The sequence below is a fragment of the Mauremys mutica genome, chromosome 6 (assembly GCF_020497125.1).
Source record: "Mauremys mutica isolate MM-2020 ecotype Southern chromosome 6, ASM2049712v1, whole genome shotgun sequence".
Taxonomy (NCBI): Eukaryota; Metazoa; Chordata; order Testudines; family Geoemydidae; genus Mauremys; species Mauremys mutica.
This window is the reverse complement of record NC_059077.1, coordinates 111,951,623-112,095,801: the sequence shown is the minus strand read 5'-3', so window position 1 is coordinate 112,095,801 and position 144,179 is coordinate 111,951,623. Positions and strand designations below refer to the sequence as shown.

The 144,179-nt window shown below is 41.9% G+C and overlaps 1 long non-coding RNA gene across 1 annotated transcript; it reads left to right on the top strand.

Annotated features, from left to right (window-relative positions):
• Window positions 1-77,176: 77,176 nt before the first annotated feature.
• Window positions 77,177-141,434, top strand: LOC123372303. The gene is made up of 3 exons (XR_006580202.1): window positions 77,177-77,304; window positions 140,382-140,499; window positions 140,616-141,434. It is a non-coding gene; the product is annotated as an uncharacterized LOC123372303 (long non-coding RNA).
• The last annotated feature ends 2,745 nt before the right edge of the window (window positions 141,435-144,179 follow it).

Here is a 144,179-nt window from a genome sequence, read left to right as displayed (position 1 = left end):
TTAATCTTTTTGTAATCTTCGATGCCAGCTATTAATTAGTGTTTACTCCAATCTATTCCTCTGAAGTATTTGCTCTTCTGAAAGACTGTTAACAAATCATTTACTTCTATCCCTAATCAATAACCTAGAAAGTACTTCTTACTAATCAGCCCTTTATTTTGCTACATATGATGAAATCATTGAGACTCTGATGGATTTGTCAGTCATTTCAGTGTTCATTATTTACTCAAACTGTGAGAATAAAGGTGCAGTTTCTTTCCTGTGGCTGAGTTCTGTTTGGTTTGAGATCTGTGGGTAGGGGGTAGTAATCATTCTCCATTGGAGTCTTGCTCTCAGGACATTCCATGGCCGCAGCCGGCTTTCCCCACGCCAGAAGGGCTCTGTGGAATAGATAATACAGTTCCTGGCTCTATTACCTTTCCATGGGAATCTCTGTGTGGTTGATGATACACATCCGCCAACTGTTCATCCTGCACAGTCCTTTCCACCCCCTTGATCCTGATCTTCTGGCGATACCATCCCAGGTTCTCTGATTGAAGGGGAATGTGCAAGCAAACAGAGATTTCTGGGTGGGTAGGAGCCTCTATGTCTAGCTTTGGGCACAGACTCTGGCCCATATTGCTTTTCAGTAAGTCATAATAACATGCAGGTGTAAATACGTGACTGACGTAAGTTTGTTTATTTAAGGATTTGTAAATGTCCCATGCTGGGTTGGCATCTGGGCCCCTCACACTTATTAAAAAGAATACAAAAAGCACAGAAATTAAAATATTCTCTCATCCATCTTCACTGGCAATCCCTAAGCAGATAAGTCTTGCTCTGTTTCCCAAAGCTCACCAAATCCAGTCTCTGAAAGACTTCCAAAAGCAGCAGGTGCCGTCTGTGGTGCCTCTCTGCTGATAATGCTTTTCCACCAGTCACAGAGATCTCAAATCCAAGAATCTGATGGGAAGAGTGTGGGAATGGAGCTATGTAACTCCTGTGCTTCTGTTTTCTGAATTCTTCACCGTTGTGTCTACCTCAGTCTGGGGTCTGTTTGAAGGAGCAGTAGCTGTTTTGTGAGACAGAGAGGAGGCAGCATGTTATGGTACAGCCACACAAGCTGTGCTCTCTTGTGGAGGTTACTTTTTTCCCCCTCCCTTTCTTATTTTGTTCCTTTGCCTTTATCTAAAATGCATCAGTTATGCTTGATGGCTCTTCAGGTATTGAAAAACAGAAGACAGTGACCCAAGGGATCACAAATAACATAATAGAATATAGGTAGAGAGATGATCCCCCAGATAATTCAAATGCCGCTTAGGGGTTTATAGATCATAACCAGAACCAATATATTGCTGCAAAAGTGTAACCAGAACAAGGCCAATTTAGCCTAACGACTTAGGCCTCAATTCAAGAAAGCATTCCTACTGAGGACAGCACTTATACTTTGAAGCCAATTGCACTTAAGCGCGTGCTCCTAAGTGCTGTTCTGAACAGCAGATGCAGAACTGTTTCCCTGAATCAGAGCCTTAGTTCTGAATGTGCACTTTGGCATTTAAATAAGTGTGGCCAGTTATATCTTCGAGCTTCACCCACTTATTTTTTTCCTCTCAATTAGTTTGCTAGGGCTTGATTCCCTCTCTCGCCAATGGTATTCCCCAGGAGGAGTTATTCTAGATGCTCGGAGGTGTAAGTGAGACGAAAGTCAGGTTCCTAATGTTTAATGGCTCCCGGTGCGCTACCTGGTAATTTTCGTGCTCTTAGATATTATCTATGGAAAATGTTAGTGTTTATAAGTAGAGCTATGTGAATAACAGATTGTGTTGGTTTACTGCCACTTCTTATATACATTAAAAATACATGTTTCAGGTCAACCTGAAAACAATTTTTTTTGAATTTTTGGCTAATTAAAAAAGACTAAAAAAAATTAGTTTTGGGTCAACCAAAACAAAAATTTCATTTTGATTTTGAGCCTTTTTAATGTTTTAAACATAAAGTGAAAAGAAATTTCACAATGAGTAGTAATTTCTAATACAAAATTGATTGAAATGTTTCCTTTTCACACAAAATGAAACATTGAAAGGTTTGGTGTTTTTGTTGTTGTTTTTTTTAACTGAAATAATTTGGTGAAATCTCACCCAGCTCTGTTCACAAGTGCAGTTGTGAGCCCACAGAGCCAGCAACTCAGGTGCATCTAATGTTCTTTGAGTGCATTATGCTGATGAATTGGGTGGGATTGTGAGCCCAGGAGATTGCTGTGCTATTTATCCATAGATTAAGTGTATCGTATATAAAGCAAGCTTCTCCATATTGTTCAGTCTTGATCTGGGGCAAGAAGTAACTCTAGGGAGTTCGTAAAGTGGGGTCATTCTCTTCCTAGCCCTAATCACCCCTTGGACTCTACTAATGCTACCTACAAGGGTGTCTGTCCACTACCAACTCATTTTTTTATGGCTCCAATCAATTGCTGCTACTTAAAATGCAATCTTTAATGTGTGTTTAAAATTACTACTGGGCAGCTCCAATTAGTTGCATAGCAGATATGTTTTTGAATAATACTGTCACTATTACAGAACTGCATGTTGCTTTTTAATGTGGATGGGTATATCGAAAACAGGTACCTTATGCAAAGCATTGTGCATAGCCTAGCTCCATTTTTAAATGGACATCAGTATCAGGAGTGTTTAGATCCTGCCTTGTACCTTTATATATACACTGGGCTGCACTACAGTTTTTAAGACACTACCTAAGTATGGGAGGAATTGTGGATCTAGCCCAATGTAAAATACAAAGGCCTGATTTTCTTCTCCCATACCTCCATTTCATGCTCACGTAACTATTGACTTCAAAGGAGTAATTACTGATTTACACCATGTAACTGAGAAGAGAATCAAGTCCTGTTTCTGTGCTTATTTAATATATTTAGGGGCCAGATCCTCAACCAGTATAGTTCAGTGTAGCTCCATAGACTTTGGTTGAGCCTGACCAATTAACCCCGGCTGATGATCAGCCCTTAAAGCTTTGTTTACTAAGGGTTTGGCATTTGATTTATATTGAATAAAGTTAGTAGGTTTTCAATTTCATGAGGTTTCTGCTGATGTTATGCACCACGCTGGCCAGGATGCCTGAGAGGGGAATAAAAAAAAAGAATAGAGGAGCTGACTCAAAAGCCTTGCATGAAATGACTGAAGGATTAAACTTACTGTTTGAAATAACAGATTTTTATCATGTGATCCAGCCCATAGAATCCGGCTACCAAAGGACAAATTGGAGAATGTATTAGGCCAATATAATAGTCACACAGGTATCGTCTAGGTGAGGAGACGTTTTTAAATTATTTAACTCATTCCCATTTAGAGGGAAAAGCTTTGCAAAAGAACATTAATAGGATAGACTGCAGGGGGAGGCGAAAGGGGGAGATTATGGAAGATTGGGGACACAGTGACTTTAACCGAAAATGGAGGTCTAAGGGAACTAATCTACTGAAAGCTGTGATGCAATTTGTTGTAAAAGGGTGCATGTCAGAGGCATCTTTTGCCTCTTCATTCAAGGCTGCATTCATCCAAATATCTTGAGTTCAGTGATACAAAGTGTTTTAGTAGTTACAATACAGTTTCTCCACACCAACCCCCTAGTCTCGTTCTGTCCACTTTGGCAGGAGAGGGAGAATCACACTTTTAGTAGCCACAGTAGAGAGGAGAATAGCAATGTTATGTGATAATGCAGGACGTTGCCTAGTTGAGAATATGTTCCAGGGAAATTTCTCCAAATAAGTGGTTAAAGTTACAAGAGTGAGAGCTCACCCATGCTGGTGGCTGCATGTTGCCATGGGGTTGACACCATGTGGCAAAATGAAACACTATGTAGTGTCATCCGATGCAGCCCAGGGAAGAGAGTGAGAACAAGAAAATAAATGTAGCTGAGAGGATTCCACATGTCCAAGCAGGCCCATAACTAGCCACACAGGAGCGTGGAGCTGTGTAGGTCTGGCAGGTCTCTTTTCCGCTGGATGAGAGGGAGAGCGGGGAGGGTGCAAACTCTCCCTTGGGAGAGGAGGCAGCAGCAGAGAGAGTGTCTTGTAGGAGAAAGTAGGCAAATCCAGGACTCCTGGCTTGCAGAGTGCTTTCCCCACCAGATGTCAGTGCTGCTCGGCCTCCTGATTAGGCGTCTTGGAGCCTCATAAACTCCTTAGCTAAGCAACAGGTTCAATATCTGCTCCTGCCTGGTGAGTCCTCATTTCACAAGCCTGCAAAGAGATGGAAGGAGAGGGAGTTCAGTCACACCCAGGCAGAGAGGAAGTGGAACTCAAGCTCTCCTGTTAAGAGGAAGGGAAGGTGCACTCCCCTATGCTCCCCCAGGCTTTAATTCCGGCTCAGCATCTTTAGTTTGCTGATATCAGATGATAGGCCCATCTGAGGTAACTTGCATAGATGTCACTCTAGAACTGTCATCCTGGAACAAAACCAACAATGACAACCAGAAGAAAAAAAAACATGATCAAAGAGCTCATTAGTTCATGATTAAGAAAGTTATCAGATGAGGAATTTTTGCCTGTAGGAAAGTAACAGACAGTACTGTAATCAATAGAGGTGTTGGAAGAAGATGAAGCAACTGGGATTCATGAGGCAATTTAGGATCAACTGGTAGATTGACTGGGTTACATTAAAGATTATATTTTTGAAGCAATTACACTGCACTTCTGCCAAAATCTACTCTTCTAATAGACCAGTGAATGTACATTGGTAATATTACAATCTTCTTAAGTGTTGAACTTCTTTGTAAACAGGCTAGGGTTGCCAATTTTGTTTGGATGTATTTTTGGAGGTTTTATCACACAACATAATCTTTAATTAAAGATTAATGTTTAATCCTGGAGACTCCAGGACAATCCTGGAGGATTGGCAACCCTAAAACAGGCATTTCCAGTTTAAAAAAAAAAGGACGGGAGAGGAGGAAGATGAAAAGAATGAGTTTCCAGCTAAATGTGTGTGTGAGAGAAATCCACAGTGGTGTGGTTTAAGAAGTTGGAGGTTTCAAAAACACTGTGTTGACCTAACTCTGCTTCCACTGGCGTGTGCAGTAATTGATTTCAGTGGGAGAAGAGTTAAGCTAACATTGAGTGCATTGAAAACCCCTCCCTTAAGGTCTATTTTTTCTCATGAGTTTGAAATGAATGCCTTACTCATCAGTGGCAAAGTTAGGATGGATTGATTGGGCCTTACTTACTATTCATCCTAATGTAGAATATTCAAAGGGACAAACCAACGTTAAAAGTGAGCTAAAATAATTTTATTTCTGTACAGAAAATTACCACTCATTAAAATACATTATCTTGGGGGCCTTTCCATGGCTAAAAGTGAGTGCTGGAAATCTGCACTCACCAGTGCGATAAAGCTTCTATTTCTAGCTCTGCATAGTTGGAATACATTACCACATGTCATTTAAATTGATAACATCGTTAAGTATAGAAAAGCTGCCATTGACCCCACTGGGGTAATTTTTGGGGAAGAAAATTCTACTGGAAGGTTGATTTAATAGCTACTACTTGAAGCAGCGGAAAGGGTTTGGAACATTAGGAAGAAAGTCCCGAGGGAGATGGATTGGTTGGGGAGAGCAGCTGAAGTAGTTAAACACGCAGGGTAAATTCACAACACAGGGCTCTGCTTAGCACTTGGTTCTCCTTTTTATCACATGGTCATCATCGCCGCATAGCATATACTTGTTAACTCGGTGTCATGAGGTATTATACCTGAGGTGACACAGCCATTATAAAAATAGTGAAGGTGAAGGATGAGGCTCACTATACTTTGTGGTGTTCTTTGCCTCTCAGTGTAAGAGAACGGTACAGCAAATGACACCTGCTTGTTTTTGAAAGTTTCATTGATTAGTTAAAAGTGAAAACTCCTTGCTCCATTTATAATCATCAGTTCAATAAAATAGTTAATTTCATCTTACTTTTTTGAAGACCCTAATACAATAAATGTGATATCTAGCTGTAAGACAAGTAATCACTTCTGCCTAAACAGTTTCAGATGCATAAAAATGACTTGCTAATATTTAAAAATAAAGAAACATCACCCTTTGCAATGACTGCTGTTGATAAGGATGGAAAGTTTCACTGTTTTCTAATCACTGTCAACAGTGCCATAACCTGCTATAAATTTTATTCTTTTCATATGATCAATATTCTCTCTCTCTCTCTCTCTCCCTCTCAGAAAGTGTTTCCAACAAAGTTTTTTTATCAAAATCAACACATCTCTACAGAATGGTTCACTTTCTATTAAACAGCATATTTTGACAAAATTTCATTTAAATGAAAATGTTCTGACTTGCTCTATTTACAGCTTTCTATCTTGTCACTGATTACCACTGTCCATGTCAGGAATGTCAGTGAATGATATCTAAGGATAACTAGAACAGGTTTCAGACTGGATTGGCAGAGGTAGATCCTTTCATTGATAGCTTACTTTTCCACCATGTGTTATCACAAATCAAGGATAAGACTCTCTGCTGTTTCACTTCTACTAGAGTAATTCATCCCTTCTCTAATATTGACCAATGCTATATTAGGTGGTTCATTTAACAAGATGTTCTGTGTGTGTATCTCTCTCTCTCTCATATCAATGCTGTATATGCACATATCCCGGCACTAACCTTTCAACTAACTTGCCTTGGAAGAAAGGATTGCAGTTATCAACAAATGTGAGCAATGAAAGCTGAGCCAGACATCTGGCGTTAGGTTAGTTCAATCCGTGGGGGTAAACCACATCAAACTGTTTCATGGATTCCAGTCTAGTTACTCCCTTTTTAATGATCATATCAGCTCAGTCACCAAGGCTGACACATTCCACCTCCAGACTATTGCTAAATTGCTTTACTATTCCTCTCCCAGGAGGTTGTTGAATTGCTTATCCGCACCTTTGTCACAGTTAGTGTGCATTATTATAATTCTCCCTCTACTTGGAAGACATCCAGCAACAGTCTATTCATCAGTTACAATGGATTCAGAATGCTCCTGGTGGGACTTTTAAACTCCCACTAAAATATATTCTAATATTTTACCTGTGCTGATGATGTTACCTTTTCTCCACAGTAAAATATTGGTTTGGTTTCAAAATTCTGCTCATTTAAGGCATTTTATGGGCTCTCTATTCACCTTATCTCACCAAACTTGATTAAACATGACAAATCTGCACTGCTGTGGGGCTGGCTTGTCATCTTCAGCTAAAGTTTCATCACAAGGTAGAGAGAGCTTAGACTTTAAACAAATTTACAGACCCCAGTGGCTGGAATTCCATGCACATAATTCATTCCCCACTTCTTCCTCCATTTGACATATTTAAAATTAAAAGTCTTATCTTTTTAAATTAGTATTTCATTAGCAATGACATTTGTGGGGTTTTACTGCCTCTTACCAAATGACTTGGGAAATTTACAAAGGATGCTGCTGAGTTCCTTTGTATGGTGTGGGATGACGTTTTTTCATTCCTACTATTAGTCTAAAATCAGTGACATTCAGGCCTGCAGATTGTAGAGCTATTGTGCCATGAAATGGAATCACAGAGAGCCACAAAATAATGGCAGCGTGACGCTCTGCCTTCAGAGTGTGGTGCTGATTTAGTGACATTGCCACATGTCATTGCAAAACATGTCCTGATGCATGGTGTTTGGGACTTGTTGGTGCTACTGAAATAGAGATGAGACTGCCATGATGTAAACATCAACCCAATTGTCAAAACACTGCACTCTGATATGTTGACTCCATTTGTCCTTTGTCTGCCTGACCTTCTTTCACGCTCCATCCTTTCTGTCTGCATAGTGCTCATTTAGAGCTTGACAGCGCTTTTTCAGCCCCTCCCCATCCCTCTGTTTCCTAGAAGAAGCAAGAAAGGACCCTGCCAACCCCCTGTGTTGACTTAGCACCCCCGTGTGGTTCCTTGCAACAGTCAGGCATCATGTAGTGTGCTGTTGTGATCAGTGCTCTGATCACGCTGCCTGAGACTAGGAAGAGCTTGGAGGACACTGAAGAACCACATGGGGCTTGATTTTCTCTCTCACTAGTTTCATATCAGGGTAACTACAGAGTCTCTCCTGATTTACACCCGTGGAAGTAAGTATTGCATCAGGAATTGGTAAGATTTGAACACATGGTCTCAAATTGCTGCAGCATCTATGGAAGCGTGGGTTGAGTATTGCTGTGCTAAATAGAATGTGTAGAAGAATTGCCTGTAAGGCAGGCTTCTCCATCTTTCTGGGAGGCTGTGATACTGTATTTGATACCTTTTAAAAGGGAGGATTGTACAGAGTACGTAACTATATATACTTCCATAGTTTTTAGGAAGTTACTGTCATCACTGTAAAAGTGGTCATAGCACTTGGCACTGTCTTTTCTGAGGTCAGGTAACTTTCTTAGTAACTCTGCTTTCCTGCTGGGATACTAAGAGTCACTACGGCTCTAATGATTAGAAAGGGCAGTATTAGGGCACATCTACACTGCCCCGCAGTTTGCACTACCGGGGTGTGAATAACAGTGCACACTGAAGTGCTGCACTGTAATGTCTCCATGTGGATGCTGAGGCATGATCTTAAAGGTTCCTGCTTTGCGTTAATGTAGTCTTATTTGAAGAGGACGATGTTAATATGAACTAAGAACTTGTGAGTGCATGTCCACAGCGTCCACATGGGGGAGTTATAGTATAGCTCTTTGGTGCACAGGGCTATCCACAGCACCATAATTGAAACTGCGGGGCAGTGGAGACATGGCCTTAAATACCACTTATGGAAATGGGTTCATTTCCAGCTTGGAGAGAAATTCCTTTAATATTTTTTGTTAACTCCCTGTTTTTTCCCCAGCTGTCCCAGACTGGAGTTATTCTGAGAATAATTCCCAGAATTCTCTGGGGATCAAAAATGCTTCCTGACTGGTGAGAGACTGTTGAGAACACACCAGCCACTGGTCGGCTGGAGTGGAGTGGGGAGACTTGCTGTGCTGCCCTTCTGTGAGCTTAAATGCTGCTATTAGCATGTAGTAAAATAGCTGCCACCCAATGTTTATGGTCACTGTCCTAGTTCAGCATAGGTTTGCAGGAGCAATTCATTATTTATTCATGCAGCGGATATTATTAAAACCATGAAAAAGGTATTGGTGGACAATTTAAAATGAAAACAAAAAACTGCACTAATAAGCAAAGGGCAGGGGAAGAGACATGCTTCTTCTTAATCTTTAATAAGCCCTTTTTTGCTCAATGTTCTTACAGTGCCAGTAATATCACTGTCTTACCATGCAATGATAGACACGTTGGCAGAGATTTTGTCAAAGAATCTCTCTCTTCAGATGGAGGTGCCGTTAATATTTAAACATATAAAAATGATGGAGGTGGGTGTTTGAGCTGCTACAGAACCAAGTTTTCACAAGCAGGCACCTAAGCTAGCATGCCCAAGCGTGCATTTGGGTACTTCCAATTGACATGTACATGCATAAAATGAGTATAGGGTTGCCTAAGTAATAGCTGTTTGAGCACTCTACTGTGAAACTGAGAGCCCTAAGTTGGGTCATCCTGTCTGAAAGTTAGCCCCTTATAATAATTATAAGTAAAATGATCAAAACTCCCTGAGTGGGAACTAGTGGTTGAAACTTTCCTCTTGAAGGTCAATTTAAGCTGCTGTTAGCAATCGGGTGAACAGCTTATCTTCCTGAGCCACTTGGCTGGGTACTTTTTTCAAGATCTATGCAGATCACTACCCTACAGAGATTGACAGAAAGGAACAGGAGGAGCAGAGAAGGATGGAACACATAGTGTAGCCAGCAGATCTTCCCTTGGCTCGTTAGTCCAGGATTCATGTGATGATGCTCCAGAATCTCAGAAAGAGCCAATTTCTTCTAACACCGAACCAGGAACTTTATTAGAAAAAAAGGAAACAGCTTTATTCCTAAGGCTAATCCCTCTGCCTAATTGTAGAGATTCTGCCTAATATCTTTCTCGGCACTACAGATTTAAAGACACAATATACATATTTTCATATAGGCGAAGAATTAGGGAGCAGAGTAGGTAAAAATTTTCCTTCAGAAAAAGCTGCTTCAAGAAAATAAAAATGTTGTGCCAGAAGGCGTTAATTCTGTTGAAAGGTTTTGACAGAAACCTTCTGGGATTTCCAACTCTGTGGGCAGCTCCTTCCCAGGACTGCCCAACTCCTGAGACTTTCAGCTTCCTGTGGAGTTGAGTAGCACGGGGAGGTATCAGGGCAAAATGTCAGGCAGGAAAGAGCAAGAAGAAAAACTCCATGGTGGTACTCCTGGAATAGAATAGTTTTTGGTTGTTATCCAGGAAAGAGATTCCATTTTCTGGCCAGCTCTTTTGAGGAGAGCCTCTATGATGATACTAGGTAACACAGGATGTTCAGTTTAGTTTAGAACAGGGCCAGGGCAGTTTGTTTACCAGCAGGTTCGGCCACGGTTCGCCATTCAAGGCCAATGGGGGCTGCGGGAAGCAGCGGCCAGCACAACCCTCAGCCCACGCTGCTTCCCACAGACCCCATTGGCCTGGAGCCATGAACCGTGGCCAATGGGAGCCACGATCGGCCAAACCTGCGGATGCGGCAGGTAAACAAACCGGCCTGGCCCGCCAGGGTGCTTACCCTGAGGAGCCGCGTGCCAAAGGTTGCCGATCCCTGGTTTAGAAGCTACTGAGACAGCGGGAACATCAAAGCTTCTTCTAGTGGCAAATGTTTAGTATCCTCAGTAAGAATCCACATTATGGTCATTACAATAGAGTCCCTTCTTTTCCCTACAAAGAAGGACACTACAGATTACACAAGAGTGGAGCATCCTAACACATAGAAGGAGAGGGGAATGAAGAAGTATATTTTAAAAATTACAGAGAGAGGGATATTTTCTTTTTATGCAAATATTTGGTACCATGTATTTCAATAAGAAAAGAAAATATTAACTGTGTGTGTTTGTTTTGTATTTAATGGTGATCTTGTTGGTAAAGAGGTGTTAGAAATCCCAATCTTGGATGTTATTTTCATGGATTAAACCAATCAGCTCCCACTTTTCATTCTTGCCATTTTATAACACATTAGAAGGCCCAACTTTGTCAGCATTCCCTGCCTGTGGATCACATCTTTACCTGGCATTAACTGGCATGGGGTCAGATCCATTGAGACTTCACTGGAACTACGTGTCACTGTATGTTATTGAAGAAGCAGAGATTTGACATGTATGCCTGACATTTCCACTTTCACGCCTATTTTCTGGATGGACATTTGCTGTTTATAGCTATCAAATTTATTATATAATGAAGCTTCCAAATGTACACAGGGAGGAGAGCTAGAGGCTGATACTGAGTTTCACCCACCTATCCAGATTTGTTTCATATCATTCAGTCATTACCATAACTATTTGAACTGATCTCTGTTTAGTTTTAAATCATTTTGTTTGTAAAGAGAAGCAATGAGCAACTATTCCCTTCAGAAACATTATAGGTGTATAGTATATGATACTGTAGTACATTTTCAGTCAAGAGAAAATGGTTAGTGCTTTTGTATTTGAGATGCCATACTTTGCCCAATTGGATACAGACTTAGTTTGTCACAAAGGTAATACAATTTTGGGCAAAATAAGAATATTAGTCATTATTTTGACAGTATAACCCATCCCACCCCAACACATAAATAACTATTTTTGCATTACATAGTTGATCAGGAACTGCTTGCATGAATTAGTGTATGACTATAAAAAGAACAGGAGGCCTTGTGGCACCTTAGAGACTAACAAATTTATTTGAGCATAAGCTTTCATGGGCTACAGCCCACTTCATCAGATTTATAAAATGGAACATATAGTAAGAAGATATATGTATATACATACACACACACACATACAGAGAACATGAAAAGGTGGAAGTTGACATACCAACTCTAAGAGGCTAATTAATTAAGATGAGCTAGTATCAGCAGGAGAAAAAAACTTTTGTAGTGATAATCAAGATGGCCCATTCCAGACAATTGACAAAAAGGTGTGAGGATACTTAACATGGGGAAATAGATTCAATTTGTGTAATGACCCAGCCACTCCCAGTCTCTTGTCAAGCCCAAGTCAATGGTATCTAGTTTGCAAATTAATTCTAGTTCAGCAGTTTCTTGTTGGAGTCTGTTTTTGAAGCATTTCTGGTGCAAACTTGCCACCTTTAAGTCTGTTACTGAGTGACCAGAGAGGTTGAAATGTTCTCCTACTGGTTTTTGAATGTTATGATTCCTCATGGCAGATTTGTGTCCATTTATTCTTTTGTGTAGAGACTGTCCGGTTTGGCCAGTGTACATGGCAGAGGGGCATTGCTGGCACATGATGGCATATATGACATTGGTAGATGTGCAGGTAAATGAGCCCCCGATGGCATGGCTGATGTGATTACGTGCTATTATGGTGTCACTTGAATAGATGTGTGGACAGAGTTGGCATCGGGCTTTGTTGCAAGGATAGGTTCCTGGGTTAGTGTTTTTGTTGTGTGGTGTGTGGTTGCTGGTGAGTATTTGCTTCAGGTTGAGGGGCTGTCTGTAAGCGAGGACTGGTCTGTCTCCCAAGATCTGTGAGAGTGAGGGATCATCTTTCAGGATAGGTTGTAGATCTTTGATGATACACTGGAGAGGTTTTAGTTGGGGGCTGAAGGTGACGGCTAGTGGCATTCTGTTATTTTCTTTGTTGGGCCTGTCCTGTAGTAGGTGACTTCTGGGTACTCTTCTGGCTCTGTCATTCTGTTTTTTTCACTTCAGCAGATGGGTACTGTAGTTTTAAGAATGCTTGATAGAGATCTTGTAGGTGTTTGTCTCTGTCTGAGGGATTGGAGCAAATGCGGTTGTATCTTAGAGCAGATAATAGCTCATCTTAATTAATTAGCCTCTTAGAGTTGGTATGGTGACTTCCAACTTTTCATGTTCTCTGTATGTATATATCTTCTTACTATATGTTCCATTCTATGCATCTGATGAAGTGGGCTGTAGCCCACGAAAGCTTATGCTCAAGTAAATTTGTTAGTCTCTAAGGCGCCACAAGTACTCCTGTTCTTTTTGGGGATACAGACAAACACAGCTGCTACTCTGTAACCTGTATGACTATAGGTTACACTCTTGTCTGTTTTAAGGAGAAAAATACTTTCCTATGTAACCTTTCTGCCAGGTGAAGCCAGCAGCAACCAAGGCCAGGTTCAATATCTAGCAGTTCCTTTCCATCTATACAACACAGAACTGGCTCAAGCCCCCACCCAGTAACCTGGGAAAACTACACACCACATCTGACAAACAGAGTCTGAGAGTAGAAAAGAAACTTTTAATGAAAGGAGAAAAGTCATCTGACATTAATTAGGGAAAACACCACAAGCGGGATTCATAATCATAAAACTATGAGCAGGACACCCACACCAGAGTGGGTGGGGAAGTTCCTTCCACCTCATGTTCTTGAGTTCTACAACTAAAAGTTCATTTTCTGTGCCCCTCTATGCTCCCTCACCATACTCCACTCACCGTGGTTGCCCTTGACTGTAACAGACCCATGGTTCACCTGTGTGAGTTCACCTCCCACCCGGGGAAGAAGGCACCTGGCTTGCTTCACTATCTGAGCGCTTGCTTTGGCTGGCCATCCTGCCAGCCACTGCTCTTCTTCTCTGGCCATCCACCAGCTGCTGCTGCTCTCCACTGGCCCTCGTTCACCTGCCAACAGTCAGTCACTTTCTGCTGCGACCTCTACACATCAGTCTCTTAGTAATTTTCAGCTCTTTGCAGGCAGGGCAGAAACTGCCCCACCACAACTGATTTGAGCTCTGATTGAGCATTTAAAATAAGAAAGAGGCTCCTAATGAGGCCTATTTAGCTCTTTCTTTGAACAGTGGGAAAGACCCTTGGGGAGGCTTCACACCTTCTGGCTGGGACACCTGTACCTCTTACTTTCACAGGGCTCTGGCATTCGAGCCTCTGGCCTAACAAGGTCCTTTCAGCTAAGGGTGACCCCCTCATTTGGGACAGGTTAAGCACAGTCCTGCTTCCCTGTATTCATACAATAATGACAACAATATTGGTAACAACATTTCACTACCCCTGCATTCAGTACTAAAGTGATTTGTAACCCAACATCAGCCAAAGTTGATTACTTTGCATAACACTGCTCTATCTGCTGGATATCTAAGCAGATTAGGTATGTTCATGTAAATACAGTTTGCTCTTGAAGTCTCTCCCCGTCCCCGCTAGCTGTCAGGGAAGAATTCACTTAGACCCTGCTTACACCTGTTTGGAGCAAAACATCTTAATTATTTTTCATGTCATGTAACTACACTATATGCTAGCGGAACCACTTTTTCAATGATAATTCCTTTGTTTGAAGAACAAAGGGTGTGTCTACACTGCAATGACAGGTGTAATTGCAGCATGTGTAGACATACCTGAGGTAATTTTAATCTAGCTAGCTCGGGAACCAGAGCAGTGAAGCTGTGGCAGCATAGGCTTCGGGGCACACTAACCACCCAAGTAATTACCCAGAATTCCAGGTGGCTTGTACATCTCATGCTGCTGTGGCTTCACTTCTCCGGTACCAGAACTAGGTACATTGAAACTGGCTCCCATATGTATACATGAGCCACAATGGTATCCCATCATTGCAGTGTAGACATACCCCAAAAGCAGCAAAGAATCCTGTGGCACCTTATAGACTAACAGACGTTTTGCAGCATGAGCTTTCGTGGGTGAATGCCCACTTCGTCGGATGCCCACATTCACCCACGAAAGCTCATGCTGCAAAACGTCTGTAAGTCTATAAGGTGCCACAGGATTCTTTGCTGCTTTTACAGAACCAGACTAACACGGCTACCTCTCTGATACTATACCCCAAAAGATCACTCAGGAGATATGACCCTACAGGCGTCCCTCAGGACAACTAGTCTTTCAAATCACAGCTCCCACACAATTGCTCAGGATCTAGAACAGTACATTTTACATCGTTTCAGGTTATGAAACAAAGATTAGGTGCAGCTCTACACAACTTTCTCTTACCTTTGGTGACTGGAGCTCAGATCTGGTTTGGATCACAAGTGGACTCTTGTTTGTGATTCTTGGCATAGGTACTAGTGACTATATCCTCAAAGGAAGGTCATATGGTTGGATTAAGTCACTGACCTAGAATTTGGGATGTGTGGGTCCAATTCCCAACTCTGCCATAGATATCTTGAGTGTCTTTCAAGAAAGTCACTTAAACTATTAATGCATCAATTCCCCATCTGTGAACTGGGGATAATAATGTTTCCCTAGTTCACAGGGGTGTAGGTAGGATAAAGTCAGCAATGCCTGAAAGACATTCATATATTACAGTGACAAGGATCATAGAAGTACCTAGATGGATAAAGGTTGTTTTAAGAATGAGCTTACATGTTTTGCCCATCACACCACACTTTTGGGTCAGTCTGCTCTGAAGAGGTGTCAGGTACATAGTATAAAGAAATACGTATTGCAGATTGAAATTGCAGTGTATTAGCAAGGATGCAGGGAGCTTACACAGTCCTTCCCCACATACATGCCTAGCTCCAAGAAATGTTTTAACTGGTGATCAATCTATCCCGTGTCTTTAAAGAAACAAACAGCCATGACTAACTTTGCTATTGCATTTTTCATGTATCCTGCCATTGTGATGCAAAATTTATAATGTTTGTTTTAGAAATGCATCCTATGTCGCTGCGTGAAATTAACTTCAACTAGTTTTTCATACTTCATTCTCTTTTTTATACCTAAAGGGAAAAAATTGCAGTGTCTTTAATCCAAAAATTCTGAAGGAGGCTAAAACAATTTTATTCTGTGTGTGTGTGTGCCTTCATGTTTGTGTTTTTTTTTAATGTTGACAACAGAGAGAACTCCATTTAATATTCATAACAGGCTTTTAGCTATTTAAAGGCAGGTATGTCATATACTTAAGCTAATCCACCATCTGCTTCTTGAAAGTGACTGGATATAAAGGTGGAAGTTACCTGGATGATTTAAAATGCTCTCCGGACTATTTAAACTCTTCCCTCATCATTTTTGTTTTGTTTTGTTTATTGGCACTTTGCCTTTTAAAAGTTCTAGGAGCAAGAGTTGATTCATGGTGCTATAACTAATGCTGTCACAGCACTGGTAAAATGTTCCCTTCTCCTTGCTATGACGGCTTTCTTTTGGGGGCATTAAGTCCTGTTGAATTAAATCTCACCTCTTTTTCAGATGCAAGTTGTACAGTGATAGAACCCACTGAATCTATTCAAAGAAAAAACAAATACTAAGATTTTCAAAAATAGTTGCCTAAATTAAGGCTCATACATCTGTCTTGGGTATGTAATGACCCAACCCTGCACCACAGCAATCAATGAGGGGTTTGTCCATTGACTCCAAAAGAGGCAGGGTCAAGCCCATCAATCAGTACTCTACGTTTCAAAAATGCTGAGCAGCCAGCAGCTCCCCTTGATTTTGTAAATGTTGGCACCGGATTTTGTAAATGTTGGCCTGATTGGTCTCTATTTTCCAAATAACATGAACAGTTACAAATGAAGGTCCCTGTCTTGCAATCAGCAACATATGAGGGGACCTGTGTGCCCTGAAGTAAGTCACTGAGGCTCCACAGGGATCCCATTTCAGGATTGCCTAAGGGCCTAATCCTGCTGCCTATGATGATTTTGCACTTCAGTTAGTTCAGAGAAAAAAAACTTATTGATAGATGGGTGGGTTGCTCCTACCCATCTTCCAGTTTAACTATTTGTCACATATTTGTTGGGTTATGTGAGGGTTAAGTAAAGACTTGGGTAACTGCTAGCATGGTAATAAGGAGTAAGGCACAAGCGTTATTTCTTCACTTGATAGATAAAGTTGGCATCCTTTTCCCTTCCTTTTTGCTTGTTAAGGATAGATAAGCATCGTAGTTGCATAAGGAATATGGTTGTCTGAAGGATGCGCTTTGTGTGAAGAAGTGTTATCTCCCCCCTCCCTTCTTCTCCCAGCTACATAAACGAGCTTGGGGTCATGGCCCCTTCCTCCCTCCCCTGTGAATTGCTGATTAAGGGCTCTTGTGGCTACAATTACTGCAAAGAAATGTATCTTCAAGGTAAAAATGTCTGTATATTATGCTTAATGCTGTAAATAGTAAACAGGGATGGGTATAATTATATTCAGTATATAGCTGTTCATATTATTAAATATGACTTTTGGGGGCATTGTAGTAAATGTGGGTATTTACATATTAACTTAGATAAAAGAGTGTGATGTGATTAACTTGGGGCTTCTTCGACAATTGAGTCAAGGGGAACAAGTACCACAATCAAGAAGTCTGTTTACTCAATCCACCTCTGGGTCCTCCTGTTCCTTCTCTCCATCTCTAACAATATTATTATAATAGATAATATCAGCAAATAAAATATAATTTATATCACCTGCAGAACTCCTACTGCCTTCAATAGGAACAGAATTAGCATGTACACTTTATTTTGGCATAATTTCTCATCTATGTGTTTCAACTGTTATGATCAGAAAAGCAACTGTAAAAAATGACACATTGTTTATGCTCCATATTTACTCCTATAAGCATCTTCTGAGTCAATTGCCTGACAAAAGCTTGTTTTTAATGCTGCCAGCATTGTAGAACCAATATAAATTCAGGTGAATGAGTATATTCTAATCTCTTTCCTTCCTCATCAGAATAATTTCCAGCTAAATTCTGATTCCAGAATCTCTACCATTGGTGGTGATATAGAAAGCACAAGAAACACAGATTGGTTTTCAGATATTGGGTTGAGTTTGCTGTGCTGTCAGGTAGGAAGATCTCATTTTGACTTGTAAACTGAACAGAGGGGAGCAGAAATTATTTGGGCCTCAGTTCTGCCACCCTTACATCAAGTAGTGTTGAGATGAGTAGTCAAGAAATTGACAACTTGATAGTCACAGCTGGCATTGGTGGAGCAGAGGGGATAAGCGAGACTCCAAATGAGATGAGTGAAAAGGAAATCCTGCTGCATTGAACACCAAGTGTCATAAATAAACAGATCAGGGTTAAGGTCCCTTTTTACCTGTAAAGGGTTAACATGTTGTACCTGGTGACCACCTGACCAGAGGACCAATCAGAGACGAGATAATTTCAAATCTCTGTGGAGGGAAGCTTTTGTCTGTGTTTTCTTTGTTTGTCTCGAGAACTGTTTTTGGATCTAACAGAGGACAGTCATGTCTCCAAGTTCTCCTGGAGTAGTTTCTACTAATTAATAGTGAGTATTAATTAGAAAGGCGAATTAGTCTTATGATTTGATTTCTATATTTGCAATTGTGTGTTTGCTAAAGGAAATGCTTTATTCCTGTTTGCTGATATTGCTTTTACTGAGAAAAGGGGGAGGGGGATTCTCTCCAGAGATTGATAAGGTTATCCCCTATGAGTGTCCAGCTTGGGCTCATAGAGATTCTGTATTTTCTTTTTATTCTTTAATAAATTCTTTTCTATTAAGGACTTGTTGGTCTTTCCTTGGGTGGATTCTCAGGGAAAGAACAGGGGGAGGTATCCCTCTGTAGTTAGATCCCGGTATCTCTCCTAGGAAAAGGGAGGGGGGAGGAAGCAGGGGGGAATGGTTTGTTTCTCCTGGGTGTAAGAACTCCATGGATTTGGGGCTCTTGGAATCCCCTAGGATTTTGGGGAAGGACTGTGTCTCAATTCACATCTCAACTTTTTTGCAGCCCTCATGGTTGCAAATTAAAAATGGAAAATGTGAACTGAAGGTAAGTGATACAGTGACTTCTGCCTGAGTTGGCACACAGGCTGGAGCAGTGGCTCTCAGAGGGGTGAGCTTCCCCTTGCATCTCAACAAGGTGTTATCTTCATCACCACCCCAGCAGAAAAATGTATGGGTGGAAGAGGACAAGAGACTGCGCCAGGCCCAACCAACCCACTCAGGCAGCTGTATTGTGTCTGACTGGCGTAAGAGCTGAGGGAGGTTCAGCTGATACTCTTGCTTCTCCAGGGGAGAGAAGGGACCCCTGCTTCCTGAAGGAGAAGGGAGGATCTGTTGCTGTTCCTGGGGATGAAAAATGCTGCTCTGTCTCTCTGGGAGGGGAGAAGGTCCCCCAGCCAAGACAAGGGGTCCCATAATTGTTCATTATGAAGTGTCTTGCACCTTCCTCTGACAGAAGCGCTGGAACCCTTTTAACAGTGGGGGTGCTGAAAGCCAGCTCCCTTACCCATATCCACGTCCTTTTCCTCCCCCCCACCCCGAGCTGGGAGCGGGAGCAGTGCCATATCTCTGGGATGGGGGGAACCCAACAGTGGTAAGGGGGAAAAGGCTGTGGGTCGGCACAGGGCCAGGAGTGGAGCCCTGCACATGGAGCCTGCAGCCAGGACCCCACATATGGGGCCATGAACAGAGCCCCGGCCATGGAGATAGTGGCTGGGACCCTGGGAACAGATCCCCGGGAGTGGTGAGGCCAGGTGTGGAGTCCCAGGCATGGGGCCAGTGGCCAAGGAGCGGGGCCAGCAGCTGGGACCCAAGCCCCGGGCGCAGGTCTGGGAGTGGAGTCCCGGTCATGGGGCCCTGGATGCCTGGCCAAGGAGCAGGGCCACTGGCCAGGACCCAAGCCCTGGGCTGGGGAGTGAAGGCTTGGGCATAGGGCTAGTGGCCCCATGTAAAACCTGGGGGTGCTGCAGCACCCCCCATGCCCCTATAGTTCCCACGCCTATGTCCTCTGAAGCATTGACTATTGTCCAAGACAGGATACAGCTAGATAGACCATGAGTCTGATCTGATATGACAATTGCTTGTTGAAAACATGTTGCATTGTTTCCTAAGCCTAGGGTTGCCAGGTGTCCTATTTTTGGCTAGAACACCCAGTCGAAAAGGAACCACAGTTGGCGGCACAGGCAGGCTCCTTACCCTGTTCCACATGATTTCTGGGAAGCTGCCGGAATCTCCCTCTGGCTCCTAGGTGGAGGAACAGCCATACGGGTTCTGCATGCTGCCCCTGCCCCCAGGAACCTCAGCCAATGGGAGCTGAGGGGATGGTTCCTGCAGGCGCAGGCAGTGCAGAAAGCCACATGGCCGTGCCTCCAGTTAGGAACTGGAGGGAGATGCCAGCAGCTTTCCTGGAACCGCCTGAGGTGAGCGCCGGCTGGAACCCTCACCCTGCACCCTAAACCCCTCATCCCTGCCCTAGCCCAGAGCCTTCATCCCCCTGTACCCCAAAACCCTGCCCCAGCCCAGAGCCCCTTTTGCACCCCAAACCCTGGCTCCACCCCAGAGCCTGCATCCCCAGTCAGAGCCCTCACCTCCTCCTGCACCCCAGCCCCCTGCCGCAGCACCAGTTCCTCTCTGGCACCCTGAACCCTTCATCCCCAGCCCAGAGCCCTTACCCCCCAGTAACCCCAAAATCCTGCCCCATCCCAGAGTCCCTCTTGTACCCCAAACCCTGACCCCACCCTGGAGCTCACACACCCCCAGCCCAGAGTCTGTACCTCCTCCCACACCCCAACCCCCTGCCTCAACCTGGAGCCCCCTTCTGCACCCCAAATCCCTTCTGTCTGGCTCCACTCCAGAGCCCGTACCTGGAGCCCTCACTGTCATCCCCACACCTGGCTCCCAACCCTCTGCCCCAGCCCGGTGAAAATGAGCGAGTATGGGCAAGAGTGAGTGATGGAAGGGGGGGGGGGGATGGAGTGAGTGGGGTCATGGCCTCAGAAAAGGGGTGGGACAGGGGGTAGGGCAAGGGTCTTTGGTTTTCAGCAGATAGAAAGTTGGCAACCCTGCCAAGCATTGTGTTTGTAACAGTGCTAATAATTGTTCATTATGTACAAATCACAGAGTTCCAAATGACCAATTGGATTGCAGGCTTCAGAGCTACAGCCCATGACTTTAGTTTTACTAGGAAGTGACAACTGCCTTCAGACTTAATCTCTCTTTTCAGTAGTATCAGCCAGCATGAAATGTAGCCACTCTTTCAGCGTAATAAGTCAAAATAAGAAGTAGAAATTGTCTCTTTATGTCCCAGCTCCCTGAGAGGAGAGACCTATGGTCCCTATCTGTGAAGACCAGTAGCATTGTGCTGATGTATCTGTAGGACTGTAAGTTTGGCAGTATTTTTCTTTTTTCTCACTGTGCTTGGCAAGCACTGCATTTATGAGGGAACACCTCAAAGCCCATGGAAAAGGAGTGTACTATCCCTTTAAGGGTCAGCCAGGCGCTTACAGCAGAATAGCCTGGCTATAATCAAGGAGGCTCCCTGCTTTACCCTAGGGCTGACCTCTTTGAACAGGAACTGGAAGCTGAGCAAGGGAGATAAGACTAGAAGCTATCCAAAATGCAAGGGGTGGGGGTGGTGGCTTCTTTCTTTCAAGCTTCAGAAGACATAACTCAGAAACTTTAAGAACTTTGAGCTGTGGCGTCCTGAGCAAGGATCCTAAGGTAAAGTTCTTTGAACTGTTTTTACAAATCCTCTGTTCATGAGACTTTATTAAGGGAAAAACACGTATTTTGATGACTTTGTTTTGACCTCTCCTGGCCCAGGTCCTTTACAGGGAACAATTTGATAACCCAATTGGGAGAAAACAAAGCAAAGCTCATCTACCGTGCCACACCCTGCCTTATGTATTTGGCTGGGCTACTCCTGTGCTCCCTTTGTGGCTAGCGTTATGTTCCTGGCTTACATGCAGAAAGGTTAGGCAAAAATATAAATACTGTTGCTGGAAGGTTGCAATGTAACACTACTTTATTTCTTAGAATTGAGAATACTACACAAGAACTCAAACAGCAAAACACAAAGCCGGCTACTTCCTAAACTAGAGAGGGACAAATGACCCCACCTTAGTCTACGCTGGCTGCTCATGTGCTTTCCCTACAGAGCCCAGGAAACCCATGAGTCTTTACAATTATAGCTCTACCATTTTAATAGAGTTTTCCATAAACTACAGGTGGGAGTGAGGGAGTGGTTTTACCTTTGTTTATAGCATTGGTGAGACTGCTATTGGAATACTGCATCCAGTTGTGGTGTCCATGTTTTAAGAAGGATGTTGGAGGGGAAAAATGGAAAGGGTCCAGAAAAGAATGACCAAAAATTAGTAGCGGTCTGGAGTAAGCCTTACAGTGAGAGACCTAAAGAGCTCAATCTGGTTAGCATCTCAAAAAGATTGAGATATGACTTAATTACTGTGCCCAAGTACCTTCACAGGGAGAAAATAGCAGGTGCCAAAGGACTCTTTAAGCTAGCAGAAAAGGGTATACCAAGAATCATGGCTGGAACCTCAAGCCAGAAAAATTCAAACTGCAAATCAGGCACGATTTTTTAATGGTGAGGGTGATTAACCGGTGAAATAGACCACCCAGGGAAGTGGTGGATTCTCCATCCCTTGATGGCTTAAAATCAAAACTGGATGCCTTTCTCGAAGATGCGGTTTAGCCAGACAGGAGGTATTGGGTTCATTACAGGAGTAACCAGGTAGAACTTAACTTTCTGTGACATACAGGAGGTCAGATTGGATGATCTAATAGTTCCTTCTGGACAAAAGCTCTACAAATCTATGAGTGACTTGCAATTTTATTGCTTGGTATTATCTGTGGTATATGCACAATCTGTAGCATTGTTAAGATGCAAGGACCAGTTTGATAGCCTATCTGCATCTTAGATTTTGAGCATAAACTTGAAAAGAAAACATTAATGATAGAAAAGGATATGCTGGTGTGGCAGAAGCACGATATTTATAGGGTTAATTTCATAACTGGGAGATGAGCATTTATTGTATTTGCCATGAAAATGCATCATGAGGTCCAATGACTATGCTACTAAAATAATTATATTTGAAATCTAATCTCTATAGACGTGTTAGGTGGTTAGAGCATAGACCTGGGTTCTAGTTCCGGCTGTCCCATAAATTTGCTGTCTGACCTCGGGTGACTCATTTTAATGTCTCGGCAAAACACTTAAGTATATGCTTAAATTTCTCAGGGCCAGGAGAACACATCTCTCAAATGGGGATGATATTTGCCATTGTTACAAAGCACTTTGATGTCTCTGTATGAAAACAACTAAAAGTGCAAAATTGTATTATGTCACTGTCGAAATATCTCATTCTTTTACTGGGCAGCCTATAACATCTAAACCTACATAGATTGCCCCTCTGTTGTAAACAGACTTTCATGGTATAGCCAGAGCACAAGGTAGCTTTAACCTTTTAATTTATTCTTATGTAAAAGAGCACCCCTTATCTCCAATATGAGATTTAATTACTATTTAAGCTACATTAATAGGGATAAAATATTGCAAGTATCAATGCACATGTGGCAATAAAAGGCTGTTGTATTAAATATTAAATTACTAATTATTGACATTAAGCTATTAATATTAAATATTGCAGGAATTGTATAATTGAGTTAACTGCTACTTGTACATTTGTGCTGATAACTTTCTCTATAATGTGTGTGTATATATGTAGATATATTCACAGACCCAGATTGGTTGGGTGCAGGAGTCTGGTCGAAGGAAAGCACACTGGATAAATAGTTTTCTGTTTCCTGGGTGACCAGGGCAGGTGCCACCCCAGAGCAGTCGGGAAGGTGCTCAGAGCAGTTAAGTCAGGCAGACTCCATAAGACACCTGGAACCAATTAAGAACGGATTAGAAGCAATCAAGGGAAAGAGGCTAATCAGATCACCTGAAGCCCATTTAGAACTGGGTGGGACTAGTTTAAAAGGAAGCCCCTTCAGAGAGGCTGGTTGGTAGGAGCTGGGAGTAAGAAGGTGTTATGGGAAGACTGGGAGAAAGAAGGTGGGCAGTAAAAGAGCCAGGAGAACAAGCGTGGTCAGGTACCAAGGAGGGTGCTAGGAGGGGCCGTTTGGGAAAGTAGCCCAGGGAAGGGCTACAGCTCTGGTGGTATAGGAAAACTACCTGTTGCTGCTGCCAATTAGGGTCCCTGGGAGAGGATGGGCCCGGGTCTCCCCCCCCACACACCTCTACACAATCGCTCCCCGAGAAAGAAGACAGGGACTAAAGAGGGTTCTTACACCAAACCCGTTGACTGACTGACTGATGATGGTGGCTCAGTAAACTGTCCCCCTTGCCTCTAGGATGGGGGAGAGGCTGAACTGAGGGTCTCAGCAAACCTCTGAGGCAAACCCTAACTGCCTAGAACCGCAGGATCCCCACCCCGAGGCACAGCTGGTGCTCTGCCACTAATAGATATAAATTAAACTAGTTTTATGATGCTGTAGATTTCAAACAGTTGGTCTCCTGTACCATGCTTGCTATTAGGAAGAAGTGGGGAGGGGGTTGGGTGGCAGTGGTGGTTATTTTGTAGTCATGGAGTTGCCCAATTCAGCAAAGCCCTTCAGGCCATGCTTAACTTTAATGGGGATACTTATATCCTCAAAGGCAATGGGGATACTTCTCTGCTTAAAGTTAAGCATGTGCTTCAGTGCTTTGCCAAATCAGGGTCAAAGTAGCTACACTTACAAGCTTTAACACTTACCAGTCCTGACACTGCTGAGAAGATTATAGCAGCTGTTAAAGCATCTGCACCCAGTGGCACCTGCAGCCATATACCTGTTAAGCATGGTGCGTACCCTTGGCAGCAGCGAGGACCCAGCCTGAGAGCAGTGGTGAGGAGAAGCAGCACTGGGTGTACCACTGCCCTCTGTTAGGGCGGGATGACAGGGCCAAAATTGAATGACGGGTGTTGCAAATTGGTGCATGTGGGTCACAGCACCACTCAGGCTTGGCTCTGCTGGCTGTCCATCATGATGGAGTGGGTGTCCAAAACTGAGCGAGTGACCTTGTGAGCTAGTGCACAGGGTTGTTTTGGCATCATGATGGGGACCATAGGGCCCAACTAGAGTGGGGCTGTGACTCACATGTGCCAGGTTGCAATGCCACTCACTCAGTTTTGGCCCTGCCATCCCCCATCATGTTAGTACTGCTTCTCCTCCCCACTGCTGGGGGCTGTAATAATACCAATCTCCTAGAACTGGAAGGGACCTTGAAAGGTCATCGAGTCCAGCCCCCTGCCTTCACTAGCAGGACCAAGTACTGATTTTGCCCCAGATCCCTAAGTGGCCCCCTCAAGGATTGAACTCACAACCCTGGGTTTAGCAGGCCAATGCTCAAACCACTGAGCTATCCCTCCCCCCTGGCTCCTGCACCAGGGCTCACCTGTGGACCTGCCCAGCCTAGCTCCTTTCCAGCAGCCCACATCCCCTCTCAGGGCTGGGCAGTGATGCTGCTCCTACGTAGACTGGATTGGAAGGCATAGGCTGAGCCTAGCATGGACTCGGCAAGGGAAATGCTGGAGCCAGCAGGTGCAGTGGGGATGGCTCCACAGGGATAGATGGTGTGTACTATGGAAAAACTTCGGGAGGTGCACCTGTTTGCTCCCCCATCTGATTCTCCTGTGTTGTGGCCCCAAGCAGCACACAACTTAACTTATGCTAATATACATTAATATCTGCTAATTGCTTGTATGAGCTCAACCCTGCTTATTATGAAATATACCTGGCAAAAGCTACGTGGACGTAGCTGCCTGGCTTACTCTAGTAGTGTCTCAATGGTCGGTCCTCCCACTTTCGTTGCCTCTCCTCAGAGCCAACGTGTCTGTTCACTGGTAACTACGCTCCAGGTGTCTGCTTGCTCTCCCTTCCCTTGTCTTCCCCATCCCTCTTTCCTCACACCCTTTCGACAAAGCCCACCTGGCACCCTCTCCCACGTGCTCCTTGCTCCAGCCACAGCTGCTCCTCTTCAGAGCCATAGTGCCAAAACCTGCCAGCATCAGGTTAAGAGCAACCTAGGCCGTTCCAAGCTAGGCAGTGTACACCTATCCACTGGGGCCACACGCCCTGCCTTTCCCACTTCTGTCCACCCATCCTCAAGCATGCACACACTCTGACACATGCTCTGTCACCCCTTTTCAAAATGTTACATATATGTACCTCCTGCTTGCACCCAAGAGTGATTAGCTAGGTCTGGTTGAAGATTTTTCTGTCAAATCTGGTTTTGATGGAAATCTGAGTTTTCAATTTTTTGGGAAAAATGTTTCCTGCAGAAAGTTCTTGACACCTTCCCCCCCCCTCCCCGAAACACTCCTAACTAAAATATTTTGATTTGGAGATGCTGCCATAGTGTGTCATAGAAGTGGTAACTTGGGAAGCCTTGTGCCCTGATTCTCTTCTATGGGTCCTGGTCCCTGGTGAGACTAGATCTTTCATGATGCATAATGGCCAGGGACTCCAATGATGCACAGCCTCCTCTCCCCAAGAGGAAAGACCATAGGGTATTGAGAGCCTACCCTACAGAAGAGAATGGGAGCATGAGGCCTCTGAAGCACAGCTCTCATGAGCCACTGTGGTAGGATTTCCACACTGAAGTATTTTAGGGTTTTTTACTTTTTTTTTTCTTCCAATGGAGGGGACGGGGCGGAGTGGGAAAGAACCCTATTTTTGGACCAGCTTGAGTGACTGCACAGATCAGGTCTTGTCCCCCATGCAAGCTTTAGAAAACTTGTCCCTCAGATTTTCACCTATAAAAGGATGACTCCATTCCCTATCCTATTAAAATCGTTGGTGGTTGGCAAAAACTAAAATGCCTTTTTTCTTATCTTGTGTTAAAATAAGTTAGAATTGTAAAACCTTCGCCTTTTTCTTTGGGATAGCCTGTTTCATTTTCAGCTCTGCGGGGAACGTCGCCTCCTTCAGCCTGAAAAAGCTGCAGTGCCTAGCTGCTATCATTACTCTAAGTCTTCCTAATTATGGTTGGGGAGTTTAAATTTAGTCATCACTCTAAAATGAGACTGAAACTGCAATATTATCAAGCAAAGGCGCTGCAGGTGAAAAATACATCTTTTGTTCCGCAGCTGAAAGAAGTCCCACTACAGCTGCCTGCTGGCATTCAGAATGGCACCGGCTCCATGCTCAGAGAGTCGTGTGTGCCAAGAAAGGCGATTTCACACAGAGCTGGCCTTTTTGCGCACACACCTTGGATGGCTTTTTCTAAGTCTAATCTTTTAATTAAGCTCTGCATGACAATGAGGTAACTATTTGCTAGGCTGTAATGCTGGTGCTGTTTGATGTTGTCTCTGATACAAGCTTGCCTTGAACTCTCAGCTGTCAGTCACTTGCAATCTTCTCTGGCTAAATAAATAAATAAAGAGGGGGGTGGCGCACTGTTAAAATGCACTATTCTTGAGGGGAGATGGGGGTGAAAAAGGTTATTAATGTTTCTGTTATGCTTGTCCCTCTTATTCTGAGACATCATCTCTGAAATACCAGAAATAACTAGAGTTACATTATGCTGGCAATTTTATTCACCCATCAGAAGCATACATGCAGCCAGCTTTTCTTATGCATTTTTTTTTAACTCCGTCAGCCTCAGCCCATATAAATGCCTTTAATTTTTAACAAATGAAGCCTGGAATCTGTACCTGATTCACTGAAAAAAATGCACCTTTTCCCTCTGCCAACTGTACATATTCTATGATTGCTACTTAATCTGGTGATGGGCACTCTAGAATCAGATAAGTAGATTTATTAAAATTAGATTTTATAGCCCCTCCTACCTCTTGTTTAGAGAGAGAAACTGGAATTTACATTGGGTCCACAAGGCATCTAAACACCACCCTGCTTGGAACTTTCAGATTTTTACTTCCAAAAAAGTCACCTTCCAAGTGGTCATGTCAATTCTAGGAAGACCAGGAATTGAAGTCCTGTCAGTGGAGTAAGCAGCTGGAACTGGCATGTCTGAGTTTGCATACAAATGTGTTAATCAGGAAGCATATCCTCAGCTTTTTGAAAGCAGACAGGATGGCGTTTCTTTTGCTGTTTCTATGCTCAGTGCCTCTAAATGCCATTAGAGATAATCTTACGCTGAGAGACAGACTTGTGTTTCCAGTAAGGAAATGTAGGTGACAGAATAGGACAGGCAGATGGGAAAGCATGGGGGGGTGGGGAGATACTGTACACTCAGAAAAAATTGTAGATAGATTTATATCCCCATCAGCATGGCCTTGTCTAGTGCAGTCCTAGGCCCATGAAGTCTCACCTTCCCTGCATGGATATCCTGTCTGTCAGAGTATTCTACTGAAAAATGAGTTTGTGTAAGCAGATCCTTTCTGCAGGACAGCTGAAGTTTTACAGCTCCTGGATGCTGTTTCAATGAACTTGAAAATATATATATCTGATGATTTATTGGATTGCAAGCTGTCTGGGACGTGGACTGTCTTTCACTATGTATTTGAGGCACAGACTGTCATTCACTATGTGCCTTGACAGGATTGTGACACCATTATGCTGACAGCTCCAGGCACTACTCTACTACAAAAAAATAGAGGCAATCCCTGCACTGTGGAGCTTGCAGCCTAAAGAGAGACTGAAAAAGGTGGCAGTATTGTCCCCATTTTATAGATGGAGACTAAGGCATAGGGAAGTCACTATCCAAGGTCGCACAGGGAGTTGATGGTGACACACGGAATTGAACCCAGAACACCTGTGTCCCAATCCAATACTGCAATCAGTTTCCTTCCACCATCCTTTCTCTCTGCCTGTTTGAGCAATTTAAGCCATACATTTCGACATTCACCCCATGGGAACAAAGTTAAATGGTGCTAGTCATTTGTACCATATTTAAAGTTTTTTACACTTGAGGTTACTCCATTTAACAATTGTGTATTTGTGAAAGTTCTATTCTGTTTCAGAATAATCAGCTGAAATGAACAGCATTAATTTCCAAGACTTGAGTAATTACAAGCAGCTAATGAATGCTTTATTAATGGGTGAATCATACCTGTTATGTTAATGCCCTAACAAACTGCTCATTTGCTGCGGTAATTATGTTCTTGCTCATTACCCTCTAGATTATGGTGGTTACAAACAACCATTTATTTACTAATATGCATACATTTTGAAAAGGTGAGTTTCTTTTATTTGGTTGACATTGTGAGATGCAAATTGCTGAGGATCACGCAACTCCGCTACAATAAATTCTCAAGTAAGTAGCCCTCATCTAATATTTTTTCCTAACTGAAAATGGCTTCTACATACATTGTCTTTGGACAAGCTAAAGAACAGCAATATTCCCTTTGCCACAATCCTGAAAGCCTAAAGAATTCAATAGAAAAATATATTCCTGATAAAGAATTCCAGATGTTGGCTTGAAAATTCAGTACAAGGTTATCTTTATTAAATTCTGTGCACTAGATTGTGACCCCTGTGCACATGGGAGTAACTGTTCCCCAACATGAGTAGTTTTATTGGTAACTGTTCACTAGAACCTGTAACCTTTTCCCTGTAAAAACCGTGAAAACAAATCTTTGGAAGGGTTCCAAGAGACTTTTAACTGCCGATCTGCTCTGATACTCTAGATCCTCTGCTAAAGCTTCCTGACACAATGGGAGGAGTTGGCAATGAGCCGTTCTGGAAATCAGGCCATTGACTAGATCCAGGTCTGAGTGTACAACAAATACTCAGTGTAGACATCCAACTACATGCACAAAAGTGGATGTCTCTCTTTTTTCACACAGATCTCAGGCGTCTTTCAGAAAAGTGACCCCCACCCCGATATAAGCAACCACTCGTAAGCTGCAGAGTGGTATGAATTCTCTATCTAAACCTGATGTTTCCCAGTAGTACCCTATAATCCTTTGGGTATTCAGAAATGCATGTCCCAGGCAGGATGGGGGGTTAATATGAATCTATTGAGGTCATTCTCTTCAATCAGCGACTGGACTTGGACTCTCCATCAAGTGACTTACTTTGCAGTCGCACAGCACAATACCAGAAATAAATTTCTCTCCTATCCTGTGGTACTGTTACCCCCTTGATCTCTTGTTCATCACTGTTTTTAGCAATATTTCCATTATAAACATAGCCAAATATGAATCCCAAATAGTTCCTGAATAGTAGGATCTCTGAAATGATACATAAACTGAAACCAAATGTTGGGGTAGTCTAGCATCTGTATCCTCACATGTAAGTGTACCGTACTACTCAATGCTGGCGTTCTAGTCAACAGCAGCAAGTGTGTAATTTCTCCAGTCATAAGCTGAAATCATGAATACTCTCTGCACTTGAGTAATACTAGCTCAGAATATTTAAATGTCACGTGACTGGTTTGGGATGAAAAAGGGACTACACATTTTTTAATTGTTTTTCCCTAAATCCTATTTTCAAAAGTGATTAGGGACCGATTTACGAAGGAATGTAGTTACCTTGTGGGTCTTATATAAATGCCTCAGCAGGTTAGGGACCTAACATCTCTGACTTGTGATGGGATTTTAGGCCCATAACTGCTCAGGCTCTTGTGTCAATCCCAATAGCCACCTAAATACCTTTTTAAATCTAGTCCTAGGCACTGAGGAGCCTAAGGGCAAGCCTACACTAGAAAATATTGCTGGCATAGCTATGTCAGTTATGGAGTGTTTTTGGTTTTTTGTTTGTTTCCACCATAGATATGACAGTAAAACCCTAGGTTTTGAAGCATTTATACTAATATGGCAGTTGTGGGAACCTGCATAACTAGATCAGTATTAAAATATTTATACTGGTATAACTGCATCTACACTTCAAAGGTTTTGCCAGTTTGACCATATTCTGTCCACAAAGACCCAGTCTATACTAGGAGATTTAAATCCCCTTGAAAGTCATTGAGACTTAGCCTAGTAAGTGCCTACTTTGAAACCTGGGTCTTAAGTTCCTAAGTTAGTTAGGCACATTTAAAAGTTGTACCCCTAATGTGGAATTAAAAATGTTTCCACAGAAATGTTAGATAAGGCAAGAATAATTTAGCATGTCATGCTAAGCAGTGTAGGTGTATGAGAGAAATTCGCTGGACCCAGGTAATGGGACTGAACTTATCACCCACTCCTCTGTCAATAATGAAAGGACTGATCATTCGTCCTGGAAATCAGGATAAGGGAAGACCTCTTGCAACAGAATGAGTTCCCAACACTGTTGTAAATGCTCAACATGGGAGAAGTGTTGCACCCCACACTAAGGCGCCTTGAGATTGGTAAGAATTGCTCATTATTTCCTGGATAGACATGTTAGGAATGGATGAAAGTGTTTACAGATGCTATCAGCATGAAGTTGGATATGTTGACAATAAATCAATGACTCTTTCTGACATGACCTGTAGAGTAGGGAGAGAATGCCTGGAGTAAATCATTTTCCCCTTGATGGAAGACAGGTATGTATGAGCTGACTTTTATTAAAAATGGTCTGTGAGACTGAAATTTGGCATAGAAAGATTATCAGCACAGTAGCAAAGGACAGGCTGGAGTGGTTGGGTGTGTTCTGGCCACGTCCCAGTGAAATGAAGAGGGGAAAAATAGTTACACACATTATATCCACCACACTGGCTCATACCTATGATTAAAATATTAGGAGTGATTCTGATCTCCATGTTTTACATCTGTTTAGTTCCATTGGTAGGACAATGATGAGGTCCGGGCTGAGGACGTCCCAGAATGTGTGGTAGAACTCCACGATCAGCCTGTTGATGCCCGGGGGTTTGTTGGTGGGCATCAGACACAGGATTTCTGAGAACTCTGCCACAGTGAGAGGCAGCTCCAGCTGCCAGCACTGATCATCGGGAGCCTGGCCCACAGGACCCTGTGGGAATCAACATCAGTCAGATCTGGGGAGGAGAGGTAGCCGTAAAAAGGGCCTGGCCCTCCCCACATCTCCACTGGATCTGTGAGGGTGGTGCCGTCCCTTGTCAGGAGGCAGGGGCTGTGCTTCTTGCCCCCGCCCCTCTGTTTCTCCAGGACATAGAAGAAGCAGGAGTCACGATCCATCTCCCAAAGGAGGCGAATATGGGATCAAACAAAGCTGCCCGAGCTCATTGGTCATCAAGGGCCCGGAACTCCTCCCACTTCCCCTGGTATGCTCCTCAGAGGGATGGATCCCCAGGGCTGGTGGCCAGATGCTTCACCAGCTCCAAGACCACCTGCTCCAGCTGCTCTATTGCCACATCCCTCTGCTGGCTTCACCCTCCCCCAGGCCTGGTCGCAGCAGCAGAGCCAGACATGGAACTTCCCCACATCGCACCACCACTGCACTGAAGGAAAAGCATGTCTCTGTCCTCACCCGGCCAGCCAGAACTCCCAGAGGGATGCCATGAAGCCCACATCATCCAGCAAGCTGTTATTGAAATGCCAATAGACCGGCCCCAGCTACTCCGAGGTGAGAGAGGCAGTCACGGCCACCAAATGATGGTCAGAGAATGGGGCTGGCTGGATGTCAGAGTGGGCACCCAAGAGGTGGACCCGGGGCAGAGTTGCGGTCTAACAGGGAATGGCACGACTGAGCCAAGGTGAAGGTGGAATTGTCGTGCCAGATGTCCACCAGGAAGTGATGGTCTGTGACCTCCCTGAGGATATCCATAGCGACTGGGCTATGCATGGGATCCTAAGTGGTGCCATGCATCTAGGGTAATGTTAAAATCCCTTCCCAAGACCAGGCACTCACAAGGATCCAAGGAAGACGGCTGATGCCTGCTGAAAGAAGCACATCCGCTCCACGCAAGGCCCAGGTATAGCTGCATGTTAATACTTACAGCAAGTGGAGTTTTAAAAAGCAGAATCTCATTTTTTTTTTAATTTTGATCCTGTAGCTTTTAGTTTTGACTCCTTAAAGCAGCAGGAGGCTGTCACTCTACCAACCAGAAGCAACCGTTTTAACAGAAAGGGATCACTGAAAAGCAGCAGGTGTGGATTAGCACTAGGGTGAAGCTGTGCCTAACAGTCTTATTTCATTTAACTGACCAGATGGCACTGCCAAAGTTATGAAACATTACATGCCTCTCCTCCGCACGTCAATATTTAAGTGGACATATATTTTTTTCGTCAGATAGGAATAAATATAAAAGTGATAAAAGCTTTAGGATCTCGGCATCTCCTCTATATTAATGGAATCTCTAAAATGTATTTAATGGGATGATTAGTGGCTTACTCGAGGACAGTGTAGGGGACAGAGATCTATATATCTTAGGTATGTCTATGGCCCCATTTTCATAGTATGTGAGCTCATCAAATCATTTACACATTTGTCCTCACCCTGTCCTGTGGGGTAGGGAAGGACTCATTTACCCCTGGGGCGCTGAGGCACAGAGGCTAAATGACATGACCAAGGTCAAACAGGATGTCTGTGATGAGCAGGGACTTGAACCTCAGTCTCCCGCTAGTGCTCTAACCACTGGACCATCCTACTTCTACAGATATGTCGGGGCTGATTTCTTCTTTGAATTGTGTTTGGTGCAAATCAGGCTGGGGTATCTGCACTGAAGCTAATGGAGTTTAGTACCATTGTAAAAGTGATTTAAATAAAAGGAGAATCCAACTTGTAACGCAGAGGCCACAGCACTGCTTCACTCTTCATGTGTCTTAATAGTCTGAAATCTCATTCGCACCTTAACACCACTGCATAACTGCCCCTGGAAGGGCAGCACAGTTTCCTGTTGCTCATCCTGTCTGGGAGAGGCAGATCTCAGAGTTTTGACTGGAAATACCTGCCGGAATGTTCCCTTGAAATATGTGCCCATTACTTATGATAAGTAATCTGTCCCACCTTGTATTTAGCTGTGACACTGAGTAACTTTCCCAGACCTGAAGGAGAGCGCAGTGTGGGCTCAAACTTTTCTCTCTCTCTCTCTCTGTCTCTCTCTCAAACAGAAGTTGGTCCAATAAAAGATATTTCCTAAACCACCTTCTCTTATATCATGAGACTGGCATGGCTACAACAACACCGCATGCAGGAAACTCAGCATACAATTGTCACAATAACTTCTGCTCCCATATTTTGTTTAGGGTTAGTGAAGGGACACCAACTCTGGGCTGCTCGGTGTGTAAGAGAGCATTATAATTCATAGGTGCTGTACACACCTGTCAGTTTTTTCCCCTTACGTTTTGACTGATATGAATGTGATGTCTGTACAGAGATGTGCGGATGAGTGTCAGTTCTGATGACCTTTTATGGTGTTGCTTGCATGCCCTTTACTTCATAAACTAATTGGTCTTGTCTTTGATTTTATTTGGTAAAGAATAATTGCCAGCGTCAGTGTTGTACCAGTTCACACACTTCCAGAGTTGTTATAGTATTACAAATAAAGCTGCCTAGTGGAGCCTTTGTGTCTGCTTCTTGTTAATTTTACATTTAAAAGCAAGAAGTAAACGTTAGGAAAGGTATACATAAGGCTTACAGGTTGGGGACGTTAACTTTTGCATAGCTGTTTCAGGACGTGACATGGATATTCATAAAACACTTAAAGGTCAAATGTTCAGATTCAAGTGCTCAGCTTTACTGAAAAAAAATTTGCACTTAGTCATTGTGTGCACAGCTTGTTTTTGCTCATGCTAATCAGCTACTTAAATTGCACAACTAAGTGTCTGCATGCATGTTTACTTTGTGAGCATAAATGCAAACGTATTCAGTGGGTGCATAAGCAAATGTTATAGCTGCATCCTATACTTTTGCCAAAAAAAGGTTTTGTGCAAAACTGTATTGTGTGCAAGTTCTATGGGCAGAGGTAAATCATAACACATATAGGAAGACGAACAGATACCAACTATCTTAAGAAAAAGCTTAAAAAATAAGACTTTTGTCAACTGCTTCCCTTCTTCTCTACATTAAAAAGTACATATTAACAGAAGAATCCCACAGCTAAATTTGTGGGCAATTTTTTTTTGTTTGGGTTTTAATTATATGTAGGCTTGTCACATCTGTAGGGTTCCTTTTCTCTGTGAATTTGCATTTAGAACGCTTGTTGCAAAACTACAGCGAGAAACTCAGGTTTTGCAAGAACAATTAAATTTTGCAGTCGTCTGCAAGAATACAGGCCTATAGGGAATAGGCAGAAGTTTTTCCTAAGTGAACTGGAAATTATAGTCTATTGTAGAAGAGGTGTTTGGGGTTTGTTTGTTTGTTCGTTCAGGAAAGGAAGATCCCCTCCAATTTTTGAAAATTATTTTTTTTATAAAAGCATTTCCATGACCATGAAGCTCAGATGGAGTTACCTGTGAACTAGGAAGACTGTCAGCGACATGGAGTAGTGATTTATGCTCTTGTTGAAGAGCTAGAAGCAGCAATGGTTGGATGAAATCACTGTACACCAGCTCCGGTCACTGATCTTTTATTAAAACAGAATTGGGGTGAGGTTACATTAGTGAGAGAGAGCCATCCGTTCAGCTGTAATACAACCACAGTTGAGAGATTTGATCATGGAAGTATTCGATATCTAAAATGTAGTTATGATGCAGAAGGCTCTATGAACTTTGGCCAAGGCAGCCACATATCAAATGTTCTAATTAGATTTCCTCAACATTAGGAGCAAGTAGCAACGGCCTCATTTTAAGAAATGAAAAAGAAAATCAAAAATCACTTGGTCCATGTCAAATGCCAATGTCAAACTATAATCAACATTCAAGTTTTATCTCTCCAGGTGCTTATCCCACTCATTAACATGGTACCTGAGTGCTCATACTAACATGGGGGGAGTTAGGATACATGCCTAGAAATGGCTCTGAAAAGGATTGCATTGCCCAGCCAACTCAGGGAAGTCAGACCATTAGGTTGGGCGAATAGAGAAATTGGCTCATGTTCACATAAGTAGTCGAACAATGAATCAAACGCAGGAAAAAAAGGTTTATCGTATCTGTTATAGTGACTCTAGTAGAAGCATTTTTCCATGAGCTACTTTCTGGTCCCTACTAAGTTTCCATTAGGCAGGTTTGCCCTTTTCTGAGAATTTCCCCCCAGAATCCTTTTTTAGGCCTGGCCTTTTCAATTTGATAGAGCTGCACACCTAAAGTGACCATTTTACAAATAGTAGCTGCTTGCTGCATTTTTCTGACTTCTCTCTGGTAAGAACTCCCAGCTCCTGTCACGGCTTCCCTTCCTTATTCCAGAAAAGATGGTATATTCCAACAATTCCTAAAAGTGATATCAACTGTTTAATATTTAAGGTAGCTAATGATTTGAAACTATTCCCTTTGGATTACAGTAGAAAATCTTTTGCTAACTCACACTTTTTTCCCCCTAATCATCCCCACAACATGGCTGTCTTTTCCTTTTCACTTAGCAAAGAGAAGTAGAAGAGTGCAGCAGGGAGCTTCCACAAGAGACTCAGAAGCATACTGAAGTTATTTGACCATATGCAGTTAAATTATTATTATCCAATAATCAGTAGCTGACAACAGATCTGTAACTAGTGAAATTCTGCTATGCTTTTAATTAATCTTATATATAGTGTACTTACATGGCTCCATTACTGTAATACGAGTGGCTGACAACCTAGGATTTATTTATCCTCACAACAGCTTTGTGAGGCAGGGCAGTGCTATTATCCCATTTTACAGATGGAGATCTGAGGCACAGAGAGCCTTTTTGAATGCTGGCACAACATTAGCTTTCTTCTGCAACATGCTCAGTGTTCCAATACTTACTGAAAATTCACAATTTTGGATGCAAGTCACCTGGATTTGCTGATTTTGAAAATATTTAACTTTACTAGCTGCTTTTTAACATACTAGTGAAATGGAAAGAGTGTTGTCGTCGTCATCATCATCGGATGAGACTACATCATTTGTTTTTACCAAATACAGAACAGAAATATTAATGGAACATTTCTGCCTTTTCTACATTATTGATAATTCTACCCTTTCCATCTAGTAATGGACCAATAGCATATTAGAATTCTTTTTGTTCCTATATACTTCAAAAACACTTTCTTATTGTCCTTAATTCTGGTGGCCATAGATGTCTCCTTGTGTGTCTCTGCTTCCCTTATCAATTTTCTACAATTCCTAATTTACTTCCCCTTTGCTATGTTTTTTTTAAATATTTTTTAAAGCTGTCTTCATTTTACTTCTAAACCAGGTTGGGTTTTTTTTTAATCAACACAGCTTTCTTCCTCAATTGTGGCTTTTTGGGGTTTTTAGTGAAGTGTTCTTAAAAAATTCCCTCTTAAAATTGACATTTTTCTGATTAAGCTCTTCCCTCCAAGCTGATTTGGCTCATAATTGTTTTCAGTTTTGTGAAACTGGCCATTTTTAAAGCACCAAGTGCATATATTGATGGTCTGGAATTTATTCTGTTTGCACATTATAAATGTGATCAAGTCATGGTAACTTGTATCTAAGCTACTATTTAATGTGTAGTTCCATGATCAGCTCTTTATCTTTCAGGTCTAGGGCTAATATAGAATTCCCCTGTGTTGACGGACTGCAACACTTTTTGAGTTAGGAAATTTTCTTCTATAATAATTGCAAATTCCAATGATGTTTTAGCAGTGGCAGTGTTAGAACTCCAGTATATGTCACTCCCTCTGAAATCTCCCATGAGCATCTGCTTTTCCCCCCCCTCCTATACATTATAGATAAATGCATAGGGAGCTAACCAGCCTGTTCCCTGGTGTGATTTGGTGGTCTGTAGCAGACACCAACTGATAGCCCATTTTATGCTTTATCAGTTAGGACATTGACCCATAAACATTCAGGACCCTTTCCTTCTGAGCAGGAAACCTTCCTCATCAGAAAGGGAGGAAGATGAGAGCTGGAAGCCTGCAGCATAATAAGCATAGTACTTCTATGCATAAGGTTAACTGTGGGCATGGACACCAAGAAACATCATTTCAATTTTAGAATTATGTCCCTGTCCTGTTCCCTTTACGTTCTGCTTATTGTGAAGTCTAAAAGACTGTGTATAGATGTCAGTTTTAATGACCTTTTATTATACTGCAGTACTAATACACCCTTTTCTTTGTAAATGAATTGGTCTTGTTCTCTTTGAGATGTATATATTTTAAAAGAATAATTACCTGCAATTGTATTGTAGCAGTTCTTTCCACTGCAGGGCCATTATTGGTGTACTAATTTAAATGAAACTGCCTGGTTGAGCCTTTGTTCATACCCACATGTTTCTTTTTAAAATTTAATGTGAGCCTTCAGAAGAAAAATAGGAGGTCTAGTATTTATATAAAAAAAGATCAAGGAAAGTTTCTCGTGTTGGACATAAAGTGCAAGAATTTTGCAGTTGAAAAAGTGAACACTTTGGTAGGCACCAAATTAATGACCAGGAGAGAAGGAAAATGTATTGATTAGTTCATAGAATGGGTTTTCTAATTATTTTTGAAGAGCAAAGGAATTATTATTAGTACATAAGGAATTTTTAATCTATGAAAAACTTATATCACATGAATCTCTTGTGGCCAGGTATGAGTTGTAACTATTGTTCATTTGCTTCCTTCATCAAGGTAACAGGAATAGTATGGTGAGTACTTGAAGTGAGCCGAAGAGGATGGGGGTGGAAGAATTTTTTTAAAGTCAGGATTCTTCTTAAGAAAGAAGTACAACATTTTTGCACAAGAAGGTCTCCCTGACACAACACAACACAAAACCCCATACACACAACCTATGTGGTGTTTTCTTTTTAAAGCACAAGATGTAGTGTAATGTTAGATTTTGGGGCAGAGAGAAATATTGGGAGTCAGGTAGTATGTTTATGTTGGCCAAACAGTGTCTCATACAAACACTGAGATTTCTAGCAGAGAAAACTGCCTGTGTTTAAAATTTTTAATCGCAGTTAGCTGAATTTTGAACATAGTGTTTTCTAAAAAGGGATAGGGGCCTGAGAGTGCAGAAATGAACTTTCCCTGGTTCTAGAACCAATCTCAAATTGAACATTTTCAATTTTTGAAATGTCTGAGTAAGATCCCCCTCCCCAGATTCCATCTGCAGCTGGAGATGAAAATGTGGTTTCCACAAGACTTCTCACTCAGTTCTACACATAGAAAATACTAGCCTATGGTTCTCAGACTGTGGCCCATGGATTACTGATGATCTGGAGAGCATTTGCTGGGAAGTCATATAATGTTGGCTCCATTGCCTTGCTTCCAGCTATTCTGCAGGCATCCAGATGCTCTTCATTGCAAGCAAGAGGCCTACATGTCTGTACAAGCAACCGGAAAAGGAGTAGTAAGCCTAGCTGCCACCACTGAAGGTCATGACTATATGTTGCAAAACAAAGAATGGTAATAGGTGGTGGTTTTCTAATATTATGATCCCAGGTAGATAATGGCTGTAGTGTCAGAGAGATCCTTGACAAAGGAGCAGATGTTGCACAGGAGACCCTATTAAGATATTGCTCAAATTGTGAAAACAAACCCCTTGGTTAGGTTAAGCATCTGAATAGAACCTGAACTCTGAACCTTTTGGAATTTTGCCCATTGCTCTTTACGATATGCATGAATGCGGGCTCCACTGCCTCTGCAGGCATATCCGATTGCATTGATGCATATATTTGTAAGGCACCTTACATGGTAGGATCTTGTTTCTGATTGAGTCCTCTGCTAGTGTCTCATAAGCATTAATACTGTGTTGCACATTGCATTTTTCTTGTGACATTTTCCAAGATTGTTCTCAGTTTTCATAACTGACTCTCTTATTGTATGTGATGGTGGGGTAGCTGTGTCAGCCCCAGGATACTGGGGAGAAGGTGGGTGAGGTAATATCTTTTTATGGGACTGTGATACAGCAGGACTAGAGGGCAGCAGGAGAGTGATAGATGTGAGGTATATAAACCCCACGATGATTAGGGCCTTCTTCCTTGTGGACTGAGGAAAGGTTGCTACAGGTTAATTAGAGCACCTGAAGCCAATTAAGGCCCTGCCGGAGACCTAATAAACTCTGCATTGGTCAGACAGGAGGAGGGAAGGATTGCTGACTGTAGTTTGGAGGAGTACTGTTATTGACCAGAGGATCAGAGTACTAGAGAAAGGGAAACCCTGCCCAAGCAGAGTCGAGGGACTCCCCCAGCACAGAGGACAGAGAAACCCTGCCTAAGGGGAAAGAGGGTAAGAAGACCGTGAAATTGAAGGTGCTGGAATACAGAGTAGAGGGCGGACCACATCCCTTCCCTGATCACCTTCTCTCCCTCCACCAGGGCACTAGTGGAGCCATTGACTCCCAGAAATAAGGGCTGGCGGCACCCTGACCCAACACACCAAGGAAAAGCATGGGACCCACCAAAATATCATTGGCCATTTGCCACATGTGATGTCAAGAGTGGGATTCCGGGTAGTAGACTTAACCCAGGGTGAGCCAACGCCTCCCCCATCCCTAGGATGGATGATGTGGTCAAGGCACTAGTGCAAGCCACAGCAGTCCAAAGGAGGCTACCTGGGTCCAGGCAGCCACCCAACAGGAGGTGGTAGGGCTGCAGTCGGAGACCAATCACTTGCTGATGAACCAGGCTGCCTAGGACCGCACCGTGCTGCAGGAAGCAGTGAACCAGGTGAAGGCCTTTATGGAGCTGACAACTGCCTGCAGAAAGTAGCATGGGAGGATGATGTGGAAGTGTACCTCCTGGCCGTCAAGAAAGCAGCCCTGTGGGAGGCCTGGGCCCGAGATCAGTGGTCTGTCATCCTCGCCCTGATCCTGTGTGGGGAGGCCCAGAAGGCCTACTACTATTTGGCCACAGCTGAAAGCAGAGATCCTTGCCAGATCAAGGGTAAGGATGGTGTTGTGAGTCCAGAAGTACTATGAGTGGTGATATAGTGAGGATAAGGCACCACGGTCACAACTGTTTGAGTTAATTCACCTGACCTGGAAGTGACTACGCCCCAAGGCCCTCAGCTCTGAGAAAATGATGGAGCTCCTGGTGCTGGACCAGTATACAAGGGGGCTACCCTTAGGCCTCTGAGCCTGAGTTGGCCAGAGTGACCCTTCCACCTATGACGAGCTGGTCACCCTCATAGACAGCTGGCAGCCCGTGAACTGTTCCAGATCCCAGGAGATGAAACATGGCAGACCTGGAAGGCAGTCCTGACCCCGAGGCCCCAGATTATCAAGAACTCCAGGTGAGCCATAACTGGAAGAAAGGACACCAAGGAATGGCCCAAGGCTCTGAAGGGATCTGGGGACTTGAGAGGAGAGGGCTGGGGGAGCACGCTGAATAGCCCAAGACAGTGGGGTGACAACTGGGTATAAGGTATCGGTGTGATGAATGTGGGGAATTGGGGCATGTAGCAGTCCAGTGCCCCAACAAGGAGGAGTCCATGCAATGCAATTTGGGGTATCATGGAGAGCAATGTAGCCTAATTGGCCTAGTGCAGGGGTTGCAATGATCCCACATGGGCACACTCGATTGGTAAAAATGAATGGCATTGAGACCATAGCTTTGGTGGATTCTGAGAGTGCTGTCACGCTGGTCTTGGGGAAGATAGCAGCAATGAGTCCTGTGGAACCTTAAAGACTAACAGATGTATTGGAGCATAAGCTTTCGTTGGTGAATACTCACTTGCATCTGAAGAAGTGGGTATTCACCCACGAAAGCTCATGCTGCAAAACGTCTGTTAGTCTATAAGGTGCCACAGGATTCTTTGCTGCTTTTACAGATACAGACTAACACGGCTACCCCTCTGATACTTGACACTTCATCAGACGCAGGCCTATGGTGCCCATGCCTGTTGTTGAAGTCCCTTTCGAAAGGATAGCCATGGATCTTGTGGTCCTACTAGAAAGATCCGTCAGGGGCTACTGAAGCACAGTAGCGTAGCTGGTGGGATTCAGTGGATGGAGTTGATTTGCCGCCGGCCGGCAGGTGCGGAAGCGGCACCTGCCGGCTGGCGCTGCCAGCCTCAACGTATGGCCGGAGGAGCCGCGGGGCTGCAGGCCGGCATGGAAGCGCAGGAGGGAAGGTGAGCGGGGGGGAGGGGCAGTCCGGTCTGGGGGCGTGGCCAGAGGGGGAGCCAAGGGGAGGGGGCACCTTTTTATGTTTTTTGCTCCCCCTACACGAAAACCTGGCTACGCCACTGCTGAAGCATACTCATCATCCTTGGCTATGCCTCATGGTACCCAGAAGCCATTTGCCTAAACATCCCCATGTCCAAGGCAATAGCAAAAGAACTTCTCTAGGTTTATGCTAGAGTGGGCATCCCTAAGGAGATCCTGACTGACCAATGAACTATCTTCATGTCGAAGTTAATGAGGGAATTATGTACCCTGCTCTGCATTCAGGTCTGGCGAACCTCAGCCCACCATCCTCAAACAGATGGCCTGGTTGAGCGATTTAATCATACCCTCAAAAGCATGATCCAGAAGGCAGTGGCCTGGGACGGAAAAGACTGGGATACCCTTCTACTGTACCTGATGTTTGCAATACAGGAGGTTCCCCAGGAATCTGTGGGATTCTCCCTCTTCGAGTTACTGTATGGACGCCACCCACAAGGCATATTAGATATTGCCAAGGAGGATTGGGAAGAACAACCCAACCCAGGGAAGAATGTCATTGAGCACGTGGCTCAGATAAGAGAGCAAATAGTCCGAGTGACCCCCATAGTACGAGAGCATTTGGAGAAAGCAGAAGAGGCCCAGCAGACCTATTACAACCTCTGGGCAAAGACATGGAGCTTTCAGCCAGGACAATGGGTGATGGAGCTGGTACCAACAGTAGAAAGCATGCTTCTGGCCAGCTAGCATGGGTCATGTGAGATAGTGGAAGTCATTGGGGATGTGGACTACAAGGTAAAGCAACCAGACTGCCGAAGGCCAGAGTAGATCTACCGCGTTCATTTACTGAAACCCTGGCACTACCAGGAGATGTGCCTGATCACATAGGGAGCTCCACCCAAGGCAGATGGCCCACAAGAGCAAGTGAGGATACGCACTGAATTAACCCAGAGCAAAGGTAATGATAAAACCATACTCAATACCAAAAGCCAAAAAGGAAGAAATTAGGATGGAGGTGAGGAGGATGCTGGAATTTAGGATTATTGAAGAATCCCACAGTCAGTGGTCTAGTCCCAAGCCTGATGGCAACCTGAGATTTCGTAACTACTTCTGGAGGATGAATGAAATATCCCAATTCAATGCCTACCCAATACCTTGCATTGATGAGCTAGTTGATCAGTTAGGCAAGGACTGATACTTGGCCACTTTGGACTTGACCAAATGCTATTGGCAAATCCCCTTGGCTGAGGATGCCAAAGAGACTGCCTTCTCTATACCCGATAGCCTCTTTCAATACACCGTCCTTCCTTTTGGACTCTATGGGGCGCCCGCAACATTCCAACAACTAATGGACAAATTACTACAATCCCATGCCAAGTATGATGCTGCCTATATAGACAATGGGACTGGGAGACACACCTAGGAAAAGTATAAGCACTGCTAGGCACCTTTAGACAGGCCGGCTTCACCACTAATCCTCCCAAGTGGGCAGTAGGCCTAGCCGAGGCCAGATACCTCAGGTATGTAGTAGGAAGGGATTTGGTGAAACCCCAATGGAACAAAGTAGAGGCAACAGAGGGCTGGCCTCAACTAGTCTGAAAAAAGCAAGTCCGAGTCTTTCTAGGGATAGTGGGATACTATCACAGATTCATCCCTCACTTCACCATTAGGACATTGTCATTGATGGACCTCATAAAAGCTCAGGGCCCAGATGCACAGTAAAGTGGACCGATGCAGTGGAAGGGGCACTTACAGATTTAAGGATGGCCCTTTGCAGTCATCCAGTGCTCATAACCCCAGACTTTGAGAAGGAATTCATCCTACAGACAGGTGCCTTGGAGATCAGGCTGGGGGCCATCCTTTCACAATGGTGGGAGAGGAGGAGCCCCCCCATCCTGTACCTCAGTCAGAAACTCCTCCCCAGGGAGCAGTGGTAAAGAAATGCCTGGCAGTTAAATGGGCCACAGAGACTTTCCAATACTACCTACTGGGGTGGCAGTTCATACTCGTGACAGACCACGCTCCGCTCCAGTGGATGCACAGAAACAAGGGGAAGAATGCGAGAGTGACTATATGGTTCCTATCCCTGCAACCCTTCCACGTCCGGGTACAGCATAGGTCCAGAAGACAACCTGGCAATGCTGATGGCTTGTCGTGACAGCACTGCCTCTCCTCCCAAGTAGCTAAACCCCGTGGTGTTGAGCAGGGCAGGGGATATGTGATACAGCAGGGCCAGAGGGCAGCAGGAGAGTGATTGATGGGAGATATATAAGCCCCAGGATGATCAGGGCCTTATTCCCTGTGAACTGAGGAAAGGCTACTACAGATTAATTAGAGCACCTGAAACCAATTAAGCCCTGCTAGAGACCTAATAAACCCACCCCACACACACCCTGCTTCAGTCAGACAGGAGGAGGGAAGGAGATCTGACTGTAGTTTGGAGGAATACAGTTATTGACTGGAGGATCAGAGTAATAGGGGAAGGTAAACCCTGCCCAAGCAAAGCAGAGGGACTTTCCCTGGCAGAGAAGACTGAGAGAAACCCTGCCCAAGGGGAAAGAGGGTAAGAAGACTGCAAAGTTGAAGGGGCTGGGACTTGGAGTAGGGGGTGGATCCAGATCCCTTCCCCACTCGCCTTCTCTCCCCAAACAGGGCACTAGCGGAGCCGTCGATGCCCAAGAATGTGTGTGTGGGGGAGCACCCTGACCCATCACACCAAGGAAAAGCACAGGACCCACCACAACAGCATCAGCCATTTGCCACAGGGACCAACTTCAGTTGTTGAGAGAGAGAAGCTTTCAAGCTACACGGAGTTTATTGGCCATTTTTATCCCGAATGGAAATTGCCAGCATGTAAACCCTCCCTTTCACGAGTGTTTTGGCAGACTGCCGTCACTATATAGTTTATTCTTCCATATAAACAGTGTTAAATAGGAAACAATCAATGGAGAACGTACAGCAGGCATTTGAGTGTTTGAGATATTGTTACCCCTCTTCTTTCTTTGCCTTGTTAGTGTTTATCTCAAATAGCCTGGGCTGTTGGAGGTCAGTTTATTTGAGATGCCTGGCAGTTGGATCCCTGCTCACATATCTGAACTCTGAAACTTTCAGTCTCAGCTTTTTCATTTGGAATGAATGAAATGAATTTCCTGTGATATCTTGATAAGGTTTGTGATTTTTGGAGGCTGAGTACGTGTCTATGGGCTCTAGAATGGATCTCCTATTATCATGTTATTTAAAATCATGCCTGGCTAACAGCTGTAGCTCAACAGAGAAGGCACACAGTGAGTGATTCCTATTAGGATAGGAGCTTTCAGTAAAAGTTATATTTAATAAGACCACTATTTTAAAAGGTTAAAGATGGTGTAATTCTTGCCATTAAAGGTAGAATGTATGAGTTTGGCTCTTTAAATGAGCTTACAGGGATCAAAATGGTCTTTCTCTTATGCCTTTATCTTGATTTCATTCCTCTGTGATTGCTAGACTGAAATCATTACTAGGGCTAAAAGGGGATTTCTGCAGTATATCTATCTCAATTTGCCCCTATGGGACACTGCCTTCTGATCCCCCTAAGGGTCCTCCTCCTGAATCAAACCCTTAGAGGCAATGTGACCAATCATCTGAGTCATTAAAAGCATTCCTGCTGTAATTTATATACTCCTGTGAGCTTTCTCTAACTGTTCTCAGTCAAGGATTTCACCTGTCTACAATAGTCTGGGGGAATGGAAGCTGCACAGGTTTTCTTCTGTGAAGATTAAATTTTCACAGTAGTGGGGCCTGCTTCTGCTTTTGCTTATACCATTGTGAATCAGGAGCTGTTCTAATCAAGCCAGTCTGTCGAATTGCACTGGTTTAATGAAGTTGCAAAGTTTTGGGGATACATATACGCTACAGTTGGGAACGTGCTTCCCAGCTTGGGTAAACAGACATGTACTAGCTCCGCTCAAGTTAGCGCACTAAAAATAGCAGTCTAGCCATCTCAGTATGGGCAGCAGCATGGGCTAGCCACCCAAATACAAACCCAAGGGGTAAGGCAGGCTTACACTCAGGTGGTTAGCCTGTGCTGCCGCGTGTGCCACAATCTTCATGGCAGTGTAGACTTATTAGGGTTGACAATAAGTTAATCTTTTATAAGATATTCTTTTATCTGTTTTACATCAAAAGTGCAGTATAATTTAATCTAATTCTTTGCATGGCATCTTGAGTGCCTAATCCCTGTTTCTACACATGCAACATGAGAAGGCTACTCAAAAAATAGTAAGTCATAAAACTTTAGTTGCTTCAGTAACACTTGGAAGCTGTTTAAAATTCATTTAATTTCTGCTGTAACATTACAAAACGTATCTCATTTAAGAGACTCTTATCTCCTGACAGTTAACAATTGTCCATCAATTGTAACGTAGTCAGATATGCTCTGTTGGGTTTGTAGCATAAATTAGGAATCATTGCCATTAATGCACATTTAATTGCCGTACCTTCTGAAACTAGACACCATATTAAAAATGAATCATGACAAATGTTTTCTATAAGTATTCTTGATCAAGAAAGAGTTGGTTTTTCCACTATTTAAACTTCATTTCATACCTTGACATGACAAGTAAAGCAAGTCATTTATTCCGTGCTTCTCTGGTTATGGGAAGAGAGACAATTGCAGTTTCACAGGAGCGATATAAGCCATCTAAAAATCTTTCCTTTTACTAACTCTTCCTCAGCAGCAGTCATAGTGTTTCCCATTGCACCAAGGGGAAAAAATCAGACCCTTGCCACAAGGAAGTTTAATATTAAAGTTGAAGATGCTTTAGGAAGGAATTGAATTTCCAAATGTTTCTTTTCAGAGGATTCTAGCCTTAAAATTTCTTCTTATATAGGTCACTGTTAAAAGGCTCAATCTCAGTGTATATTCTTTTTTCTTACTGAGGTATTTTGGATTGTCTCTTCTGCACTGTAAATCAAATGAACCATCCCTTCAAGAAGAGAATTTGATTCAGTGGACAGTGCATTATGGGTCAGGATGGGAGTCAGGATCAGGAGATCTTTTGGTTCTATGTCTGGCTCTCAGTGATGTGAAGCAACCTGAAGGAAGTCATTTCACATCTCCGTTCCCCACCTATCAGAAGAGGATAGTGGTGCTCCTTTCTTTCCTCCACCCTTTGTCTTGTCTATAGAACTGGTCAAAATCGTGTTGTCAAATCATTGTATTGACCATCCCCCACCCCACCCTCACCCCTCCCACCCCCCCAAAAGGCTTTTCAACTAAATTGAAACTCTTCGTGACAATTTTCTGGTTTTTTTGCAAGGAACTTTCCAATTTTTTAAATGGGGGGGACCAACATTCCTCCCCACCCCTTCTCCAGTGGAAAAAGGGGGAAGGGAGAACAAGCAGTGTGTGTGTGGGGTGGGGGGGCGGCAATTATTTTTTTTTAGCTATGGGTTTTGTTTTGTGGTTTTGGTTTTTAAACCTGAAATTCTACAAAATGATGGCCCACCGCTTGTCATGTTACCTCCCTCCGTGGATTGTCAGTAATGGGGATTGGACCTAGGACTTCTGGATCCAGAAGAATGAGCTCTACTGCCTGAAATAATGCAAATCTATTAGCTCAAAACCAGCAACAGACTCACATCTGTGTGGTCCATCCACTAGACTGGGACAGAGAGCCATCCTTGTGTAAACATGGGTCACTTTAGAACTAATGTAGCTCCTGAAAAGGAGCAGTTTTGATAAGAGAATTGCTTCTCAACTGGGCAGAGATGGGCAGAAATAAATTAAATCCTGTCAATAATGTTTAACTATGCAGAAAAGATTAAAAATAAATGGAAGATTTGGCTCATGCATTTAGGATTTAAGAGCAATTCTGCACTGGAGTCAATGTGAGTTTTGCCACTAACTAAACAGGAGCAGGCTGTCAACCTGTGAATAGAATGTCAGGATGTGGAAATGTTACATAATGACATCCAAAGCTCTGTAGAAAAAGCATACATCATTGGGCAGACCAATAGGGAGGGTGGGCGAATCACTTTTTTCCCTGGGATGAGGAGCATGAATACTGTTTTTCTCTCTTGCACAAAAATGTAAAGCAATGCTCATAGATGGCAAACATGATTTTAATTTAGGAAATGGAAGAGTTTGTTTGAAAAGATGGTAAATCTGAACTCTAACTTGAGGCAAACATGAAGAGTTGTGAGTTGAATAGAATTTTAGCCTGCCACCCTTCCCTAGCAAAAATGATGATGTCCCAGCCATGTGATCCTGTGGAAATTGCAGTCTTAGTGTGTGAAATTGATCCTTTCAAACAGCTCTAATTCTGACTTAAGGATGGCATGATAACAACCTTAACCTGGATACCCCTTGCTCTTGAATTATTTAAGCCAGACTCTTCAGGACGCTAGTCTCTATGAGCAGATCATCAATACTGTGTCTCTGTACACAAGAAGCATTGACAACAAGGGCTCAGTCCTGGAGTCCCTCTACTTAGGTTTAATTCCCAGTAAAATCAATAGGAGTTTTGCCTCAGTAAGAAGTGCAGAATTGAGTATTATTGTAATAGTCCCTACTACTGTTTGAATTTTAATCATGATATGATGTCAGATAACAGGCTCAACTGGAATTTATTATGGAAGATTAACACATCATAAGACAGACAGAAATGTTATACAACCCACACTAGTCTGGGGAGCAGACAGCAGGACTGGAAGGTTCCAACTAGGATTGCATGGTGTCTGATTTACATAACTGATGAGCTAAAGACCCCTGTTCAGCAATCCATTATTTTATCAATCACAAAAGATATCTTTAACCAAGTCATTATGACAAAACCACCTGTTAGCGTAGTTCCTGATAAGCTAAAAGCCTTTTTTGATAGAGCATTATCTTATTGATCACAGGAAACACCTGCTCCTCATCAGTTATCTGTCTTGCCATTTGGATGCATTTCCTAAGGATCAGTGGGTTAGAGTAAGAGGACTCACAATCCACTGTTAACATGCTAAGTTCCAGCTAAAATTCAGCTTATTGATAACACACTAGGGTCAGGTAAAATTCAGCTTTAATACAAAGAACTATAAATACAAGGCATGGTAGGATTTGGCTCACCTACAAAGAATCAAAGGTTGATGTTAGTTTGGTTCATTTGCGAACATAGAATCATAGGGCTAGAAGAAACTGCAAGGGTCATCTAGTCTATCCCTCTGCCAAGATGCAGGATTTGTTGTGTTGAAACCATCCAAGACAGATGGCTATCCAGCCTCCGGTGTTGCTAATAAGAGTGGACGGTCTGGTGATGAAGCCCTAGCTTACGAATACATACTGTAATCATTATAGGACATTTTCTTTTCTGTTACTGGAATGTCCTAGTCTGTTGCTAGGCACAAAGACAATTAACACTTAGAGACAAGACGCAGGAGGTTCTAACAAATAGAGCTTTATTACAGCCTCTCAGAGACCACCTCGCTTGCATGCCAACTGGGACCAATCAGTGCTGCCCCCCTGCTGTGTGCTACTAGCAGTTCTCTTAAAAGCATGACCCACAATTGTTTATATCAACATGAATCATAGAATATCAGAGTTGGAAGGGACCTCAGGAGGTCATCTAGTCCAACCCCCTGCTCAAAGCAGGACCAATCCAATTGCTCCTGGGGGAATTGTGCACCCAAAAACTAAAATTTCTCCGCACAACATTTTAAAATTCTGCATATTTTATTTGTCAGAATTACACAGTATAGCCCTGGCTGGCTCGGGCTTCCATTGTGAGCCTAGATCCCAGCTGGAAAAAATGGGAAAAGGAAGCATTTTGGTGGAAATCACAAATTCTGAGTGATTTCCTTTATATTTGCCTAGTTTTACAACAGGCTATATAAAAAGCACTAGCAAAGTCAATACAAACAAATTTCATACAGACAATGATTTCTTTATACTGCTCTATATACTATACACGGAAATGTAAGTACAATATTTATATTCCAGTTGATTTCTTTTATAACTATATGGTAAAAATGATAGTAAGCAATTTTCAGTAATACTGTGCTGTGACACTTCTGTATCTTTTTGTTTGAATCTGTTAGCAAGTAGTTTGTAAGTGAGGTAAAACTTGGGGTTATACAAGACACATCAGACTCCTGAAAGAGGTACAGTAGTCGGGAAAGATTGAGAGCTATTGATCGAGGCAGTACACCCCCTTAATAGTGTCTCTCCATAATCTAACAATGGTTATGCTTAAGTAAGGCTCTGAGACAGACCTAGTCCAGGGAGGAAAATCTCAAGAGCAGTGGAAAGATAGTTCCTAAAGGAAGGCTGTTACTTACGATTAGAAAAGGTTCAGAGAAGGGCAACTAAAATGATTGGGGGTTTGGAACGGGTCCCATATGAGGAGAGATTAAAGAGGCTAGGACTTTTCAGCTTGGAAAAGAGGAGACTAAGGGGGGAAATGATAGAGGTCTATAAAATCATGAGTGGTGTAGAGAAAGTGAATAAGGAAAATTTATTTATTTGTTCCCATAATATAAGAACAAGGGGCCAAATGAAATTAATGGGCAGCAGGTTTAAACCAAATAAAAGGAAGTTCTTCTTCACACAGCGCAGAGTCAACTTGTGGAACTCCTTGCTGAGGAGGTTGTGAAGGCTAGGACTATAACAGGGTTTAAAAGAGAACTGGATAAATTCATGGAGGTTAAGTCCATTAATGGCTGTTAGCCAGGATGGGTAAGGAGTGGTGTCCCTAGCCTCTGTTTGTCAGAGGGTGGAGATGGATGGCAGGAGAGAGATCACTTGATCGTTACCTATTACGTTCACTCCCTGTGGGGCATGTGGCATTGGCCACTGTCGGTAGACAGGATACTGGGCTGGATGGACCTTTGTTCTGACCCAGTATGGCCCTTCGTATGTTCTTAGAGATCAGAAATACACTTTAAATTTGCCACCATTATGGCTCAGCTTACCTCAGAAAGCACTTTCCTCAATAGAAACCTAATCTAGCTCCCTGCTAGAACTTTAGACCATTGAATCACATTCTGCTTCTCTTTATTATGTCTATGACTACAGCTGGCTGCAGAATTGGTGAAAGGAGGAGGGATTTCATTCTTTATTTTTCTCCTCTTCTGTTTTGTGTAGAAATTACCTTTTAACACTTCCACAGCCAGCTGCTGCTTTATAGCTGGGGGTTGGGGATTCTGGGGAGGAAAAACTCCAAAATGCTGGGTTTTTTTAATTAGGAAAAATTCTATCAGCTCTGCATATGACACTAGATATGTAATAAGGGGGTGAGCCTATTATGAATAAATTGATGTGCAGACACACTATGAAATGCAAACATTATTTTAACTGCCCCTTTTCCATTAATTTTCCCTTGGTTTGGGCCATGTTTTTTTTTTATTTTTTATATTTATGAAATGTCTATATAGCCATCCTTGTTCCCATGCCAACTGGTTACTGATATCTCCCTGATTATATCACTTTAGACATTACTAAAATAAAACATCAAAGCTTTATTTTAGTGCAGGTCACTGTGCTCTCAGCAGAGGGATGCTATCTTTATTTTTCCTCTCTTGTGGTACTTGTCATGGAATAATGGGTAAAATATTACAGATAACTAAATAAAACCTTACACTGAGTGCCCCGGGGGGCAGGAGGGGGGAATCAATAACTTTTTCATACAGGCAGAAATGGAATGGGTGCGCGTGTTAATATGGAGGTTAGAACTTTATTATATTAGTCCTAAATTAACATTTTGGGAAAAGATTTGGCATTGGGGAAGTTGTATTTTCTCCTCTAATGATGTACAATAAATAAAAGAAACTGACAGGAGGTCAGAATAGATTATCCGTGGTTCCTTCTGGCCTTAAATTCTGAGCCTATAAATAAAGGAGAACTCTCACAATGATTCAATAACTTGAACAAATAGAACATTATTTTGCACACAAATATTTTTATTAGTATCTGTCTTACTTGTGACTTGCAACCTTCAGTCTAACTTGTTTGATTTGTTCTTCCAGTGAGATTCTAACTCTGGGCTGAATTGTCACTAGTCCTAATGAAACCACACAAAACAGTACATGGGAGTAAGGTCTCCCATGCCCTTTTGCACAGCCAAGGGTGGTGGTACATTGCAGGCCAGGGCTTAAGGGAAATGCAGGGATTGTGTGCCAGTCACTACACTCCAGAGAGGAGGTGGCTAGGGACCCAGTTCTGCCTCTGCCTGCAGAAGAGAGGAATATGCTGCAATCACTTAAGAGCTGCTGCAAAATGCTCCTTTCCCCCTACTCGCCTGGGGAGGATTGTACCTTTAGAGGGATGCCTGGAGCACAGTGCCTCTCAGTATTCTGGGCTGGCTGATCCTAGCTTAGCCCTGTGTGTTTATAATTTCACTGCTTGTTTCTATAGAAGTGATTGGTGATATCACCATTCCAGCATTAACTTTCGGTGGCAATAAGTGACGCATCAGGCAGAATTGTAGGGACACTTTTTATTAAGTGTTCTGGGCAGCCAGCACTCCGTGCTGAAGCTCTAGAATTTGAGTGAATTTGAGCTTTCATTTCAAATCTCCCGGAGCAATACCAGACTGGGTCTCTCCTGAAAGCTGACCTTTTTTGACCCAGTTCTTATCATATTACAGTGGGTATTCTGTAGAATTAAACAGGAAGAGACCAAGATTTTCTTCACATTCGGTTTTTGTAATTTAGAACGCTATTGAAATTACTGAGGGTTCAGTTCCCTGGTACTGCTGCTAGAGGCTATTAACTTTTTGTCTGTGATGTCCTAGATGTTGAACCCTGGCCCGGGAGTCCCCTAGCCAGCTGCCACAGCCTGGCCTCCTCCCAATGGCTACTGAAACCACCTGGGTTGAGAAGCTACTAGGGCTATAACTCCAGCCAAGGCACCATCCATCGGAGCCCTGATTGGAGGATCACCCAGCTTTAAGTCAGTATTTAAGTCAGGTGGAGGAACAGGAAGTTTGTCTGAGCAACAAAGTGGTTTCTTGAGTCCTGCCTCTTGAGGCCCTTTCTAGCCCTTCATTTCTATAAAGCTATGTGATCTATTTACTCTTCTGAAAGACATTTGATTTGGATTAAAAATTGGCTAAATGGTAGATCTTAGTTTCCTGTTAATGCCTAAATTTTATCAATAAGGAGAGGGGGTTTCTATTGGAGACTTTTGGGTATGAGTTAATTGCTAAAATGTGCAATAATTTTGGGCTGAGACCTCAGACTAAATTAATTATAAACCACTTCTGAACAGTTTTTCAGATAACTCAGATTGGTGGAGAGGTAAATAATGACAAGGACAGGTCACTTTTATACAGAGCCATCTGGTCACTTGGTAAGGTGAACGTAATCAAACATGCAAATAATACAGCCAAATGCAAAGGCCTTCATCTAGGAACAAAGAATGTATCCCATACTTTAAGGATGGGGGACTATGTCCTGGAAAGCACTGATTTTTGAAAAGGACATAGGGAAGATGGTTGGTAACCAGTTGAACACAAGTTCTCAGTGCAGTCTTGTACCTAAGAGGGCCAATGCGGTCCTTGGATATATAGACAAATGAATATTGAGAGAGAGAGCAGGAAGAATTGGTATGACCTCTGTACAGGACACTTGTGAGATCATTAGTGGAACACTGTTTCTACATTTGATGTCCACGCCTTTAAAAGGATGTTGAAGATCAGAGATGGTTTCAGGTCTGGAAAACATACCTTGCAGCTAGAGACTTAAGGCACGTCTACATGGTGGGGCAATGAGCTCTACAAGAGTGAGATTTCTAAAGTGCACTACCATTTTGTGCATTAATTGGTCCATGTGTACTAAACTTGTAAACACACTAGGGAACGATCAGTGTGCACCACTAGGGTCTACACAGACCAAGATATGAGTGTGCTTTAGAAGTCACACCCAAATAGAGCTGATCACCTCACCATGTAGACAAGCCCTTAAGCAGCTCATATGTGTAGCTTAGGAAAGAGATGGTTAAGAGGTGACCTGATCATAGCCTATAGACACAGAAAGACGTTAACTGGTACTTCATGGCTATTTAATCTAGCAGACAAAGGTCAAGCAAAATTCAGTGGCTAGAAGTTGGAACTAAAGAACTTCAAAATAAAACAAAGTACTTTTTTAATGAGCAATTGATCATTTGAAATAGTTTATCAAGCTGATGATTGCATTTTCTGTCACTCTAGGCCTTTAAGATTGGATGTTTCTCAGATATCTTCTAGGTAAACCATGTGTGGTTTGGCTTGATGCAGAAATCACTGGCTGAATTTCTATTGCTTGTGTTAGGCAGTCTAGGTGATCATAAATGTCCCTTCTTGGGTTTAAAAATCCTTAGTTATTTGCCCAAAATCACAGTTTTTGTTTGGTATCCATATGTAAAGAAAACTGACATTCACAAACTTGTAGTAATTTTTGTAAATTCATAATTTATAAACAGTCCTGTACTCCAGAGATATTGGCATATTGTGTCTTCATTGCCAGGGTGTCTAAACTTTAGATTCTTTGGTGATGGGCTCTGTAGATATACCGAAAGCAGGCAGAGAAATGCACCAAAGAATACTCAGAAAACACTGCTCAGTGCCCATAGGACATATTTCTTTACTCCTCTACACTGTACAGTTTTTATAGCACTTGTATTCATTTATTTTCACTTGTTGAAACAAACTTGCTGATGGCTTGAATTGTTGCAGAAAATGACTTCTTTATTGATGAAAAAAATTGGGAGTTTAATTTTAGTTTTCAGGAGAACTTAAATTGAATTTCAGCTTTGTATCCTATGGTTTTCTAGCATAAATAACTAGGAGAAACTGTTGTGTATTTGGTTGTTGTGGTAATAGAATCTTGTGTTGCTATGGCAAATGAGTTAGATTATTAGGGGATGGCCTAGCCAGTTTTGGCTGGCTGTTGGTTAGTTCTGGTGTGGCAATAAATGGCTGCTTCAAGGTTTACAGCTCTCTGTGTCTCCAGTGATTTCTTCCTAAAACTGTTGCCCCCAAGGATATAACAATGTGGCGACGAGGATGGGATCTCTGTGCTGCTCCAGCAACAGAAGGAAGTAGAAGTTAGGTACAAAAACAAACAAACCTTGTTTGCTGCTGGAAGGGGGTGAGAACTGGCTTGTTTGCTCTGACTGTGCACACTGAAACTAAAATCATGGCTAGACTTACAGGGCCACTGGAACATTGTGAGGAGACTATAGTGCAATTGCACGTATATACTGAGCGTTTTGAGCTGTTTGTTATTGCAAATGACATTGCAGAAGAGAAGAAGGTGCCAATATTCTTAAGTGTTGTAAGGGCTAAGACCTAGTCCCTTCTACGCAGTTTACTACACCCTGTTAAGCCAGAGACTAAATCTTACAGTGATATTGTGGAAATCCTGAGGTCCCATTTTTCTCCAAAACCACCGGTAATTTCTGAAAGATATAGGTTCCACAAAAGAGACCAAAAAGAAGACGAAACAGTTGTACAATTTGTAGCAACTTTGAGAGAGCTTGCAGAACACTGTGAATTTAAGGAGATGTTAAATGATGCCCTACGTGACAGGTTAGTGTGTGGCCTGCACAGTGAAGCTATAGGGAAGCGCCTATTGACAGAGGCTCAGCTTACCTTACAGAAGGCCACTGATATTGCTGTCTCCATGGAACTGGCTACAAAGGAGGCACAATCCATCGGTGCATCCCCTAGGGTGCATAAGGTGTCACAAGAACCTACCCACAAAACTGTGGGGAGTCAGGAATATTACCACTGTGGTAAGCCGGGTCACCCTGCATCAGAATGCTGTTGTAAGGACCTGGTGTGTCGACACTGTGACAAAAGGGGACACATTGTGTGTGCCTGTAAACAAAAGAAAAAGAGGCCTGTGGTCTGGCTGACCAAAAAGGGAAATCTGCATACCCTAGAGCAGACCCAGGATGACCAAGCAGATACCTCCTCACAAGAAAAGGAGCTACTCCACGTTTTGTCTTTGGCAGTGGGTTCACATGAATACTGGGTAACCCTGTTTTTGGACAGCAAACCTATACGCATGGAACTGGACAGTGGTGCAGCCATTTTGCTGGTCTCAGAGACTGTATATAAAGAAAAGCTACAGCATCTTCCAATTAAAGCAACAAAAAAAGTGCTGAAGACATATACGGGAGAAGCTGTGCCCGTGTTGGGCACTACTGATGTTAAGGTGGAGCTCAATGGACAGGCTGCTAAATTGCCATTGTTTGATGTGAGAGGTAATTACCCAGCCTTAATGGGTAGGTCTTGGCTTAGGAAGATCCAGCTGAATTGGGCGGAAGTGCACTGAGTGACTAAAGAAGAAACCGGTCTGACCATTATACTAAGGAAACATGCTGCTGTTTTTGGAGAGGATCTGGGAGGTATGGAGGGAATCACTGTGACACTGAACATTAAACCTGACAGTCAACCAAAATATCTGAAAGCCAGAACTGTGCCATATGCCATCAGGCCAAAGGTTGAAGCAGATCTGAAGCGTCTGGTCACAAATAGAGTCCTAATACCAGTTACCCATAGCCCATGGGCCACTCCTATCATTCCAATAGTGAAGAAAGATGGCTCCCTCCAGATTTGCGGTGATTTTAAAGTCACTGTCAACCCAGTGTTGTGTGCAGAGCAATACCCGCTTCCCTGCATCGATGACCTCTTCACAGGCCTGGCTGGGGGCCAAAAGTTCAGTAAGATTGATCTGAGTCAAGCATATTTACAGATGCACATTGATGAAAAGTCCCAAGAGCTGTTGACTATTGTGACGCATAAGGGGCTTTTTCGATACTGTCGCCCACCCTTTGGAATAACATCTGCTCCCGCCCTGTTCCAGAGGGCTATGGACCAGAACTTGTGTGGCTTGCCAGGAGTCCAGTGCTATCTGGACGACATCCTGGTCACTGGAAGGAATGAGGAGGATCACCTAAAGAATTTAGAGGCTACCCTACAAAGACTGGAAGAGTATGGACTGCGAGTCCTCAAAGACAAGTGTGAATTCTTCCAGCCCTCTGTTGAATATATGGGACACATCATTGATGCTACAGGTCTTCATAAGGCCCCTGCCAAAGTTAAGGCTATTGTGGAGGGTCTCCCTTCTTGAAATGTAAGCCAGCTTCGCTCGTTTCTAGGACTATTGAACTATTATGGAAAGTTCATCTCACAGTTAGCCACACTGCTAAAACCACTTCACGAACTCCTTGGGCAGAACAAGGCCTGGAAGTGGACTGAAGCCTGTGATGTTGCATTTAACAAAGCTAAGGATGCATTGCTAAATTCTGAAGTTTTGACGCACTTTGATCCATCCTTACCGCTACAGTTGGCCTGCGATGCGTCCCCTTATGGAGTGGGCGCAGTCGTGTCACACATTATGCCTTCGGGAGAAGAGAGACCTATTGCTTTTGCTTCACACACTCTAAGCAAAGCAGAAACTAACTATGCCCAAATTGAACGTGAGGCATTGGGAATCATTTTCAGAATTTGGAAGTTTCATCAGTACCTGTTCAGATGGAAGTTTACTCTTCTCACAGACCATCGACCCCGACTTCAATTTTTGGACCCCACACAGGCATTCCTCCATTAGCCGCTAGTCATATGCAACGGTGGGCATTGTTGCTTTCCGCACACACACATGAAATCAAATATCGGAAATCCACTCTGCACGGCAATGCGGTTGGTGTCTCAAGGCTACCTTTGCCAGTCAACCATCGAGATATTACCCAGAAGGAAATCTTTTACTTTGAACAGGTAGAGAATACACCCATCACTGCTACTCAGGTAAATAAGGCAATTTAAGTTGACCCAGTATTGTCCCAAGTTATGGACCTGGTGATGCATGGAACATCTTGACGAACCTCTCTGGTCTCACCTGACCTTGTTACCTACATGTCCAGGAGGATGGAGTTATCAATCCAATCTGGTTGTTTGTTGTAGGGGAGACATGTTATTATCCCACCACCACTGAGATCACAGATGTTAGAACAGCTCCATTCCGGTCACTGTGGAATAGTGTGCATGAAGAAAATTGCACGAAGCTATTTTTGGTGGCCTGGATTGGACAGTGCTATTGAAGAGAAGGCAAGAGCTTGTATGTCATGTCAAGGTGTGAGGAATGCACCTCAGTGGGCACCCCTACATCCATGGGACTGGTCTGAAAACCCGTGGCAACATATTCATGTTGACTTTGCTGTCCCCCTTGAAAGAAGCATGTTCTTAGTGGTGGTAGATGCCCATTCTGAATGGCCAGAAGTCTCTATAATGCAGTCCACTTCTGCAGAGAGTACTATCCAAAAACTACGAGGACTCTTTAGTCGTTTCATTCTGCCAGAACAATTTGTGAGTGACAATGGACCGCAGTTCGTCTCTCAGGAGTTTCAAAAGTTTATGAAGGCAAATGGGATACACCACATCACTTCAGCACCATATCATCCATCCATCAATGGATTAGCTGAAAGATTTGTGCAGACAATCAAACAAGCTTTGAAATCGGCAAGGGGACAATTATCCATTCAAAAACATCTGTATACCTTCTTACTATCCTACAGAAACACACCTCATGCTACAACCAAGGCATCTCCGGCCTTTCTAATGATGGGATGACAGTTGTGCACTTGCTTTGATCTGCTGAAACCTTCTGAACCCCGACAAATTGTGCAACGTCAGCAGCAAGATCAAGTCATCAGGCATGCACCCAGAGCAAAAGACTGAACCTTTAGCCCGGGACAGCCGGTTTTGGCTCGGAATTATACTTCTGGAGCTAAATGGGTCCCTGCCACTGTCATCGCTCAAATGGGACCTGTTTCCTACACTGTCCGGACTGCAGAGGATCTCACCTGGCGGCGACATGTAGATCAGCTGCTGTCAGGTCATACCAGTCCTTAGGACACATTTTCAGTTGAGTTGCCTGACTTCACCACCTCCGGCGAGACACTGAATCAAGAGTCACCTGTTCCTGACTTTTCCCCTCCATTACTGCTAGCCGCAGAGGTACCTCTCTGCACGGCATGAGCTGATACCTCATACTCACCCGTTCACCCTATGAACCCTGAGCCCATTGTCAGGCCTGCGCCCAAGACACTTTCGGGTGCAACAAAACCAGAAGTCAGCCGTAATCCACCTAGAGACAGAAGGTCTCCTCGTTGGCTGGATCGTTAGCTAGGGTGAACACATGGTTATGGGGCAAAATAATCCCCGGGGTTTAGCCAGGAATGGAGGCAGTCTACCCTCCTTCTCTAGTTTAGTGTTTGTTTTACTTAAGGGACATTCTTATTAAGGTGGAGGAATATGTTGTGTATTTGGTTGTCGTGGTAATAAAATCTTGTGTTGCTATGGCAACTGAGTTAGATTATTAGGGGATGGCCCAGCCAGTTTTTGGCTGGCTGTTGGTTAGTTCTGGTGAGGCAATAAATGGCTGTTTCAAGGTTTACAGCTCTCTGTGTCTCCAGTGATTTCTTCCTAAAACTGTTACCCCCAAGGATATAACAGAAACAAATAGTAATGATGGCCAAAACAAAATTAACTGGTGGTGGTGGTGTTTTTGTTTGTTTTGTAAGTCTGGGGGGAAAAGGAGGAGATCCACCAGAAAAAAACATTGTAACATTAAAATAGACAGTTCTTACAAAACATTATTACAGTGAAACAAAGGGACTTTCTCAGTCCTAAAAAAATTAGCTTAAATTACTGTGCAGCTGTAGCTGAATAAAATGTATCTTGGGATTATCTAGACAATCCCATCACCATAGTATCCAAGTTAAAACTCCATGGTGAGGCCTGTGGGGCTCATTTTACTCATTCGCAAGATTTCCATTGACTTCAATGGGCACTGGAACAGTGACTGTCACAACTCCTGCTCTTTTCCCTTTCTAGAAGACTCAGGTCTCCTTGGGATAAATACAGATGGTTCCCACCAACTCTCCTTCTTTTCTTCTCTTCTTAAATATTTTTTTTTAAAAATTCTCTCTTGTGTACTGTTTAGCAACAAGATGGAACTAATATGAAGAAAATAGCAAAGACAATGTTGTATAATAGTTTTTAGGATCACATGCTCTGATTTGATTTCACTTAGTTTGGAGCTTATGTTTAGCTAGATAAGGACTCCAAAGCCTGTGTGTGAATTTAGTTTGTAGTGCATTTAAGGTCTGAACGCATGACAATACTACCATGGAATGGAATGGAAAGGCATGGGAAGATTTTTCTACACTTGCGCTGTGTGTGTAATTGTGTATTAATGATCCCTATGCAGTTTGTTCTGTGTTTATATAATGAGAGATTTTGTGTCAAAAGTGGCAAAAATGTAGTGCATCTCAATTTACCAATCAATTAGTACCTCACCAATCTCCACTAGTGGGTGGGCACTCCAGTGTGGGGTTTTCAAATTAGTGGAGACATGGGGCCAGTGGAAGTGACATCATGTATCTTTGCAGGGCAAAGGAGGCATTCCTCCTCTCTCACTGGCCCCACTCAGTAATGCCCTGGAACAGAGAGAGCTCACTGAATGTCAGTCTGTCTGCTGGTGATGGTGGGGTCAAATTGTCAATTACCTCCTGCAGCTCGGATAGGGCCCTGGGAGAGGAAAGGGATCCTTTGGACAAGAAAGAAAGGGGAGCAGGGAAGCCTTAGAAAAGTTGTTGCTCTGCTCCTAGTTTTCTGCTGTGGCCTCTAGCTGCCAACTCTGTGGCCCCAGCTCAGCCGTAGCACTGAGCAAAGATGTCATCCACTGCACTGTTTTGTGAGGCAGAGGCCACGTTCCAGCTCTGGCCCTTCCTTTCCTTCCACTGGGGAGCAGAAGAGGATATAATTCAACCTAAGCAACATTTATCTTGCTTCTTTCTGTTGGTGTTTGTGTGTGAGAGAGAACTGTGGTTTATATTCCAGGATTAGTTTCAGGCTTCAGCCATCTTTCCCCCCCCCCCTTTGCTTCCATGTGTGACATAGAAGCGTAACACTCTGGCTTTAACCACCATTTTTTGTTTGCAGAGCAGCCCCCCAGTCCTGAAATTCTCCAAACTGTCTCCCTGCAGTATCCAGCCCTCTCCTGGAACACTGATAGAAGTTAAATTTGCTACTCCTTTAAAGAAACAGAAACAGCAGCTCGTTATCTTGACTGGTGTTAACAATCACTTCAGTTCAACCAAAGCACTCAGCTATCTTAGATAAAAGGTAAAGCAAGTTTATTCAATCAAAAAGAGAGGTTTCAAGTGATACTAAGTATAAGGAACAAAGATAAAAATAGTTACAAGCAAACAAAAGTAAAAATACACTTCCGCGACTAAAACTTCATTTCAGCAAGTTACAATTTTTGCCTAAGTTTCTTACCTAAACTTAGTTCACAGATGCCAACTCCCTTTGTTGAAGGACCCAACATCTGTTAGTTCAAGAGCTCCAGCCTCTTGAATCCCAAAGTGATGGACAGCTATGGGGTTCTCCCTTCTTTTTATAGTTCAGTAAATCTTTTAGAAATATATTCTTTGAAATGTATGCCCAGACACTTGGCTTCTACATGCCAGCTGGGGTATAGATTCCATGCTGTCTTCTCCCCTGCTTGATAACTGTTTACCTATGTGTAAATTTTATTTCTGTTATCTCTGCCTGATGACCAGACTAGTCAGACATGCAAATACACATTGCTTTGGCTAAGGCAGACTGGTTTTATGCATTGCTTGCCAAACACATGTTAAGACTTAATTCTAGCACAGATTTATAACTTTGTGCACATCCTGTACATGCACCACACAATGATTTTCGGGGCCAGCATGTTACCAGTTTGTATACAATACAGATTGTGACAAAAGTGTGTTAGATGTAGTGAGTATGTCAGGCCTGAAAATAATTGCTAACTGAGTAGTGAAGGACTAATGGCCTCTGTGTCACACTCTGGTCTCAGCTCAAACTTAAAAATCAAAGCTCTTAAGAGTTTTCTTTTGTGAAAATTTGGTGAAATTCTTCAGGGTAACATATTTTGGGTCCATTCCTAAAAAAAGCAAAGCTCCCATTGAAGTCATATGATGATGATGTGGGAGAGAATTCCTTGTTGGATATAGTTCACAGTCTGAAAGCATATGAGGATCATTGCTACAGTACATAGACTGGGTTACAGCTTTTGACTCTGTATTGTAGCCTCACCTACACCATTTACTCCAAAATTGATATCACAGTCCATCGCTTCTAAAAGTCAGTGTACCATCCTTCATGTAAAGTGTTAAGATTCCTCTCTAGACTAATATTGCCAAAGGTTAAATGACATTAGTATTCAAGTTTGTGACTGTGTAATATGCTGGTATAATCCTCAGGACATACTCTAATGGGTAGTCATAGTTCTCTGAATACTTCCACTGTGCTATAGGTATAAAAATCTTTCTGATAGAAAATTGTATTTTAGTGTGAATAATTGAAAATACCTCAAGAAGTGGGAAGAGGGAGAGGATGCACAACACATTCAGACTAAATATGTACACCCTAAGGTATGGTCTACAATGGACTGCTTTTTTGAAAAATGTACATTTGTTTTCCTTAATGATTTTTCGGAATATGTTATAAAAATATTGTCCCATAGCATCTGGGCATGTGACATGAATTAAAAATAAAGCATCACCTTATGTTGTTCTGTCCACAATACAGAGAGAAAAAGCATCCCCATGGTCATTTTCTTATCGTATGTACAACATGCCTCTGGTGGCACGTAAACAGGATTTATCAGCAAATTTGGTCCACTTGTTGGATCATTTGTTTCCCTAGCTTGGGACAGGTACTGACTGAGAGTGTGATGTGAACCTTGATCCATGCCCCCCATCCCTCTAGTTGAAACATCCTCTACCCCAGTTATCATAGTACCGTGAAAACTTCCCATGGATATGGGAAGAGATTTCTCTAATAATATTAGAGAGAGAAATACTGTTGGGAATTTTTTTATAATGGAAGACTTGAACCACCCCAGCTATAGATTGAAAATAAATGCTACTAAATCTGGTAGAGTCCAGTTACTCCTGGATATGATAGATATGTTTTCTTCATCAACGCATCACTGAACCAATAACAGGTGAGGGAATTTTACACTTGGTTTTGGTAAGCAGTAAGGACATCCTAGAAGAGCTGGTTATAGGAAATAAACAATGCAGTGTGGATGGGGAGGAGATTAAATATAATTCTAGGTATGTCCCAAAAACTAAATGAATACATTTGCCTTGGTTTTCAATAAGGATGACAGTATGGGATGTGGGCATGAAGGCAGGATGGCTGATGGGAATGCATGTATAGATATGGAAATTTCCACATCTGAGGTGGAAGAAAAACTTACATATTAGCACTCAAATCGGGGAGACCAGCTAATTTCCATCCCAGAAGAATTGAAAGAATTGGCACAGGAAATTCCTTGTCTGATAGATAGATTTATTATAAATCCTTGCTATTTGGTGGTGTTTGACTGGAGAATAAATAACATCATACCTATATTTATAAAAGGGTGGGAAAAAGTGATCCAGGCAATTACAGACCTCATAGTCTGATTTCAGTGCTATGCAAGGCTTTAGAACAAATTTTGAGGTACAGAATAGTTCAGTTTGTGGAGGTAAATGGAAAAGGGGATGTAATGCAAAATGGGTTTACCAAAGGTAGATCGTACCAGACTAACCTGATTTCCTTCTGTGAGAAAATAACTGATTTTTGTTAAGATAAAGGAAATGCAGTAGATCTAATATAATTGGATTTGAGTAAAGCATTTGGCATGGTACTAGATGGGAAATGACTAGTTAAATTAGAGAAGATGGCAATTAGTAAAAAAAATTCCTAAGGTGGAGAGGGAATTGGTGAAATGGGAGAAGGCAACAGGTTGTGCTGAAAGGTGAAGTGTTGGACTAGAGGGAGGTTACTAGTGGAATTCCTCAAGAAATGGTTTTAGAACCAATCTTATTCAGTATTTCTATGAATGCCCTTGACACACAAAGTTGGAGAGTGCTAATGAAATTTGCTGATGATCCAAAGTTGGGAGGCAGCGTCAATACAGAGGAGGATCCGGATATTATACAGGAAGATCTGGATGACCTTGAAGACTTGAGTGACAGAAATGGGATAAAATTCAATAGTACAAAGGGCAAGGTCATGCACTTAAGGTCTAATTACTATAATTTCTGCTACAAGCTGGGGGATCATCAGTTGGAAGCAACAGAGGAGGTGAGTGCCTGGTGTCTATGGGTTGATCACTGGACAACTGGATGAGTATGAGCCACAAATATGATGCAGCTATGAAAAAGGCAAATGACATCCTATGATATATTCAATGAGGCGTTTCTGGTAGAAATAGGGATGTATTAATGCTATTGTAAAAAACACTGGTAAAACTTTATTTTGAATACTGTGTACAATTCTGGTCACCTGTGTGCAAGAAAGGTTAATTAAGATTGGAACAAATGCAGAGAAGAGTGACAAAGATGATCAAGGGAATGGAGGTGTGATGGGTTGGATCACAGAAACCCCCTTGGGACTGCCAACTGAAGTGCTGAGACTACCTCTGAGCCCGTTTTCCCTGACAGCTTGGGACTTTGGAACCCTGCCTGGTTGTGTCAGACACACTTTCCTGCTACAGCCACAGCCCCAGGTCTGAACCACGTGCCTCAAAAGCTGCAGGCTAAACTGAAAACAGCTTAAGAAGTGCTCCTGTCTTCAGCACTCAGATGCCCAGCTCCATATGGGGTCCAAACCCCAAATAAATCTGTTTTACTCATAAATTGGTCGCCCTCTATAACACTGATAGAGAGAGATGCACAGCTGTTTACCCCCCCAACCCCCGTATTAATACAGACTCCGGGTTAACTAATAAGTAAAAAGTGATTTTATTAAATACAAAAGTGGGATTTCAATGGTTCCAAGTAATATCAGACAGAGCAAAGTGAATTACCAAGCAAAATAAAATAAATCACGCAAGTCTAAACCTAATACAGTAAGAAAGTGATTACAGATGAAATCTCACCTCAGAGATGTTCCAGTAAGCTTCTTTTACAGACTAGCCTTGCTCTGGTCTGGGTTCAGCAATCACTCACACCCTTGTGGTTACTGTCCTTCATTACAGTTTCTTTCAGGTATCCTTTGGGGGTGGAGAGGCTATCTCCGAAGCCAGCTGAAGACAAAATGGAGGGGTCTCCCTAGGGGCTTAAATAGACTTTCTCTTGTGGGTCGAGACCCTATGCAGAATCCAGCTGCAAGATGGCGTTTTGGAGTCACATGGGCAAGTCACATGCAAGGCCGGCTCCAGACCCCAGCGCGCCAAGCGCGCACTTGGGGCGGCATTTTGCCGGCAGGGCGGCAGGTGGCTCCAGCTGACCTTCCGCAGTCATGCCTGCGGGAGGTCCACCGGAGCCGCGGAACCAGCGGACCTCCCGCAGGCATGACTGCGGAGGGTTCAGTGGTCCCGTGGCTCGGGTGAACCTCCCGCAGGCGTTCCTGCGGATGCTCCACCGGAGCCGCGGGACCAGCGCACCCTCCGCTGGCACGTCTGCAAGAGGTCCCCCGGAGCCGCAGGACCGGCGACCGGCAGCGCGCACCCTGCGGCATGCCGCCGTGCTTGGGGCGGCCAAATTCCTAGAGCCGCCCCTGGTCACATGTCCATGCATGACTCAGAACTTTACAGGTGGCAGCCATTGCTCACATGCTACATGGATTGGAGTCTTCCAAGGTCCCATTTTCCATTAAGTATTTTTGATTGGGCACTTATCTTGCAAATTCCTTCCTTAAGAAGCTGACCAAATGTCTTACAAAGGCTACTGAAAATCAAACAAATACAGAGCCAATATTCATAACTTCGAATACAAAAGTGATACATGCATGCAAATAGGATGAATATATTCAGTAGATCATAACCTTTGCAGAGATGTGTTACATGGCATATGTAGCATAAAACATATTCCAGTTTTGTCATACATTCATAAACATATTTCCATAAAGCACTATGGGGTGCAACATCACAGGAGGGACTATCTCCATCCTTAGAGGTTTTTAAGGCCCAGCTTGACAAAATCCTGGCTGGGATGATTTAGTTGGGGTTGGTCCTGCTTTGAGAGGGGAGTTGGACTAGATGACCTCCTGAGGTCTCTTCCAACCCTAATCTTCTATGATTCTATTTTATGAGAAGAGATTGGAATAGCTTGACTTGTTTAACCTAGTGAAAAGAAGGCTGAGCAGGGATATGATTGTTTTCTATAAATACATCAGGGTGGGTAAACACCAGGAAGGGTGACAAGGTCCTCTATTTAACATAGAGGACAATGTTTGCAAGGTCAAATGAGTATAAACTGGCCATGAACAAATTCAGGCTGGAAGTTAGAAGGTTTCTAACCGTTGGAGGAGTGTGGTTCTGAAACAGACTTACAATAGGCTTAATTAGTTTGAAGAAAGGGCTGAACAAATTTATGAGTAGGATTGCATGACAGGCTTGCTTGTGATTAGAGGGAGGGAGGGAGGGACAGATTTCAGCAGCCTTGGAGGTTCCTTCTGGGTTATATTTTATGTTCCTAAAGGCTCGTGTTTCAGGGCTTCAGTTAGTCACATCCAGCAGCTAGGAAGGAATTCCTTCTGCCCTCTCAGTGTATTCTGGGTAGTTTTGGGGTCTCCCTCCTCTGAAGCATCAGAGATGGCCATGGCTGGAGATGGGGCACTGGACTGGGTGGGCCAGCGCTCTGTGGTGGCACTGAAAATTCTTTCTTTGACCTGCTTTGCTGGCTGGCTCTTACTCCCATACTCAGGTCTGACTGACCACCATATATGGGGTTGGGAAGGAATTTTGTAATTGTCCATGACTTTTTCCACTTCCCCTCCGCAACCTGGAGTGCCGATGACTTATCAGGATTATTTGAGTTTCTCATTTAATCAACTCCTTGCTATTGCAGGGGCCTCAATGTTTGATACTCCTTGGTCTAACCTATTCTCTGTATGTGGCACATAAGAGTTTAGTTTCCGGTGGGCTGTAGTAATTTCACCTAATTTCAGTTGTTGGTTTTAGTGAGCAGGTGCTGGGTCATGTTGGTGGCCTGTGGTATGCAGGAAATCAGACTAGATTATCTGGTGGTCCCCTCTCTTAATCTCTCTGTAGTGATCCATAGCTTTACATACTTGATCAACAGATAAGGCTTTTCTGTGTTCTAAAAGCCAGGAAACTCGGGTTCTGGCATGCTCTGAGAGGGAGCAAATTTCATAGTCCCTCACTGGTCTAAATCTCAGCAGAAGACAATGGGTCAGATTTTTTTTTTTTTTGGTCCCCACTGTCTTGCACCTTAAATAGTCACTTCTGCAAAATAGATGTAAAATGCTACCATTTTGATTGTCACATGTTGTATCTACTTCACTGTCACTCTGGCAGGTGTAAATGATGACACAGTGTGAATGTAGTCCACTTTTCAGTGTGTGTTATGCATCCCTCTCAGTGCCAGCTACCAGACCTATTCCTTTAGCTCAAGCTGTGGAGGCTCTTGCTTCCAGTTCTGGAGAGGCCCAGTTCAGTTTCTGAAAACGATCGCTCTCCAGAGCTCAGAGATGGGGGTATGGAATGCAAGTCTGCAGGGAGCAGGACTTAGGTTATATCTACATTATAATGCTTACAGCACCACAGCTGTACTGATGCACCTACAGTGCTGTAAAATCTCTCATCTAGCTGCTCTGTGCTGACGGGAGAGAGCTCTCTACCATTGGCATAATTAAACCACCCTCAAAGAGCGGTGGTAGCTATGTCAGGGGCAGAAGTTCTCCTGATGACATAGTGCTGTGCACAGTACCATGTATGCTGTCATAATTTGTTACTCAGGGGTAGAATATTCACAACTCTGGGTGACATAAATTTTCTGACATAAGTGGTAATGAAGATATGGCCTAAGACAGGGGTCGGCAACCTTTCAGAAGCAGTGTGCCGAGTCTTCACTTATTTACTTTAATTTAAGGTTTCGCGTGCCGGTAATACATTTAAACGTTTTTAGAAGATCTCTTTCTATAAGTCTATAATATATAACTAAACTATTGTTGTATGTAAAGTAAATAAGGTTTTTAAAATTCTTAAGAAACTTCATTTTAAATTAAATTAAAATGCAGAGTCCCCCGGACCGGTGGCCAGGACCCGAGCAGTGTGAGTGCTACTGAAAATCAGCTTGTGTGCCGCCTTCGGCACGCGTACCATAGGTTGCCTACCCCTGGCCTAAGATCTCAACACCAATGCTTGGGACCCAGCAGGAATCAGGGTGGAAGATTTCAGTTGATTTGAATTTGGTTTTATTAATCAATCTCCCAGGAGGTTCATTGTGAAATTATCTACGTGAGGGAATTGAATAGCCTGGCATAAAGGCCAGTCTGATATTACTAGAAATGTTAGGACCGTAAGAAAGGAAGGGTGGGTAGAAATTGGTGTCATTCTGAGACTATCGGCATAGGTAGAAACAGATGCTTCTCATGTGTTCACCATCATAAAAGAACTCTCAGACACTTAATGTAACTAAACAGTGACAAATTTACAACTTAGTTTAAAAAAGTCTTTGTACGGACTATAGAGGGCTGAATATAAAACAAAAGAAGTTGAATTAAGTGGGGAATCCTGAGCAGATTTGCCACACACTTCATACAAACTCACTGGTAAAGATAAACAGTTAAACAAATTGATTGACTACAAAAGATAAATGTTAAGTGATAGGCAAAAGTCATGAATTAGTTCCCAAAATGAAATATAACCATACAGTCTAAACTCTTAACCCTATTAGACTGGGCAACATCTAGATTAAGCCGTTTTTCTCACCCCATTGGATATTCCAGTCCATAGTATACAGATTTCACTCTTGAAATCTGGGCCAGTCCCCTCAGTTGGGGTCTTCAGACTGTATTTGTTGCTTGCAAGGATGAGTGAAGGAAAAAGGCCAAGCCTGGGCCCCCTGTGTTCAGTTTTATACCCTCAGTCCATGTGCTTGGGAAAGCACAGTTCCAGGCATGTCTGGGTGGGCATTGCTGAGTCTCTAGGCAAGGTTAAGTAATTCCCCTGGTGTGGCCTCATGCAGGTGAGTCATTGCATTGTAGCGCCCTTGCTGTGGTTATTGATGGATTATTTGTCACCCTGCCCGGCTGTTGGTTACTTTCCTTGCTGTTACCTCTGGAGAGCTAATATCTGGCTGATTCCCCCACTTACAACATGTTTTAGTGACAACCATGCAACACAATTCTCATAACTTCATATACATTAATTATGTACATATATGGATAGAGAAATCCACAGATCATAACCTTCCCCTGATACCTCACGCAGCCTGCTTTATATGCAAGATCACAGTTATATACAGATGAGGAATATGGGGGTTACAGGATGCTCCCCCAAAGTATAGAATCTCACATATTTCATTTTAAAACTACTTGCTTACAAAACCAGACCTAAAAATACAAAAGTGTCACAGCACACTATTACTGAAAAATTGCTTCTTACTTTCTCATTTTTACCATATAATTATAAAATCAATTGGAATATAAATATGTTAATTATATTTCAGTGTATAATATATAAAGCAGTATAAAGAGGTCATTGTCTGTACGAAATTTCAGTTTGTACTGACTTCACTAGTGCTTTTTATGTTGCCTGTTGTAAAACTAGGTAAATATCGAGATGAGTTGACGTACCCCCAGGAAGACCTCTGTGTATTGCCAGGGGTACACATACCCCTGGTTGAGAACCACTGCAATAAGTGGCTGTTGGTGCGGGGAGGGGTTAGGGTTTCAGCAGGTTTGATTTTGGTGGGGAGGAGTGCAGGTTTTTTGGCATTTCAAAGTTGATTACTCTATTTGGGGGTCATTTATCCAGCACTCAATTCAGCCAGCTTATGCTTTTCCAAGTGCCACACTGCATAGACCACCTTACCTGAGTACACATGGCTATTTTCATGGTAGCACATGTAAGCTTGGTTCTACCACCATTTTTAGTACATTTTATTGCTTTTACATATGAAAGGATCAGATCAGATAACTTAAGAGCACCACACATACCAAACCTCCCTTGTTAGATGTGAACTTGAACTGAACTTTTTTGACTTTCTGAAGTATTCAGATAAATGTTTCCCCTTCCCTCCTGCCATCCTGATTTGTCTGGCACTGGCATCAGAAGCAAGAAAATACAAAAAAGAGGTTTTCCAAGTGGGAACAGAAACTAGAATGTCACATTTTCTGAGAGATCCTGTTCCCATGAGATTTCCAGGCCTAGTTTGTAGAAGGTTCTGATACTGGGATAACCATTTAGCTAAGGCCTTTGTTGCTTATCTCAACCACAGGTAATCTTTTTCACTTGTGCGTGTATGCAAATAAATTTGTTCTGAAAAGTAATTGAGATGTCCAGTACAAAGCACTATTGTGCTAAAATAGTGTCTTCCTGCTTCTAACCATAGGGCCTAATCAAAGCTAATCAAAAGCACTGGGAGTCTTTTTGTTGAGTGCAGTGGGCTTTGGATCAGACCCATAATCCTTCAGAGAAGTATTAACTTACAAATAATGTAGTATAAACTAGTGCAAGTTTGTTAACTAAGAAAACTTTCTATTGTAAAACCGGTAATTGGTGACTACAGCTACCACAGCTTAGGTCCTTTGCTATAATACTTAAAAATCACCATAATCACATCAATGGTGTAATTGGCCACACATTAAAGGACTGTTATTACCCTTTAAAGTCTTTGTTAGAGATGTACACTGTGTGCCTTCTGATTCATCTGGCTCTGTTTTTCCCTCCTGCATTTGTCTCACGTCACTTCAGCATGCATATTTAGCAAATTTTAAAGAGTAGCAGAATATGTTTTCTGTACCCTGGTGATAATGATTAGCAGATCAAACAGAATCATGGCATGATTAAGAGGAAAGAACTCTCATAAGCTCATGTGGGTGAAGAAGGAGGCACAAGGATGGCTTTGAACCTAGGAGATTCCCACACAGGCAGCTGACTACATTGCTGTTTTGTCACTAGATGATCAAGGGGAAAAGAAAAATGATGGTGAGAAATTTGATGACAGCTCTTTGTCCAAGCTGCTTTTATATCAAGGTGCACTTCATAGTCTATTACATATTAAGATATAGTATTACTAGAGCTGTCAGAGACATTTAAGAATATAGACATTTTAATGTAAATGACCTTAAAGGAGTATTGTCTGCTGCTTTTTATATAATATATATAATTTAAAACATGCCATTTTTTTCATACTTTTTGGTGCCCTGACCCTGTAATGAAATTTATTAAATATTTTGAATGTTTTTTCTACATTTTCAATATTGATTACAATTGCAACACAGAGTACAATGTGCACATTGCTCACTTTATATTATTATTTTTATTACCAATATAAGCAGCAAAGACTCCTGTGGCACCTTAGACTAACAGACGTTTTGCAGCATGAGCTTTCGTGGGTGAATACCCACTTCTTCGGATGCAAGCAGTGGAAATTTCCAGGGGCAGGTGTGTATATATAAGCAAGCAAGAAGCAAGCTAGAGATAACGAGATTAGATCAATCAGGGAGGATGAGGCCCTGTTCCAGCAGCTGAGGTGTGAAAACCAAGGGAGGAGAAACTGGTTCTGTAATTGGCAAGCCATTCACAGTCTTTGTTTAGTCCTAAGCTGATGGTGTTAAATTTGCAGATGAACTGGAGCTCAGCAGTTTCTCTTTGAAGTCTGGTCCTAAAGTTTTTTTGCTGTAGGATGGCCACCTTAAAATCTGCTATTGTGTGGCCAGGGAGCTTGAAGAATAACCCCGACCAGGGTTATTCTATCTACTACCCAAGATCCACAAACCCGGAAATCCTGGACGCCCCATCATCTCTGGCATTGGAACTCTCACTGAAGGACTGTCTGGATATGTGGACTCTCTACTCAGACCCTATGTTACCAGCACTCCCAGCTATCTCCGTGACACCACTGATTTCCTGAGGAAACTACAATGCATTGGTGACCTTCTAGAAAACACCATCCTAGCCACCATGGATGTAGAGGCTCTCTACACAAACATCCCACACACTGATGGAATACAAGCTGTCAGGAAAAGTATCCCTGATGATGCCACAGCACAACTGGTTGCTGAGCTCTGTGCCTTTATCCTCACACACAACTATTTCAAATTTAATGACAATATATATCTCCAGATCAGTGGCACCGCTATGGGCACCCGCATGGCCCCACAATATGCCAATATTTTTATGGCCGACCTGGAACAACGCTTCCTCAGCTCCCGTCCACTCACGCCCCTTCTCTACCTACGCTACATCGATGACATCTTCATCATCTGGACCCATGGGAAGGAGACTCTGGAAAAATTCCACCACGATTTCAACTGCTTCCACCCCTCCATCAACCTCAGCCTGGACCTATCTACATGGGAGGTCCACTTCCTAGACACCACGGTGCAAATAAGTGGTGGTCACATTAACACCACCCTATACCGAAAACCTACCGACCGCTATGCCTACCTTCATGCCTCCAGCTTCCATCCCGGGCACACCACAAGATCCATTGTCTACAGCCAAGCACTGAGGTACAACCGTATCTGCTCTAACCCCGCAGACAGAGACCAACACCTAGAAAATCTCCACCAAGCATTCTCAAGACTACAGTACCCACACGAGGAAATAAGGAAACAGATCAACAGAGCCAGATGTGTACCCAGAAGCCTCCTACTGCAAGACAAACCCAAGAAAGAAACCAACAGGACTCCACTGGCCATCACATACAGTCCCCAGCTCAAACCCCTCCAACGCAACAAGCATTTGCATGGTATTTTTATAGCCGGCATTGCAATGTATTTATGTGCCAGATATGAAGGGGAATACAAATGTTTAGCATTGCACTACATTACTTGTAATGGGGGGAATTGAAAAATAGTATTTTTTTTACAGTGCAAATATATGTAATCAAAAATAAATATTAAGTGAGCACTGTACACTTTGTATTCTGTGTTATAATTTAAATCAATGTATTTGAAAATGTAGAGGGACAAGTGGCATTCAGTCACACGAGACTGAGCAACAACAGGTCTGTGATTCCCTTAGATGTCCGGGGCTGCACTTGCTCTACACTGACTGGCTCAGCGTGCATCTACCATACGCCGACAGGTGTGTGGGTAACTCGTTGAACCACATTCATGATGGGGATCGGGGATTTCATCTATTTCCCATGAAGAAGGAATTCCCAGTAAGTGCGGGTTATAAGCTCGCGTACGTCCCTTTCCTTTGTACACACTGCCCATCGCAACTACCAATTGGATGGCTTAGTGTGGTCCTCAGATCAGTCCTGAAAATGTAGAAAACATCCAAAAGTATTTAAATAAATGATATTAAATAATGGTATTCTATTATTGTTTAACAGCACAATTAATCACGATTACTTTATTTAATTGCTTGACAACCCTAGTTCCTTACCACGCAAATGTTAATTGTAGCAGAGAAAGATGCAGTGGACATCTAGTGACTTCAGTCTTTGGGTCAAATAGACTGAGAAATAGAAGTTTAGCCTGATTTTGGTAGTATTGTCTCTTTGCTAGAAACTGACAAGTTGCTTTTGATTTGAGTGAAACTTTCAAAACTGCAATAGTGTAAATGAGATTGACTGAGAGAGGGTCATCACAAGCCTTATTCAGAAAGCTCACTACACAGGGATAAATATCCATTTTAGTTTTACTTTCAGACAAAAGCCACATTTTGCCTGTATCAAGAAAAGAGACAATTCCATCAAAAGATTATACTTTGCGAACTGCCCTCAAATTTGTGTTTCTACTTAACTCCTTAAAAATTCATCATTAGGCTTTAAAAGAGATCTCCCACTTTCCCCTTCTGACATTTATAAATTTCACTACTGATTTTTTAGATTCCCACCCAGTCTTTGCATGAAAATCAAAAAGAAATAGAACTGAAAAGAAATTATTAAACTGTAGAGATTTCTTTAAAGTCACTTTCTACGCACTTCCCTTTAGTTCTCAAAGGAGATTCACTTAAAGGAGTTAGAGCTTTGATCACCATTCATCATATCTCCCCTCTTTTTTCTTACTCTTTACAGTTGCTTATCTGGGCTAGCAACACAGTTTTTCCCTATAGGAATCATCCAGCTACGTTTCTTTAGAGCCAGAATTGCCAACAAAGGCCCTTATTTTCCAAAGCAAATAGGCATTTTTTCCCCTCTGTATAAAAGGAGCATACTATAAATGGCACTCCTGCACCTCTCCAATCAACAATAGGTATTCTCAAAGCTTCTGAGCAATGTCCTCATGAGAACTTAACCTCTTGCCTTACCAAATGAAAGGCTTTTAAGATATGGCCTGGTGCATCAACTGTGCCCAGACTCTCCCCTCGAGTCCTGGAGTCCCAGGTTGTAGCAGTGACCAGAAACCATTTGTTTAATCTTTGACAGGTCAATGTATTCCCCTCTTTCACCACAACAACTTGCCATAATTATTTGGATGTGAACTTCACGGCGCGGGCCTGTTTCTAGTAAATACTAGAGCTAGGAGCATTATTTGTAACAATGGATTTTGTGAATTTTGCCTCTTGTTGTCATTGTGGAATGTCCTTGAACAGACTGTGAAAAGGTAGCCTGTCAAACCCATACAAAGCAATATGTTGTGTATATTGTGTAAATCTCTAAGACAGAGCAGTAGATACAGTCACTAAGTGCACTTAAGGAGTTTACTTCCTTCCTGATTTTTTTTTCTGTCATCCATGTATGTCTGAATCTCAGCTGCAAAGAGTGGAATTAGATCTCTATAATAGCCTGTTTGTCCAGCTGTGAGGGATCAAGTCTGTCCTCCTGATGTCTCTGTCAACTACTGTCCATTAAACACCTTTACTAGTCTAGTCATTAGCACACAGTATGAACAAGAGAGGTAGCCATAGCAACCCTGAGGAGACAAAGGAGCCTGTCCAAAAACACTCTTTGGTCCCATGCAGATGCAAGGGGATAATCCTAATATAGGCACCAGCATGGTTTCATTGTCACTTCCTCACAGGTTTGCCAGTAAGAGAGGCCTCAGTAATCAAATGCACATAAATTTTTTTCACGATGCGACTGGACAAATTGGTGATCAAAACTCCTTAGGGGTACAGAGGAAGTGGTATTGGTATAGTCCGTTGTCACAGTGCATTAGTTCAGCGTTGGGAGAGAGAGGGTTGATCTGTGGGTGACACACATTTAAAATTATTTTTTTTGAGAGACTCCGTGATGATAATGGTACCATGTTGGCAGTGACTCCAGAAGGGGAAGAGCATGAGGGACATCCTGTAGAGCACCTTAACATGGGTGATAACGGGTAAAGAGGAAGAACTCCTCATACTTCCAGAGTGTCCTCAGAGAACGTCCTTTTTCCCTCTCGTGTTTGGGAAGGAGCTGATACTAGTGCAGTAGGAAAGTCTGCATGGACAATGGTTTCTGGAGATTGGCGATGTGCTGTGTGTACTACTCTGCATAGGCAAACAGCAAAGGTACAGACTGGACATTTTGAAAAAGGCTAAAATTATGAGTGTGGGCGTATTTTTCCATTAACACCAACAGTCCCAAACCATGTAACCAGTTTGGTATATCGGTTGCTAGAACAGCCTCTGTAAGCCCCTAGGAAAACACTGCAAGTTATCGTGTTATCTGTGTGCAGAAAAGGCTGTGTGAGCAGCAGCGTGACTCAGGGCCCACTCCTCTTTTCTCATAGTTGTGCAACGTGTTCCCATTTCTGGGGTGGCCCAGCAGATGCATCAGCAGCACCACTAACAGAGCACCTGTGGGGCGCAATGATTTCACTGACGAGAAAGAACCTCTGTTGTACTGGCAGCTGAAGAAGGATGTTTGGTTGGCTCTGGTTGATGCAGCTGTGCACCTAGGTCATCCTCCCTCGAGCATCTGCTCTGAATGTCTTACTGGCAGGTGCTGTAGTCACCAACAGGCATACTTGCATTTCCACACAGAATGTGAGAGGGCTGTTTTTCATTAAAAAATTAATCATGCAGTCTTCCAGAATATGTGCCAATCATAGGGAAGAAGCACAAACAGCCGGGGATAAGGTGGAGGCAGGGCCGGCTCCAGGTTTTCTGCCACCCCAAGTGGCGAAGAAGAAGAAGGAAAAAAAAATAGCCGATTGGCAGCAGCTCAATCCTTCGGTGGCGGGTCTTTCACTCCCTCTCAAAAAGGAAGAGAGGGACTGAGGGACCCGCCACTGAATTCCTGCCAAAGACCCAGACATGCCACCCCAATAGCGGGTGGAGTGTCGCCCCTTTGTATTGGCCGCCCCAAGTGCCTGGTGCCGGCCCTGGGTGGAGAAACTATCAGAGTATCAATAATATGTACCTCGTTCATTATGTACTCCATAGCAAAAACCTGCCGGAAATTGTCTCATTTACACAGAAAGCACCCACTGACTGCTTTGTTCTTTGTTTCCTCTGGAGGCCATTTCAGTTCCAAGAGAGAGTGAGCCAAAGGCTACCAACCTCTGTTCTCGGGAGCAGGCACTTGGCAGACAACACAGTAGACAACCTGGCAGCATATTAGTGCCAGACTGCCATTTATTAGCATACGCACACTCTCTCTCTCAGTTGTTGTTGTTGTTTCCATGGCTTTGGAAAAACTTCTTTACAGGAAGAAAAAGATTGCTAGATCTGTCCACAAATTGATTAGAAAAATACAGGGACAGAATTTCAGCATTTCTCCACTTGTACACTTGCAAAATTACATGTACATGTACTTGCTGTTCTGCTTTGTTAAAAAATTCTAACTCTTGCACACCCACTTTAAGTAGCATGAATCCTCCAAATTTTCCAGTTACTTGGAGTTGATTGTGAATTACACAAAATACCCTATTAAAAATTATTTGCTGTTCATAAAACTTAGAAAATGCAGTGTTGGGCATTCACATCCAGAAAGGAAAAATAAATGAGTTGAAGGCTTCTGTCATGAAGACACTAAAATGGTAAAAACAGTTCAAAAGTGATTTTAATGAACAGACAACCTTTTTTCTTTTGTTAAATTGCCTAAATAAGTTCAAGAGCTGGTAGTAGGGCAATTCCATGTGGATTTGCTTATGCAGAGCGGTGCAGTCCTATGTTACCGTAAAGATCAAATTTGTTAATTTGTGAGAGATCAGCTTAATGAGTGCATTGCTTTTTTTTGCAGGGTACTGAATTCCCTTTTTGGGAGATTTCCCTGCGGACTCTATTAAAACTCTGTGTGTAGTAGTAATAATAATAAGTCATTTTCTGTTCACATCCCTAACTTTGCCTTTCAGAAATGACAGAATCACAACATAGTCATCAGCTGATGGAACCTAACAGTTTTAAACAATAAATATTTTAATAAGCGTAGTAGCTCTCTGTAATGTAGAGATTAGACGTACTTCTCCATTCATCTAGTAAGGCTGGCTTTCTGTGTTTCAGAAGCTTAGCTCTAAGCCCTAACACTTGGTAAAAGAACACAGAAATCAATATTAATTCTGTCTGTGACTAAGTGGAAAGTAAATGTGCTTCTTATTTTCACCTATCTGAACATGACCCAAATCTCTTTGCAGGTATCAAAGAAACCTCATAGAGTGAGAATTGGACAGTGCGGTGTCTTTGTGGAGTGTTTGGTGGGTGACTTCAACTTTCTATTTCCACTTGTGGCATTTGAAATTGCTGTCAAGTTCACTGTCTGGGTAAGTGCAATCTGAATTGGCCATGGGTGGGACGGGAGAAGGGAAATCAACAGTGTAACTTATTTTCCTACATGAGAACTGAAACAATAGGAGTTGTAAAGTGTTTCTTGTCTTAATTGCATCTTCTAATGAACTGGTGTGATTAGAAATGTTTAATCATTGCTACTTGAAGGAATTTGGTACTAAGCGACTCCATGTTGTTTAAGTAAATGTAGGAATTGAATGGAAAAAACATTAACTAGATTTGGAATTGCATATTTATAGTCTTTTGGCATGTCTTTCTCTGTTCTACTTGTTTATCGACTATCCACAGCTGCTGAGAAGAACACTGTATTGTCAATTAAAATTAAAAGTCCTCCTTTTTCCTCCGTTAGCCTTTATATACTATTTCAGTTATTGACTGGCATTCCCCTATCTGTGTGATAATATCTTCATTTAAAAATTATTTGATTACAAGAAAATTGTCGTTAAACAATAGCAAGATATAAATCACATAATATATTAACTGGGTTACTAATACCGTCTTAGATTATAATTGAAATAATGATATCTTATTTTCCTTTTACTACTTCTGCTGTTTGCTTGCATCTCACGCATCTTAGAAAGTGAAGCTGCGTGGCAATTCTCATGCATTGGTAGAACACTGTCGTAGCTAGGGCTGTCATACTGCAGTGAGCTCTGCATGGGCAGACCCCTGCACCTGCACAGGGCTCCAGAATAGATAAGGAGTATCCATGAGGGCATAGGGGATCTATTCATGTGGCGCACGTTGGAGGATTGGGACATATATTAGCAACAGTGCAGTGGAAGATTTAGATCCCCCCTGCCCCCCAAATTTGTTCTCATTTGGATTGATTTCTTTAGTTATAAAACCATGCACTTTATATCTAATTACTTGACAGTGCCCCTTTCACAACTTGTCAAATCATTAATTGATACATTTTATCAGATTCCTCTCATAGCTGGACATATATCTATTGGTGTAACCTATGTAAAACTGCATTGTATTCGACTGACACCAGTGAGTTTGCAAAGTTCTTTTATTAGATGCTGGTGGTGCAGTGGCTGGGTAGACAAATTGAGCAATTAACGTGGATTCAGCAATAGTTTGCTTACAGCTTTGGACATTTAGAAAACTGTTAGTAAGAGAACAGATTCTGGCCAGAAAGCAGAGTTGCTCTTTCTTTAATTGTCCATCCGTTCACAGGATTATTTTAAACTTCCAATTAGATGGCCACTCAATAGAGGGAGAAGGAACTACTGGCTAATAGATTATCAAAAGGACAATAGCCACTGTAGTGTTTTCTATACACAGAAAGCAAAACATGTACTTTCAATGTATATGACTTTTACTGTAGATTATAGAATACAACAAACCATCCAGTATAAAATATCCCTGAGAGAGAGAGCATAGGGTAGCTCTCACCCTTTGAGATCTTCCCTCTTGAATTGTCTCAAAACACTGCTCATCTAGCAAAAACACAACTTCCATTTAAGGGTGTATTAAAAAAAAAACAGAAAAACTTTTCTGCCAAGAATCATAGTTAGTGCTCCATGAACCATCTCTCTTATGATGAATCAAACCCACAACTCTCTGGCTCCAATGAAATGGTGCTACTGGTAGGCAATACTGACATGTAGCTGAAGGCAGAAGCTATTCTGTGAAAGGAGCATCTCTGTGCACCCACACAGTTTCACCCCCCGTTTCAGGTTTGGACAAACCACCAAAACAGAATTTGTGGGGATGAACAGCAGCTACTTTTCCCCCTGGATTGGGGATTAAAACCATACATAAATAGCCAAAGATACTCAAATATTTCAGGGAACCTGACCTACCTTTTGAATCTGTAATAGTTTGAACCCAGGAAAAGTTTTACACACTTAGAAACAGGTATCCAAAATGCAGTGATAGATTCACTTAACCTGGTCTCTGTCCCTTTGCCTTATTTTCATGCATTATGTGGCTTCCAGGTATGAATATTGTGCTCTGTATCTGTTCAGTATTAATCCAAATGAATTCACATGGTCATCAGCAGATGATAGGAATAAGCTTCTTTGCATTCTGGCAGACCACAGAGGAATGGATGGCTCGTGTAATGAGGGTTGACAGCGAAGACTGCAAACACATCCTGGATAGCCAAACAAAAAGATCATCTTCTCTTAATTTCAGATGTAGTACATTATAATGTGACTTATCACTATTATAGTTAACCATCTGTAATAGCTCAGTCCTATTTTAACTATATTATATATTAGCTCCTTAGTATGGTATTTAAGATCTGTAGCCAAGCACACTGCTAAAGGACAGAAATTTGTGGTAAGCTCCCTGAAAACACAGGCAAATTTACAGTGTAACATAAACAGAACTAGATTGTGCTTGACCATTATGTAGGGCATAGGGGCTTAAGAAGCTTCAACCTCTTTGTGTCGCTCGTGCAAGGGCAGAGAACTTGTAACAATCTCTCTGAGCAGGGACTGCTTTTCTCTCTTTGCCCAGAAGGAGGCAAAGAGGAGGCAAGGCCATGGACCCAGTTCTGCCCCCTTCCAGACCAGCCTGCGGACTGGAGCCTGGTACATGAGGGAAGCAATCCATATCTTCCTAGTGCATGGTGCAGAGTACACATACCACTCCCCCTCTCCTAGGCTTTCCTTTGGGTGGCTCTGTACTGTTCCCTACATAGGGCTTTGTACATTTCACACAATATTGTCCATGGTCCTGTAGTGACAACTCACATAGTGGTTTATTCCATATACAGTATAGAGTACTGAAGTAAAGCCTCTCGCATCCCATACTGAAGCACTAATAATCACACCCTGGTAACACTCCTGTAAATACCATTATTTGTAGCACTTTATGGTAAATGCATTGTCTATCAAAATATTTAAATCTGTGGCTGAGTTAATTAGTATGCTTGTACCTTTAAAAACACAGGGCCAGATTCTGATCTCAGTTGAAAGAGAGTACATCCATAGCTGACAGCTGGTGAAGTTACTCCAGATTTACCATACTGCTGTTTACATCAGAACTTGGCCTGCAGTACCTGCATCTATTGGGGAGGGAGGTGCCCATGAATGGTTCTAGTGCAAACACCAAACGGTTTTTGTTTTACTTTTTTAAACTCTATAGTACTTACTTTTAGTCTCAGTTGAGTATATTTGAGGGGAGAGGGTTTGATTTTTATGGCTGTTCCTCTCCAATGTGGATCTTGGAATGATCGTCCCAACTTCAGTCATTTTCAGGCTAAGTTACATAATGTGTTCTACTTACAATTAACTGGAGGCTTCAGGAAGTATAGTATCCAGCTGTTGTCATCTGAGAATGAAAACCGAGGGCATGGTGGGACAATCTTTGTAAAGCCCTGACTATACTGAGAATTGGATATCTTTGACACCGCTGCTTGTCCAGGACTATGTTGCAATGGCCAAAAGAGAGCGATGCTCATTTTGCAGGTTCCTAAAGTTAAACTTTCCAGAAGCAATGACAGGGCTTTCTCTGAGAAGAGGGTCTTTCATTTAGAATGAATTCCATTTGGTTGGTTGCCAGAACCTGGCTTTGGCAGCTTAGAGTTCATTTTTACAGCATGTTCAATTGTTTAGCTTTCAGTTAATTTGTGGTTTTGTTTTTCGGTATATGAGCAGTTTGCCTGAACACGTTTTGCCTCAACGGTGGCAGTAGACTTTTGGCTGTATCCATTTTTGGTAGCTTTTGTATTGTTTTCTATAGTATTGTTGGATCCAGCTGGCCTTTGTTTTTGAGAAGCCTTTGGGGGGAGAGGTGACTTATTTCAGTTCATCTGTTAAAATATCTAAGAAACATTTATGTGACTCTGAAGTCTTCCCACACCATCAGACATCACTTCTTGGTGCATGAACAAGCTTCTGCAGCCCCTGCCTGTCCTGGGCCACTCTTTGAATGAATGTCCTCTTTGTTAAGTCCCATAAGTTATCCTTTCTGAGTAGTGATCAATGGAGGATTTCTTTCAGTCGGTTCTTTTTGTGTGTTTCTCCAGCTGCCCATTGAAGATGCTCATGCAGAAATTTGCACTTAAGTGAGAATTTAGGCCCGTCTTGCAAATGGACACATTAGTTTGGCTTTATGTATGTGACTAGTCCCAGGGACTTCAGTGAGCCTCCTCACGTGTGCGAAGCCAAGTACATGAATATGTGTTTGCAGAATAGGAGCCTGACTTGGTGAGTCTTTTGTTTCTTTGCTAAGATAGTGGCATTGCTTTTATTATAGGTACAGAAGAGGAGGCCATTCCAGCAGTATGAACCCTCTTCAGGCAGGGAAATGATCCAAACATCACAACTTGGTGTCTATTTTTAGAAGGTGTATACTTTCCCTCCAAAAGACAGATGTTTGTACAACACAAAAGTGAGTTAAAGTTAACACCCAGAACTGGCCTTCACTTTTAAGAGCTTTCATTGGCCATAAAACTGAAGATTAGAAAGTTGTTTCAACAAGTAGTCTCTGTATTTTTTCAGTAACTAGCTAGCAGTATGTGTTCCTTCTCCAGATAACCGGCACTAGTAGTCCATGATGTTTCTCTTTCCTTGCCAGAAATTGATTTAATCATAAAATTGTCTTGGGTGTAGTTACAGTAAATTCAGAGCAATACAGTATATCCTTGGAGCACTGGCATGGTTTGTGATTGCTTGGGAGTACCATGACCATACCCAAGATGATTTTATAAGGAAATCAATTTCTAGCGAAAGTCAGTGAGCAGAGAAAAGAACAGAAAAGGGTGTAGAAAGTTTCTTGGAAGAAAACAAACTGAAAGTAAAACAGTGCTTTTTTTAGAAAGGGCATTAGCTGCTAGTGTGTATAATCCTGCCGAGTAATTCTATGCTCTGGCCCATATCATTCCAGAATTCTCAGACCCACTAAATTGACAGCAGCACGCTTTCCGGTCGACTCCAGTACTCCAGCTCCTCAAGAAGAGTAAGGATATGTCTACACTATCCACCAGATCGGCAGGCAGCAATTGATCCAGCAGGGGTCGATTTATTGTGTCTAGTCTAGACACGATAAATTGATACCTGAGCACTCTCCCGTCGGCTCCTATACTCCACTGCCGTGAGAGGAGCCGGCGGAGTCGACGGGGGAGCGGCAGCAGTCAACTCACCATGGTGAAGACACCATCGTGAGTAGATCTAAGTACATCGACTTCAGCTACGTTATTCATGCAGCTGAAGTTGCGTAACTTAGATCAATTGCCCCCACCAGTGTAGACCAGGCCTAAGGTAAGTCAGCCAGAGAGTGTCTCCCATAGATGCAGTGCAGTGAAGACACCAGAGTATTGACCTAAGCTACATCAACTCCAGCTATGTTGTTCATGCAGCTGGAGTAGTGTAACTTAGGTAGACTTACCCTGATAGTGAAGGCAAGCCCTGAGTTGCAAATGTCAGAACCTACCACAGAATCCTCCAGAGGCAGAAACAAAATCTGGAATGCTAAGGGCATTAGTGATTCACTACCTCCCCTAGTGCAGAATATGTAATTTTATGCAGTGGAAATCTGAGTATGCTGAAAAAACAAGACAAGTGTTTCCACAGAGTTCGGCTGGCTCCATCTGTGTGTGTACTGGAGCTGAGTGTTCCTGTCAGAGTGGATGGAATGGTATTGTGGCCCCAGAACATGACAGGAATTCAGAAGCTCTGTATTCTGTTCTCAGCTGTGTCACAGACTTCCTTTGAATTTGAGCAAGGTGCTTTGTCTATATGTTAGTTTCTCCAACTGTAAGAAGGGATTCTACCTGCCTGCCTCAGGAGGGTGTTGTCAGGCTTAATTTCATTCATCTTTGTAAAGCAATTTGAAATCTTTGGGCAGAAGGTACTATAGGCAATGCAAAACATTACTGTTAAGGAGGCAGAGGAGATAAATGTGTTCCTGTTAGACCTGAATTTCATGAAGACTTCTATTGTGGGACATGAGGCATCAGGGTAGTCATTTCCACACCCATGTACTTTTCAAACTGGAGTTTGATCATTTGAAAATCAGAGTATTTAGGAGTAGTATGCTCCCCGCCCCTCCCCAGCCCCACATTAACCGCAATGCTTGAGCACAGGGTGTGCACTGAAGGAGATACAATGGACCACTTTATTTTATGTGTTTAGTTCAGGCAGGTGCTATTGTGACTACAGGGGGTGGGGAAGTGGAACTCTTCCCAAAATAGGATCTCTAGCACACTCAGCAGATGGCCTGTGAAAAATCAAATCGATTAAGGATTATTTGTAGAAATGATTTGGGCCAATCCAACTCCTGTGGAAGTCAATAGTCTTTTAAAAATTGTGTGAAGTGAGAATTAGATTGGGTCTATTGGTGAATATTTTCAGATAATGAATACAGTAAAGAAAACTGTAGGGTGTGATTATTCCTAAAGATTATTCCTTCATCTTTCTACTACTTTGTATCCTCTTTCTGCTGGCATTGATGGTTATATTGCTTCAATTTCATCTTGACTCTTGCCCTTTCAAAAGTATGATTGCAAGGTGGAATAGTCTTTTCATTAAGGCACATTTCAGTGGATTCAGTTCCTGGCTCTGCTAGAGATTTCTTGTTTGACCTTGAACAAACCACTTAAACTACCCATGCCTCAATTTCCCCATCTATAAAATAGGGATAGAAATACGTTGTCTTCTATCCTTTGTCTTGTCTATTAGATTGTAAACTCTTCAGGACAGGGGGACTGTCTCTTACTACGTAGATGGATGTACAATGCATACAGAGCATGGTTCCAATAAAGGTTGGGACCTACTGACACTACAATAAAACAAGTAATTAATAATTTATCAAATTGGGATGACAAATCAGGCCTGATCTTTCTCTTTTTTGCCTTGTGTATAGCCATCGCACCTGTTCAAAGCAGGCTTGAAACACTGCCAGATAAAAACCGTAGCGTTTTACAAGCATTTTGCACAGGTACAGATGCCTAATTGAGGTAAACAGCGGTACAGAATCAGACCATTATATCCAGTAAATGAGTCCACTTGATATATATCATACAGTAGAACATCCATGATATTAACATATATAGAAACAAATACAGTAATTACGTACACACTTAGTTTCAATACCAAATTTATGAACCAGGGAACTATACACTTATATAACAACTGAGCCATTAATGTTGGGCTCACTCAGACCCTGAGCAAACTAAACCACTGCATACCTGACAGATAAATCAATAATGGACATTTCAAGAATGGAGCCTTGCTTGGGATCCTCATGATGTTCAGCCGGTGATGCAGAACATTTTGGGGGGGTGGGGGAAAGAAGGCTTGGAAGGTACAGAAAGTCAAGGCCAGGGCCGGCTCCAGAGCCCAGCGGGGCAAGCACCCGCCTGGGGCGGCCCTTTCCCGGGGGGGCGGCAGGCTGGGCCGGCGGACCTGCCGCAGTCATGCCTGCGGGAGGTCCACCGGAGCCCCGGGAGCAGCGGACCTGCCGCAGGCATGACTGCGGAGGGGACGCTGGTCCCGCGGCTCGGATGGACCTCCCGCAGGCATGACTGCGGCAGCTCAACCGGAGCCGCCGGACCAGCGAACTGCCCACAGCTGCGGGAGGTCCAGCCGAGCCGCGCGACCAGCGGACCCTCTGCAGTCATGACCGCGGGAGGTCCGCTGCTCCCGCGGCTCGGGGGCGCCTCCCGGGCATGACTGCTTGGGGCGGCCAAATTTGTAGAGCCGCCCCTGGTCAAGGCAAAACACTTAGTAAAGTGCCTTTCACGCAAAACATTTCAGAGCTCTTGAGTGGAATGTACACCTTCCTTTAACAAATCTTTTATCAAAGGTTCTCCACAAGCACAGCTGTGGGCCTGTACAGATTGGAAAGTGTACAATTTCCTGTTCAAAGAAGTCAAGAAACAAGCAGGTATAATAGTTACTGGAAATAAAAAAGGAAATGTACATTTTTGGATGCTCTTCTCTCCTTGCAAAATTCATTCGGAGTACCTGCCAGAAGATCAGAGAGAGAAATACAAAGGGGGAGAGAGAAAATCTCCACCCTCATCCCCATCAAGCAGCTCTGCCACTGGTTGCAAGAGTCTCCTAGAGTCCACAATGTTTACTTCCTTCAGCCTTTGTTTCCACACCCCTTATTTTCAGGTTATTTACTTCCAGTGGACCAAACCCTGAAGTCCTTACTCAGGAAAAATTGCACTTTAGGAATGATCCTCTGTAATCCTAGCCACAATGCAGCAGGCATATAGTTTGTAGGTGGTGGAGCAGAGAGAGATGGGTCTTCAGTTACTGGGGTTGTCTCACTTTCCTTTTTTGTAGGCTAGCACCATGATAGACTTCTTCCAGGAGCTGGGTATACAGCAGAACTGTTTGCAGTTGTTTGAAGATGGCAGTGAGTACTTGGAGATAGGGATCTTGTATTTTTCAGGAGGACATAGCAAGTGCTGTCTTATTCCTGGGGCTGTTTTTTTTTTATTTTTTTATTTTTTTGGTTAGCTTGTTTTGGTTGGTTGGTTTCTTTGTCTTCATGAGTCTGAATCGTTGCCACAGCTGTATCTTGATCTGCTATGGAACATTGTAATAACAATGCATGGGCACAGTAGGGACCTGACTTTTGAGAAGTAGGGAGCATAGACATCTCCCACTGAAACTGGGGGAACTAAGCACCCAGAACATCGGAAAACCAGCCTCTACATCTATACATTTATGAGATAAAATGCTACAACATAAAGGTCTTACCAGTACAAATTGCATTAGTCATAAGTGGCAAAGATCATCCCAAATTAGTGGTAAATTTTAAAACTAAAAAAAACTTCCCTATTTTAGGTGAAAGAAAGCAACATTTCTTTATCTGGTTGTTTCAAAAGAGGTGGTAGGGGGAGGAGAGGGACTAAAAGAACGACAATCAGCAAACAAAACGGTACTTGGCATCAACCAACTGCAAAAAGTATGCTGTGCTTTGAAAATGTTTATTACTATAAAATGTAACTGAGAAGTCCCTGCATCTCTTGCTTGTTGCTCTGCTCAGAATCATAAATAATACAATCAACCCAAGCTTATGGCAATACAAATAGGAACATGGGAAATGTCGTAGCAGAACAGGCCAGTGACCCACCAGTATTAGATGCTTCAGAGAAAGTTGCAAGAAATGCTGCAATAGGCAGTTAAGGGAAAATCAGCCCATAGGGCAAGTGTCTTCCTAACTCCTCCAGTTAGTGTTTCACTTGTGACCTTTAGGATTTACATCCCTCCCTCTTTGTTCTGAAGGCATTTTTATTATTCCTCCCATTCTTACCATTAATGTTCTCACTAGTCACACAAATGTCTAATCCATTTTTGAATCCTGTCAAATTCTTGTTATCAATGATACCTTGTGGTAATGAGTTCCCCAGACTAATTGTGCAGTATGTGGAAAAGGGTACTGGTTTTAAATTTGCTGCCTTTTGGATTTCATTGGCTAGCCCTTTGTTCTTGTATTATAAAAGAGGATGACCTACATTATTTACACCAATTGTCATTTTGCACACCTTTATCATCTCTTATTTGTCTCAGTTTTTCTTCAGGTGGAGTTTTTTCTCCCTGCTTTTCCTCATTCTCATTACTGAACTCTGAATCCTTATTTCTGCTATATCTTTCTGAGATAGGGTGGTGAGAATTGAACACAATGTTCCAGGACAAGGGATAGCACTGATATATATATATATATATATATATATATATATATATATATATATATATAAAAAAAATGAAAATATACATGATCAATCCCATTCCTTTTCTATTCTAACAAAGATTCTGAAGTTTGCTGTACATTCAGGTCTTCATAGAGCTGTCAACAATGATGCCAAGGTCTTTTTCCTGAGAAGATGGTTAATTTAGAACCCAATCAGGTGTATCAGCAGTTCAGTGTTTTTCCCTTCATTATATGCTATTTTGCATTTATCAAGAATAAATTTCATGTGCAGTTATGTTTTCCGTTCACCTAACTTTGTTAGGTCGCTCTGATATCCTTCACAATCTTGTCCAGGCTTGACTAACCTAAATTTTGTGTCCCACAAAGCTTGCTACCTTACTGTTTATTCCCTTGTATAGATCACTAAAAAATATAATAAACTGCTACAGGCCTATTATAGATACCTGTGGCACTTCACTGTTGAACTTTCACCATGATGAAAATTCCACATTTGTCGTTAGTATTTGTTTTCTTACTCTTATCTGGTCTGTGACAGTACTCTTCCTCTCACCATAACTACTCGGTTTCTTCAGTTGCCTTGAGAGACGTTATCAAAGGCTCTTTGAAAGTCCTGTATTTTATTCATATGTTGAAAGCAGACATGCCAAACCCAGGGGAAAAATGCAGACATTGGGCTTGTTTTTGGCTTAGTTGGCTTGAGAGTTGCTTGTTGGCTAGTTTTTGGCTTGTAGCTTGTTTGGCTTGTAGCTTCTTTTTTTTGATTGGCTTCCAGCAAGCAGGGGCGGGGGGGGCAAGCAAGGGGATGGGAGGAGAGAGTCAGGGGTGCACAACAGGCCCACCAGAGTCCCAGACTGCACACCAGGGGGATCTAGTCACATAGAGTTTTGGGGTTCTTAGGGATTGGCTTGTTTTGTCCTTGTTTTGAAATGGGATTAGCTTGATGGTTGGCTTATTGTGAAAGTTGGGGTGCTTATTTACCACGTGAAAGTTGGAAACTGTGATTGAAAGACTTCTAATAGATTAATATAACACAGAGCATGTACCAAGAGGTTACAACAGGAACCTGGAAATCCAGTTTCCTGGGTTCTTTTCTCTGTTCTAGTGCTGACTCATTGTGCGACTTGTTGCAATTCTGTTGACTTTTTCTGTACCTCTATTTACCCATCTGTAAAAATGGGTGTAAAATACTTAGGCCATGTCTACACTAGGGTTGTGTTTACCACAATAGGAATATAGTATTTCATGCTAGCAAAGCACTCCTAGTGTGGACACACCTATACTAGCAAAGCTATACTTTGACTCAGTATAACAATCCCCTCCCCTCAACAAACAAAACTAACTGTGTTAGTAGAAGTGCAGGTTTGCTGGTATAACTGCATTTATACTAGGGACTTCAGCCAGCGCAGCTATGCCTGTCAGAGATTGTGCCCCTTAACATCCTTGACCGACATAGCTATGCGTAGCTTAGACCTGGCTTTAACCTAGCTCCAAGGGGTAGTATGAGCTTTAGTGAATGTTTGTATCGTGCTTTGGGCTACTTTGAGGACAGGCATTTAAATAAAGTTAAGTGCAAAGTAAAATATGCTTGAGAGAGTGAATTAGATAATATCTTCCTGAGTGCATATGCAATTGTCAAACTAGAAAATCCCAACACTATAAGGATTAGACACATTAGCCTAGTTATAAATAATGGTTAAATATTTTCCAGTACGTGTATTGGATGCCATTACAATGAGATTCAGTGTTACTGATCACTGCTTGTAGTGTGCCTTGGATGTGGGTGGGTTTCTTCCTTATTTCCATTATCCTGACTGCTGGCTGATTAGATCGGAAATGATTTAATTTTCATTTCTTTGATGCGTTCAAAGGCAGGGAAGAATTTTGCACCTCTGTGAGTGCCACTCAGCAGCATGCAAAGAACTTCACAGCTAGTGGGAGTGTTAATTAGAGCCAATTATGAGTTCATTGACCTGCCTTGGTACCAAATTGCAGAGAGAACAACTTGTAAGGTGGGAAATTTAGCTATGCTGCATGTGACTCATTCGGGAAGCTCACTGTTGCATGAATCTTCATGTAGCGATCAATCAAATGGGATGATCTACAAGAGGGAAGGAGGGAAAGAGTTTCCCCCAATTAATCTATATAAGCTACTATTCTTCATTTTATTGACCAAAAAACCAAACTGGTTAATAAATTAATCATTCCACTGTGACCATCCTCCCTGCAGATATTTTTGGAGGACTCCCCTTCCACTCCCTATGCTAGCAGAAGTTTTAGCGCTTCTCCCAATGGGTAGCAGCAACCAGCAGTGCTATACCCTATTCTTGCATTTAAAAACATTACATAACCTATTCTAGGAATTCCCGTTGGGCCTCTGAAGCCTCCAAGCATGAGACCATTGGGCATTTGTAGATTATAAATAGGGCTGTCAAGCGACTAAAATAATTAATCTCAATTAATCATGCTGTTAATAATAGAATACCATTTATATAAATATTCTGGATGTTTTCTACATTTTCAAATATACTGATTTCAGTTACAACACAGAATACCAAGTGTACAGTGCTCACTCCATATTTATTTTTGATTACAAGTACTTGTACTGTAAAAGAACAAAAGAAATAGTATTTTCAATTCACTTCATACAAGTACTGTAGTGCAATCTCTTTATCCTGAAAATTGAACTTACAAATGTAGAATTATATATCGAAAAACCCTGCATTCAGAAACAAAACAATGTAAAACTTTAGCGCCTACAAGTCCACTCAGTCCTACTTTTTCTTCAACCAATCACTCAGACAAGATAACGCTGCCCACTTCTTGTTCACAATGGCACTGTTGTAACTGGTGGTGTGAGATATTTATGTGCCAAATGTGATAAAGATTCATTTGTCCCTTCATGCTTCAACCACCATTCCAGGGGACATGCGTCCATGCTGATGATGGGTTCTGCTCGATAACAATCCAGAGCAGTGCAGACTGACACATGTTCACTTTCGTTATCGGAATCAGATGCCACCAAGAGAAGGATGATTTTCTTTTTTGGTGGTTCAGGTTCTGTAATTTCCGCATCAGAGTGTTGCTCTTTTAAGACTTCTAAAAGCATGCTGCACACCTCGCCCCTCTCAGATTTTGGAAGGCACTTCAGATTCTTAAACCTTGGGTCGAATGCTGTAGCTGTGTTTAGAAATCTCACATTGGTAGCATCTTTGCGTTTTGTGAAGTCTGCAGTGAAAGCGTTCTTAAAATGAACATGTGCTGGATCATCATCAAAGACTGTTATAACATGAACTATATGGCAGAATGCAGGTAAAACAGAGCAGGGGACATACAATTCTCCCCCAAGGAGTTCAGTCACAAATTTAATTAATGCATTATTTTTTTAATGAGCATCGGCAGCATGGAAGCATGTCCTCTGGAATGGTGACTGAAGCATGACGGGGCATACAAATATTTAGCATATCTGGCACATAAATACCTTGCTACTTGCAAATACCTGTTCTCACTTTCTGGTGACGTAAACAAGAAGAGGGCACCATTTTCTCCTGCAAATGTTAGCAAAAGTGTTTGTCTGAGGGATTGGTTGAAGAAGAAGTAGGACTGAATGGACTTGTAGGCTCTAAAGTTTTACATTGTTTTGTTTTTGAGTGCAGTTGTGTAACAAAAAAAATGTACATTTCTAAGTTGCATTTTCACAACAGAGATTGCACTACAGTACCTGTATGAGGTGAACTGAAAAATACTATTTCTTTTGTTTATCATTTTTACAGTGCAAATATTTGTAATAAAAATATACTCTTTGATTTCAGTTAGAACACAGAATACAATGTATATGAAAATGTAGAAAAACATCCAAAATATTTCATAAATTTCAATTGGTATTCTATTGTTTAGTAGAGCCATTAAAACTGTGATTAATTGTGATTAATTTTTTTGAGTTAATTGCATGAGTTAACTGCAATTAATCAACAGCCCTAATTATAAGGCTAGAAGGGACGATTGTGATTAAGTAGTTTGACCTCCTGCATAACACAGGCAATAGAATCTCTTCCAGTAATCATCCAGGCACACCGTACCCCCTATAATAAACAGATTACCACCTGCCAGGAGACCCAAAGTAGATAGCAGCAGCAGCAGCATTGTCTGGCGGAGAAAGACACCACCATCAAAACAGGAATGTGTGCAGGCCAATCCCTGGTATCAAAGTTCAGTTTGACTGGAGGGGGAGGCAGAAGTTCAGTCTGCTTATTAGTCTGGCCAAACCAGTTCAAAGGACAGTGTGAACCCTGCAGGATCACTATGAAGGCACTGGGAGTGAATCCACTTCAAGAGATCTGCTTGGAGCCCAAAGTCTGATGATCTTCAAGGTTATGAAGAAAGATACAATTCAGAGCTCTAGTGGTAGGCCAAAATGAGGATAAGTTCCTGCTGCTTATTCAACAGCTAATGGAGTTATTCCTTTAGCTCAGATGATCTGAACATGTGCTGGAGGTCAGGGTTTGATCCCCAACGCAGATCATGGTATCTTTTTGTGTGTGTTTATGGTATCTCACATATAGATCCTTCAGTGATTGTATATTTGTAAGTATACCGCCACTGGCTTTTTTTTTAAATGTCAGACAGCAAAGTGGGTGACTCGTGCATGAAATTGGACTTCTTTCCATTTGCCAGGCCTTCCTGTGAAGTTTCTTGAGGCAAAAATCTAGATGATTTGTATAACAGCTAGTCACAGCAGCGAAGCAGAAGAGCCATCATCAGTGCCAAAGCTAAATCAGGCTGCCAACATAGCCATTATTTTACCAGTGTGGTTAATATTTTTTTTTTGTTTTACACTGGCAATGTACTTAGGATGGTAAATGGAATGTTTAGACACAGAATGAACAAGCCTGTATTTCAGCCCAGAAGCTAAAGCAACACTACCCTTCTAAATGATGAAGCCAAGAAATAATGCATCCATTAAGAGGCAGTGAAACAGAAGACATAGAACAAAACCAGCATTTGGGTCCAAAAAAAGCATTTTATGTATGTGAGAATTCAATTCTAAGCATTTTTTTTACATTCAGTTATTCCCTGCAATACAGTGTCTGTCTGCATTATCTGTGGCAGAAGCTAAATTACCAGAAAGACAGGTGAAAACCTGGGTCATCTGTCTGCATCATAAAGTAGATCATGTTTAAAAATACAGACAGGAGCCCATATAGTGTACATGTTGAAACCCAGGATAGAATAGGGGCAAATCACAAAATGTCTTAGTACTCTTGGATATTGTATTGCAATGAGAAAGAATGGAAGATCAGTACTTGAAATGAGATTTACAGTCCTTTAAGTTTTCCTGCCACACTCATGATCAGACCACATACCCTGTTCCTCTACTTACCTTAGTCAGAGTCTAGCTGGCATCTCTTAGGAGTTGCCTCACTTGAATGCTTTAGGATACGGTACCATTTTCTACCTGCAAGGATGCACCAAAGTGACTATATCTCAAAGCACCCCAAAAGACCAATGCATCCGATGAAGTGGGTATTCACCCATGAAAGCTCATGCTCCAATACTTATATTAGTCTATAAGGTGCCACAGGACTCTTTGCTGCTTTTTCAAAAGACCAATGATCTACTTGCATACAAGACTTACTGAAAATAGAGGAAAAAATCAGATTAAAACAAAAGAAATGGTGTATATCTAGTAACTGGTCTTAAGCTAAGCTATTTGTGCTTGACAGAGGTCCCCTTCATGTCATTAGAGAAAACAAGCAATGTCTTACATGTTTGGACTGTGTATCCTTTTTGCCCTCTGACTCTTTGGTAGGCAGCATGTGTTGCACCAGAAACTGTGGATTATGTTTGTATCACCTTTCTCCTTCTTTGACTCGCCATGCTCTTATATTTCTCGGGTTTCTTTGAAGTTTCTGTCTCACGCCAGCAAAAGGTGGACTCCGTGGTCTCCACAGAAGGGCTGTTTCTCTCTCTTTCTTCTTGTACATCCACTCAGTGTGTCTTAAGTTGATTCAGAACCGAATGCATTGCTTTCCGTAACCAGATTGATTTCTGTTTTTCAAAACACCTTTTACAGTTCAGTTTCCAAATACAAATTCCTCATCCCTGGACCATCTGCCCCTGCATCCTTTTCTATTTTTAAGTCTAATCACTATGCTTTCCATTTGAATTATTCTGGTAGTGTATGTTGGGTAATTTTTAGAAATGCTGAGCACCCTAAACTGTGCAATAATCAATGGGAGCTGCAGTTGCTCAACACCTTTGAAAATCAGGTAACTTTTATTTAGGTGCCTAAATATGAATGAAGGGAGTGTAACATTAAGCATCCAGGTTTGAAAATTACTATTAGCAGTATTTAAGAACTGTCCATGTCAGAATTAGTGAACACTACAAGGTTTTGATACAAGGATGAACAACATTTCCCCCAAAAGGGAGCATGTCCTACAAGACTCTCTGCTTCAAATCTCGCAAGTGGGCGAAACCTAACTGGTTGGTTTAATGACAAGAGATTCCAGTGCTTCAGTTTGTGTAAGGAGTAGGAAAAAACTGTCTTGTATCACATTCCACTCATCCTCAGGCCCAGATAATTTTTTGGTGGTAGGTAGCAGGTTTAAAACAAGAGGCAACAGATTTTTAAACCAAACAAAATGAAGCATTTCTTTACACACTGCACAGTCAACCTGTGGAACTCTTTGCCAGCGGATATTGAGAAGGACAAAATTATACAGGGTTCAAAAAAGAAACATACGTTCATAGGTCCATCAATGGCTATTAGCCAGGATGGTCAGGGATGCAACACCATGCTCTGAGAGTCCCTAGCCTCTGTTTCCCGGGAACTGTGAGTGCACCACAGGGGTAGACCACACGATGACTGCCTATTGTGTTAATTTCTTCTGAAGCCCCTGCCAGAAGATAGGCTAGCAGGCTAGATGGACCATTGATCTGATCCAGGATGGCCGTCCTTATGTTCTTTTGTACACTCTAGAGATGGTTTGTGATGGAAAATGCCGTGCCTCTGGTCATGCATAACTTTCCCTGGGAAGTGACAGCCACAGTTTTCCTGACAAAGTCAGTATTTGTGGCTGAGCACAGAAGAGAGATGTTTCTGCTATATGTTTCCTGAATTTTGAAATGTGCCTCTTTGTCTCTCGTAAAGTGACTCGCAGTATATTTAAAAAGCAGAAGCCTCATCCTCCAAAGTAAGCAAGCAAATGCTTAATTCAGGATTTAGCACTCTGCTCCTGAGCTAAGAAGATGAGAGCAGAATTTCATGACCAAGGGAAGAGTTAAAGGATGGTGAAGCAGAGGAATAATCAGTAAAAGAAACATTCAGAAAGTAACAACCGTGATGAAATAACTACCGTAGATCCGAGGCTGTGACCCTTATAATGAATAAGCTCTGAGATATTCAGGCTGAGATTTGAAGAATGAAGAAAAGGAAGGAAAGATGGGGGAAGAAAAGGAAAGAAAATCAAACACAGCAAGGTGGAGGGGTCTAAGATTATAGCAAAATTAATATTCAAATCAACTAAGATGAATGGGTCTTTAGACTGCAGAGCTAAATACAAAGATGCTCAATACATCTCTTCAGAGACAGATCTTTGGAAGGTGATACATAAGTTCCAATTAGAGTAAAAATGAACACTGAAGGACGAACAGACTGAGGTTTATATATAATCAGTAGATATAAAATTAGTATTCTTTATTCAAAGGCTGTTTCAAAAAAACCCATAAAGGTTACAGAGGAAAAAGGATTCTGCCTCAGCCGGGTCCTCAACTGGTGAAAATTGGCATGCAACAGAACTATGCCAATTTACAGCAGCAGAGGATCTGTCCCCTTGTAGGCATAGGGCATTGTAGGGTCTGTAGTTATAACAACCTTATAAACTATAGGAGATGGATCGTGCTAGGAGGGGAAAAACCCACAAACCAAGTCAATAGCCCATGAAAGTTCAACCCAGTTCCAAGGTCCAACAGAGAGTACAGTTCAAACACTCTGTCTGTCTCACATTTCATTGCAAGTGCAGCAATAACAGCATCCTGCACTTGCAATGAAATGTGCAAATCTTTTTTTCTTTCGTTAGTGAATTTTCTCACCAGTGAATATACAAAGCTGAACAGGCCCTTAAAAACGGTTTCTTTCCTCTGTAACTCATTCATCTGCTGTCAGCCAGCTTGACCTGTCAGAGTGCCATGTGAATGATGATTTTTGTTTTCTTTCAAATTCTCCTCTTATTACTAGGATGCGCACTATGCTGAGAGAGAACAGTGAATCTCCCCATTCCGTTCCCTGTCAATGCCAGCTAATAGGTCAGAAGAGTTAACCCCTTTTGTGTTCTGTTCACTTATAACTAAACCTGGAATAGTCAAGGCACTGTCAGAATACCATAAAGACCTTTTGTATGACCATGCTCCATAGCAATCAAAGATGAAAAATGTCTATTCAATCTCTAAGTCTGAGTATGATGTATTTTCCCGATGGAGGACAGATCCGCTATTTAACTGATACGCTGATGTGTCTCACTACAATAAAACACTTGGAACTCATGAAAAATCCCCATTGACTTACCTGGCTAGTAACACAGAGGTCATTAGAAGCTTTGAGTAAAAAGCAGAATCAGTCCTAGACTCTTTTTACAGAAGGTCAAGAAAAAAAATGAGATCCTTCAACGAACATCAGCTACCTAGGTAACTGATTAAGCATTCTTTGTTTTGTCTTCTGCTCTTAACTTCTCCACTGTTCTTGATTTAACTGAAGCTCATCAAAGCTGTATTTAGGTTTTACAGCCAATATGCTCCTTCCTGTAAAGAAGTCACATAACTGGGTGACCCTAAAGTAGTGGTGCCTGGGAGAGAATGCTGTAGATAGTGATTTTACGCTGAAATTTGATGGTGTAAAAATGGCATTGAAGAATTCCTTGTTTATTGCCTTTCACTGATTTCCATATCAACAGGGCCCGGTTTACAAATGAAAAGGTATTTCTGAACCCATCCTACCCTGGAATTTCAGCCTCTTACCTGGGAGTCAAGCCAGTTCCATCTGCCTCATGGATTATCGTCATTGACAAATATTCTGCAGATCTGATTCATCCCCTAGTTATTCCTTGATAAGTTAAGAAGATACCTGTCCACAGCAAATAAGCTCAAGGAATAGGTACTTCCATCAGTGATAGCAGCCATCCCATTCTTCCCACCTCCACCAAATCCACATGTGTGTGTTCAGGAGAACCCTCTCTGAAGATTCTCTCTCCAGAGTACCAGACCCAACTGGCCCGTCCTCCTTCTGTCATGTTTGCTGGGGAAGACACAGCAAAAGATTGCGATCGAGCCCACTCTAAGGAGCAGATACTACCTCCCCCTTCCACCTAAGGAGTGTGGCTGCATCAGTGGAAAAGATGGATAGGGAATGACACACATTCACATTTCTTGGAGCCCACTGATGACAGCAGTCTGCACATTTCAGTCTGAATTGTGTACATCTCTCTTTGGACTGGTTGTTTCCTCCAGCCTTCTCCTGTTCTCTCTCCCTCTGCCCTCCATGTTCTTCTCCAACTTCTTCTTTCCACCTCCACTCCTTGCCTGGCCCTTCAGTGGTTCTTTTCTCTTAGTACCACCCTTTCCTTCTGAAATTTACATCCAGCCCATGCCAACGTTGGCGCACACAGTGAAAACCAGGCTCTTCCATTCCTCTGTCATTTGCTGCTGCTGCTACTTCCCTTTGCTCCAAGCTGTTGAGACTGACTATTCTGTCCACCCTGCTTTAAGGGGGGTTCTTACACTTTCTCTTTGGCACTCTTGTTTCCTCACATCAGTTGTTTTCCACAGGACAGCTTCATGTGGGAGCCTATGTGTTGGCATCTGGAATATGTGCCCCAAATGTATCCAGAACTTCCTTCTGATTCTGGAGGAAATGAGCTGCTGGTTCGGGATTTCTCTTATTTCTTTGGTGGTGATGAACTCCTTCCAACCCATGCCCAGAATCTTTTTAGGTACTTGTTTGCAAAGGCCCCTAGTTTTCTGTCTAACATTTTTAGTAGCTTTCCAGCCCTCTCAGCTGTATGTTAGCACCAAGATTACGTTTGAACTGAAAAATCAGTTTTTGTTCTGGTACTGTATATTTTTGATTTTGACACGTTGTTGAGTTTAATAAATGTTGTTGAATACCTTCTTTATCCTTAACCTTCCTTCCTTCCTCGAGTTCTCCATTGGCCAGTCCGGTGCGGCCCAGGTAGAAGAACTCTTCTATTTTCCTGATATTTTTGAATTTTTAATGTGATGTTATTCCTTGACATTTGGGTTTCAAGGATATTTGTTTTAGCATAACTAATTTTGAGCCCTTCTTGGCTTGGAGTTGTCTGTCTTTATTTGTAACTTTTCAGAAGTGTTGCTTAGTAGCATAATATCAGGAACATCTAGGTGGTATAGGCATTTGCCCTCTGCCTAGACTATACCAGTATTGTTTTGCTAATATACTTATTCAATATCCAGTCTATGAACCCCCACTCCATAATGAAAGTGGCATTAACAAGATGTGTCCCAAGCGTAATCTTGACTACTTTGCTTATTTTCCCCAACTCTCTTTGTATTTTATCTGTACAGATTGTAAGTTTTTAGTGCTAGACTCTTTATATGTTTGGAAAACATCTAGCACATTTTGGTGCTGCTTTCTTATTAATATTTTAATTTTTGTATTGCATGAATTAGGCTTTTGTTCACTAATAAGTACTAGATAATTTTTGTTTATGCAAGCCTGTACCCATGGAATAAAGGATCAGACTCTCATAAAGCACTGCAGTTTCTACTGGTTCTCCATTTCAGTAATGTTTCTTCTTCTGCTTCCTTAAAAAATAAATAAATGTAAAAGCATGTTTTGATGACCTTGTCTGCAAGAGACACAACTCTTTGTGCTGATTCTGGATAGTTGTCTTTAATCAGCTGCAGTGTACAGAATGTACAAACGAATGATCTTTTAATGCCTACCGTGTTTTAAATCAGGTGTTTAGTACAATATAGGTCAGATGATGAGGTGATGTCTGCTAACCAAGGGAAAGCACCTTTCTGCCTTTCCATTGTATTCACTCCATCATCCTGTGACTTCATCCATTGCTATTGCTACTGTTGATGCCAAACAGCACATTGTGCAAGTGTGAGACTGATGTCAAGCCAGCATCTTAGTGAAACTCCTCATAGTACACTATGGTCCCTTTTAATATTTCATAGGCCTATATGTAGCTCTTAAATTATTCAAGTACATTCTTTTTCCTGAACATAATATCTCTTTATAAGGGTTTTGTCAAAAGAATTGATACGTGGTCTTCTACAGGAAACCTGATCCTGCATTAAGATCCATGAGAAGATTTGAAATGAAACTGACAACCCTGTTTAGAGCATAGTTAATTCTAGATCTGTAACCCCAGCTGAGCTTAGAGTGGAGCTAGTGAAAAAATGTATCTTTTTTTTTTTTAAATCAGCCTTCCCAAAGCAAATTAAGAGACTGGATTTCCTGTGATAAAAGTATAAAGCTATTTATCACCTTGAAATCTGTTTCTTGTAATACTGCCTCTCTCTTTCTGCCTTGACTTTCTGATATTAAATTATAAGCGATGTCTGCTTTGAAAGACTCTCATCTTAACTGGTGCAGACGATCCTATGGGGACAGATAATGTTTTGTGAGCTAGTGATATTTAGCCAGCTTGTTGACTTCAGTAATGTGATTTTAACAGGCAGCATAGTGAAATCATTCAAAAATCCAGGACGTCTATTTCTCTGTGAATCAAATGTACTAACCTTGTAAGCATGCATTATACTTAATAGGTGATCTAGGATACAAAACATCTTATGCAGATCTTATTTAGTTGGTAAGTTAATTTTACACTGAAATATTTAGAGTAACCTATTGTAGCCGTGTTAGTCTGTATCAGCAAAAAGAATGAGGAGTACTTGTGGCACCTTAGAGACTAACAAATTTACATGGGCATAAGCTTTCATGGGCTAAAACCCACTTCATCAGATGCATGGAGTGGAAAATACAGTAGGAAGACACACACACACACACACACACACACACACACACACACACACATGAAAAAACGGGGGTTGCCATACCAACTCTAATGAGATTAATCAATTAAGGTGGACTATTATCAGCAGGAGAAAAAAAAACATTTGCAGTGATAATCAGGATGGCCCATTTCAAACAGTTGACAAGAAGGTGAGAGTAACAGTAAGGGAAAAATTAGCATGGGGAAATAGCTTTTACATTGTGTAATGATCCATCCACTCCCAGTCTTTATTCAAGCCTAATTTAATGGTGTCCAGTTTGCAAATTAATTCCAGTTCTGCAGTTTCTCATTGGAGTCTCTTTTTGAAGGGTTTTTTTGCTGAAGAATTGTGACTTTTAGGTCTGTAATTGAGTGTCCAGGGAGGTTGAAGTGTTCTTTGACTGGTTTTTGAATGTTATAATTCTTGACGTCTGATGTGTGTCCATTTATTCTTTTGCGTAGAGACTGTGGCTTAGGTATGAATATTTTGTCTAAAAACTTGGAACCTCTGCAAGCTTCAAATTCCTGCTTTTCCATAGATCCTCTCTAGGGAAAGAGGGTTTGCTCCCTGCCACCATAGATTTATTTTATTAAGGTCAGACAGGACCGTCGTCATAATCAAGTCTGACCATCTGCCTAATGCAGATCATAGAATTTTGCCTATGGAACAGGTAGGGAATGGGGGGGGGGTGATGCTACCAGCTAAACTATGTAATAATTGCTATCAAATATACCACTTGCATCAGGGCTTAGATAGGATGGTGACAGACTTTACACAATAACTTTATAGTAGCTAGATATGTAGGGTGACCAGATAACTGTGAAAAAACGGGACAGGGTATGTGTGTGTGGGGAGGGAGGGGGGGCAGGTGGCAGTGTAATAGGCGGCTATATAAGAAAAGGTCTCAAAAAACAGGATTGTCTTTTTAAAAATGGCACATCTGGTCACCCTTTATATAGGTAGTCATAAAGTGGGAGGCTTATATGAAAGTTAAGGAAATTAATTAACTTGTTTGGATCATGATCTGTGTGTGTCTCTCTCTTTCTCACTAACAGAAGTTGGTCCAATAAAATATATTGTCTCACCCACCTTGTCTCTTTAATATCCTTGGACTGACACAGCTACAAAAACACTACATTATATCACAGGTGTTGTAATGTTAGCAGTCAGCCAGAAAGCTCCAATTGTGTAAAAAGCTCTAAAACCATGTCACTGTTTAATTTAATATTGATTTAAAAAAATAGATCTACTGTTTTTATAATACTAGAAAGATTTGTGGCCATGGAGGAGTCAGGATTGAACACCCTTATGGAATAGAAACATATCCTTTTTATAGCTATTAATAATAATATTAAAGAAAATTGGCATGTACCATGTTAACTGACCAGCATAATGTATCAGAAACTCAAAGCACAGTTTCAGACTTCTCCCTATTAAAAAGTGGAATAAATTTGATAATGTTTCCTAATTTAGATTTTTAAAATGACATGGTTGCAATTTGAAAAGAGCTTAAGGCAGTTTTTCACATCCAGTGGGTTGTGACACTCCCCCGCCCCTCCACAATAGGGTCACGGAAGGCAATCAGAGGGGTCACAAGGCGAAGAAAATTGTATTATGGATCTAAAGCAAAGAAAATCTTTCTCCCTCACTCTCCATATACCCTTGCCCTTCAAGGTCAAGTATTCTCTGCCAACTTCTCAAAACACACACAAAGTATATTGGATTATCATGATCATGGATATGTTTTTATCTTTTATAGTAAGACTAAGGGGGTTCAGAACTTTTTTTTTTACTTTGAATAAGGGCTTGCCAGCTTGAAAAGATTGAGGCTGGCCTAAGGGAAACAGGCACCCAACTATCATAGAAAATGAATGAAATTTGTGTTTCTTCCTTCTTAAGTCGTCTTTGACTAGGAATGGCCATACTGGGTCAGACCAAAGGTCCATCTAGCCCAGTATCCTGCCTTCCAACAGTGGCCAATGCCAGGTGCCCCAGAGGGAAAGAACAGAACAGGTAATCATCAAATGATCCATTCCCAGCTTCTAGCAAACAGGCTAGGGGCACCATTCCTGCCCATCCTGGCTAATAGCCATTGATGGACCTATCATCCATGATCTTATCTAGTTATTTTTTGAACCCTGTTATTGGCTTTAACTTCACAACATCCTCTGACTAGGAGTTCCACAAGTTGACTATGCTTTGTGGGAAAAAATACTTCCTTTTGTTTGTTTTAAACCTGCTGCCTATTAACTTCATTTGGTGACCCCTAGTTCTTGTGTTATGAGAAGGCGTAAATAACACTTCCTTATTTACTTTCTCCACACCAGTCATGATTTTATAGACCTCTATAATATCCCCCATTAGTCGTCTCTTTTCCAAGCTGAAAAGTACCACCCTTATTAATCTCTCCTCATATGGCAGCCGTTCCATACCCCTAATCAAGTTTGTTGCCCTTTTCTGAACCTTTTCCAATTCCAATATATCTTTTTTTGAGATGAGACAACCACATCTGCATGCAGTATTCAAGATGTGGGTATACCATTGATTTATATGGAGGTAATATAATATTTTCTATCTCTTTCTTAATGATTCCCAACATTGTTTGCTTTTTTGACTGCCGCTGCACATTGAGTGGATGTTTTCAGAGAACTATCCACAATGACTCCAAGATCTCTTTCTTGAGTGGTTTCAGCTAATTTAGACCCCATCATTTTATATGTATAGTTGGGATTATGTTTTCCAGTGTGCATTACTTTGCATTTATCAACATTAAATTTCATCTGACATTTTGTTGCCTATTCACCCCGTTTTGTGAGATCATTTTGTAGCTCTTCGCAGTCTGCCTGGGACTTAACTATCTAGAGTAGTTTTGTATCATTTGCAGATATTGGAACCTCACTGTTTACCCCTTTTTCCAGATCATTTATGAATATGTTGAATAGAACTGGTCCCAGTACAAACCACTGGGGGACCCCACTATTTAGCTCTCTCCATTCTGAAAACATTTATTCCTACCCTTTGTTTCCTAGCTTTTAACCACTTACCAATCCATGAGAGGACCTTCCCTCTTATCCCATGACCGCTCAAGAGCCTTTGGTGAGGAACCTTGTCAAAGGCTTTCTGAAAATCTAAGAACACTATATCCACTGGATCCCCCTTGTCTACATGCTTGTTGACCCCCTCAAAGAATACTAGTAGATTGGTGAGGCACTATTTCCCTTTACAAAAACCATGTTGACTCTCTTCCCCAACAAGTTATGTTCATCTATGTGCCTAGCAATTTTGTTCTTTACTATAATTTCAACCAGTTTGCCCGGTACTGTAGTCAGGCTTACCATCCTGTAATTGCCGGGATCAGCTCTGGAGCCCTTTTTGAAAATTGGCATCGCATTAGCTATCCTCTAGTCATTTGGTAACCATAATCTATATCTTTGCTGTAAATAGTATGGTAAAGACTAAACCATGACATAAGATGTTACCCTCGATGTATTGGGTAGATGAACCCTGCATTAGACAAGTAGGTGTTAAAGAGCAGCAATAGGCTCTCATAGCCCATCCTACCAAATGGATGAAGCACACCAGAATTGGAAGAGCAGTCTTAAAAGAGAGAAGCCTTGGGGGGGGGAGGGGGAGAAAGGGTGGACAGACCTGTAATTCTCAGCTCCAAGAGAGGGCCACAGTGTATGACCAAACTGCCTTATGCTGCCTGTGAATGCAGACCAGTACTATAGACAGCTTGTGGGACAGAGGGTCAGGTGCCACTCTGTGGCTTTAGTTTTCTTTCCAGTGTTATTTTGGGAACTGGAACCAGGGGCTTTACCCCTGAAAGCTTCTTGAAGAGAAGGAGGGCTGATGTAAGAAGTATCGGGACCCATGGTCCACAGGGTTCTTCGGAGCTAGGTAATCACAACCTGCCACCCAGTGACTTGCTAACAGCCACTAGAGTAGGAGCTGAATGCTAATAGAGGACTCCAATCCTGGATCCCGATTGGTCCCCAGCCTCTATTTAACCCAAGCACAGGAACAGGAAGCTGTCCATGCAACTGGGTACTCCCTGCTCAAGACTGCAATATCTGACCCTGTCTGATTCCCGGTTTGCCCTCTGGGCTGTCTTAGACTCTGATCTGCTAGTATCTGACCTGGCCCGATGCCCGACTCTTGCTCTGACCACTAGGTCAGACTGCTCTCATCCAGGTCATGATGGGAAGTAGTTGAGGGAAGAAACAAGACATCGGACACGACAGACTTTACCTGTTTGTTTACAGGTCCCTGGGCTGGAACCCATGGTAGGGAGAGGGACTGGGTATCGCTACAGCCTCACCAAGGTGACAAGCATGAAGACACACAACGGACTGGAAGGACTATTGGGCCTGGATGAGGGCCACTGAACTGATGGAGGTCAGGGGACTAGTGAATTAAACAGTGCTTCCCCCAGAAAGGGGGGAGACTCAAAGGGGGGGGGGCTGAATCACAAGACAAAAGGGACCATTGGCACACCTGAATGGCTGTTTGGCCGGGCTATGGAGAGGGAAAGCCCTTGCAATTCCACACCTAGCCACAAGAGACACATCAGATGTTGAGTCACTCTTTCATGTTTAGTGACAAAGAGCTGTCCAGGAAACTGATACCTTCTTGAAAACATGCAGTTGTGGGAGGGGGAAAACATATTTGCAAACAAAAACATCTCAAAACAAAACTGAATATAGCTTTTTGTTAACTGGGAGCTTTTCCTTCCTGTCTATCTTTTAAATCTTGTGGAAAAAATCCAGATTTCAAGGGATTTGTTAGCTTGGAAGTACAACCGTTCGCTGGCATGTGTGAAGACAAGGAAATTGCCTTCCTCTGAGTTACCTGAGCTGCTAATTACCTGCCAAAAATTTGGCAGATTAAAAAAAAAAAAAAGGAAACAACGTGCTATGGAAAGCAACTTTTTCTTTGTCAAATAGTTTTTTAGGATGTTTTTACTTGTATTCTAAATTGTCATTTCCAAGGATTTCAGGAGGAAAAAAAATAGAAAGCAATTGGGAAATTATTATTTTTTTAATAGTATTGTTGCATTCTGATATTGGTCTACATTCAAATGTTGTATTGCTTCAGTTATATGCCAATATAGTAAAAATGATGCAACCCATACCACCCAATCTGAACTCAGTTTTCCTGGGGGGAAAGGAATAAGCTATACTGCTGCAGGTTCTTTTATACTGGTATAGCTGCATCCACAGAAGAAATAATACTGGTTAATTCTGGTTTTAAAATAAATAAAAATCACATCCCTAACTGAAACAGTTATACTACTATAAAATCTGTGTAGACCAAGCCCTGAATCCTTCCAGCTAGTACCTTTAATTCTGATACAATATCAACTCACTATCAGAAATAAATAACCCACACATTCTGCTACTCTCCTGAAGATCTGAAATGATTTATTATTTAATCTGCTCTAGAAAATAAAATGTTGTTATAAGCTATCATTTCTGTATGGAAAAGGAACCCGGCAATAGTTAAACCTAATATTTTTCTCATTCTTTAATAAAGCAGCACTAGGACTCAAAAGGCTGGTTTTGCAGTTTGGGGGAAACACATTCCCTACTTCTCTCAGCAGCCTGATTAAACGGGCTTTGTGTGTGTGTGTAAAATAGTTGGGGTACAGGGGAGATAGAATCCACCCAGCCAACAAATAGCCCCTGTGTGGTTAGTTCCCTAGCTCAAAGGCTGGACTGAATTATACAAGCCCAAGTCCCATAACTGTTATCTGTGGCCATTGGGTGTGCCATCAGACTTCTTGTACACGGCTTATGCCTCCTCTGACCGACCCTCAAGCCACCTCCCATGCCAACCTAATCACAGCTGATAGCTGTCTCTCTCCCCTACACATGTGGGACGTGGAGTCATTGTTCCATCCTAACACGCCCCCATCCCAATACAATAGCTGTCCCCCTCCTACAAAGCAAAAGCACATGTTGAAGGCCCTACATGCTCACAGTGAGAATGGTGCAGCTGAGGTGTAAGCAATGGGATATATCTGAGAGAATAAACATGGGGTGGTCTGGCCCAAGATGAAAGAAAGTGCTTAGTGTCTCAAAAATGTACTACAAAACCAAGCCATGTAAATCAACCTGAATCTTTTCCGGTTGTTGTGGGAAAAAATTGTTTGTAGCAAGTAGGAGGTTAGTGGCTAGAAACAAGTGATGATTTTTAAAAACTGCAGCTATTGGCCTGAATTGCCCCCTTCCAGAGTAAACTACCAGGGAGGGAGGGAGGAAATCTGTGGTACCCCCAAGTGTGGTGGGGTGTATCTGGCCTTTGCAGCTCCCAACGAGAGGCTATGTGGTCCTATTACACCATGCCACAGAGAAAGTGGGTCCTCCAGGCCTGCAGAGGCCTCACAAAAGCAGCCAACCAGAGCCCATCAGGCTCAGATAAAGGACTTAGCAGGTCAGTTCCTTCCTTGCTCTTCAGGTCCCAACAAGGGTGCTCCACTCTGGCTGCAAGAGCTCAAGGGATAACCTGAATTTGTTCCTGGCTGCATTTGCTTATGCTGGGTTGGCAGGGAGAGAGAGGGCCTAAGAACCTCAACCCTGAGCTAAGGGTGAAGCTAAAACACGCCAGGTAGGAACAGGCCCAGGGAAGATAGAGTAAATAACTTAAATCGAGCAAGTGTGTAGCTGTCAGTTATAGGGTCCCTGGGTTGGAACCTAGAATAGTGAGCAGGCTTGGCCGCAGTGGCATAAACCCCATGAAGGGGGCAGGGCTTATTTGACAACCTGAACAAATTTCTAGATTTAAAGAAGCCAGAGCAGAAGACCTTAGGCAAGGCAGTGGGACGGTTCATTTACTGGATTCTTTCCTACCCCAGAAGGGATTCTGTTGGACTTTGTGACTCAGCCAGAGGGTCAAGGTCAGATGGCAGCTTGCAGGGGGCAACAGAGGTTATAAAAGGATTGCAGTTCCACACCCAGTCACTTGGAGGTTCTCAAGAAGTGAGGGCCCCCCATTATACTATGTCATTCCCATGTTGAATCCCTTCACTTGCTTCTGTTCTCTTACACCATCAAATTGAAGCTTTGTCCTCACCTTATCCATATGCTCACCCCAGTATGTATCTATATTCTCAGTTTATCCTGCTCCCCCTCTCATTGTCTACACTCAGACCTATCATAGCAGATTACGCCTCCCTCTCTGGGTTTCCACTGTGTTTTGTCTTCCCGTTTCAGCCTCTAATTTATTATCGCTGATTCTCCATTTGGTGAGTCTGCCTTAACTGTGCAATCTGCACATTGTTAGCACCTGGAGCTATTTTGCTTGTTTTTGATTTGATCTTCCCATAGTTGTACATATAGATAATACTCTAGTGACTTGATCATCATTTGGTTTTAGGTGTGATTGGCTGATCGATCGAGTGGTCAGGAGGTTAGTGATATTAGAGAGGGCTGGTTATATTTTTGATTGTCTTGTGGTGGAGAGAGTATGGGGAGAGAGTGTATGTTGCCTTCCTGGAGATGGCTCCAGGAAGTTTAATGTTATCACTTCTGTTTTAACATTGGTTACATAATTCTTAGCTTGTCTATTTGATGTCTTTGTATGTGATAGAAAGAAATGTTTATGGCCTTAGAATATGCTCACAATTAACAGCTTCTGCAGTTATCAGAGGCCCCTGTTTCACATTGGTGTCTAATCAACTGCAAAAGCTGTTAATTGCTTCATATATTCTGATACCACAAACATCATTTCTCCTCTGAATATTTTACCTCTGGGATGGCTCTTGGGAACCTGAGAAACTTTGAAAGATGGCTGTAGAAATAGAATTCCTTTTCAAAACTCAGATTTTTTTAAACTCGGAAAATATGTCAAAAGGGCTCCCACTAATGGAAGGAAGGAATCAAAAGTGTTAAAAAGGGGAATCCACGAAGTAGGACTGAGAATCTGCAATTAAAGCAGGAGTGTAGAGGAGGAGAGAATTATGTTTAAAAGATGTCCAATATTATAATCTTTGAAAGAGGATGCCCAAACAAGACCAACGAAACAGGCTAATAACCTAGATGGCATGAGAATTATTACCTTAGAAGTACATGTAATAACATATTGTACCATTCCTACCCCTGTCTTCTCTGCTCCGGACACAGGTGCTGGTAGATATCCTAAGTCCGCAATCATTCAGTTATTTCTCTTTATGTGGCATGTGCCTTTTCCCCTCCCTCTGCCCCAAACAAACACACTTTGCTTATGTGGATCTGGCAGTTTCTGACAGGCAAACCAAATTACATCTGAGGAGTTTTGTGAGCATTTATACCAAAGGATATTAGCCAAGGGAATGGGTACAGACCAATGGGCCGAAATGGAACTAGGGGCCTTAAGCAAATGGGGGGGAAGATAGCACAATCCTGTCTCCCACCTACAGAGGTGCCCAAAACCATTACCCTCCAAATCCTTTACCTGAGCTCTCTAATCCCACCGCAGGTGCACGTAGAGCTGTGATGCGCTAGCCTGGTGGGGTGTGATGCTTGGTGGCTGCTCAATCTGGACCTCTGGCCTAGCGGGTGCTGCTACTTAGATACTTGGCCTTCACCTGCCCTCAGGACACATGGAAGCCTCAGTCCAAAGTGCTCACCAGTAGTCCCAGTCTAGCAGTGTCCGCCACAGTCCTGTTCCCCAGGCGCTCTCACACCCACATCCAAAGTAACAGCCTTTCCTTTCTACTGAGCCCCCACCCACCACTCCTACCAAGATCCATCCCTTGGTCCTCGTTCTGCCCACCTGTCTGGAATCCTCTGGCTTCTTGCCCCTCTCAAGCCATTGATTCTCCAAGACTTGGCTGCTTGACATAGGTGCCATCTGCTGGCTTATGACAATAGCTTGAACAAGTTTAGAAAGAAGCTTACTTATAAATCAGAAAAAGCACAACTCAACAATGCAATACAGATCACTATCCTGATTACTTTTTCAATGGTGAGAATATTATCTAGCATAATGTTTGCAGTTTACAGCTGTTCCCCTATCTCCCTCCCAAACAAAATACACATGATATTCTGAAAGATCTACCAAATTTTATTATTTCAAGACTAAAAATATTGAGTCACTACCAGTGATAAGTAACAAAGTTCAGTCCTTTTCAAAGAATCGGTCACAGTTATGATTTCCAGTTTTTCTATGAGCTCTGTAATAGCTGTATTCACATTGTTTCTCTGTATTTTCTAGGGAAAAAATCAAATTGTTGGCATATTGAAGTTAAGTGGGCTTATGCTTTTTCAGATTCTTGCTGTTATCTATAACACACAACAAACACAGCAAAGTAAAGATTTGGCAACAGTAGCATAGACCTATTTATTAATTGCGGGGAGATATGGCAAATACTTTTGTAGCTGGTAGCAGGTGATGTTTGTGATTCAACATCCTTTTTCTGATCAGTAACAATCTGTACTGATTTACACCATACCCAGTTCTATGGAAGTCAGCAGTTTTGCAGAAAATGTAAGTCAGTGCAGAACAGTGCTCTGAGAGGCCTGATACTAATCTTACTTACACCAGAGTGACTTCCTTGTTACACAGCTTCAATTCCACTGACTTCAAAAGAATGTGAGATGAGAATTAGTCTCATGCCAATTAATTTCCTGATAATGTGTCAGAAGTATAAAATAAAAAGGCTGAAAGTGTTAAACAGCAGAAATATGTGTTACAAAAACACATGGGCGCACACACCCACACCCCAGCAGAAATGCAAAGTGTTATGTTTTGTAGCAAGATGAGTTAAATTAGCCTGACAAGGCTGTTTTCAAGCTTGGGTGCCAGTTATGCATTTCAGGCACCTAAAACCTTTAAGTGCCTCGGACTAGTTCTTTGATGTCTAAATTTTGGGGTGATTTAAAAAATTCTAAATAAACATTTGCCTGTTGGAAAAAGGAGTTTCACAGAATTTTTTTTTTTCTGTGGGAAAAGATTGATTTTTATTTATTTCTTTTTATTTGGGGGCAGAATTTTCATTTGGGAAAACCTAAAAGATGCTTATCAGCAAATAAATCTGTCTGCCTGAATGACCAGGCTGCTTCATGTGAGTTGTAGTTCCAGGTCTCTCATGCCCCTATTCTCTCCAATGGGCTTGCTCCCTGGATGGACTACATGCCCCATGATGCATGGCAGTTTGGTGTCTAATGGGACTCCCATGGTATATTGCAACAGCTTGGCTCTACTAATTATGCATTTAGGCACCCAAGTTTTGAAAATTGTGCCCATAGCTTTGCGGCCTGAATCTGGAAAAACTGAAGTAGGTGAGTAACTTGGCTCAGATGAGTAGCTCCATTGCCTTCTAAGAGACTACTAACGTGAGTTCAAGTTCTCATGTCTTTTCAGGATTCCACCTTAATCTGTTAGTTCTCCCTTACAATTCTGGTATCTATCTAGATATTGAGTATGAAACAATGTTTTGTTTACACAAACTTTTCCCCTCTATTGTGTTTTGCAGTGCTGTTAAGGGCCTGATCCTGCTGTCCTCACTCAGGATCCCTACTAACTTCAAAGTTATGCCTAAGTGAAGACTTAATGATAAATTCCCTTTATGTATCCTACAGTTATTTAAATACACACCACTAGAGACCTACCTAACGAGATTGCTCAAGTGTGTATCTGATTCACGTTTAGTCCCTTAAAAACTGCATACATATAAAACTCTGCAAACTCATAGCTTACTTTATAAAGACCATGGGTAAGATTTACAGAAGCGCTGAGCACCTAAAACTGCAAGTAAAGTAAATGAAAGCTATGGAGGCCCGATACATCAGGCCCACAGTTCTTAATTTAATCAGCTAATAAATCACATAGGGAAAATAATATCTTCTTGACTCTTCCCCCTTTCCCCTCTAATGCTATGAAATTCTGGATCAGATATTTCTTACTCGGTTTAAAACATCAGAGGTTCTTGAAGTTGATTTTATGCTACTCAGTCTGCTGCCTGAAGACTCAAACAATGAATAGATCATCTCTCAAGAGGCTTATCTGGGAAAGTGATTTTTTTTTAACAGTGTAGGTTTACTTGGTATATATAGTGAATTTTCCTGTGGTGCATGTGAGATTTTAATTTCCCCTCTTGAGTGTTTCCTGAGCAATGGCTATCGGGGAGAGTGGGGAGACTCTTGATATTACTGGAAGCGGTTGTGCCTGTTAATCAGTTGCTCATCATTTCTGCAGCAAAGATTCTATGAGAGTCTGATAGGAAGAGAACCCTTATCAAATTCCCTTTGTCCATGACAGGAGTAATGATTTTGTTCATAAATGGAATGAAAGGAATAACAGACAGGCATATTTAAATTCAAAAAAACATATTTTGCATGAAGGGCTAATGCAATTGTTACTTGGGAAGAAAATGCCCTTATTTGATCAATAATATATGTGACTAAAGGTAGATCTGAGGGAGCCATAGTGTAGCTATTCCCATACCGTGGTCCATGGATCACTCACTGGTAGTTCAGGGAGAGTTGCCATGTCACATGGTACTGTCAGCTCCTCTTTGCTCTGCAGGCATCCAGGTTCTTCACTGCAAAATTTTAAATGGGATAATGAGTGGACCAAAACATTTAAACTTGGGTGCCTAAAGTTGGCTCCTAAATCCAGACTTAGGCACCTAAATAACTGTGCTGCTAGTCACGAGGGTGAACTTAGGAACTGAGGTTTGAAAATTCCTAATAGTACTTTTTTGAAAATAAGTTGTTACAGAAATGTGTGATTGGCAGGTACATGGCCCACAAAACTCTCCTAGACATTTGGTTTGCAGCCTGTACAAATCTCAGCACATCTTCCCAAGAATATATCTGTATAAACTTAAACTATGTATCAGAGCAAATTGAGATCCATGTCATTCCATTATGGTTGCTTCAAAGTGATGGGAGCTGGGATGGTGGTGGTGAAGAGCCCGAGTGGAAGACCAACACAACCTGTCAAAAGAGGGATGGAGCTAGAGGGATCTGCCAGTGGAAGTGAGGAAGAATGGGAAGCAAACACTATTATTGAGAATAGCTTTTTATCAAACAAACCTCACTTCATTTTTTGCTAAAATTACAGGTTTGGTTGATATAAGGTGATTTTAATATACTTATGGCTCATCTACACTTACGGCGCTGTGACACTCAGTGAAGATGTTACCTACGCTGACAGGAGAGTGTCTTCTATTGGTGTAAGTACTCCACCTCCCTGAGAGGCTGTAGCTATGTTCACAGGAGAAGCCGGTCAACATAGCACTGTTTACACTGGGAGTTTGGTTGGTATAACTATCATTCAGGGCTGTGCATTTTCCACTCCCGAGGGATGTAGTTATACCAACATAAGTTTGTAGCATAGGCTAGGGCTTAGATTTTCGTAAGGCATTTGACTTAGTGCTGCATGATATCTTGATTTTTAAAAAAATGGCACCATACAATATTAATAGAGCAGATCTTAAATGGATTAAGAACTATTTACTGACAGATCTCTCTCAAAAAGTAGTTGTCAATGGGGAGTCCTCATTGATAGGAGATGTTTCTAGTGAGGTTCTGCAGGGATCAGTACTGGGCCTGATGCTATTCGATATTTTCATCAGGTATCTGGCAATAAATATGAAATAAGTGCTTATAATTTGCAGATGACACTAAGATTGACAGAGTGGTAAATAATGATGACAGGGTAGTCATGACTATATGTTGGCTAGAAAAAAAACCCAATGCAGTTCTTGGATACATTAAAAGATTGGCAGTGAGTAGAAGTAAGGAGATGACTTTAACTCTGTATATCCCATTGGTGAGACTGATATTAACAGATTGCAGCCAGTTCTGGTGTCCAGATTTTAAAATACGTCGAAAAATTGGAGAAATTGCAGAGAAGAGGTGCACAAATTATTTGAGGGCTGGAGAAAATGCCTTACAGTGCATGCTTAGAGCTCAATCTGCTCAGTTTATCAAAAACAAGATTGAGAGGTTACTTGATTACAGTGTGCAAGTACCTTCATGGGGAGAAAATACCAGGTACTTTAAAGACTTCTTTAATCTAGCAGAGAAAGGTATAATAAGAAGCACTGGCTAAAAGGTAAAACCAGACTAATTCAAATGAAAAGTAAGGTACAATTTAATAACGCAAGTGAAACTGGGTGAGATTCTCTGACTTGTGTTTATACTGGAAGTTAGACTAGGTGATGTCATGGTTCCTTTTGGATTTAAGATCTGACTCTATGGGAGCCACATTCAGGGGTAAGGAAAAAAGGAAGTATAAAATGGGGGGTTAAGTTTCAGATAAAAATGAACTGTTAATCTTAAATTTAGGATACATGTTTGAACTAAACTGAGCTCTGCCAAACCCTTAGAGAACTTCACCTACCACTAGAAGAAATTGAGAACGGGATTTCCCTAAGATGGTGTGATAAGCAATAAAACCAAGATTTTCAAAAGCAACTAGTGGATTTGGGTGCCTCAGTTTTTTGGGTGCCCAACTTGAGACATAAAAGGCTTGATTTTTTTCAAAAAGTGAACACTTCCGCTCTCTCAAAAAAAAATCAATCTTCTGAGGTGCAGGGCCAAAAATTTGGTTACTTTTGAAAATCAAAGTCTAAAATCTTATTGGGACTAAACAGGATTCTAAAAATCTCTTGGCACTTTGTTTCTTTGATCTTTGCATATGTTTTTGCAAAAGTTAGGGGCAAAGTTAGGTTTAGGTAGGCAGAATAAATCAGGTGTGATGAGAGGCCTTGTGATTAGTGTGTGTCCTCTCAGATGTTTTGCAGGTTTGATCAAGGCTTTCATTTTTAACATAAACTGAAGGAGAAAGCTCTTTTAATTGTGTGTATTTTCTCTTCAGCATATGGATTTCACATCTGGTCTAAAATCAGTTTGTATACTTTAATAAGTGAGTAAAACTCAAGGGGAGTCTTAGTGATTAAGGGATTATGTTTTTGTGGTGTTAATTAATTTGATTCCCAATATATCATCACTTGCTTGTATTTAGCATTCTTTTCTTATTGGCTGAGTATGTTTGTTAAAGAGATTTGCTAATAAAAAGATTATCTTCAAATCCATGCAAGCTTTTGCATTTGAGAATTGAAGGAGGTCTCTGATGGAGTGTGAATTAAAATCAGGGAGAGAAATTCTCAAGCAAGGGGCTCATGTGAGAATGTTTAGCTTCTGTGAGTTGCTAGATGATTTTTAAGCAGGTATTCGGAAATGCTTGAATTGATGGAGCAGAATGATGATTCTGTTAATTATTCTTCAGAAGCTTTCCCAGTTACCCTTGGTGGAGTTTTGAGACCTGAAACTTGCACTGTGGGCTTAAACTCTAAGGATTCATTAGTGAATTTATTTCTGAAATGGAATACGTATGAAAACCAAAACGAACAAAGATAATGTCTTTGAGGTTCAGGAAAACAAAACATCATGATTCATAGCAAAATCACTTACATAGGTCCAAATCCTGCAAAGAGATCTGAGTGGACAAACCCTTATACCTTGACTCCTCTACCTGAATAAAACAGGAAAAAGTACATTTAATGCCATGAAGGTCCAATCTTGCTCATTTTGAAGTGAGTAGCAATACGTCCACTATGGACTGCTTTTTAAATTTGTTAGAGAGAGAGGCCCCCTTCAGCTGGTGTGGACTCACCTGCATAGAGGGCAAGGGATGAGATGCCAGCTGCCCTCCCTCTGGTTTTCTGCTGAGATAGACCAGCTTTAAGTCAATTTCATAGGAGTGCTGTTGAGAGGGGAGGCTGGGAGAATGTGATGAATTAGAGATGATTTTGACAAAGTTTGTTTTTCAGTTTCAGAAAATGCCAATTCTCTGAAACTGAAACTTTGTGTGGGAATGAATCAGTTTTGACAAAACTTTGGTCGGAGAGGACTTCTGAGCCAGGATGGGATTTCCGATCAAATCCCGAAAGAGAGAGACCCAGGTTGGGGCACTCACCTTGGAAGCGGGAGACCCAGCTTGAAGTCTTTGTTTTAGCTCTTTCAGAATGAAAACTTGATGCTGCATTTCCCAGGTGGGTGCCCTAACCGCTCAGCTATAGGATAGTCTGGGCTGAGTCTCTCTCTCTCTCTCTGTCTCTTGCTGAAGCTGTTCCACTTGGTTTAAATAAATATTCATTGGGTCAGGGAGAGGGAGGGAGACTCTCTAGCCTGCTGGGTTAGGGCACTCAGCTGGGACATGGAAGATGCAGGAACTTGAACTTGATTCTCCACATCCCAAATCAGTCTCCTGTTTGCCCAATTAATATGTAATTACTTATTAGGGTGACCAGACAACAAGTGTGAAAAATTGGGACGGGGGTAATAGGAGCCTATATAAGAAAAAGACCCAAAAATTGGGACTGTCCCTATAGAACCAGGACATCTGGTCACCCTATTACTTATACAAAGTGGAACAGCTCCAACACAAAGGATTGTGAGAGAGATCGACTCAATAGCCCTGTGGCTAGGGCATTTTACGGGGACGGGGGGAAACCCGGAGTCAAGTCCCTGTTTTCACTGGTTCAGAGCAAGGACTCTTGAATCTGGTCTCCCGCTTCACAGGTGAGTGCCCTATCTATTGTTCTTTTGGCAATTCTCGCATATGTGCATGCTCTCTCTCCTTGTGTTTTGTTGTTGTGTTGGAGGAGGGAGGGTTGTGGAAAAAATTGAAAGGTTATGGTCTCTTCCTCCATGGAGAACGAGAAAAATGTTTAAAATCTCAAAAATCTTCATATGACAGAAAAGCTCTAGAATTAATACATTGTCGCCGATCGTTTCTAGTCCCACCCACTTCTTCGACAATCCCAGATCAGAGTGCAGGTTGCATCTGCTTTCCACTGCCACTCTCTTTCCCCCAGCTGGAATTTCTGCTGCAGGGATCTCTGCTAGGGTATATAGCAATGTCACGGGGTAACTCACCACACTGGTGCCTCCTGCTGGGTGTTTTGGGAATTAGCTGAGGCCCAGCAGGTGTGACCTCAGGTGGTGGTGTTGCCGGCCCAGAGGGCCCGAGGGGGCAACAGTGGGGTTCGTTGCCCGGTGTGCGTCACGCCAATAAACACACCAGGGTGGAGAAGCTAACACAAGTTTATTTGAGCTCAAATAAGGTGCAAGGGAGAAATAGCAATCTCAAATCCTGCACACCCGCACGCAGGCGGGGTCCCAGTATTTATACCCCCTTTGTTTTTTTCTTTCTGTACTTTCCCACGGTGTGGGCTACTTTCTCATGCATATAACCTTGATTACAGCATTTGCTTTCCGCCTGTTTTATCTAGTATTGGCTACATCTAGTGCTAACCGGCCTTGCAGCTGCTAGCACTCAGCACATAGCAGAGGAGGTTACAAAAGTTTAGTAAGGCTAACAGAAACGCTTAACATGGAGATACTTTGGTTCACATAGGCCTAGAGCAAGAAGACTTCATCGACACTCGTGGTCTTCCATCCTCCCGAGTTACCTAGATTTATACCTAGTGACACCAACAGTGGTGGTGCTCCCGTCCTCCCCTCTGCCTGAAGACTTGTTATGGCTCATTTCTCTCAGCATCTGCTTTGTGACACGGCCCTCCGGCTGTGTCACCATCCGCTTTCCCGCCCTTCCGGGGGACTCCTCCATGAGGAGTCCAGCCACTCCTCGCAGCAGGTTGGCTGTCCCCAACCAGGCCACTCCTTCAGCAGCTAGTGGGGGAGGGAGCCCAGACCCACTCACTACTCTGGGCCCCGTCCCAGGGACCCTGCAAACAGCAGTTTCCTGCTGCCTCTTCCATCCAGCTCACTGTCTCTATTCCCTGGGCCACTTCCCTGCAGCCTCAGTTCCTTCTGCTCCTGCCTCTGGCTCCAGCTCCTTTTCCCAGGGTCTCAGGCCTGTAAATCCTGGCAGCCCACCAGGAGCTCTCTAGGAAGCCAGTCTTCTCCCTAGGCTTGCTGCAGCAGACCCCCTCCATCTGGTCTGCAGCTTCCTTTTAGAGGGGCCGGCTGCACCCTGATTGGCTGGTTGAGCCATCACTCTAATTGTCTGCAGCCACTGCCCTAATTGGCTGTTTCCCCTGCAGCCACTCCTTTGGCTGCCTGTGGTTTTAACCTTCTCAGTGGGAGGCGCCCCGTCACAACCAAGTTCTCCTAAATAATTATAGGGGTGAACTTATGCCAGGACTACAATAAGAGCAGGATCAGTTCAGAGTAGATGGAGGATTTGTACCAGAAAAGAGAGCCCCAAAACATGTACAAAATTCTGGTAGAGCCCTTTCAAAGTAGCCGAGCCTTGGAATGTCTAGGGTGAAATAAGAGGGAGAAGATGTACCCTACCAAAGGCTAATGTGATAGAAGAACAAGATAATGAAAGACACAGCCCCAGAAAGAGAATCTGTATAAAACCAACTCCCTTGGAAAGGTTTGTTCAAACTCAACAGCAGTAGTCAAAATATACTAGTACAGTAGAAGCCATTAAACGTCAACATTTGGCGATGATGATTTGGAAAGTAGCCCTAGCAGAAATGCATTAACCGGGGGGAAGTAGCAAAGCAGTCAAAGGTGCCTGATACATTGCAGAGCCATGTGAAACTATATTTATTACAGATGTTACACATACACACACACACATACACACACACACACACACACACACACACACACACACGCACAGTGTGTGTGTATATGTGCATCTGTTTCTGTCTGTTATATTACCAGCATGATATGTGGTGCAAACCAAATCTGTAGTCAAGATGATCATCAAACAAATGCCTATCTTTTTTTTCTGGGGGTTATTTCCTTGTAGTACAGTAACTAAATGCCTTCAACCTCAGCTACTTAGCCGTTTATAATCTCTGGAGAAAATACTGGAGCCTTCCTTCTGCATGGGTCCATAATTCTTACATCCAAGTAATCGCTTTCTTTCTGAACGGTCCCAAAGTGTTTACAAACGTAGCGAAACAATGGAAAACTATTGATGGAGATGACTGCCGCAGTTCAGAAGTGGAGGGAATCTCTTCGGTGGATCCCAGAATCTGTTTATCTATGCGAAGGAACATTCCTGTACATGTCATGGGGCAGAGGGAAGGGAGCAAAGTTCTCTGTTGAATCTGGGGTGTCACTTAAGTCAGCAGAATACAATTACCCATTTTGAGATTTGGCCAAGTTGTTACCTCTACATCTGCAGAACCAGAATACTGTGGGACTTGAATAGGACCATAGGTCAGGATCTACAGTTTATGTTTTGTCTGAAAGACCAATACTTCCCACATTGCATAAATATCTAGCTGCACATGTAGTCATTAGTTCACAACCGACTCAGAGAAGATGGTGCTACCTAACGTACCTATACCTCAATACCTTTTCCCGCAACACATGGAAATCTCCCATCCCAAGTACTGACCAGCCCCAACTGTCCTTAGCTGGTGAGAAGTGATGCAATCACAACCCAAGCTGGTTATGGTCACAGGCCTCCCTAAATCAATAAGAAATGTTATTAAACATGTTAAATAGTGGAGCAGTGAAGTGATACAGGAAGACTTTAAAAGTCTCCAGTTGCAAGCCATAACCCTTGGCACATTGCCTACACTTAATGATATAATAGCTGTATATGTTTCTCTTGTTAAACAGAATTTAATGACACCAATTCTATCTTCACTTAGGTATAACAGTTTTTGTTTTAGTAAAAGCAAATCAATCTCCTCCATGGAAGCTTTAGTCACTTGTGTGGTGTACAAGTTCTTGTAACAGTTTAAAAAAACATTATTAATTTTTTCTCATCTGTAGCAATATTATTACTCATTTCAGTTTTAATGGATGGAATAAAACATGCATCTGCCTCCCCCTCATAATAGTCTAGTAATTTAATTTGCCTGTCTTGTCTGAGGTATCATAGAGGTTTCTTTTGAGCATATGGAATGTAGATTTTTTAAAATATATATATATACTTTCTGTACTATAAATGAATCAGGTTTTCGGCTTGGAGTGTGCATTTGGTCTCATTAATGGTATAGGTGTTTCTCTCACCCTTTAAAAGGTTGAAGCCTGCTCTTCTTTTTGAGGTCACTGTTTTTCTGTGGAAAAGATGTTTCCCTGATGAGAAGCAGTATATATTCAGAAAGCTCCTTGGCATTGTAGCCGTGTGATTTACTCTATAACTTTCAAAGATCTCCACTGCATTGTGAGCCAACATAGGCCTTTCCTTAAGACACATAAATTATTCTACTATATGTAAAATATTTCTGATAAACTTTTAACCCCTTATTAGAAACCTGTGAAATCTTTTGACTGTTATTCTTTGAGATCTTTTCCTTTAGTTTAGACATTCACACTGTATATCTCTCTGTTTCCTGGGAATGATAAATCTAGATCTCAGGCCCTGGTCCTGCTAGAACTTACACACACACTTAACTTTATGTGAATAGTCCCATTGAGTTGGACAGGGCAACTCATGTATAAATGTAAAACAGATGTGTAACTGTTGGAAGGATCAGGGTCTTAGTCTTTGACATGTTGCCAGCAGATGTTGCACACTGAAAGAGCTTGTGGGGCTGGGTTTCTGTGTATGTTTACCAGTTCACCAAAATTCAGACTGACTGACATTATGCCCCATATTCTTTATGGAGATATTGTTATGGTATGAATATGGCATATCTAAGATTTATTTTATGCAAGATGAGCCTTGTGAGAGATCATTGGAAAGGTTATGATTTATTGAATATGATTATCCTATTTGTATGCATGTATCATGTCTGTATCTAAAGTTAGGAATATGGACTCTGTATCAATTACAAAAGTGTTTGCACCTGGGGAACGCCCACCAGACAAAATGCAATCGGTCGGGCTGGTTAGTCAATGGGCCATTAGGGAAAACAATAGAACTTTGAAAATGCTAATCTTCCACCTTCCTGGGAAGTCCTCCTGAGGATTTATGGCTGCTTTGACACTGCAGGGTCATGTGATCATGTCACTTGGTAATGGACTCCATCTTGGACTACTAGTATTTTTCCACTAAGAGGAGGTGGGGATCAAACTGGGAAACAAAGGATTCTTGCCATATGTAAATCCTATTTAAGGCAGGGAAGTGAGTAAATCAGGGTTCCTTCTTCTCTGGATCCCTGCCCAAGATGACTGCTGAAAACACTTAAAACTGATCTGGGGAAGAAAGGACTGGACCCAGGCTAGAAGGTGTCTGGCCTGTGAAACGAATACCTGGAGTTCCAAACTGCAAGTAAGAGCAGTTTGTCTTCAAGAAACAAAGCAACCTGCTTAAAACAATATTTAGGCTTAGTTTGTGTGTTTGCTTTATTTGCTCAGTAATCTACTTTGATCTGTTTGCTGTCCCTTATAATCACTTAAAATCTACCCTTTGTAGTTACTAAACTTGTTTTTGTTTTCTCTAAACCAGCTTGTGCAATTCACAGTGAGGGAGGGGGGGAGCTGTGCATATCTTCCTCCACATTGAGGGAGGGGGTGATTTTCATGAGCTTACGCTGTACAGTTCTCTTTGCAGTGCAAGAACATAAGACCATAAGAACGGCCGTACCGGGTCAGACTAAAGGTCCATCTAGCCCAGTATCTGTCTACTGACAGTGGCCAATGCCAGGTGCCCCAGAGGGAGTGAACCTAACAGGCAATGATCAAGTGATCTCTCTCCTGCCATCCATCTCCATCCTCTGCCAAACAGAGGCTAGGGACACCATTCTTTACCCATCCTGGCTAATAGCCATTTATGGACTTAACCACCATGAATTTATCCAGTTCCCTTTTAAACATTGTTATAGTCCTAGCCTTCACAACCTCCTCAGGTAAGGAGTTCCACAAGTTGACTGTATGCTGCGTGAAGAACTTCCTTTTATTTGTTTTAAACCTGCTGCCTATTAATTTCATTTGGTGACCCCTAGTTCTTGTATTGTGGGAATAAGTAAATAACTTTTCCTTATCCACTTTCTCAACATCACTCATGATTTTATATACCTCTATCATATCCCCCCTTAGTCTCTTCTTTTCCAAGCTGAAGAGTCCTAGCCTCTTTAATCTTTCCTCATATAGGACACTCTCCAAACCCCTAGTCATTTTAGTTGCCCTTTTCTGAATCTTTTCTAGTGCTAGAATATCTTTTTTGAGCTGAGGAGACCACATCTGTACATAGTATTCGAGATGTGGGCGTACCATGGATTTATATAAGGGCAATAATATATTCTCCGTCTTATTCTCTATCCCCTTTTTAATGATTCCTAACATCCTTTTTGCTTTTTTGACTGCCACTGCACACTGCGTGGACATCTTCAGAGAACTATTCACGATGACTCCAAGATCTTTTTCCTTACTTGTTGTAGCTAAATTAGCCCCCATCATATTGTATGTATAGTTGGGGTTATTTTTTCCAATGTGCATTACTTTACATTTATCCACATTAAATTTCATTTGCCATTTTGTTGCCCAATCACTTAGTTTTATGAGATCTTTTTGAAGTTCTTCACAGTCTGCTTTGGTCTTAACTATCTTGAGCAGTTTAGTATCATCTGCAAACTTTGCCACCTCACTGTTTACCCCTTTCTCCAGATCATTTATGAATAAATTGAATAGGATTGGTCCTAGGACTGACCCTTGGGGAACACCACTAGTTACCCCTCTCCATTCTGAGAATTTACCATTTATTCCTACCCTTTGTTCCTTGTCTTTTAACCAGTTCTCAATCAATGAAAGGACCTTCCCTTTTATCCCATGACAGCTTAATTTACATAAGAGCCTTTGGTAAGGGACCTTGTCAAAGGCTTTCTGGAAATCTAAGTAAACTATGTCCACTGGATCCCCCTTGTCCACATGTTTGTTGACCCTTTCAAAGAACTCTAATAGATTAATAAGACACGATTTCCCTTTACGGAAACCATGTTGATTATTGCTCAACAATTTGTGTTTTTCTATGTGTCTGACAATTTTATTTTTAACTATTGTTTCGACTAATTTGCCCGGTACCGAGGTTAGACTTACCAGTCTGTAATTGCCGGGATCACCTCTAGAGCCCTTTTTAAATATTGGCGTTACATTAGCTGACTTCCAGTCATTGGGTACCGAAGCCGATTTAAAGGACAGGTTACAAACCTTAGTTAATAGTTCCGCAACTTCACATTTGAGTTCTTTCAGAACTCTTGGGTGAATGCCATTGGGTCCCGGTGACTTGTTAATGTTGAGTTTATCAATTAATTCCAAAACCACCTCTAGTGACACTTCAATCTGTGATAGTTCCTCAGATTTGTCACCTACAAAAGCCAGCTCAGGTTTGGGAATCTCCCTAACATCCTCAGCCGTGAAGACTGAAGCAAAGAATCCATTTAGTTTCTCCGCAATGACTTTATCGTCTTTAAGTGCTCCTTTTGTATTTCGATCGTCAAGGGGCCCCACTGGTTATTTAGCAGGCTTCCTGCTTCTGATGTACTTAAAAACATTTTGTTATTACCTTTGGAGTTTTTGGCTAGCCGTTCTTCAAACTCCTCTTTGGCTTTTCTTATTACACTCTTGCGCTTAATTTGGCAGTGTTTATGCTTCTTTCTATTTGCCTCACTAGGATTTGACTTCCACTTTTTAAAGGAAGTCTTTTTATCTCTCACTGCTTCTTTTACATGATTGTTAAGCCACGGTGGTTCTTTTTTAGTTCTTTTACTGTGTTTCTTAATTTGCGGTATACATTGAAGTTGGGCCTCTATTATGGTGTCTTTAAAAAGGGCCCATGCAACTTGCAGGGATTTCACTTTAGTCACTGTACCTTTTAACTTTTGTTTAACTAACCCCCTCATTTTTGTATAATTTTGTACAATTTTGGGTTTGCACCCCAAAGAGGATGTGCACTTGAGTGCTGTGCAAGTCCCGAGCTGATCTCAGTTTTTGTCTTTCTGCAGCTGGCTGTGGCCCTACCTGCATGTTTGCTGCAGGAGCTTGAGGGTCTGACTCAGCAGGGCAGTGTAAGGGAACCCAGACTGGTGGAACCGGGGGTCTCAGTGGTACATTAGGTGGCACCCTGGGAGGCGGGGAGCAACCCGTCACACTGACTTGCATGAAAGTACTGTCATATGGACTGAAATCTGGCTGAAGGACTACAATCAAAGGGTGATGAGGTGTATCATGTTGAGGATAGTGGGGCGATAGTGCAAGGATCAGTCATTCTTATTTAGCATCTCCGTAATCTCCTTGAAGGAGGGATCAAGCAGTATATCAAATTACAAGGACTAAACTGGGAGGTATTAGAGTACAAGTAGTATAGGGGAATACTAAAAAGAGCCTAGAGAGACGACTGCATGTGCAGAGGAAATAACCCAAGAAAAGTCATTTTGTAAAAATACAACTCAGTACATTATGGTGGTGGGGAAACAACTGAGACCCAGGATGTTTGTCTATGGGGAGACTTAGTGCATGGCAAGCCAGTGTCTCAATGTACGGCGTACTAGCCTGTCATGCACTAATTGGCTCAGTAGACCCTGCTACTGTGCATTAAGAATTTTGAACTTTCAGTGCACAGTAGCAGGGCCCACAGAGCCAGTTAGTGTGTGGCAGGCTAGTGCGCTGTTGATTTATACTCTGGCTTGCCATGCACTAAGTCTCTGTTGATTTAGTACATTATTTGATGGAATAGAAAAAACTGGGAGATTAGTAATTCCAAAAGAAACATAGGGATGATAAGGAAGAATCCATTAGAGTTGAGTTTGCATTGTGATACACCAGCGGTGGGGAAAACAGTGTAATTCTAGCTGAATAAACAGAGACATCCCGTCATAGTGTGGTTAAGGGCCTGTAATCAGTGGGAACAGGGTTAGAGTCTTTAGGATTGTAGAGATCAGGTTTAGGATGCTCCATTCCATTCTTTACACATCATTAAGAAAAAACAGTGGACAAACTGGACAGAAATCAGAGACAAGCAATAAAAATGTAGGGACTGAAGGAACTAACAAGTGAGAGAAATTAGAGCTAATAATCCACTCCTTAGCTAAGGATCTGACTCAGTGGAGCTATGATAGCTTACATTAGGATTAGACTCGACCCTAAATATTTGTGTGCTGGCCAAGAAACAATTAAGGACATGATAATGGTCTAGAAATACAGTATACATGCTAAAGCTGGAGTGAAATTATTAACTCCAGTACATGAACCCATTTTAGAAATGGAATGAAATCAAGACAAAAAAACCTTTTTGGTTAAGAAAATCAAGAACATGTTAGTGATAAGCAGAGATATTAGGTTATGGAATATTCTTTCAAGGGTAGGGATCTAAGCAGCATCCTTTGGAACATCTAAAATTCAAAGTAGAATAAAAAAATCCACATCATCTTCTGTACTGTGCCTGATGCCAGAAACATCCTCCCTGGACTCACCCAAAAAGTCCATCTTTTCAAGACTTTTTCAAGAAATTAACCAACAAATAATGGGTAGGTTGAGGGGCATTTGGATATAGTGTTCTTACAATCAAATTTTTTTTTTAAATCTCCCTCCTCCATCCTTCAAATGTTACTTGTTTTCTGAGGCCTGAATCCAGCATGTTCTCTTCAATAGGGCTCTGCCCTCATGGAACAATGTGCAGGTGCATTCAAATGCAAGTTCTTCAAGGCATGTATTGCTTATGTGTGTGGACAATCCCTGGATAGTAGTCTGTGCTACCAGGTTATAAATAGATTTCTGACTTTATATTGGGTGGCACAGTTGCAGCTAGATCCTATGCCTGGTTCACCAGTGCTGAGATTTGGCTTTGTATAAATCGCTCATCGTGCAATTAGTGATTCCTTACATTTATTAAAAAATGTGATTTAAAATACAAGCCATATAGCCAAAACATCCTTTTGATGTTTTGCAGTGTATTGAGAAAGCATGGCTTTTTATATGCCAAGACAGAAAAAGTAATGCTATCTTGTACAGTGTAATTGTATGTACTATTTTTATTTACTTTATGAAAAAGTCCTGTAAAATTGAATAGAAAATATATTTCCCATAACCTTTTTGACTTATCCTATAGAATGAAGTAGAGGGGTATGTTCCCACTACAGAATTCTATAGGATGGCTCACAATAAATCTATAGCAAGATTATAGTCTATTCAATTCTATTTTTTTAAAGAATAATTTCCATAGAACCTTGTTAAATTTTGTAGATCCCTATTGGTTTAATTCCTATTAAATTCCGTAGGGCTTTTCCATAAGCATATGTGGCTTATGAATGTTGATTTTTAAAATTCTTACCTTGCTTTTTTTTTCTTATTAGTGTCTTGTGGCAATGAGTTCCACTAGTTAAATGATAATTAACATATAATTAATAAAACCATTTTATAATTTGAGTGAATTTGTTGCTCATGAAACTGAGTAATAGCACTGTGTTTAAAGTGATCGCAGTGGTCCCAGCTGGTTTTTAAACTATGAAATTAAGCATAATATGTTAGATTTTGCACAGATCTGCTAATTCACCTCAATCCTGACCTGCATTACCCCTGTTATTCCAGTCCTGCCCTGCTTCAGAGAGAAAGCTAATTATGCCAAATTGTACTAAAGATTGTGCAGTGATGTTAAGGGATAGGAGAAGAGAAACAAACTTGTGACATAAATTACAAGCAGAATTTGGGTCTCTTGTGAGGAAAGGCTGTTTTTTAATCCATTCCGCTCCTGAGAGCTGCCCTTCCCTGTATCAGTGTGTTTATAGGTATTAAATGCAGTATTCATATTTAACATGGCAAAATGCCCACATAATTTTGCACACAGAGCTCAAATCTTGGTACTACCATTACTTGCAAGCAGAGTTCATCTTGTAAATACAGAATTGTGCATTTTTTTTCATTTCACTAAGTCTCTTGTTAAACAAATGGAAATTTAACCTAAGAAAGCTCAATGAGGCTTTGGTAAAAACTATCTTTGGTTGAAGGATTATTGTTCTTGTCTAATGAGGTAAGATTAAATCTGAAGGTTTAGAACTTCCAATTCTGGGACTTAATTTAAAATGAATTCATCATGTTAAGGTTATTTAAGATATCTTAATTTATCTTTTATTTTAGACTAGGAAAAGGCAATCATTTACCTTTTATGTATTAACAATGTCAAATAAAATTATAATTACATTAAGTGCTTAATGGCTTGCACAGCACCATTGAGTTTAAAGCAGTTGGGTTGATCTGCAATTTTGCTATGTTTTAACGATAGTGTTAGTTAATATATGCAGTAATCTATCATTAGGCTCTTGGCAATGCTAACATTTGCTTTGTTTTATAAATTTGTTACATTTGCTATGGGCAAATGTGAAGTATATTAATTTAGGATATAATGTTCACGCCTATGTGGTTTTATATAATCACAGGAAATCAAAGGACAAAATATAGCCAAAAGTAAAGACTATTACGATGCATTAACTCCACTGTCTTACTAGGCAGGCCAAATGCAAAGTCAAAGGATGTAACTTAAAACTTTCTATACACAAATGTGATGGAGGGGAGAAAAGAGCTCTATGGATGGTGTTTAGGAGAGGCCAGATTCCATGATGATGGCCTCACTACAAACAGATGAGCAGAGGGATGGGTAGCTGTATCTAGCAATTTGAAATGTGTATACAAACTGTCCAGTCTGTTGCTTTTGTCTGGCCCACAGTTGGCCCATAATCTATCAATGTACTGGTGTTGGGTCAGGCAATATATGATCTCTGACACAGCACGTGTACACTCAGGAGCGGCGCCAGGGTTTTTGGCGCCCTAGGCGCAGGGCCGGCTCTACCCATTTCACCGCCGGTCCCGCGGCTCCAGTGGACCTGCCGCAGGCGTGCCTGCGGATGCTCCACCGGAGCCGTGGGACCAGCGGACCCTCCGCAGGCATGCCTGCGGGAGGTCCACCGGAGCCACCTGCTGCCCTCCCGGCAAAATGCCACCCCCGCCAAATCCTGGAAGCGCCGGCCCTGTGTACACTGAGATCACTAACATTGTTAACAAAAGGTATGGTGGTGAATCAGAGCACCCTAGCCATGCAGCATCCCATAGGAAACATTGACTCCAAACCATTAAACATGGTACTTCGTGGTATATATGTAGTTTACACCTGTGTACACATACTAGACTGGAGCTCAAACCTATATGGACCAAATTATGTGCTTGTGTAAATAGGACCACCTTCCTTGAAGACAGTACCATTAATTGGTGACATGAAGCTATGCTTGTATGGAGCAAGCAGGCATGCAATTGTCTGCTTATGCCATGTTGGCATCTGCCTTGTTACTTTGTGAGTGATGACATCATCTTCCTCAGAAATCTCATGCCTAGGTGTGAATGTGACCTATGTAAAAGGCTGCACAAATAGTACTGAGTACTAAAATCCCATGGATGTACTGGTGACAGATTATTTTCTCAGAAATATTTCTAAGAGCAATTGGTTTTTCATTGACTCTTTATACATCATTTTAGAATGGAGGTTAACTCTATAGTACATGGAATAAAATGTATGATCAAGCTGAGTTCTGTTCTTCACATAATTAGGAAATGGCAATAAAGTTTTGAATCTGTTGCCCAATGCATTGTGTCAGTTTTCAGATATTTAGATCTCTGGAAAAGAATCAGGTGTCATGCTCACTTAAAAAGGCCAACATAAAATCTCAAGCCTTAGAACAAACTCTGTTTTGGTTTGTCTGTATGTTAATAGTATTATGATAAGTTTCCAAGCATCATTAAGTCAGTCCAATAAACATTAGCCTCTGAAAAGTCTAATAAATATAACTATGTGATCACAACAAAACTTGATACCGGCACAACTGAGCTGATTTTGAATTTCATCTCAGACTAGAATGTCAGATCCAGTTCTCTTCATTGAAAGGTTCCATAAGGTGCATGGATCTTTTGAATGAGGTAGCAACCCAGTTCAGAGTCAAGGTCTGCTTATGGATTTTGAATTACGAAATAATGTGAAACCAAGAGGTTTTCAATGTGAAAACTAGATGAAATATCCTTGTCAATGGAGTATTCCTTTTGGGATGATTTTCAAGGTGGGTTTTTTTGTTTTGTTTTTTTGTTTTTTTGCTGGACGGGAGATGTTAACCCATGTGAATCAAAAACAGTAAATGTTCTCACATTTCTCATCAAAGCTGTGTTTCACAAAGTCCTTGTATGTTTATGTGATTGGTGAATGCTTTTCAGTCTCCGGATGCTCTATCTGAATGGTTCACACTGTGATTTGAGGTAATGTAATCACAAACTATTATTTAAGCAGAAATGGTAACTGTAGAATTCTGAGGTACTAAGCCTCAGGGAGACTGAATACTAGTGTAGCGGGTACTTTTACCCTCGCTCATGTGGTTAAGGATCAGCTTACAGTTACTGAAGGGTTCTAGAGACTGGTAAGGATAGGGGCCTTCCTCACCCTGCTTAGTCAAGGAAAATGCCAAGCTGCTGAAGGCAGATGCTCCAGTGAGAGACCAATATCTGTTTAGGCAAACCACAGATGTTTCCTGAGGAGATTTTGAGGGAATGTGATTTGGACACTTAACTATCAAAAGGGACATCTGTGGTTGTTCAGCACCCCTAAAATCAGAGTGCTTATTTAGGTGCCTAAATGTGGAGTGGGCTAGTCGTGTAAGGACTGATGAAAGCCCTCCTGATTTGGCTCACTATTATTTACTGATTGTAAAAATTACTTAATTCAGTGGTTTCTGTGTACTGGCATTGGAGTGTGCAGGGGGAAAGACCTTTGAGCCAACAGAACTCCATCCCAGGCTGGTCCCACAAAAGAGAGTCTCTCCCATTTTGGCTTGTCTCTGACATGAGAAGGCTTAAATAAGCAGATGTGATTGGAAGCTGGTTTTCATTTCTCTGCCAATTAGGTGTCCTAGAAGCCTACTGCCCTTCTTGGAGCTGGAGGTCTTACTGTGAGGACTCTGGGCCACAGGACCCAATACAGAGGTAAAATCCTGTGGAACAGGTGCATGTTGAAAGGTGTCTTTGCAGGGAGCCATTTTAGGTGCGTGTGATGGGGTGTTCATCCCACACTTAAGAGGAAGGGGTTAATGGAGGCCTCATGGGCCTGCCACACCCTGTCTGAGAGGAGCAGTGAGGGTGAGTCCTCCAAACAGCCTAGGGAGACTGCACAGGAAGCAGCCAATCAGAGAGAAGCTGCACGGCGCAACCAGTCAGGGCCCAATGGGATCACATAAAAGGGAGCTGCAGGGAAGAACTGGATCACTTGCTGGAGGGAGCCTAAGGAGAGAGGACTGTGTTCCTAGGGGGTAGAGGAAGGTAGCACCTTGGACAGAGCAGTTGCTGGCAGGGATTGGAGGAGCAAGAGGGACATGCTGGCTGCTGGGACTTAGAGAGTGAAGGTGGTGCTGGGGCTGCAAGGAAATGGCTCAGGGAATTGAAGCAGCACTGGTGAAGGAGTTTAGGAGAGGCAGCAGGAGGCCACTATCTATAGGGTCCCTGGGCTGGGACCTGGAACAGTGGGTGGGTCCAGGTTTCCCCTACTCACCACTGGGGAAGTGGCCGAACTATAGAACTGGGAGATGCGTTTCCCCCTTTTGGGGGGCAGAGGGAAGGAAGTATGCATGTTGGCATGCCTGGTGGGCCAAGTCATGAAAAGGACACTGGGTACTTAGAGGTGGTCTGCAGGCAGAGCAAGTGACAGGAGAGGTACCAACTAATCCCCGATATGGCCAGCAGAAGTGTGATACTCGTATTTCGACATGGTTCTCCCGTTTATCCCCAAAGGCCAGCAGGCCCTATCAGAGTTCTGTGTTAGAATAACACGTTTGTTCATATGCTGAAGCTATTAAAACAAAAGTGGGCATTGATGCCTGATAGGCATGTCATTACTGAACTACTGATGGCTGCAAATCAGTCCGGGGCTGATAGCAACACACACAGGAAACCCAATAATGCCAAGGAAAAATCATGTGTGAGCACCAAATTGTTCTATTTAAACAGTAATTAAACTGTGTCAGTAATGCAGAGCCCCGAGGAAGGTTAGCTTGGCTGGGAAGTTGGGTTATGAATAAATTGGTTTGTCTAAGGAAATGAATATATTAAACACTTTAGGAAATGTCTGTGTCAATTTTTCCACCCCACTCAATAGTAGGACTGGAGAGCTGTAGTTGCGAAACAGGGATAGTGAATGATTCCCTCCGACTTTCTGGAAACCTCGAATAAACTTTCAAAGGATAAAGTTAGAAGTAGAGGTTTCATTACATTGGAAGGTACATATCCTTCTCCCCGGCTCACAGTTTGAGTGGTTGTTCTGTATTCTCAAGAGTCCAGGTGTGATAGTGTCACTGATTGGTTAGAGTTCAGTGGATGTGGGGTTAATACGCTTTAAAGCTTACCCCACGTTAGTAACTTGAGATATTTCACTTCCTACATGATCTTAAATTTCATATATAGTTTGTGCCTTTCCCTCAGTAGGAGCTGAGTGCTATTTTGAATTTAGACATTACAAGGCTTTTTTCCTCTGAAGTTGTTAAAGCATTTAACAATGCTATCACAAATAGCAGTGATCAAAATCTCTCAAACCCCCATAAAGAGGGCATTGTCCCAATTAACAAATGAATAAATGGAAGAACAGAAAAGTTAGTTAACTGGCATGAGCTCACAATGCATAATATGGTAATAGAAGCAGCAAAGAATCCTGTGGCACCTTATAGACTAACAGACGTTTTGCAGCATGAGCTTTCGTGGGTGAATACCCACTTCTTCGGATGCAAGTAGTGGAAATTTCCAGGGGCAGGTTTATATATGCAAGCAAGAAGCAAGCTAGAGATAACGAGGTTAGTTCAATCAGGGAGGATGAGGCCCTGTTCTAGCAGTTGAGTGAAAACCAAGGGAGGAGAAACTGGTTCTGTAGTTGGCAAGCCATTCACAGTCTTTGTTTAATCCTGAGCTGATGGTGTCAAATTTGCAGATGAACTGGAGCTCAGCAGTTTCTCTTTGAAGTCTGGTCCTGAAGTTTTTTTGCTGCAGGATGGCCACCTTAAGATCTGCTGTTGTGTGGCCAGGGAGGTTGAAGTGTTCTCCTACAGGTTTTTGTATATTGCCATTCCTAATATCTGATTTGTGTCCATTTATCCTTTTCCTTAGAGACTGTCCATTTTGGCCGATGTACATAGCAGAGGGGCATTGCTGGCATATGATGGCATATATTACATTGGTGGACGTGCAGGTGAATGAACCGGTGATGGTGTGGCTGATCTGGTTAGGTCCTGTGCACGTCCAAAGAAAAAGAAATAGGATGTCCAATGTTATCTGAGGTTCCAATTAGACCTATTCTGTATCCTTCAGTCTTGTTTTACCATAGGGTTGCAGCGGCTGCCAAGACGCACACACACCCCTGCTCTTCTGATAAATCTTCACACTTCTGTTTTCTGTAATGCTGTCGATTTATCAAAGCTCCCAGACCATGTACAAAGCTCAAGCATAATCCTGCCCTAAGAAGCATTTTACGCAAGATGGAAAAAGTGAATCTCATCTGTTTGCTTATCCTCTGGAGTAAATGTTAAGTCACTGTGGTTGTACTAATAAAAAACGTCTTACGGCATGCAGCTTTGGTTATGACATGCTCCTCAGTGTGATAGTTTTAAAGGGTAGATTTTACAGGGATAGCAGGGTTCCTTCATCCGGAGTTATTTAATAATCCCACAATAGTTCAGATGTGAATTTCTAACAAGACCTTGAGCAATAAATATGACAGCCTTTTTCTAAATCCAAAAATTCTAAATGTGGCTGTGATAGGGTGTTATCACAGTCCAGTGGGGGCTTGGAGTGTAAATCCAGACCAATGAGGGGTTATCACTGCGTACCCTATAATCCTGGATGCTTCACAATGCTTTATTGCCATAGCTCCCAATCTCAGGTGCTCACAACCAGCCTACCAGGTCACACCCTGCATGTCTGTTTATAGCTACAGATCCTACCCCCACAGGCTGCCAACAACACACCAGTCACACTCTGGCCTCCACCAACCTTGGTTACAATAGATAAGATGATCCCAACCTACTTCTAGTTCCTAATTCCCCCAAAACTGTGCAGTGTCCAGTCCTCTCCTGGACAGTTCAGAGAAATAATAAGGTTTGTTCTTTCTGTAAAGAGAAAAACCATATCACAGCTTAATAATTTAACTGGGGGTAAAAAAAATCTTACTTTTAAACACAACACAGTAGTTTTATGGTAAAAAAGGAAACATATTTATTAACAAAATATACACAAGGGTATAGTATATTCAAGTATAAGGCATGAAGATATAGTACAAGAAAATATGCTTCTAAAACTCATCCTTGTTAGATTAAATCTTTGCCTAAGCAAATATGTCACCTATCTTCAATTCCCAAAGACTTCAACCCCCTTGGTTGAAGCACCCATCCTCCTCAGCTTCAAACGGCTCTGTTGCCTTGCGTCTGTCTAGTGATGGGTGCTGAAGGTGGCTTCTGTCTTTACTTATATCTTCCAAAGTTCAATGAACTTGTTTCACGAGGCAGGATGATCTCATGCAGTGCTTCCCATCCTCACATAAAGATCTGGGACTTTCCCTCCTCTCTTGGCAGAAAATGTTCCTTCCTTTGTTTGGCCACTCACTTTAGAATATAGTATCAATGAGTATTAATAATTCTTTCTACAGTGTTAGTATATACATATATTTTACAATGCTATTAATCACCAGTATGTTACTGGCATTCTTTAAAGACTTGACACGATACACTAACACTGGATTTAATCAGTTGATTCAATTGCTTATTTGAGATTTAGACCCCCTGACTTTAAAACTGAGATAAAGTTTCTCTGCTCTGCAGGGGTGTAGCCCCCACTCTCTTCCCCTCCCCCCATTGTAAATACATTCTCATTGTCTTCAAAGTATTTAGAAAGTAACTGTCCCGTGGAGCAACCACATCCCTTTGTTTAGGATGGGGTAACTCCTGTTTGACTAACAAACACATTTTAAGAATTACAGTTTCAGTTGATGTCCATAACTTTGCATCAGTTGCTTGCACCTCTATTACACAAGGATTGTAATAACTAGAGCATTATGAGTTTTCCAGTGACACATTACATGGCACCTTTTTAGATTGCAATTATAACGATAGTTGGGGCACACTGGGCTCGTTAGTAGGGTTGCCAACTTTCTACGTGCACAAAACCGAACGCCTTTGTCCTGCCCCTCCTCCCAGGCCCTGCCCCTCCTCACTCCATCCCCACCTCCCACTGTTGCTCACTTTCCCAAACCTCACTCACTCACTCATTTTAACGGGGCTGGCTCAGGGGGTTGGGGTGTGGGAGGGGGTAAGGGCTCTGGCTGGGGTGTGGGCTCTGGGGTGGGGCCAGATACAAGGAGTTCAGGGTGTGGGAGGGGGCCCCGGGCTGAGGCAAGGGGCTGGGATGCATGAGGGGGGAGGGCTCCAGCTGGGGGTGCAGGCTCTGGTGTGGGGATGGGGATGAGAGATTTGGGGTGAATGAGGGGGCTCCGGGCTGGGACCAAGGGGTTCAGAGGGTGGGAAGGGGATCATGGATCAGGCAGGGGGTTGCAGCATGGTGAGAGTGAGGGCTCTGGCTGGGGGTGTGGGCTCTGGGGTGGGGGTGGGGCTGGAGGGGTGGGATTGAGGGGGGTATCAGGGATGGGGCAGGGCCATGGGGTGCAGGAGGGAGTCAGGGATACAGGCTCCAGGAGGCGTTTACCTCAGGCAGGACCCAGAAGCAGTGTTATGTCCCCTGTCCGGCTCCTATGCAGAGGCGCAATCAGACGGGTCTGCATGCTGCCCTTTCCATAGGTACCGCCCTTGCAGCTCCCATTGACCATGGTTCCCAGCCAATGGGAGCTGTGAAGCTGTCGCTTGGGGCAGGAGCAGTGCATGGAGCCACCTGGCTTCCCCTATGCCTAGGAGCCAGATGGGAGACATGCCACTGCTTTCAAGAGCTGCACGGAGCCACGACAGGCAAGGAGCGTATCTTAGCCTCACTGCACCACCAACCAGACTTTTAATGGCCCGGTCAGCAGTGCTGACTGTAGCCGTCAGGGTCCCTTTTCAACCAGGCGTTCCGATCGAAAACTGAACACCTGGCAACCTGACTGGTCAGGCCAGCTGAAACTCACTGCTAGGGATCAAGGTGCTCTTGCCCTGTGTCCTTGGGTCATTCTATTTGTCACAGGTGTATACCCCATGCTGGCAGCGACAGGGTAAAGGGGAACTGGAGAGCCCAATTAGCCCAGTCTGTGGCACCTGAAGGGGAGACAGGTAATTAGATATTAGACCCAATTTGGAGAACCTGGATGGCTGCTGTGTGTTTTAAATGACAGCAAGATAATAGGGAGAGGAGAGCTATGGGAGAGTCTTTTGTTCTGGGAAAGGAATTGCAAAGGGTCTGCAGGAGGAAGGGTCTTGTATTTTCCCTGAAGGGAGAGGGAAAATACAAGAACTCCTAAAGCAGGCCTGGGAGAAGAGACTGCAAGGGAGAAGCTCTGAGTGTCAATGGCTCAGGAAGAGCCAGATCTACAGGCAGACAGCAGTCTGTGATAGCATGGTGAGTCTATGACAGTATCTCAAACGCTATGTGAATGGGGTTGCCTGGGTCTTGAATCCAGATGCATCTTTTTATTTTTCTTGTATGGAAATTAATAATTTACTTTCTGTATTCCTTGTTTATATAGTATCTTTAATTGGTACTTGAGGCAGGAAAGAAATGTTTGCTCTTTCATAGCCATACTGATTTTACAGTAACAGATGTAAAATTTGGGGTGAAATCCTGGCTTCCTTGAAGTCTGTGTCACAACTCCCATTGACTTTATTGGGGCCAGAAGTTTCTTTTTTTTTTTTTAACCAGAAAAGCAAGTACATAAGACTCCACCTTGGTATCCAGCAAGTAAGAGAATTCCATTTTACATCACCCTTTTGAGACTACAAGTACATGTCCCAATATTATTGCAATAATGTGTGTGCAAATTGTGCACAATCAATTTGTGAGTGCAAACTCCAGGAATATTTGCTCAAGTATATTTCCCTTTGTCAGAGTGGAGCAACTTCAATCACTTAACTTTGGTTGGTGGGGGATGATTTCAACAGGTTGGGGATTGTAAAACTAATTAAAAATGCTATTGGAATTTTAGATTTAAACTTATAATGAATTAAATTTTTAAATGTTGGGATTTTTTAAATAAAATTTAAAAAATGCCACTACTGATAGAGTATCTTATTAAAATTTTACAAAACTACTATAGGTAAAAACCAAAATATTGAAAACTAAGGCCTCATCTTGTGAACACTTAAGCAAATACATGACTAATCCTATCGGCTTCAATTTCACTACTCGTGCTTAGATTTAAGCCTGTGCATAAGAACTTACAACATCAAGGGGCTAATATTGTATTTTTATTGAAATGCTTTCTCTTAGCATAAAGTTTTTATTACTTCCAAACAAATTTTCATTGTTTAATGAGAACCTATTAAGACTTTCAACATCCTACCAGTGATGGTAAATGTTTTTTATACACACAGGCCAAAAGTTTCAAAAATCAGAGCCTAAAGTTAAGCTCCTATTTATGCCAGTGGGATTTGCAAAGCCATCTAAGTGAAATAGGAGCACAATTCTCATTGATTCAGATTGCGAACCCTGACATAGGAGTATAGCCTGTCCAAAGTATTTTGGCTATCTTGATTTGTGAAAGTTCAGTATGTGATGGTGGTATTCATTGCAAGTATAGCACATCTTGTTTTCTTATCAATTTTGTGTGTGTGGCATTCCCATAGTAAGAATGTTAATGAGGACTGAAGCTTGTCTTTTTTGACCATAGATTTTATTTGAGAAGTAGAGTAGAATAGAGGGTTTTTTTTCTTCTCAGTAGAAAAAAAAACCCACTAGATTAAAAACTGAAATTCTTCTAACTGTGATCTTTAACCAGTTACTTTAATGGGCACAACTCCCACTGAATTCAATGGTGCAGGACCAGGTCCTCAAGAAACAAGTATAAAACATCCATTTTGGCAATTTCAGACTATCAATGAAAAGTAAAGAACTACCACCATGTAAACCAAAAAAAAAAAAATCAAATTTTTTAAAATCATGATTTATATATAAATATTTCCCACCCTAACATGTACATGCAGTCATTGTAGCTGCACACACATTAGGCATACACAATAGTTTGTGAGTAATTGCCTCTTTTTTTTTTTAAATCAGACTATATAGTCCTCTTTTGGAATTATATTCACTTTTACAACCTACAGAGCTGAAAGCGTCTTAAACAAGACTCAGATGGGAAAAGTGGATGTGGCGGTAGTTAAAGGGAGAAGCTGTAGCATTTCAAGCACTTGCAGGGTATGCTGTTATGGTAGAACAGAGGAAGTGTAACACTGTATGTTACGATACTTGTTATATCCTTGGGGCAGCCGGTGTAGGAAGCAATCACTTGAGGCCAGAGAGCAGACAGCTAACCAAAACCTCCATTTTATTTACAGACACAGAGAGCTCACTCAGCCAGTTGAAACCGGCTGAGCTATCCCTTAATAGTCTAACTCAGTTGCCATAGTAACAAAACCCCTGACAACCAAATACACAACAATACTAATCAAGCTTTTGGGATTATTTAATATTGTCCATTTATGTATCATTTTTAAAATAGTATTGAACCCACACTTTATTACTAAGCTGTGTTTGTTTAACAGGAGAGCAGCAGTGTTTGAAATGATTATTTATGTAGATAAACACTGAATGAAAAATTACTCTAGGATAGTCATGTTTCAGCTTGTGTAACTGTGAATTGTGCAGTTTTCACATGCTCTGTCTTGATTACTGAATACTGAATTGTGACTGTTCCGGGTAATGATGAAAGTTCAAGTGCTGCTACAGAATCTGAATCCCTTGTATCAAAACAGATAAGCCTCCCATTTTACATTAAAATACTTGAGGCTTTTTTAAAATCAGCTACCAATTTTAAGTGGCACCAGATTCTTTGTTCACATTTACATTTAAAAAAAAAGATCTATTCCGTAGACTCCACCATTATCAATCCAGCTATTTTCACAGTATAGAATCTGCAGGGGGTATTAGCTACTGCAAGGATTTCAGATTTAGTATCATATTGGCTTGTTAAGGCTACTGCAACAATGAAACCCTGTACAACGTAAGGAAAGTTAACAATAGCTATTCAGCTTTCCTACGGAGGCCTCTGAAATCGCAGTGTCCGAAGGCGTTCAGTAACAGAAGCTTGAAAGCCCCCTTTCCAGCAGGCTCTCTGACCTTCCTTTGATATTAGCTGTTTTTAATTTTTTTCACTTCAGTCATCTGCAGTGAGAAGGTGCATCATGAGTCTGATGTAAAGTAGAAACCTAAGGGCTAGATTGTGCCATTGGCACAGCTCAGTATAGGGATGCAGGGGATGGGGTGGAGCCTTCCTCCACATTTCTGTGGGACGCATACAGGAGAAGCATGCCCGTTACTACAACCCTTTGTAGGGTGCAGTCAGCTTCCCCTATTGCACCCAGCCTACTCCATGCATTTTCTAATTGCCACCACACAAACTCACCCTAGGCATTGGATTGTTTCCATGCCATGCATCGCTACCAGGCCAAATTCTGCCCTCAGTGACAACTATGCAGCCCCACTGGCTTGTGTAGGCTTGTACAGTTATCACTGAAGGTATAATCTAAGACCAGGGGGGTGGCACAGGTGGCACTCAAGACAAAGTTAGGTCTGGGAAATTCTGTTAAAATGAATATCTGATGCCACAATGCCTTTTTTTACTATGGCTCCATATAGAACCATTCTGTCCTAAATACCTGCCCATGTTCAGGTAGTCAGATGACATGATTAGCTTTTGTGTGTGGCCTCTTAAAATGATATTGTCCTCAGTCATCAGAGTCTGGATTGTAACTGTTGCGTTTGAGGAGGGTGGGGTTGAATAAGCTTTTTGTAGAGATTTTATTAATTTTTGAAAAATCTGTTAATAAAGATGTTTACTTTGCATTTGTGGGCATATCCAAAGTGCTCGTGCAACAATAGTATAATGTGAGAAGATAGAACATCAAATAAAACGTGTGCCCACTCAGGCCAATGTTTCTAAACAGGGGTTCTGAAATTTAGGTACCTAAGTAAGGAGACTGATATCCCAGACACGACTTAGGGTCCTTGCATGTAGATTTTGCTGCCTGACTTTAGAGAGCAAAGTTTGACCTTAAATCATATGAAGATTCAGGACAATATATACATTAGCATATATATTTTGAATCCAGTTAATAAAGGAAAGCTTCGGTGTAGAGCTGATTGAAATATTTTTAACTGAAATGTAATTGCAACAAAAATGACTTTATTAAAAACAAAACTTTGCAGGAAAAAATCAACTGAATTTTCATAAACCTGATTTTTTTTTCAGTGAAAATTTATTCAAAACTGATTTTTAGTTTGTTTTCAAAACCCCAATTTTTGATAGAAAACAAGGTTTTTTGGGGTTGTTTTTTTGAGAACCGAAAATGTGGGAGTGATTGGTTTCTATGACAAACTTTTTTTTTTGTGAATGGCAAAATTATCAAATGAAAATGTTTTTAATTTCCAGTGAAGAATTGACACATACATATATTTTAACCAGCTGTACTTACATGTGTTCCAGACACCACTATTATCTGTGCGTTGCACACTGTTTATCTAGAGATAGACTTAACTGGATATTCCCAGTTTTCTGCAGGGTGCATTGGCTATCCGCCTAAGGTTTATATTTTCAAGCCGCGTAAGAGCTTTGGATGTCAATTTCACATTCATTTTACTGGGAATTAATGTCTAAAGTCCCTTAGTTCAGAAAATATCAGCCTAAATACCAAAATCTGCCAACAGGATGTAGGGAGGGCACCTCAATTTTATTTCACCTTCCCAGTACACTGCCACCAGTAAAATGCCTGGTTTAGCATAGCAGCTTCCTGGGCCTGGCATGGCCACTGAGGGGGGTCAGCATGGTTCAAAGGAGGTGCCCAGCTGTCAGAGGCCTGTGGTGGCCAATGATGGGGTTTTGTGAAAGTATCAGCAGACTCCCTTGATTCATTCATCACATAATAAATCTCCATCAGTATGGCTGCAATGGAACCCTAGTAACAAGCTGAAGCCCTGTGGTTCCTGCCCTTGTTCTGTAGTGACTCTTTCATTTGGGGAAAGAAGCTGCCTTGGCAGAAGTGGCGAATCAAGCACAGTGGCAGAGCCCCTTTTCTTTTGCAGAATGGATCCTGAGATAATGTCTTATTTATTTATTTTATTGGCAGGAGCTTTCTCAGGCTGCTCATGTTATTTCTGCTCTGATTTATTTACTAATATTGCACAGCAGGGTTCTTACAGCAAAGTCTGTTACACTCACTAACTACGTTCCAATTTTTAATGCTTCACTTGTAATTCCTGTTTCTCTCCTGCCCTCTCTTTCTGGAAAAGGAAGTCTTTTAAAAATGGCTGAATACCCAAGATTTAGACAAAGCATCACTATTATGGTAGCTAAATCCTCTCTAATGAAATTATCAGAATGCATTTAAATGCCTTTGATTTTGGTGACTTGATTCTGAGGAGATGGTGTGGAAATACCTTAAAATATTAAGCCAAATCTTGTTCAGCAAAGCTTATACGATTCTGGCCCATGTGCCTCTTCATGTGGCAGCTCATTTATCATACGTTACAGCGATATTTTACAACTCTTAAAAAGCCCAAGAAACACCAGCTTTGCAAAGAAAAAAGGAACACGATAAATATTGGCTTGAAACCAATTTTCCCCTCTGTAATATCTTTATATATATCCAAGTATTTTTTTTATTTTTGTGTTCATCATAAAAATAACTTACAGATCCATGAAAGGTTGATTGTAGAAGCAAATCTACTACTACTTTCATAAAAGTTATAATAGCAGCTGTCTCACTTCCTTAAAAAAAATCACAGTCCGTTTTTTTAAATTTCCTTTTATAACAATATTAATTCCTTATTCATAAACTCCTATTACCAGGATGCATTAATTCCATCAAAACAACTACATTAAAAGCATATGAAGGTTACATGGTTAATCATTTAAAGGTAAGGAAATTACAGTTAATATTCTAATCTACCTACTCGCGGTGAATAGCCAGTGCCATAGTAGTACATCACTACTATGGGGCATGGACGCCCTGGGTTTCAACTTAGGGTGACTAGCGCATGTCATTGCTTGCTGCTCTTACTACTTTTAGTGCACTAACTTGATGGGAGCTAGTACTGGTTTGTGTAAGTAAGCTGGGAATTGCAACCCTTTCTCCAAGAGTAGATGCATCCTTAATGACATAAAAGGGTGCCTGCAAGTAACTTGACCAACTGTTATTTATCTTTGCATAATTGATGACATAAAAAGGGAGACTTGGCTTTTGCTGGCCTGAAAATCAGGCCTGCAATCTGTCATAATCACCCTTTTCCCCAACAGTGGGAGGCTGGAACCCACATGCCAAGGTCACCCAAGAAAAACTTGCAAGGGGTTCCTGGCTGAATGGCCAGTTACCAGAATATAGGCTCTGCCCTTCTGAATCAAACAAGTGTGCTTTCTAGTGCAGGATCCCATCTCCAAAAGTAGCTAATACGAGATAGTTCAGAGGAGAGTCAAGAAACTAGAGCTGGCTGGAAAAGTCAGTTCCCTCCCATAATTTTTTTTTTAAATTTTGAAATAGAATTACATCCCAACTCATGAAAAAAGATAAAAAGACTGCCTTGGGAGAATGTCTTGGAAAATGACATTTTAGGAGAACCAAGATTTCTGTGTTTCCCACTTGAGAATCAGGGAGGCAGATACCTGGAGAGCAAAATCCGCACCAGTTGGCTTCCATGCAGCCTGGGGAGTTCCAGCTCCCAAACTGCTTTCCAGGTGGGCTTCCAAGCAGCTGGGCAGCGTGGGGAAGCCAGGCTGGCTGGTTGGCAGGGAAGCAGACTGGCCAACCTGCCTTGTTGGTTGTTGTCCATCAAAACATTCCAGTTCAGCTGAATCAACATTTTCTGATAAATCATGGTTCCATTAGAAAAAAATGTGAGAAACTCTCTCATAGAGAAAAATTCTTGCTAACCCCCATTAGTTACAGATTGGCTTATGCCCTAAAGCATGAGGGCATGGCTCTGCAGTGCTGAGCTGATCAGTCCCCTCGCTGGCTCAGGAATATCTAGTGATGGCAGAAGAGCTGCCTCTCAATGGTTAGTAATTTGGAAAGGTCATATAACAAAACAAACACAATAAATACATAGTCTTAGCTAGTTGTGGCTCCAGTCCTGCTCACATAATAAAAATAGATGGGAGCAGGGGGAAGAAACACACTTCTCTCCCTGCTTGGTGTTTACACAATTGACATTTTTGTAGTCTCATGTCCCCTTTTCATAGCTAAGCTATACATATCTAGGACTTTTCATCTTCCCTCTTCTCATAGAATCACACTCTTTCAAACCAGAATCATCTATTCTGACACACTGCATAACACAGGTCCTAGAATTTCATCCAGTTACTCCTGAGCCTGTTAACTTGTGTTTGACAGATATGTGTCTGCCAGAAAGGCCTCCCATTTTTTGATGTGAAGATTTTTGCTAGGTATAGAATCTACCATGTCCATTGGGAGTTTGTTCCAGTGGTTGACCACCATCACTGTTAAAAAGGTATGCCTTATTGCTATCTTGAATTTGTCTGTCTATAACATCCAGCCATTGCTTCTTGTTATACCTCTGTTTTGTAAATTAAAGAAAACCCTTTAATATTTGGTATTTTCTCACAGTGAGGTACTTATACATGGTAATCAAGAATCCTCCCATGATGCAACATCACCAGGGCTTGAACCTTCAGGATTGGAACAAAGACTGCTACCATTTCAGCTACCTTGAGTCATTCCTTCCTGCAACCTCATCAATGTTTTGCTACTCTATGACTCCCCTCCAGTTTTTCAATATCTTACAAATGATGTGTAGCCAGAACATAACATAATGCTGTAATGTTTGGTAGGCATCATCCTACCAAAGCCATATTAAGAGGAACTGTGCAGGACATGATTCTTTACCCTAAATATCTCTAAATCACATTGGCTTCATATTTATGTGCTGCTGTATCATGTTCCATACAGAATTCGTGAAAAATGGCAACGACTTTTCATGACAAAATTTTAAAAAAGAAAAAAAAAGAAATAAGCTTTATTTCACAGGTATCCAAAAGGAGAAGTTTGTCACTTATATGAAGCTGTTCTTGAAACTTCCATATTTTAATTGCTGTGGGGTTTTTGTGTGTGTGTGTTTTCCCTTTTTTTCCACTTTGCCTTTTTGGGGAAGAGAAGGCAATATTGAAAAGAAGGAAAACTTGTGGGGGGGGGAATGAAGAGTTTTATGAAAACTGCCATTTTTGAAAACAGGCAATTTTTAATGCAATATTTTTCATTTGAAAAATTCCAACCACCTTTACTTTCTAACTTGTGTCTAATCTGTTGTCCACTACAACCCCTAGGTTTGTTCATCATTTCTTTCTTCGAGTGAATATCTGTGTGTTTTCCCCAGATATATTATTTTAAACTTTCCCCATGATGAATAGCTGGAATCCTAGGGTGAAATCCTGGTCTTATTGAAGTCAATGAGAGCTTAGGCATTAACTTCAAAGGGGCCAGAATTTCACCTCCTCATGCCTCTGAAGAGTCTGTGATTAAATGATCTTTATTATATGACTAGATATTAGGAAATGAAATATAATTTCTAGTTGTATTTTATTCTCTTGCAAAAGAGCTGGGAAAGACTGTTATTATCTTTTAGGCTGACAATCTAACACTTTGACATTGTGGATTGGCAGCTGTCAAAACGTATTTCATCTTGCACTAATATTTTTAGAAAGCAGCTATTATGGATTTGTTTAATAAATTATACATAGGATTTCAAATAATTACTCCAGTGCCAGACACTTATTTTAGCTCTAGCTTGTAATGGCTAACAGAATACCAATAGAAAATCTCTTTCATGGAGCATGTAAAAAAGACCATGAGAATAATCATTATTATTAGTACCGGTGTTGGCATTGCAGGATGAGGAACACATGTAGTATAAAACAGTAATGGACCAAGCTTCAGACTGCAGTGGCCTAAAGCTGGAGGCACAGGGGTTTAAAGCCCCCCCCCCCCCGCCATCACACTGGTATCCACAAAGTCACAGAGGAGGCCTTGAAATGATGTATGGACCTGCAATGCCTCTCCAGGATGTTGCTCTGAAGATGCCATACATGAGAGAGAGTGCTACCAAATCTTTGGATCCATTCCCTACAGCTGGGAGCCAGTGCCTGAACTCTGTAGGAAGCTTTTGTGCTGGAGCAGAGTGTCTTACAGTCTGATATGGTAGCTCAGACTAGAGCTTTAAAGTCTATAATTGCCCACATATTACATTTATATTTAGCTTGAGGAAATGAAAAATGTGATTATTAGGGATCTGGTGATTGAATCTAAGTCCATAAATCATCAAATCAGATTCTGTCTTTTACAGATTTAGGTACTTTTACTTCCACTGGAAGAAAGATGTAGACAAGTGAATGTCTTTCATCTCATCACACCGAAAACTTAAGAACCTGTGACATGGGAGGGGGCGGGGGGAAATCTCCAGTGGGGAAAGGTGGGAGAACTTTCATGGGGGCAGGATTGAACCCCAAAACTCCCACCCTTGCAGATTTAGATACTAACGTTAAATTTGGCCCCTTGTTTATCCAATAGCTTTTCAACATTTCTGGATGTTTTCTACATTTTCAAATTTATTGATTTCAATTACAACACAGAATACAAAATGTACTGTGCTGACTTTCTAATAAAAAATAAATATAAATATTTGCACTGTAAAAAAAAAATTTTCAAGTTCCTCCATTACAAGTACTGTAGTGTCATCTCTTTATCATGAAAGTTGAACTTACAAAAGTAGAATTATGTACCAAAAACCCTGCGTTTAAAAACAAAACAATGTAAAATTTCAGAGCTTACAGGTCCACTCTGTCCTACTTCTTGTTCTGCCAATCACTCAGACAAATAAGTTTGTTAACATTTGCAGGAGATAATGCTGCCTGCTTCTTGTTTACAATGTCACCAGAAAGTGAGAACAGGAGTTCATATGGCACTGTTGTAGCTGGCGTCACAAGATATTTATGTGCCAGATGCACTAAAGATTCGTATCTCCCTTCATGCTTCAACCACCATTCCAGAAGACACGTGTCCATGCTGACAATGGGCTCTGCTTGATAACGATCCAAAGCAGAGTGGACTGGCACATGTTCATTTTTATCATCTAAGTCAGATGCAACTAGCAGAAGGTTGATTTTCTTTTTCGGTCATTCGGGTTTCTGTAGTTTCGGCTTTGGAGTCTTGCTCTTTTAAGATATCTGAAAGCATGCTCCTCACCTCGTCCCTCTCAGATTTTGGAAGGCACTTCAGATTTTGTCAAATTTGCAGTGAAAGTGTTCTTAAAACGAACAACATGTGCTGGTTCATCATCCAAGACTGCTATAACATGGAATATATGGCAGAATGTGGGTAAAACAGAGCAGGGGGCATACAGTTCTCCCCCAAGGAGTTCAGTCACAAATTTAATTAACTCATTATTTTTTTAATGAGCATCATCAGCATGGAAGCATGCCCTCTTGAATGGTGGCCGAAACATGAAGGGGCATACGAATGTTTAGCATATCTTGCTATGCCGGCTACAAAAGTGCCATGCGAACGTCTGTTCTCACTTTCAGATGACACTGTAAATAAGAAGCGGGCAGCAGTATCTCCCGTAAATGTTAACAAACTTGTTTGTATTAGCGGTTGGCTGAACAAGAAGTAAGACTGAGTGGACTTATAGGTTCTACAGTTTTACAAATGTAGATTTTTTTTTGTTACATAACTGCACTCAAAAACAAAACAGTGTAAGTTGCACTTTCACAATAAAGAGATTGCACGACAGTACTTGTATGAGGTCATTTGAAAAATACTATTTTATCATTTTTACAGTGGAAGTATTTGTAAAAAATAATATAAAGTGAGCAGTGTACACTTTGTATTCTGTGTTGTGATTGAAGTCAATATATTTGAAAATGTAGAAAAACCTCCAAAAATATTTAATAAATTTCAATTGGGATTCTATTGTTTAACTGTGATTGATCACAATTATTTTTTTGTTAATTGCATGAGATAACTGTGATTAATCCACAGCCCTAATTATTAGTAAAAGATGAAGAATGCACAAAACTGTACTTCACCAAATTACAGAGGTTTTTGGTAAAGCTATGGCAGCTGGTCCACTTCCAACTTAAATTCCCCAAAACTCTTTCCTTGTATAGGATGTGGGAC